This window comes from Amblyomma americanum, unplaced genomic scaffold (genome assembly GCF_052857255.1).
Source record: "Amblyomma americanum isolate KBUSLIRL-KWMA unplaced genomic scaffold, ASM5285725v1 scaffold_19, whole genome shotgun sequence".
Classification (NCBI taxonomy): domain Eukaryota; kingdom Metazoa; phylum Arthropoda; class Arachnida; order Ixodida; family Ixodidae; genus Amblyomma; species Amblyomma americanum.
Genome location: NW_027526491.1, coordinates 1208344 through 1328712, shown reverse-complemented (window position 1 = coordinate 1328712; position 120369 = coordinate 1208344). Strand labels below are relative to the sequence as shown.

General features: G+C 47.9%; 2 protein-coding genes across 4 annotated transcripts; both read left to right on the top strand.

The window, feature by feature from the left end:
- The first annotated feature begins 15193 nt into the window (after positions 1–15193).
- LOC144111959 (uncharacterized) lies at positions 15194–52093 on the top strand. Its single transcript, XM_077645053.1, has 13 exons — positions 15194–15227; positions 18756–18929; positions 19647–19771; positions 24746–24826; positions 25132–25196; positions 37682–37716; positions 39451–39527; positions 45090–45159; positions 46026–46172; positions 47191–48666; positions 49511–49657; positions 51633–51779; positions 52068–52093. Exons 1-13 carry the CDS (start codon positions 15194–15196, stop codon positions 52091–52093), a joined length of 2604 nt encoding a protein of 867 aa, XP_077501179.1.
- A 5299-nt stretch (positions 52094–57392) lies between these two features.
- On the top strand, positions 57393–120106 carry LOC144111944 (uncharacterized). 3 transcript variants are annotated; one of them, XM_077645041.1, is made up of 10 exons: positions 57393–57528; positions 58884–59030; positions 69606–71081; positions 75236–75717; positions 91542–92742; positions 105324–105509; positions 106834–107004; positions 117590–117673; positions 118176–118331; positions 119268–120106. In XM_077645041.1, exons 1-9 carry the CDS (start codon positions 57489–57491, stop codon positions 118286–118288), a joined length of 3900 nt encoding a protein of 1299 aa, XP_077501167.1. In that variant the 5' UTR covers positions 57393–57488; the 3' UTR covers positions 118289–118331; positions 119268–120106. The 3 variants fall into 3 exon arrangements, with proteins under 3 accessions (XP_077501167.1, XP_077501166.1, XP_077501168.1); XM_077645040.1 differs by having other exon boundaries at positions 57394–57528; positions 119298–120104; XM_077645042.1 differs by lacking the exons at positions 57393–57528; positions 58884–59030 and adding an exon at positions 66164–66281 and having other exon boundaries at positions 119298–120104.
- The last annotated feature ends 263 nt before the right edge of the window (positions 120107–120369 follow it).

Sequence of the window (120369 nt, the reverse complement as noted above, 5' to 3'; positions counted from 1 at the left end):
AAACAACGTGTTGTAAAGGGGTTTTGTTTGTGCAGCGCGATGGAGGACGAAGATCCCTTGAACGAGCACTGCGAGTGGAAAGAGGTAAGTGGTACTTTTCTAAAGAACTTGTGCGCTACCGAGCCTCAACGCGCATTAATTTCTTGGGGCACCGGCAACAGGTGTCCGCCAAACTAATCAACTTCAAAAGTAAAGACACTTACTGGTCATATATCGCTTATTCTTGATTAATAAAACCCGTAATTTTATCAACCAGCACGCTTCTATTCCAGAAGCTTGAAATGTGCCGGTATCGCAATGTGCGTTGAACGCGACGCGCGGTCGCGCGTCCATTGCGCTTTTGCAATGAAGTTTGTAATTTTGTAAAATAGAGTGGAAACAAGAAGCCTGATGCGAGGGACTCGTAACGTACCCTTCAATAATTCGATGATGATACCGTAACGTTGCATCTTTTTTTTTCTGCTCGCGTAATTTGTCGTCGATCTGTGGAGCCATCGGCTTGGAGGGTCGACCGTGAACATTTTTTTTGAAACGCAGGACCGAAACACCCGTACATGCGAAATCTTCTGTACAACTAGCGCATGGAGTCGATGCGACGCGCCCCAGACGCTACTTAAGTTCTAGTACACTTTAGTACAGTGCTCGTTGATCCCCTAATGGTCGCAGTTAAAAGGGAGTCTTTCTCTGTTGTCACTTGAGACGGCGTTCGCCCCCCTGCTGCTGCACTTGCATCATCCGCTGCGACTAGGGGACAATAAATTGCAGACGTGTCTGCTCGCGTGTTTCGATGTCGTAGCCATGGACGAAAACATGATAGTTTTCCGGTATCGGCGTTGGATTCCTGGCCCTATCTCAGCGAAGATTTTCTTCGCCGTTAGATCCCGCCCTGCGGCTCAGTGGGTATACTGCGTTCGGCTGTTGTGTCATTGTTGAGCGTTGTTGTGCCATTATTGAGGCAGGGGCATATTAATGGGTTAACCTTCCTTCCTGCCTTTCAGTTCGTCGTCCTCTCTCTATGCATAACTCATGGAATGGGGGAAGCGGTCCCATTCGAACCATGTGTTTCCTCGACTTCTTTCAAAAAATTGTCTGTGGTTTAGCTCTGGTTAATCCAAGTCGAATTGCGAAAGCTTCGTTTCCTCGGCACGTTGTCTACGCAGCGTCTCATTCCGACGCTCTCGAGAATTCAAAGCGGTCTCTTTCGCAGTTGAAGAGGCACTAAGGGAGGTGTCACTTCTAGCCGCATCTGCGTTACGACGCTTCTCCAGTCTTGCGGCGCGTTCTTCTGGCGTCTCTTGAGCGCGTTGTCTCTTGCTCGCTTCGTTCTGTCGTTGTTGCGTCTCTTTCGCGCTCTCCATGACAACTACAATATGCACGCCGTTTAGCTAAACGTTGTTCCCGGTCTTCATGCGTTTCTTCCGCACGCCGCCGCTTCTTAGCTGCAGCACATCGTTGCAGCTTCACCTTATACACATCATCCGGGGTTGCGTGGTGAACGTGCGCGTCACCTGAAGGCAACTTTTTTGAAGCGAAAAGCTTCACTACGCCAGCTTTTCGAGCCGTCAGCGGGGCCGCAAGTTTGACCTTGAATGTAGCTGGAGGTCACGGTGGCCACAAGTTTCAGCTTTAATGTAGATAGAGGTCAAATGGTGGTAGCCAGGTTCGACACATGACGTCAACTACAGCGACTGTTACACCAACTATCTCGACTTTGACCTTTACCTCCGGTCAAGTGTCTGTCGGCATCGCATGCACGGGTCATGAAAGTGGGTTCTGCATTAAACGCCGGTGCATTCTGATGTGAAAATGGCACTAGGTGTGATCGATGCGACGCCTGCCGTGGAGACGACACCCGGACCGCGCCCGTATAAGGGAAGGAAAATGAAATGAAGATTTGTTTTAAGGAAAGCAAGTTACGCCTGTCTCACATATCTTGGTGGACACCCGAAACGCGTCCGTAAGGGAAGGAAAATGAAATAAAGTTGGTTTTAAGGAAACGAAATGACGCCTGTTTCACATACTCGGTGGACACCCCATCTGCGCCGTAAGGGAAGGAAAGTGGATTATGAAAGTTGGTTCTAAGGAAAGGAAATTACGCCTGTCTCACATATCTCAGTATGGTTATACTATGGAAACCGCCAGTCGCTCGACCACAAACGTAGCCAGGGAGATGCAGCTTTTCGCTTTCGGCCAGGGTTAACCAGAGCTAAGCACCAGCAATTTTTTTTTTGGCAATGCGGTATAGAGGCTAGGCAGGAAAGGAGAGAGGGACTTTGTCCCCTTGCCTTGTTGTCCATTGTTCGGCTCCATAGTTTCCCCCCTTTCACCCCTCCACACCCCTAGCCGAACAATGAACAACTCCCCCAGGGCACGGTGTCAAAAGCCTGTCTCCTTCCCTTTCCTCCCTAGCCTCTGCAGCATTGACAAAAAAGTTGTCACCTCTCATGATCCTAGTGGTCGTGGTGGTTGCTATGATGGGGGGTGGGGGGTGGGGGGGGGCGTACTGGTCCCGACGTATGCTGATCTCGCCCCGTGCTTTCTCTCACCCGCGGTGCGAGGAAGAGCGACGCGTGATTGGCGGAGGGGGTTGTCCCATAAACAGCCCTCGCCGCGAACTTGTACTTGTGAAGTAATAATTGGTTATGAGGAAAGGCGCAGTAACTGTCCCACTCTCGGTGGACAGCTCAATCTCGCCGTGAGGGAAGTGATGAAGGAGAGAGGGTGTGAGAAGGGGAAGGGAGAACGAAGGGGCGTAGTGGAGGGCTCCGGATTAATTTCGTCGTCCTGTGGCTCTTAAACATGCGCTGGCGTTGCACAGCACGCGGGCGTCTTTTGCTGCATTTCCCCTCCATTTGATAGGCGGCCGCCGTTGCCGGGATTTGGCTGCGTCCTCGCGTTTATCTCCCGCACGGCGTCTTTTTAATGACGCACTCAGAAATGGGCAGACTGGCGCCAAACACATTATAAAGTTTCCATATAAGTAAATTAAAGCGACGCTGAGGACAGACAGCACGAATTTGACCTTTGTCGACAGGATGCCGCATTCCAACGGCAGAGAAGTTGCTTTCAATGACAACGGAGCTATTATGAGCTAGAAACGGCCAAGAAATAACATGCAGCTAGTATCGTAGTAGTATCGAGTGATCTATGGGCTCCTGCGCTCTAAACTGATCATATGTGACCACTCGGACCAAGCAAAGCGAGTGGGACGCCATCTCCGGACACACAGCATTACCAGCATTACCACAGCATTACCTCTACTCCGTTACCCTCGTCACAGACAGAGTGCTCCCAATTGTCGAGAAGTTTACAACAATAAATGCATTTAACTCGTTTAGTGGCACTGAAAAGATTGGCCGTTCAGTTTACGCAACACAAACGACAATGCGGTCCAGCGAGTGAAGTGCGCTTTCCCGCAGCGCGATGTCGGCGCGCTGGGGCGCTGTAGCAGACGACGTGAAGCCCCGCCTACAGGTACACATGCGTCGTCTGCGCCGCTTCGCTTCGATATGCGGCCGCAACGGATGCACTGGCGCTCCGCAGAGCGCCGCGTCGTCTGCTGAGAGCCGTCTGCACGTGCACAACTTTTTTGCACCTCCTTGGTAAAAAAAGTTGTGCGCACGCAGACTGCTTTCAGCAGACGACGCATGTTAGCTCGTAAATATTGAACGTGAATTGAGAGACGCCTTCTCTGTGGTCGACGGGTTCGGTGTCATTCTGCGAGAAAATGGCGATGAAACCTACGCGACAGCAGGGGCCGTATTCTGTACCGCTCTCTAAATCGCTCTCAATTTTCTGTGTTTTGTGCTGTAGCTGCCATGTTATTTGTGCTGTGCCTTCTGAGCAGGCAGGTACTGCTGATTCGCCGCTGCCATTCTGCTGCGGCGACTGGGACGCCAGGGCTAGCAGCGCGGCCCATCTCGTTCCGAAGGACATTTTTTTTTTCTTTTATCTCTGCTTATGAAGAGCTAAATGAGCAAGGCGGGTTCTCGGGGGTGATTTCCGGGCGCCCTCCGCTAGGCATCGGAAAATATGCAGAGGCCTTGAAGCGCGCTGAAAGTTCTTCGAACGTCTTTCTCAGTGTCTGAAGAGCCTGAATCCGTAATTGAAATAGCTCGCAACAGCGCTTTTATAGCACTTCGGAATTCGACTGCCGGCAGTCGAATCTTAAGTAAGGTGCAGCAAAAGACAGCACGGAGTCGGTTTCCTCGTATTCACTGTGGGAAGCGTAGAACTACTTCATAGCAAGGAACTATGCGATGTCGTCGTCGTCGACCATGGCCGACACGCGAGAGCTTAACCCCTCCACGGTGAGCAGACGACAAAACCTGTTTGCACGCGCTCGATTGAAAATTGTCGCACCTATGAGGTTTGCATGGAGCTTCCTCGACACCACCTGTACCACCATGGGCGCTCTAAGCATCATAGGGCGGAGAGCTACCGACGGCAGAATTACAACTTTTGGCCAAAAAATAATGAAAAAACAAACGTTGTTCGAGATCAAGAATGTCCTATAATTTAATATTCTGTCTATATATAAATCGTAACAAACAAGGAGAAAAGCATGTAAATGCAAAGTTTACTCAAAATAAGCGATGGCTTGATCTCGTATTGGCCAAGCATTGCAGGCCACAAAAGCCGATACTTCGTGCTTAACAGGCGCACTCTTAAAAAGAAAAATGTTTTTGAAAAAAATGTCGCTTCAACATTTTAGAAGATTTTTCCAAGGTATTTCGAAAAACAAAAGCCTTTTATTGGCGTCGTGTGCTGTTGCGTTTTCGCTACTATGGCTTTTGCACACTACTTTTACGCCGAAGTCGTCTGCGCGGAGCGCGCCGTGGATACGGAATGGGACATCTTCGTAACGCCACTCTTGTGTTCCTGAAAAAAACCTACTGTCCCGCACCAAGTAGCTCATCGCCCCATGATGCTTTGCGCGTCCATGGAAGTTCAGGTGCAGCGCCGCCAGCTTTCCTTCTAGTTATCAGTAAGAAACTCTATGCCTAAAGTCCCTCAATGAAGCAAAAGTAACGCAAAGCTTTGAACTTTCCGGCTTCCTTCCTCCCCTAGCGCTCCGCCGGATAATCGAGCCTCCCATTGGCCGAGGTGCCGTGGTCACGTGTTAGCGCGCGCTTTTTTGGCTCCGCAGCAGACGCCGGTGCCATTGTCGGTTGTAGGAATCGCGCTTCGTTTTCTTTCTGTGCAACAGTTTTGGCGGGAAGTGTTTTTCCATCTTTGACGGCGTCTACGCGTTGCGGTGATGCTAAGCTTCTGTTGCGCGTATGGATGCAACAACCGAGGAGGCAGTGGGAAAAGATTTTTTGTAATTCCGTCCGGAAAAAGCAACGCGGCTCGCCGAAAGTTTTGGCTGCACAGGATCAGCCGGGCAAACTTCGATAATGTGCTGGATCCGCAGCTTTGTGAGGTGTGTGGCCGTTCTTCAGTTGTCAGTAGTGTTTTTTTTTTTTTGGGGGGGGGGGGGGTGATTTTGGTGCGAAGCGCGAGCGACTGCAGTCTTCGCAGTAAATCCTGTTTGGCATAGTTGTAGATGGACTGGTTCGCTCGTAGGCTACGAAAGCTGTGCTTTTTGTTGTCTTATGCCCACCGTGCCAGCTCTGCTAGATTCTGCAGGTGCAGCTTTGATCGCATTTCGTGGCGTCCACGTGATTGCAGTCAGACTCGTTCGCAGGCTCGACTCGAAAGTTACACTTCATGTTGTTTAATCCCCCATCTCTATGTTGCTTGCGTTGGAGGTCGAGCTTTCAGCTTGCGCGCTGCTGCAGGAATTTTTTTCGCAGTTGAACTCCTTCGCTTACGAACCCCATACTAAATAGGCAGTTCTCGCTGTTTGATACCCGCTGTACAATATAGGTCTAGCTTTTATATTGCGTGCATTGCTTGTCGTACTTGTGTCATTACAGATGCACTCCTTCACTCACGAATTCGATAGCAAAAGGGCGGTTCTTGCTGTTTGAGCCTCCGCTGATCATACTGCTCGCGGTGCAGGTCTATCTTTCTTGTTGGGCGCATCGCTGGACGTATTTGTTTTGTTGCAGTTGGACTCCATCGCTCACGAACTCGATGCCAAAGGGGTGGTTATCGCTGTTGAAGCCCCCGCTGTTCATGCTGCTCACGATTCAGGTCTAGCTTTCATGTTGTGTGCATTGCTGGACGTATATGTCAGGCAGGGTCCATACCATAATCGGGCGTTACTGTGCTTAGGCACAGTAATGCAGCTATCGCTTGAATACTCGATATCTGCATGGATAATAATTGAGAATGCAAGGTAGGACCTTCTTTAAACATAGTTGTAGACATTTTGGGTTCAAGGCAGTCATCTCTGCCGAGAATCCATGCAAAAATCGCGCTGCGTGGAACTTTGTAACGGGGATAGGTGGTGTCAAATGAATCACCAACGCAGGGGTGTGCGCACTGATACTATTTCCAACGTCCGACTTTGGCAAAGCTCTTATGGCCTTTTGTGGGGTCTGCTGACGTGTTAACACTTGTGCATGTTTTTCAAGTTGTGAAAGCTCACGCTCTCTGTATATTTTTCGTGTTTTGTATTGTTCCTCGTAAGGTTGTGTCTTACAAGATCTTACTTTATTCGTCTTAGGATCACTTCACCGAAGACCAGTTTGAGAGCCATGTCCTTCGGAATTACGGTATAAAGAAAATAAGGCCAGATGCAGTACAAAAGGGAAGGCAATGTTCTCTTACAGGACATTTTTGCATATGCTGACCCAAGAGGATAATCACCTAAACAAGCAGCATTCGAATGACTCATGCGGCACTGTAGTTGCTCACGAAACAGCGTTAGATGCCTTTCTTGGTTGCTGTTAATCAACCCAAACTATTAACCCTACATCAAAATTCTGATCACAACCGTGTTACAGTGTGCAACTATAGGGCATCGTGTTCGCCTATTTACAAACATTATGTGGCTGACGTGAGTCGGATATTTTTAATGGTAGCCTGCGAGGTGTCCGAGGTATATTAACTCCAAAATAATCTCCAAGCTTTCCTGCACTAAAATAATTAAAATTGAGACGAGTAATCGCCTACACACTGAATAGCACAGCCCATTGCACGAGCCAACGCGCCTTTGAGAGAATATATTATAGGAGCGTTAAACCGCCATCCGTTCAGATAAAGTCTAGGCCGCACATCTAGTCGCATGTCGGCCCAGTTCTTCTTTGCAGAGTTGAATGTTTAATAAGAATGGGCAAAAGACGCCGGTTGAAAAACACAACTCCGAGACATTCACTATAGTGCCACGAGCTCGCTTGCTCACTCCACCTCCGCTGTGTGCACCGCGATCAAAGCGATCGCAGTACGAAAAGTTCTGATAAAGCAGTGCGACGTGGGTCGGGGCAGTTATTTGGGCAAGTAATTTTTGTACCTCCCATGCCATGCGGCCGAATCAGAGGCAAAAATGCAACAAAAAATTGATTCGGTCGCGCGTTCCGCTACGCGCCAGAGCGCGAGCGTTGGGAACACAACGCACTGAGTATATTCACTATAGTGCCGCGAACTCGCTCGCGCACGCCACTTCCAACGTATGCTCCGTAGTCAAAGCGATCGCACGGCAAAAAGTTTCGATAAAGCAGCGCTGCGTTGGTTGGGGCAGTTATTTATTTTAGTAACTGATCTTTCGATCTTCCATGTCATCATGTCATTTCGACCGAAGCAAAGGTAAAAAATTGGAGGCTTATCAAGGTTAAGCCCAGTGGATGCGAAGCATACACCCTCGGAGCGTTGTCGTCGAGCCGCATATTGAGCGCGCCGCTTGGCTAGGCGTTCTTCGCGTTCTTCATCGGTTTCCGTAGCACGCTGCAGCCTTCGTTTTGCATTCCTATTATTGTTTGGAGGCATCTTGACCGCATACACGCCCGGCGCAAAGACGCTGGCGCGGTTGCGGGGCACAGAGACTGACGCGACGGCGGGCGCGCGCCGCTTCATCCCTGGCGTGACGTCACATATCACGTGATGCAGCGATGGTGGCGCCGCCGCCGCGTCGCGCGCGACGGCGCGAACCGAAGCGTGGTGGCCACCGCCGGGAGGCGACCGACGGCGCTATATGAGGCCCCATCTGCAGCCGGTGTGACGTCATCACGTGACGTCACATCATGTGATCTCACTTCAGGGTCAATGGTGGCCACCGCCGGGAGGCGACCGATGGCGCGATATAAGGCCCCATCTGCAGCCGGTGTGACGTCATCACGTGACGTCATGTCACGTGACCCCACTTCAGGGTCAATGGTGGCCACCGCCGGGCGTCGCACGAAGGCCCGAAACCTACGTTAATATGCTTCGCATAAAAACGCTACACAAAATTCATTCGGGCGCGCGGTCTCCTGCGCATCAAAAGGCAAGCGTCGGGAGCGTCTGCTAGCATCCCCCGGCCTAGGAGCCACCACCGTCGGCGCACGGGAGGGGCTGAGAGAAGGGGCGCTGGCATAGGAGGAGGGGGAGGAGATGTCGTTACTTTTATTCTATTGAGGGGCTTTAACTGCACCTGCACCGCAGAACTGGTTCTGCACGGCACTGGCACCAGCAGCTTTTTTTCAGGATTGGTGCTGTAAACCAGCACTGAATTGAATGCGTTAGATAATTCAGTGACTCTAAACAGGCTGTTCAATTTAGCTGCACTTGTTGCACCAGTTCAGCCAAGTTCCACGAGTTCAGGCAGTCCAGTGCTGCTTGGCACTGGCTGCTTCTAAAGCAGATATGGTCGAGTGCAGGCCTAGTCGTCTGCTAGCTTTGGCGTCGCCACCAAATTTCAGCTAGTTGTGTGCACCCGCATCAACGTCATCCAAGTTGCGATTACAAACCCCAAAAAATGGTCGTTTTCTAGAAAAAAAAATGCACACATGATGTGCGAATATATGTTGGAATGCTGCCACTGGTTGACTTGGCCTCTGAGGAAAATCCTGAAGCCTCGACCAGCAACGCACCTTCCTTTGAAGAGACAACTGCCGCAATTTCATCATCTTCTGCAACCTACGCATGGGCACCGCCATGTTGCTGCACTACAGCTGCACCTTCCATTGCAAAACGAATATGGAGGTGCAGCGGACGCATGCTGCACTTGCAAAACGAATGCGAAAGGCCTGCACTCTTTGAACTACAGGTCCGTTCGATTCGCCTGCACTCGATGCACCAGTGCTGTAAAGTTCTGAAACGGTGACTCTAGTGTGCAGGGCCAGTTCCACCAATTCAAGTGCAGCTTGGCACTGACTGCTTTCAAAATGAATGGTCGAGTGCAGGTCTGGCTGTCTGCTAGCCTTGGCGTCGCGAGAAAATTGCAGCCAGTGCCCGAACCGTGTGAAAAAAATATGCCGCCTCGTTTAAGTAACGAGCGTTAGGTGTTTGGTGGCGCCATCTATCATCCATGCAATGTATTACCACGTGATTAGGCTACCTTTCCATACTTCACGGCGAGCGGGCGCCTACTGCCTTGAGGTCGGATATTTTTACCACTCTGGGCCGAAAAGCTTTTTCGACTCTTTGGAGGGCCATTTTTTCCTTATCTCAATGCGGTAGGTGCCCGGTCACCATGAGGTACGATATTGTGAGCCGCCGAGTGCTGACGTCACGGCCGCCATGTTAAGCCTGACCATAACTAAATATTAACCTAATTAGGCGATATTGGTGTCTAACATTACCTACTCACGAATATGCCATTAGTTAGATCATGATGCTATCGGTTAATTATAAGCAATTAAATATAAGCCTAACTATAACTAAATATTAACTTCATTAGTTAATTTTGGTGTCTAACGTGTTCTACTCATGTAGAGGATTCCAAATGTTTAATCCATTTATAATGACCTCATTAACTACTGAGTTCTAAGCGAATAAACAGTCACATGATTAGTCAATTATGACGTCACAGAATGATTGACGCTGCCAACAATCACCAATTTGATATACTAATGATGTCGCCAATCAATCACCAATTGGGTTGCTGTAGCTATTATATGGGGGCCACCATCTTGCATTCCCCAGGCTTAGAAAATTTCGCACCGAAGGGAGGTGGTAGCAGACCCCAAGAAGTCGAGAAGCATGACGTATAAGAGCTAAGGCTCTTAAAATTTTCGAACACAACATCGCAGCGAAGTGGCGCCATGAGCCAGCCTCGATCGACGCATGTGCGCCTCGCAGCAGCTCGTGCAAAATGCACGTGTGTTCTTTTACTTAACACAGCAGAGTTGTGTGCGTGCCGAGTAAATAGCGAGTAAACAGTAAATAGCGGCGCGTCCGCTGTGATTGTGACAGAGGGCACTTTTGCACTGTGTTCGCACGCATCTGTCCACGAGTAATGGTTCGCCGCACGCGGGCGCACCAGCACAGAAGTATTGACACACACACACAGCACTCGTGGTTCTCTGCTCACACACTGCACAGAAATCGCCGCAAGTATTTACAGACCTGATCATCAGGCCCCCAGTGACGCACCGCAGGAGTAGGACTCTACTGGGGTACCATTCTCGTCGACGAGCAGATAAACCTTAGTTCCTTCGCCGCATTTATCGCAACGCACAAGCCATCGTCTCGCAAGCTATCGCCTGCTTCCATGGCTGCTGCAGCTGCAAGATTTTGGCACCGACCACTGATGAGGTGCATAGTTTTCCTGAACTTTTCCTGAACTAGACCTGCACAACAATAGGTGCCGGCTGCACACACGCAGTGGCCCCACCTGGCAGCCCCCCTGCCACTGCCCGTGCACATCTGGTAAAGTGCTATATGTCTACGCTAGTAGGCCTCTGCTCTGCTAAAATACTCTAAATATGTCTGAAGGTTGCATGGACTCTAAGCTGGGTGGAAAAACTCTTCGTATCGCGAACAACGAGCGGAGGCCATGAGACAGCCGATAAGACATCGCGGTGAGAGGACATGAAGTGAGGAGATGATGAAGGTTCCAAAGTGCGAGCAACGAAATGACAGCGTGAGATGTCAATGCTGCGCGAAGGGCCAAGCACCTACAAGTGTCGAATACGCCTCGTGCCCGAAACGTCCTTTTCAGAAAACTAAGCGCCAAGTTTCATCGGTTCTGGCAGTATAATATACAGCTTCGGAGGCCCGTGTAGCGCGCATGTGAGTCTGCACCTGTGGCATCGACATAGAGGGATCAAAGGCCGACAGAAAAAGTTTATGAGAAGTGGGTGCGCGAAACAAAAAAAAAATATTGTGGCGCCATTAGGCAGGCCAGTCTCCTGAAATCGCTGCAAGTTGGGGACACAGGCGACTGGGTCACGAGGCAACGTAAAAACAAATTTGATTGTTCCTGAAGCACGCATCCGGTTAATTTTCGTTACCGACCGTAGGTCTCCATCTTCGCTGGCGAACACACACTGGTGAACACAATATATCAATCATAAAATGTTAGCTGGGCTTTCAGTATAATATATTCATTCGCAGGCAGGGCAAGGAATCCTCAAAGAATTATTTTAGCTTACCTCCAACGGTGCAAAATAATGCCCTTGCGGTCGAGTTACACTCTTGTTTCGAGTACTTGGCCCTAATCAGAATCTGAAACTATAGGTTTCCAGGCGTTTTATCATGCGTTTACTGCCAGGTTCGCTAAGCATATACACGGAATGCACTAGTTGCAGTGGCGACAAGGAAAGCACGAAATGCTGTTTTTGCTTTAAGGTTCATCCGCTTTTGGCGTGAGAAGTGAGCGATTTTCCGCTCCAGTCTTTGAGTCTTTCAAGTGTCTCGTTCTGAGTTCTCAGGCCATTCGCGTTAACTGTCAAGTGCAATGTTGAACCTTCTTGCGGGGATGGCGAGGGTTGTTTATCCGCGTGGAGTAGATCAGCATCTTCGGAGAAGGCACATAGAAATAACGGCTTTTAGTCAGATACAGATTTTGGCCGCAGTCGGCATGCGCTCGCACCTCTTGGCGAGCGCGTGCGCATACCGCCCTCGTGAGGTCACGTAGGCACGCGCATGCACAGACTGCCTACGCGAGGGCACGTAGGTGCGCGCATGTGCAGACCACTTCCGCGAGGGTGCGTAGGCGCGCTGCGCGTTCACTGCATGGAGCTGAGGGCATCGCGGCGTCCCCTAATGTGTGAGTCGCGCACTACTGCTCTGTGCTCACGGTATGTACTACGCAACAGGCGGTCGTGTCATTTGTAGTGCCAGGGCAGCACTTGGTACCTACGTGTATGGTCGCGGCTCCGCGTTTGTGTCATCCATACAGCGGCGCGGGAGAGTGTTCAGAGCGCCCAAAATTTTGCACTTTGTACGCAATGCACTTCAGCTGTCAGCTTTACTCTCTTGAAATTGTGGTTTATTTGTTAACTTTTGATTACATGCCTGTACCCCTCCAATGTAATACCCTCGAACTGAGGGCCCCTAGGGGTATTTTGTATAAATAAATAAGTAATTAAAATAAATATCAGCCATAACGGTATCATCGAGATTCACATACCTACGAGACATATCCTAATGTATATGCGCTTTTAATGCTCAGTTTCATTGCCTGTGAAACATCAAGGCATTTATGATGCAGAGGTTGCAGTCTATTGGACGTACAGGCTGTTTCACACTTAGAGGGAAACTGGGAGTGCATGGCAGCCGCGTTATGCGAAGTGCTTGCGCCGATAGAGGAGGAGAAACGGCGACAAAGATGCATGCGCAAAACAAGCACTGCCTGCTGTTATTTCTGCACATGTGCCCTGAGGCGCCAATTCTCGCTGCCTCTCGCCGGCAGCACTACTGGAACCATGGCGGCACGCACTCCCAGTTTCCCTCTAAGTGTGAAATAGCCTGCACATGGTTGATTGAGCGCACGTGTACTGGCATTCAGTTGCGTATGCATATGAAGAGGCGTTATAGCACTACAATGCAGGCAGGCCTGGGCATGCCATCTTGCTTCGTTTTTTAAAATTCTCATCTGTTTATGTTTTCCTTCTGCTGGCATGTTACACTATTGAGGTGAACACTGCATCAAACTTGTTTTGGTGGCAAGGAATTTGCAGTGAGCATTTGGTGCGAGTTCGTTAGATTTAACCATATTGCATCATGTGATTAGCTTAACAGGGTGTTTTACTTCCTGTTAAAACGCATTTTTAAAATCCATTTCTTTTCATGCTAATGTTGGTTAAGACAATTCCAACAATGAACATTTGGTGCCAGTTCATTAGATTTAATGGTATTGCATCATGTGATTGGCTTAACAGGGTATTTTACTTCCTGCTAGGACACATTTTTTTCATGCAAATGTTGGTTAAGGATATTTCAACATTCAAATATATGATTTCGATGATAATATCACAGCTCCTTGAGAAGCTGACTGTTTATGGCGTTATGTGTTTCATGGGGTTTAGCGTCCCAAAGCAGCTTGGGTTATGAGGGACGCCGTTGCGGAGGGCTGCAGGTAATTTTGACCACCTGGGATTCTTTGACGTGCACAGACATCGCTAAGTACACGGGCCTCTAGCATTTCGCCTCCATCGAAATGCGACCGCTACGACCGGGATCGTACCTGTGTCTTTTGGGTCAGCAGCCAAGCACCATAACCACTGAGCCACCGTGGCGTCTTGTGCCAGAGGGGATTATGTTGAGTTGGCAAGAAACGAAAGTAAAATATCACTTTTAAATGGCCATTTATAGCGTACCAGGCCTTCAGCTTTCTATGTTTGTCTATGATATTCTGATTGAGGACATGATAATATCATGTGCGTGACCTCTGTCTTTGGCAGTTTAAGAGGAATGGTGCCACACTAGCCAACATTTGGTTAGCTCTGAAAACTAGATTACTTACATTATAGTGTCTAGAGAAAAATAGTATGTGCACAAGGCTTGCAATGTCAGCTGTTTTTGTCAGACTTGTTTGAGATATCATGTTTGTTGTCAGCATGACATGACATCTTCACATAGCAAGGTCACGTGGCCGTTGCCTTCAGTCAAATGACCGATGGGTCACATGGAGCTTGTGACCCATTAATTAAAGGCTTGCACCAAATTCTAGTTGCACATTCATTTTTTGTAATGATGCACAAGAAGTTAGTAAACTTAAATTGCCTTGTTGAATTCGCTTACACCTGATAAATAACTTGTAATTGAATTTTGTTTCTGTGTCACTTTCAACACAAGTGGTGGTTGTAATGAGGCCACTTGAAGCATGCAGAAACTGCCGTATTATATTTACTTGTTCATCTGTTCTCCTATCAGCTCTTGGCGCTGGCTGGTGCAAGAGCTCTACAGATTTAAGGCAGTCAAGAAACACTTGTGTCACATTTCTTTTTCTCATATGTGTCTTATGTGACAGTCAGGTAGCACTTAAGTCACATTTTTTTTGTCATATGTGTCTCATGTGATTAGAAGTCTAATTACACATCATAGGCAGGTCCAGCATTGTATTGTTGTGAACACCACCTGTCATAGTTGGCAGCTGCTAAAGTGAAGACAGGAAAATCGCCCTCTCCACTTATAGAGGAGGGACCACCTGCCTTGGTTGGCAGGGACTAAAGTGGAGAGGAAAATAATCTCTCTACTTGTAGAGGAGGGACAACCTGCCACATTTGGCAGGTGCTAAAGCAGAGACAAGAAAATCCCCTCCACTTGTAGATGAGGGACCACCTGCCACAGTTGGCAGGGGCTAAAGTGGAAAGGAAAATAATCTCTCTACATGTAGAGGAGGGACAATCTGCCACATTTGGCAGGTGCTAAAGCAGAGACGAAAATCTCCTCTCCACTTGTAGAGGAGGGACCACCTGCCACAAATGACAGGTGCTAAAGTGGAGAGGGAAATAATATCTTCACTTATAGAGAGGAGGGAAAGGCTGGAAGGCGGCTGCCACAAGAAGAACCCAGAGGGCAGCTACCACGGACGAAGAAGGTTCTGATGTGGATGGAGGAATGCGCAACCTGAGGGTGGTTGCCACGGGAACAACCGGTTGGTAGTTACCATGGAAGGCGGTGGGCCAGTCAGCCTATTCCAAACAGCTTTCGCTGATTAATGCACTAAGCCAACAACCTTAGCTCTTCAAGCAAGAAGAATTAATGCTATTATATTATCATCGTATAATGATAATCACACACCCAATAATCTTTTGTTTTTTTTCCTGCTGCAGGAGTATAAGGACTTCAAGAGGAAGGTCATTAAAAGACAGTAAGTCTGCTCATGGCACTTAAAAAGACCTCGGTTCTTAACACTGTACACTTTTCTTGCAGCAATATGACTGAGCAGTTGGAGGCTTCATCGAGGCAAGGTATGTGTCTTTCTTTTTTTTCCTGTTTATCGCAGGACAGTCTACCACATTTGTAACAAATGTACAAAGCGACTATAGTTGCAACAAATGTGTTTTCTCTTGTCCATGTAACTATTGATTGATTGATTTACCAATTGATTAATAGAGTGATTCATTGAGGAACACACAAGCCAGGCCATTTTTGTTATCCCTACAATCTGGGGTTGAAAATACTAATGTGTTCTGATGTCGCTGATAGGAAGATTCTGGCGTTTGTAGGTGTGGGCTGTATTTACCTGGCCCACGAAGCTCTGCCTCAGCGCAGTCTATGCGGCACTGTTCATAGACGAGTACCATTGCTGCTACAGTTGAAGGCAGATTGAAAATTATCCTATTTTTAGCTTGCCTTCCTTTCAAAATCAGCTGGCACTAGTTAGAAAATATGTAGCAGCAGCAGCGGCTTTATGCAGCAGGAGCAGCACCAGCCATCGAAGATGATAAGCGGCTGTTGTCCGGGGTGACACCACTTGCCGCTTCTAGTTGTGTCGTGGGAAGTTTCCCTGGAAGCGACAGGGAGCGGTACACTGACGCGCTGCTGCACCAAAGGTGCGATGATACCAGCACTTACTGGTTTGAAGAGGTGGGGCAGCACTACGTCGGCAAGGTGAGGCCTGGTGGCGGGAAGGCGAAAGAGAGCAGGAGGTCGACAGTGCGGTGATTTGATCGGAGAGACGTGTGATCTGGGCATGGAAGCCGTCATGAAGGCTCTGAAGGTCCACGCGGGAGGGAAGAGATGATGGTGGGGTGGGAGGCTGGGACACTGCGCCGAGAGAAATGTTGGAGTAGGAAACGTCCATGTTGGATGCCGCCAGCTCAGCGTGCTTCTCCAAAGCATACCGATAACGGCAAGCGCTGAAAGAAAAACTCACGCAGGAAGGCTTGGTTGAAGGTGGCAGCCTTGTCGCCCAGGAGCTGCTGGAGTCGCCGCAGCAACTGTGTTGGTTTGCAGTCCCCCAGTTCTTCGGAGGAGATGAGCTGCTGCAGGCGGCGATGTTCCGAGACGGCTGTTCACTTGAGCTCAGCAGCCAGCGTGTCAAATGGGGCTGAGGCGGGCGGAACTATAAGGAGGTCGCAGACTTCAGCGGCAATCTCAGGTGGTAGCGATGCAGCGGCGTGATGAAACTTCTGCGCTTGGGTGGTGATGCGGCCAATAGCAAACTAGCTTTTGACTTGAGTGAGCCAGAGTTGAGGATTGGCCGGCGAGAACTAGGGAAGGCGAAGGGACAGCACAGAGACTGCACCCTTCTTACGCTGCTGCTGCGTAATACCCTTCTCTGCTCCGTCCTTCCAACTTCTTACTGCTCGTCAAACACCAGGTCACGCATCACATTGTGACCACTGGTCCGACCACGCATGCTCGCCTGTCGCCTTGCTCCAGACCGTTAACAGATCACCCGCAACGAGTTTGAACACATGCTTGAGCTCGGCATTATCCGACCTTCATCTAGCCCTTGGGTGTCCTCTCTACACATACACATGGTACCGAACAAATCCCCAGGAGACTGGCGTCCCTGTGGGGATTACGCGCCCTCAACAACACTACCATTCCAGACCGTTATCCCTTACCTCGCATCGCGGATTTTACCACCGCTCTGCATGACGCTACAATTTCTTCTGAAATCGATCTCACCAAGGCCTACCACCAAATCCCTGTAGAACCAACCATCCGATGTACCCAAAACTGCAATCATCGCACCATTCGGCCTCTTCGAATACCTCCGCATGCCATTTGGCCTCTGTAACTCTGGCCAGACATTTAAACGCTTCGTGGACAGAGTTACAAGGTGTCTAGCTTTCTGCATGGCCTACATCGAGGACCTTCTCATATTCAGCACGATACGGAGCAGCACTTGCTACACCTCCAGCAGCTTCTTCTTCAACGTCTCTCTAATTACGGCCTGATCATCAACAGAGCAAAATGTGAATTCGGCAAGTCGGAGCTCGACTTCCTTGGCCACCGTGTCAACAGCTCCGGCATCCGGCCTCTCCCATCAAAAGTCCAGGCCATTCAAGACTTTCCTCAGCCTGCCTCAATCCGCAAGCTCCGTGAATTTCTTGGCCTTATCAATTTTTACCGCCATTTCATCCCTCACTGTGCTGCACTCCTCAAACCACTGATGGACATGCTTCAAGACAAGAAAACAAACTCCACACAGCTGACATGGTCTTCAGCTGCTCTGGATTTTTTCCAGACCGCCAAAGCAAAGAAGCCGCCGGAAGTATTGCTTTTCTCGATGTTCTCGTTCTCCGCACTCCCGATGGGCTCGCCACTACCGTATACCGAAAGCCCACACATACCGGCAAGTACCTCGATTTTATATCTGCCCATCCCATAGGCCACAAATGCTCCGTCATGTCCGCTCTGTTCAAGCGAGCTGGTCGTCTATGTTCTAGTCCTGGCCTTCTCTCTTCCGAGCAGCAGAAAGTTCGCGTCGACCTTAAAATAATGGCTACCCCCGTCAGATGCTAAACAAGAACGCCGCTGTAAGGAACCTGCTCAGCCCCAGTTTGTTGGGCAACAGAAACGCGCGACTGTCCCGTATTCCCGGGGTACAAGTGAGGCTCTGGCGCGAATATTTGCCAAATACGGCGTTCGAATTGCGCACGTACTGTCCAGCAAGCTGAAACAGCAGCTGTGTCACGTGAAGGACCGCCTAGAGCGCACATGTTACCCCGGCGTTGTATACAAGATCCCCTGCAAGGATTGCGATGCATCATACATTAGCGAGTCAGGTGATTTTAAAAGAAGAATAAGGGAACACAAGAATGACGCCAAGAAAGGTTGCACTTCCTCCAACGCACTTGCAGAGCATGCCCAAATGATGCAGCACACCATTGACTGGGAGAACGCCACAATCTTGGACACGAAGAAACCTTTATCTTCACGATTACTTCTCGAATCATTTTACATACAGACGACCAAGAATGCTATCAACAGGACGAGAGGGAATCTCCCCGATATCTACGCCCACTCACTGTGCAGTCAAGTCCGCTTATAAGTAGCGGCCCATTCCGCCCATCCTCATTGTGAACAAGGGACCCGTATGGGTCTCGAAACGTCATGTGTTAAATATTTTTCTTTGGCGAGTGTATGTTTCTTGTGCTTCCAGTATGCTTCCCCCTCGCCAGACAGGATTCTGTCGAACCCTTGATTACGAAACTATCCGATTTCGCTCTCCTTGCTCATCCGCGCCCTGATGCACCCCTACGCCTCCGACTCCGGTGTTGGAGCCGTGCTCCACCAACTCGTGGATGGTTCTTGGAGGCCTCTATCTTTTTTCTCCCGCAAGTTTTCCGCTGCCGAAAGCTGCTACAGTACTTTCCGCCGTGAACTTTTTGCCATGTATATGTCCGTGCGGCATTTCAAGCACTTCCTTGAAGGTCGGCAATTCCACATCACCACCGACCACAAACCACTTATTTTTGCCATCAAATTGGGGAGCGGTAAATTCTCGCCCCGTGAAATTAGTCACCTTTGGTACGTGGCAGAACTCACGACCGACATCAGACATGTGCAAGGTCTTGACAATGCCCCGGCGGATGCTCTGTCACGTGTTACTGCTTCCCTCGCCTCCGCTGCTCCACCACTGAACCTCGACTTTGCCGCCCTTGCAAAAGTGCAGCAACATGACACGGAAGTTATGGACCTTCGCAGGAACCCACGTTCGCCGGTTTTCCGTGAAATTCTCCTCTCTTCGTGCCCTGTTCCCATCATCTGCGACACTTAGGCCAGCACTCTGTGCCCTTTGGTGCCCTCTGCCTTTCGTTGTCTTGTCTTCGACGCCCTCCGTGGCCTGTCCCATCCCAGAATTCGCGCCATGCAGCACCTTCTCACAAAACGTTACGCCTGGCCTGGCATCAACAAGGACGTGCGCACCTGGGCCCGTGCCTGCCTGGCTTGCCAGTAGTCTAAAACTCAGCGACACACAACCGCTCCCTTCGGCTCGTTCCCTGACTGGGAGAAAATTGACTGGGAGAAAATGACTGGGAGAAAATTGCTGCTTAAATGCGAGTATGTCTGAAAAGTAAAAAAAAGTATGGTCTATAAATGTGTGTGTGTGTATATATATATATTATGTATGCATGTCTTTCTCGAATCCTGTTTTCTTTTTGTCTGCCACCATTATTCACCGGCTGAGTTAATTTATTGTACAGGTAACTATAAAACATTCACATTGATCTTAGAAGCACAATTTCAATCTCAAATACCACGGGCATTTTTTGTGGTTCTGCAGCTTCATTTGTGTAAAGCTGCTTGTGGATGTCATGACTGGTAGGAGCACTGGCAGGCAATTGTTGCTTTTGTGCAGCTGGGAAACGGAGTCTTTTCTTTGCACAAATGCACAAGGGATGCGGGTGTACTCTTGTTCGGACTTGCAGAGTGTGCGCCTCTGGAGAAGGAGATCATCAAATATGAAGGCACAGCTAAGCGGCTGCTCATGGATGGGGTCCAGCAAGAGCAGCAGGTGAAAGCTACCTCGGACAAACAGCGGCTCGCTGTACAGGTAGGTAGGTCCGCGTAGGACCGTCGAGGTGTTTGAGTCATTTCAGTATAAAGCCTGCTGCTACCTGTTTTGCCTGGTTGATGGTGCTTGTACATATCTGGTGAGTGATGTATTGCCACACAACACTCTGCTCAAACAAGTGTGTGTTGCACAACATTGCATAATGCTTTTTCACCGACATATTCTGCGTATCAGTTCTCATACTGCACCTGCGTAGCGAGGAACTATGGACATCTTTGGAATAAACACAAGTAATTACCGGGGCACTTAAGTCTGCTTACATGGAAGAATGCGAAAGCATGGAACTTTCTAGAACGTGGGTTTTTTCTGCGACATCAGTACGTGATTTATTTTTATTTATATTATTTTTATTATATTTTCGTTTTAAATTCAATTATGTTTAAAATTTTCTATTCTTTATTATGTTTTTTACTTCATTTATTTTACGGTTCACGTCCAGGTGCTATGTTGACGTCTATGGCTGTTTTGACATCCAGGTGCTATGTCAACGTCCGTTGCTATTGTGTTGTCGAAGTGTAATTACAATTAAGCAATTACAATTCATCAAAAAATAACCAAATGTTTCCCACAGCAAGATCTAATCACGCACTAACACAATCAAACTTTTGCACATTTATCTTCACAGAATGATATAATAATGCAGAGAAAGTTTTGATGACGCAAAACACGGGACATAAACACAGGCTATCGTGATTTAAAAATGTAATTTTTTTTGTTTAAATAATTAAGCAATTACAATTCATCAACCAAATGTTTCCCACAGCAAGATCTCATCACGCACTAACACAATCAAACTTTTGCACATTTATCTTCACAGAACGATGTAATAATGCGGAGAAAGTTTTGCTGACACGAAACACTGGATATAAAAATGGCTATCATGATTTCAAAGTGTAATTTGTGCATTTAATTAATTAACTAATTACAATTCATCAACCAAATTTTTTCCACAGCAAGATCTCATCATGCACTAACGCAACCAAACTTTTGCACATATATCTTTATAGAACGGCACAATCGTGCAGAGAAGCTATGTTGACGTCCGTGGCTGTTGTGACGTCAAAGTGTAATTCTCGCATTTAATTAATTAATTGCACCACATTGACAAAATTTTTCCCACAGCAGGATCTCATCACACACTAACATAACCAAACTTTTGCACATTTATCTTCAGAGAGCGATGTAATCGTGCAGAGAAAATTTTGCTAACAGGAAACTCTGGACATAATGCTTTCACATTACAAAGACGAGCATGAAAGGAAAATGACTGCGCAAGTGCTTGTCTCACAATTAAATTTTTACTGGAAGGCACAAACGTTCATAGCTGGAAAACAAAACAAGGGCTAGCAAAAAAAAACAGTTATAGATGATCAGTGCGATTGATGCAGTGAAGTACATGTTAGCATTAGTGTTCCCTGCCCTGGACGTAGCTGCCGCTGGTGGGTTCATGCTGTGTGAATGGGTGACGTGATTCAGTCCGTCAATCACCATGTGACGTTCCGCACACACACTCCACTGCCCCCAATCCAATCCAACAGTCGCTGTGGGACACACCTCTCTCCCTCACTGTTCCCCATTTTGTCACTCTTCCCTACCTGTCCCTTCTCACCCTGTCTTCCCTCTCCCTCCTCTCCCCAAGAGGGAGATTCCCCCTTTCACTTTGCCACCTGCAACTCTTGCCACCCACCCTCTCTTATAGTCTTCCTTCTCTCACTTTCCCTCTCTTTGAAGTGGAAAGGACTGCCCTCTCTGCTTTTCCACTTGCCAGCCCGGGTTTTGGACAGACTTTTTCAACATGGGTGTTCAAATGCTAACGAAATAAAAAGAAATTGGCAGTTCTTTGCTTCGCTTATGTCTACTGATGCAGAAATTTCTTGTGAAGGTATCTTGCACAATATTGCATGCGAAAAAAAAATAATTGAGCAGGCTTACCTTATGCCGCATTATTTGTGAATCTTGGTGAGAGAAAACGCAAAGGTTATTTTTACTCCATCTTGCTCCTTTAATCTCTTCCCTCAAAGGTGCAGTCCACGAGACCACTCGTTATCAGACATACTGCTATCACATCTTAGCTAGTAACTACTTATAACGGGTACACACACCCGCCGCAGTGGCTCAGTGGTTATGGTGCTCGTCTGCTGACCCGAAAGACATTGGTTTGATCCGGGCTGCGGCAGTCAAATTTCGATGGAGACGAAATTCTAGAGTCCTGTGTACTTGTAATGGCAGTGGTTGACATTTCCAGAGCCCTTCACTATGGTGCCCCCATAGCCTGAGCTGCTTCGGGACGTTAAACCCCCATAAACCATAACGGATGCACAGATGTGCACTGAGCATTTCAAAGGCATTTTGAACCACATTGGTGGCGTCTTATGATCGTGCATCCCCATTCCACACACCGAATACCAAAGCCTGCCACTTTCTGCGAACTCAGAGTATGAGGCAGATGCCTACATCGATTAACTCTTCTAAGAATGAAGGTATTGACTCTTGTTTAAAACATATTGGGCACTTATCATAACATGCAACTCTGTGTGATCAACCAGAGCGGGTGAAAGCTTACGGGTGCAGCAGCTGTGTCATCTCTCGAAGGGACGAAAAAAAGAGTTGAACAAGAAAGAAAGAAGGGGGGGGGGCTATGTTTGAGGGCTTCGGAATGGGGCATGTGGTATTTTGCATTTCGCCTGCATTAGAACGACCACCGAGGTTGGAAAAAGCAAAAGAAATGAAAGTGCATGAGCCTTTAGACAGCAATATATAAGGGCCACTATCACTGCCTCATGTTGATAGCAGGTTGAAAGAATCAGGAGGTGAAAAAAAAAATGATAGAACAGACATCCCACAAAACACAAGGAGGGCTACGCAACATATAACAAACGTCTACAAAGGTATATGGAAATGTTTAGAAGAAATCTATTTTCAGATGGTCTGTAGACAATGAGGAAAAAAGAGGTTTTATATGCCTGCTAGTGCTCCGCTAAAAAAGATCTAGAAAACTTCTTCGCAAGAACTCGTTAAGAACATATTTAGACATTTTTATTTTTTGCAAATGGCTGCTTATATGAAGCCTGTAGACACCAGATCAGTATGCTATATATTTAGAACCCTCTAAAATCAACTAGTGGAATTTCATTAGGTTTAGTACTCATGCTTTATTTAGAGCTGCTGATTTTGTTTGCTCAGATATCTGCAGTATAGCTCGAACTGCAAAGGGTGGGCAGCTGCCCTTTGCAGCATAAATACACATGCGAATGAGGCAAGAAAACCTACTTCATCAGTCTCTGCCATAGTTTCATCAGTTCATTAGTTTCTGCCAGCGGTGTGCGTGGAGCTTGAAACCAGCATAGTCGAGAAATTGTCTCGCGCTCTACTATGTACGGTATGTCCAACGCACATTCTATATTGCTCTTATTACTCTTATTATATACTGACTTCGAAGAAGAATGCTATTTGCAACGTTCGTTGCGTGGACATTCCTGCTGCCTTAACGGCTGTGCGGAATTATCCTATGTTAATTGGCGCTGAGTCATGTACATGACTAGCTCAGTCATCACTAATCACCAAAATAAAAGACGCATAAAAATGCATATGATTGGACTTAGGTTCTGCGTGGTGTTAGTTCACATCTACCGACTGTGTATGCCAAGTACTTGGACATATATGCAAAGATATGTTTGGAACAAATTGCTGTTAAACAACTTCACTAAAACATTCCCGAGTAAACTTCTCGTCACAGAAATTTTTAAAACATTGCATGGAAAACATATATTTAGAGAAGTTTTTAAAAAGTGTGTGAATAAACCTCTTTTGTCAGTATGTTTTTAAAACGTTTGTGGATAAACCTCTAATGCTGAGATGTTTTTTAAACGTTTCAATCACGAGTTAGACGTTGCTAGATGTTTGGAGTTGTTTGAAGACGTTCTATAGAAGTTATGTGTTTCGTGGGATGCACCACACCCACGTGCATTGGAGTGATGACGATAACTGGCTGGAAATTGTAATTTAAAGGCACCAAAACCACACACACACACGAGAGAAGAGAACAGGATAGAGCACCTGTCCCATTCTCTTCTCTCGTGTGTGTGTGTGTGTGTGGTTTTGGTGCCTTTAAATTACAATGGTCAATTGCCAACTAGCCCGACAAAAAGGTCTCTTAAGCTGGTTGGAAAATCAGATATCCCTGTGTGTTTGTCCCCAAGCCATCTCTGCAACCGACTGTGCCCTAACCGCTGAGCCACCATCAGGGGCTCAACTTGGCAGCACCAAAATATCTGTGCGGAAAGCAGCATTTTCGTATCTTTGAAGCATGAAACTGTTTGATACTCTAGCCTGGCATTGTAGCCTTGTTTCAAATCAAAGTACCCTGGCAGGCATGGACAAAAGGGTGAGGTTCATATGAGGCAAGCAGGTTGCCAGCATCCCAGCTCCAGGGATCATATGAGCAACGGCTGATACCATCACAGGAACTGTTGACGGTTTAGGGCAAAAGTAGGTATGAGTGAGTGTTGGAATTCAGAGTGAATGAGCAGAGGCACTCGCACCTGCAGCAAAGCATGGTAAATCATGTTCTCAAAGAACTACCACATGTTACAGTGTTGGCATGTACGGGCTCAGCAGGCACACACTTGGCAGGCAAGCTTTTACAAGCCATCTCCGGCATACCATGCAGCTACACTGTGGGCGCAGCTGTGGCTCATAAAGGGAGATGGCAAAAATGGAGGTAGCGAGCCTGGTGCTAATGGACTGTTGTAGTCTTATTTAGCCATTTTTAGCTAAGTAGCGCGTGATTGGTGGTAGCATGCTTACCACTATGCTTCTGCCAATCATATTTTACTCTCCAAGCTTGCTGCAATCTCTAGGTTGCAGAGCGAAAGTTTTGGTGTACAGTAGAATGTTGTATTTGCTATCTGAAGAGAGCTGATGTGGGTTGTGCTCTTTGCACCTGCTTTGCAGCAATTCACCAAGGTCAAAATGGAGTTGAAGGAAATGAAACAACAGTGGGAGCAAGTCGAGGGTGAAGTGGAGTTCTGCAAGGTGAGCTTTTACTTCTTTTTATGCGGCGAATGCGTGTGAGGCTGCAGAAAGTAGAAGCCATACGTCACAAAGCTTAGAGAGGCGAGCAGCACATATCCGATGGGATAGCGCTGCTTTCCGCTATCGCGTCGCCTCCATGTATATGGTCTATTCATGCACTTTCGCATTGTGTTCGCTGCCAGATCTGTGTGGAAGTGGAAACCAACTACACTGAGGCTAAACATTTTGAAAGAAAAAAAAATAGGAACACTGGGGCATGTTCAGGGATTTTGTACACTTACCCCCCTTTTTTTGTTCCTGTGCAGAATGCTATTCCGAGGTTCATAGCGCTGCTTCGTGAGGAACAAGCGCAAACAGCTACGCTGCACCGGTGAGCTTGTGTCATGTTACAAGAGTTGCACTGGATGAAATATGTCTCTAGAAGCTTGCTAGTTGCTGTCCACTCAAGGCAGAGGGCGTTCTTCTCATGCATTGGATGCAATAACGTGGTAGCGTTAGAGCAAATGTCCAGTGAAGACCTTGGGGCTACAATGAAATTCCTCATTGGTCTACAGGATTGCGACATCATTCCACCACCGTTGCATGTAGCCTGTGAGGGAAGAAAAACAGTTATGCTGAAAAGAAAAATGGCTGAGCTGGTACTCAAAGCGATGCCCCTTTCGTCTTGAGCCGGGCATGCTACCCTGCCATGGAGGAGCTTTGAGTGTGATAAAAGGAGGTCTTGTGTGAGCACCTTGCACTGCAGAGTAGGCTGCACAGCAGGCAAAAACATCCAGTTAATTAAGGTTACCAATTAGCATCGCCAGTTAATGTTGCCAACTAACAAAGCCTTTTTGCGTATGAACAGCCGACAGCCGCTTAATGTATTGTAGTGGCACCGGCATGCGGCGGAGTACTTCGCAGCTCCAAGAGATGGCACTTAAGGAATGCGTTTTGATTATGAAGGGTGTGAAGCAGAAGAAGACTTGGAATGACAGTGCTGAGATGGGGTGAGTGATAAAGCATTGTGTTGGAGAAAGAAAAGAATATGTAGGGCCCATGTTAGCGAACTGGTGTAGAAAGAGGACCTCAGGCCATTGATGGGATCCATTAGCGCTATCGTGTCATGTCCTTAAGGCAGAGCTCAAGGGCCATTTGCAACTAAATTTTACTTTGCCTAGAATGCCTCTCAATATGTTGGGTGCATCATAAAAATAACTGTAAGAATGTTCTACACTTAGAGAATCAGCACTGGTGTTGAAAAAGCTCTATAACAGGCGATGCGTGCACCTGGTAGCGTATGGCTGAATTGGTAGCGCGTCCCCGACTTTCCGAACGGCAACGCTATCGCGTGTTGGTTTGGACAAGAGAACAAAGAAATCAAACGAAACAAAACGAAGCCGTATTTATTCTTTAAAGGAAAAAGGCCAATAATAAATGGAAATGAAAACAAGAAAACACACACTCAACACGCGTACAGCACTACAGAATAAAAGGAAAGAGTTCACCAGGTAGTGAGCGTCCCAGGTGAAGCGGGGATACCTTGCAGACAGGGCGAACGCGGTCAATGTAGTGCGACGCTGCTGGCAATGCGACAAAGGAAGCGGCGGAAGGGGGCCAGGTGGTAGTAGGAGCGGAGAGGAACACAGGGAGACGCCGCTGGTCTCCCGTCAACAGCCCGAAGAACTTGGCAGCTGCAGGAAAAGCATAGCCAGGTCCCGTCGACAGTGTCACAAAATGCCAGAGGCTTAAAGCAGGTTATCCAAGACTGCCTTTTGGCAACACGGACTCTCAGACCATCGGCTGCCACCTCCACACTTGCAAAGAATGCAGGAGGCTTGCGTCTGTGATCCAAGAGAGGTCACCGGCAGCATGGACCCAACGTCCGACGGCTGCCACCTCCACGCTTGAATGATCTGATCTCTACTGCGTTGCCTTCCTTTACACCTTGGCTCTCTGACATGTTAGCTCTCCGCTCCTCGTGCTCGCCGCGCTCTTTGTTGCCGTCGCCTCGTGCACACCCTTTGCATGCGCACATGCGCAACGCTGGGCTGGCACACGCAGCACTCCGCTGTCCGACGGACCACTGTCGACGCACTGCATTCGAAAATCCACGATGATTTGGTGTGCACCTGACATATGCCCACCCTTCGAAAAAGTTTTGTCGCAGAAAAAACTGCCATCGGTGCACACAACACGAATGTTTACGTGGGAAGCAGTTGATGCACGAACAGTAATGTTCACGTGATAAACTGTCAAGTTAGACGCCGCCGTAGTCACCGGACTTTACACAGGACACATGGAGGCACATGGAAACGCGCACAGAGGGAACATGTCAAACCTTATACACAGAGGGTCAAACCTTATGCATGTGACAAAAGGGAAAATAAAAATAGTACAAAATATCAGACACAAACTTTACACATGTGTATACCATAAAGGTGAATATGTACACACTGAGCAACACATAACCGGAGAACGAAAGAAGAAAAACAACCCACAAACACTACCAGGCCACATTTGCACAGGTAACAATTGCAAACACCGGATAGTAATAGTATACATTGGGTATCACTCTCCGGCAATTATAAACCACTCATGCAATCAGCGCCTATGTTTTCTGAGCCTGTCAGCCTCTTCGATTAAACAACGAAAGATGACGCTTGCACGGTCTCTTGGGACGCACGCTCTTCGTACCGCTTAAGCATATTGATGTGGAAGAGCTTCTTAGTGTGGCCCAAGTTGATCCAATTATCCACGTCACTGCCAGAAACCACGAATGGACCTCTTCACTGCATTACCAGTTTATTGTGGCTGCTCGGCAAAAGAATGAGGGCACAATCTCCAACCCTTAAATGCCGCTTCTTGCTGTTCCTATCTTAATATCTTTTCTGAGAATGTTGGGCACTCAACAGATTTTGATGTGCTGCTCTCACAGTTTGCTCGAGACGTTTTCTTAGATCGAGAACGTTTCATAGGTTGCCTTCGTGTCTTCTCCCAGCTCTTCCTTTGTCCAGAGCTCTCTGAGAACTGCGAGCGGTCCTCGAACATGTCCTCCAAATATCAACTTAAGCGGAGAAAGCCCCAGACTCGCCTGTGGTACCTCGCTATATGCGAACATCAGCGGAGCAATATAACGATCCCATGTTTTGGGCTGCTCTAGACTTAGCTTCCGCAGCATCTGCTTGAGTGTGCCGTTAAATTTCTCCACCATCCCATTGCACATCGGATGGTAAGGTGTCGTGCTGAGATGTTTCACCGCCAAGAGATCATTGAGCTCTCTCATCATTTCGGAAGTGAAATAGGAGCCCTAGTCACAAAGGATCTCTCTCGGAAAACCTATACGTTAGAACATCCTCACCAAACCTTCAGCCACGATTGCTAAAATCTATTTTTGGCAGAGCCACGGCCTCGGGATACCGCATGGCAAAATCGATGAGTGAGAATATATCTGTTCCATTTCACTGATGTGGGCGACAGTGGACCAGCAATATTGTTACGTGGCGACCCGCTGAAGAGTGAGGCGAGATGTATGATAGCAGTGAGATGGTGTTTAATGGCGGCTGCCCTAGCGCGAGTGCTCCGTCCCGCACCACTGCCAGCGTCATTGTCTTCGTGACACTACCCGAGGCTGCCGAGCGATCGTCCCGATCGTGAATCGAAGAAGATATCGACGAAGAGTTGCGCTCGATGGTGATAGGTTCACAGGACGCTACAATAGAAATGGCATGGTGGTGAAGTGCTGGCCGCCACGATGAAAGAGATTTGCGAATGAATCCTGGTCCATGAAGCTTACGGGCCGCAGGTCGCCAGGAGCCGACGGCCGAAGCCCTAAGACGCACCGAAAGGCAGGGGCAGGGGGGCTGTGTGTTCATGTGTGGACAGCGTCTCGGGCCGGTCGGGTCATGGGGTCGGGTCGCAGCGGCGGCGTCATGTCGTCGTATCTTGTGATCAAGGCAGGGGACGGGGCTTGGGTGAGCGGCGATGTCAGTTCGGGCTTGGCAGGCTGGAGCACGGCCGGCCGACGCGGATCAGGAATTCATGGCCGACGACCACGGTCGACACAGGACACTGAAGCTCCGAAACCAGGATAGGGGATGATACCCCGCACCTCACACCAAATGTTACGTGGCGACCGGCCGAAGATTGAGGCGAGATGTATGATGGCAGTGAGATGATGTTTAATGGCGGCTTCCCTAGCGCGAGCACTCCGTCCCGCGCCACTGCCAGCGTCATCGTCTTCGTGACAATATCGGCAGCGGCCCGATCAAATGGAGTGTCAATAAGAGGCATGAGTCCCAATAGAGCTTTCCCTACTTTGCCTTTCGGGCTCGTCCTTTGGCAGGAGTCGCACGAGCTGACATACCTCTTAATCTCCTCCTGCACTCCCAGCCAGTAGAATTGTTCCAGAACTCGATCTGTAGTCTTCTTAATGCCCTGGTGCCCTGCCAACGGGCTATCGTGGGCAAGCCTCAACACTTGTGATCGGCAAGACTTGGGAGAAGCACTACCTGTCGAACCTCTCTGCCAGAGGCGGTACAGCAAACCTTTTCAACAGCACATGAGTGCGAAGTGCCGTGCTTGCCATGGAACAAGTTCCCTACTTTCAACGAACACGCCTTCAATGACTCATCGTCTCTTTGCTATGCTTCTAACATTTCCTTGGTGAACCTCCTAGGACCAACGCTTAAAGCAGTATTTTCTCTCCTTCGTCCAGAAACTTCCTTTCCAGCCAACACCACTTTTCGGCCCTCGCCCTCACCATTTTTACTGGCGTCCCCGTCATTGACTATTTCAGGACATAATTTAGCAACACACCCCAATTTCTTCCAATTAATACCTGGATTTGGCGGCTCATGGGCCTGTGGTATATTTCCAATTATAACATCGTATAATGGTGTCTCCATGCACTTTACCACGGCCGTGCCAGTGAAATAAGGGAAAGCGATATAGACTTCTGCCTCGGGAACTTCCAGACTACTGCCATCAACAAGGAATACCGTAGATGTCGAGCCAGTGAGAGCTGAGTCAGAAACTAGGGCTCTCCGCACCACTACTGTATTGCTCCCCGTGTCCCGTAAAACATGTACGGGTAGGCCTCGGAGCTCACCCTCTAGTACAGGCATGTGTTTGGCGTCTGCAGGCTTTTTCCGGACAAGTCCGACCACCACCTTATCCTCAGCTTGTTCAAGCCTATCTGCAGCTGTGGACACCGTTTCGGATGCAACACACTCTGACTGAACACAACAGGACGATTTCTTCTGGTTTTTATGCTTTTTTTGAGCAGGAATTACATCATGCCCTGTTTTTCGGCAATAAACTCAATAAAGCTGCCTTGGCTTAGACAGACAGTCGGCAGCCTTGTGTCCCTGTCGGTTACAAATGAGGCACCTCCCTGACTGTCTCTTTGATGGAACATCCTTTTCCCTCGGGACGCCCACCTTGAACAATTCATTGAACGAAGACAAATTTCTTTGCCGCTCGCCCTCTGGAAAGTTGTCTGCTGCCTCAGCCATTTTGTCCAGTGTCTTGCACTCTCTTTCTCGAAAGAAAACTGACAGACGACTATGACAGTTCCTCATGAACTGTTCGGCCACCATCAAGTCACGTAAATCATCGTACGTTATGGCCGTTCCCGACATCTCGACCCATCGATCGAAAAGACTGAGCAAACGTGCTGCGTATTGCTTGCCTGTTTCTTTATCAAGCGGCTTACTTTCAAGAAACCTTTTGCGATAACCTTCTGCTGTAAACTGAAAATGTTGGAGCAAGGCTAGTTTTGGCTTATCATAATTCATTGAATCTGCTGGGGACAGTCGACCGAGCACACGGAGAGCTTCCCCAGTCAAAGACATACTGAGTGCTGTAGCCCATTTTTCCTTGGGCCAGCTGTGCCCTTCTGCGATTCGCTCAAAACGTTAGAGGTATGCATCCAAATCATCCCTGCGATCGTCGAAAGGCGGGATCAATGTGTGTGGACTAACCGCTGCTGAGGGCCCCTGTGCGGATTCTTGATTACCCCCTCCTGCTTCTGTGAGCCTTAATTGGAGCTGCAATCTACGCTCTTCAGCTTCTGCTAGCAACTCTGCATTCTCACGTTCGGCTTGTGCTTTGCGCTCCTCAGCCTCTGCTTGCACCTTGGCATGCTCGCCTTCGGCTGCTCGTGTGGCGTGTTCCTTTTCCTGCTCAGCGGCAACCCACGAGCACAGCTCGGCGTCTTTCAACCCCAACTCTTTGCCTAATTCAATTAATTCCTTTAGCGTGCTCATCGTTTCCTTATTAAAAAAAATTCATCAATATAAGTTAAACGGCTTCGTCCTGTCGCAGACGCCAATTGTCGAGAATTGGTAGCGCGTCCCCGACTTTCCGAAGGGGAGCTCTATCACATGCAAGTTCGAACAAGAGAACAAAGAGATCAAACAAAACAAAAACGAAGCCGAAGGAAAAGAGCCAATAAGAAACGGAAACGAAAACAAGAAAACGAACACTCAACATGCGTACAACACTACAGAATAAAAGGAAAGAGTTCATCAGGTACTGAGCGTCCCAGGTGAAGCGGGGATGCCTTGCCGACAGGGCGAACACTGGTCGATGTAGTGCGACGCGTCACTGGCGATGCCTCAAAGGAAGCGGCAGAAGGGAGCCAAGGGGTAGTAGGAGCGGAGAGGAACACAGGGAGATGCCGCTGGTCTCCCGTCAACAGCCCAAAAAGCTTGGCAGCCGCAGGAAAAACGTAGCCAGGTCCTATCGACAGTGTCACGAAATGCCAGAGGCTTAAAGCAGGCTATCCAAGTGTGCCTTTCGGCAACACGGACCCTCAGTCCATCGGCTGCCACCTCCGCACTTGCAAAGAACGCAGGAGGCTTGTGTCGCTGATCCAAGGGAGGTCACCGGCAGCACGGACCCAACGTCTGACAGCCGCCACTTCCACACTTGAATGACCCGATCTCCACTGCGCTGCCTTCCTTTACAGTAAACCTCAGTTCTCTGACACGTCAGCTCTCCACTCCTCATGCTCGCCACGCTCTTTGTCGCCTCGCGCACACCCTTCGCACACGCACACGCGCAACGCTGGGCTGGCATGCGCAACGCTCCGCTGTCCGACGCACTACTGTCAACACACCGGATTTGAAAATCCACGATGATTTGGTGTGCACCTCACAATGGCACAGTCAGGGACATGATGAAGGTATTGACCACTGAGAACCTTCCTCAAGCCGTGCCCAATCATATGAATATATTACGGACGGCATGAAAGGCTTGTGGCTGGAAATAAGGCTTGAGCCTCATTGGCAGCCCTGCTGTGGTACTGTACAAGAGTGTTTCAAAATTTTAGGAGCAGTTACATTGCTAAAACACTGGTAGACATCGAGGCACGAACACGCCTGCTGCCTTCCAATGCTCATGCTGCATGCATTTCCAAAGTATCGAAAACAGCTAACGTTGTCCGGCATACGGCGGTCCCCTTTATTTCACAAAGCGTTCTGGTGAGTTTCTTGCCTGGATGGGTCAAAATGAATATAAAACCCACATCACCTATTGCATTTTCAGCCAAAAAAGACAGTTTTTGCAAAGGCTCTGCTAGCAGAGCAGACATCTGAAACAAAAGGCGGTCTCTGCTTGCGTGTGTCCGTACGCAGTGCTGGAAATTCTTGCGATCAGCATTTGCATCGCTAATTGTACATTCTTGGAATGCATGTCCCCTCCCTGCGCTTTGTATGGGAAGCAGTTAGCTTCCGAAATGCCCCCGAACTGCTGGCCCTAGCAGCCCCTCTTTAGACCGAGTGGTACGTTTTTATGTTATTTTCAGCACTTGATAATGGTGGCCTTTTCTGTTCTCAAATTTTGGTTTGAAAAATGATTATTTTTGCGAAATATTTCTAATGTATTTGCCAAAAGTAACCGGGCAACGACGGTTTGTTTCTTAGCTGCATAGTGAAGCACTCATGGCAGCCCTCAAGCTCTGAATGTGTGTAATGTAAAATGAATGCTTGTACTCACTTTGTGACACTTTTTAGTTTTTAAGGCTGCTGTAAAGGCTCCCTTATACAGTTTAGAAGCAAAAACCTGTTACAATTGTTTTCATTTACGAAGACTCCATAAAGTATGTCACAATTTCCATGCACGTGGGATTATTGAAGTACACACGTCTTCCTTTCGGTGTGTCATCGGCACCAGCGTTGTTCCAAAGGGAGATGGAGAACCTTTTCCGGGGGCTGCCACATGTTGTAGTATATTTCGATGACATCCATTTCACTGGCTCGAATGATGTAGAGCACCTTCGCAACCTCAGGGATGTCCTTTCTCAACTCCGTGGTGTTGGCCTTAAGTTGAAGCTCGACAAGTGCCATTTTTTCGTCGAACAAGTTGAATACCTTGGGCACATCATAAGCAAACAAGGGCTGTCTCCAAGTTTGAGCAAAAGTATCTGCCATCCTTCTTGCACCTGCACCCTGTGACGTCAAGGAACTCCAAAGTTTTTAGGACTTGTGAACTTCTACAGTCGTTTTCTACCAAACCTTTCCGGACGCCTCCATCCTCTGCATTTGCTTTTCATGAACGAGAAGAAATGGGTGTGGGAAAAGGAGCAAGAAAACACATTCAGTGGAGTGAAGCAGTTAAAAGCATCAGCTCCAGTCCTAGTGCATTTTGACCCAAAAAAACCATTGTGTCTCAGTTCTGATGCCTCTACGTATGGGAATGGCGCAGTTTTGGCACACCGAGAATCTGATGGTCGAGAACTGCTCATTGCTTTTGCTTCCAGATGTTTGTCTCGTGAAGAGCTGTGCAGCCTGCCAATCTTACCTGCGTACACCGCAACGCATTCAGCATACACCATGGCCATTTCCTCAGAGAACCTGGTCAAGGCTTCACATAGACTTTGGGGGCCCATTCATTGGTCATACTTTCCTGGTCATTGTTGACGCCTACTCAGAATGGGTTGAAGTTTTCCCAGTGAGTTCAATGTCAGCGGATGTTGTTATCAACTCATTCTGAACAGCATTTGCACAGCATGGACTGCCGGACCTCATCGTGTCCGATAATGGACCTGCCTTTGCAAGTGAGCAATATTTGGAATTCTTGACACGTAATAGAATACGTCTTGCATGCTTGTACCTCCCTACCATTCAGCTTCGAATGGCATGGCAGAGCATGTCGTACAGACTGTCAAGAACAAGATCAAGAAGAGTGGATCACTTCAAACCCATATTTCACGGTTCTTATTACAGAACCATACCACATGAAATCACAGGCAGTGCACCGTGTTAAATGCTCATGGGAAGGATGTTCAAGACACCTTTAGATGTTCTTCGCCCAAGTCTGCATAATTGAGTGCTGCTGAGACAGCTTAGACAGAAGCTGCAGGCCGATAAAGGATGCCATTCTTCTCCATTGCCAAATGTGGGTGACCACGTATTCACATAGAATTTTCAGCAGGGGCCACCGTGGATAGCTGCACGTGGTACAAGCACCACAGGCCAGTCAGCAGCTGCAGCCTCTCTCAGTGACGGTACTGTCTAACACAAGCTCGGTGACCACCTTCACCCTCAATCCCAAGAAGCCTCCCAGCCAACCGCTGGGCTCCTGTGACACAAGACGCTTTGCAGGCATCCAGAAACTGTGTGTGACACCAACCTTGCTTGAGCCAGCCTTGAGTGACACTAATGGCACAGAAGAGACGGCTATATACTTTCCTAAATCAGTGTGCAGCACGCGCATGCCCCGGTTGCGAAGAAGCTCTAGGAGCCGCAAGCTAGTGCAGCGCTACTCACCATAATGCTCTCCTTGAACAATCTAATGGGGGAGGACTGTTACAATGTTGTTCTCATTTCTAGTTTCGTTTTCATTCAGTCGTTCACGTGGCGCCACCAAGAGGCAGCGCCACGATCATGTGAGAATAAAAAGGGCACGGCACGGGCAGTGCATGTGTGTGGTTTGCACAGTGGAACACAGTGTGTATTCAGAGTGTAGCCATTGATGGCGACCGCCGAGCTTGTACGCCTCTCGGCAAGGGCCATCATGCTCGTAACAAAGCCTGTTGCTCAGTTACTTTTTGGAAACGGGGTATTGACTTCTATTACGGATGTCAACTCTCATTTTCACTGCTCTCTGTTGGCGTACTACTAGAAAAACGCCTTTTTACGGAGTGAAAATTTTTATTGTAGTTGGCCTTTAAGTGTCACCCGAATCTTTTTGGCTCATCCTCTTTAATTCAGAATTATCAACAGCTGACAATATTTTTGTTTCTGCAGAATCCAGTGGCATATGGTCATATAACAGTTTCTGTATGGGCGTGGGTTGGCATGCTGTGGCTGGGTTACTCTTGCTTTGCCCACTCGCTTCTCTGGTTGGTGGACAGCGCCTGTAGTCGTGGCCACACATCATATCTATGAAATGGAACGTGGCATGTCTGTTGTGGCACTGAGCCCAGCTATGACCACAGCAAAGCAAGCATTAAAAGCAGCCCAACACCGCATTGAAGCTTTGTGCTAAAGTTTGCGTTGAAAGTGCCTCAAACTTCATAGCGAGGTTAGCTGTGGGCTACATACATGAAGCTTCCTCAAAACCTGGGCCCGTTTGTGCTCGGTTGCTGACCCAAAAGACGTGGGTTCAATCCCGGCCACGGCTGTTGCATTTCTATGGAGGAGAGGTTTTAGAGACCCGTGTACTGTGCAATGTTAATGCACATTACAGAACCTCAAGTGATCGAAGTTTCTGGAGCTCTTCACTACGGTGTCCCCCCTCATAGCATGAGTCGCCTTGGGATGTTAAACCCCAATAAACCAATCCTAAACCATCTTCCGTTCAGTTCTTCTGTATAAAGATAGGTTGAGGTTATCTGTGCAGCTTCTTTTTACTTTTGAGCAATTAAGGCACCAATGGTAACCGTGCCAATGGCTTGGAGCAGGTGGCCAAGATTTCCTCAGCCAATTTTCACAAATTTACAAAGCACATGCCATATGACATATAACACATCAGCTCTCTCCTATCTAGAAGCACCTGAAAGCCAAAGATTGTATTGGCTAATAACATTGGCAGTGAAAGCTATGCAATGCACAGGTTCATGTGCAGTGGGCAGACTTAAAGCAGCACTGGCATTTGTGGCTGTTGCTTTGATTTTGTCAAAATCTGCTGTTGACCTCTGCATCGCTGCAGAGGAGGATGATACCACATTTCGGCACTAATTTTCACATGCCATAATGAAACATAACAGCAGTGGTGGTTTTTCTTTTCTGAAAGACATTAGAACCAACTGCGCTTAACAGTCAGTGCGTAATGTGTAAAAATGTATCGGAAAGTTTTTGGTGGAAATTAATGTGCCTTTGATTTGCAAAGTGCCACCCTGATCAACGCGAAGAACGCATACAGAGACAACTTGCGCTGTGCTCGAGAGAAAAGCTCCAAGAGGAAATTTTTTTTTCTTGCTACAAGCAGAATGAGACAAATATATGTGTGTGAGCTGGGAATGGATATGTCCCTCTTTAAAAGGAATTTACACTGTTTTGAAGATGCATTAAATAACACAAGCACACAGTGGCCATGTAAGTAAATATTCCCAAACTTGCATTGAAGGACGTTCTTTATTTCTTTTTTTTATTTATCTTTCAAACTGAATACAAAAAGCAATCACAAAAATTTGTTGAGCTAATAGCCGAAGCTAGTAGAGGCCGTTTACACTGTTATTTAAGCAACAGGATGCACGCAAAGAAGAGAGAGTTCCGAGCCATTTTAATTTCTAGTGGCACGGTATTCCATACTTTAGCCCCATTATACTCGATTAGGTGCTGTCAGTGGGTGTTTCAGGTTATAGGGTAGTTAAAATTTATATTGCTTGCATGCCTGGTATTCCTGTTAGGCAGCACAGAAATGTTTGAAGGAAGGCAATTGTTTCGTATAATAATATTTACAACCATCGCGGTTTTCATTTCATACAGCAAAGGAAACTGCAAAATCTGCAACCTATTGAACTAGGAAGTACTGGACTGATACCTGTTGGAGTATGTTATTATACACAGTGCTCTTTTCTGCAAAGAGAAAATTTGATCAATATAGGACCTGTATCTGGTAGCCCTCGATTCGCAGCAGTATATGTTAAATGGCAAGTTAGAGAAATTGTTTACTTAGAGAAAATTATATAATTTTTAGCACAGTTATGTCCAGAAACCCCCATGTGTTAAGTAGAATGTAACAAGCTGAAGCAAGCTTACAGCACAAAGTATCAGTGTGTTTCCACACAGCATGTCTAAAGAAATGCTGTGGGGAAATCCTTTTTACTGTGCATAATTGCGCAGGTGCTGTTTGCTCTTTTGAACATTTTTTTTTCACCCAGTCTAGTTCAGTGCTGTGAAGTGTCACTGTGTGGCACTTAGGCGTTGTCATGTTTGTTTTTTGTTGTGTATAAGATGCTGTATGTAAAGTTCATATTTTTTTTGTCCAACTTATGCCGTTTGCAGCTTGTGCTACTGGAAGTAAAGTGTCCTAGAAACTTTTTATGTTATTTCTTTGTGTTTTGCATATAGTATATGGAAACCATTTCATAGGCACATTTTTGTTTTGCATATACTCTGTGAAAAATTATACTCCATGTCGTTTTTTGTTTGTGTATCGCTATGTGAAAACTATGCAACTGTAGTAGGTGTAGACATTCTTTCCTGTATTTCCTGGTGGCAGAAAGAATAGGGCAATTCTGCGGCACCCTTCTTTTGATATCCTTAAGTGTGCAAACATTGATTTACTGCCCTAACGAGCAAGTAAAATAAAATGATCAGTACAGTGGGAGATTCAGTGGTTGCTGCGGCAAAATGGCTGTCATTACTGTAACACCGTGAAGGAAGCGTGTTCTGTTTGTTTGCCAATCCTCTCTTCATTGTGCAGGTCTTACGAGGAGGAGCAGCAGCTGCCCGACGATGGTGGGTGGACACCTTGTGGGGGGTTGCTGACTGGCAGCAACTTTCTCTCTCTTTTCTCTGTACTTGTGATAGGATATTGAGCAGAAAAAAAAAAAAGTGGCACTTGTCGTGCATGGGTGGTTGTATGCAAAGCATGTATACTTGTGGGATGCTACCAGGGATAACTGTAGCCTCAGCTTTTGTTGAGTCGTAGCCTGTTCAGTCAATGTTTTACTGAGCACCTGTGAGACAGCGCAAGGGATGCTGATGCCAGTGGCTGCACCCTCATCTTAAAGCATGTGGCACAAGAGTAGTGTAGCTTGCGCTTCATGAAAGTCTGTGTTGAGCATCATTTTGTTTATTTGTTTATTTGATTCCTCAAGGGTCCCATGTCAAGATAATTGCACGAGGGAGTGGGCGTATTGCAAGGCAAAAAAAAATGGCTGTGGTTTAGCTCTGGTTAAACCTGGAGTGACGAGATAGCTACATCTGGCCGAGTGGAACTCGCTCAGTCGAATTGCAAAGTCAGCCTTTCGCCGCTCCGTTTCGCTGGGCGTTCCTTCTTCATCTTCGTCCCTGGACGTGATTCACTCTTTCCCCCCTCTCCACTCCCCCTCCACTCAGTTTCGCCAGAGCGCCGCGCCACCGGCAGCTGCTCCGCACCACGTGACTAACAACGTGGCGGCACCGCCACACTGAAGGCTCGAAATGCTAGCGTAATGTAGCTATTGCTACAAAGAAATTCAATGAAAATCACGATGAATTGTTATCGATGAGCTGCTTGAATGTTACTGGGTCGACGATGGTGGCAACTTCAGTGGCCATTCCATTCCAGTCTTATGCTGTGCGCAGGAAGAATGACTGCTGAAAAGTTGTAGTATATAGGCTTGCACAGCTCATTTCTAGTAACACATTGCATTCATCATGGCTGTGTGAAACAGCATGTTCAATTTAATTTCTGCTTTTGTTCGTTACGTCTGGACGGTACACAGCACAGCATGGCTCAGAGAGTGATGACTAACTCCAGTAATAAGGTGGTTGAAATGGCCTAATATAAGCTTTGAAATTTTTGTTCAGCGAGCAGGAAGCAGGTTGTAGGTAATGTTTGCGACATCACAGATGCACTTTTAAGTATAAGAATTGCCTAAACTGGAATGATAAAAATGGTAAACTTTAAAATTGAATAGTGCCAAGCTTGTCCAAAATGATCTAGGGCAGAGAGAAAAATCTACATGAAAGTTTAATTCTAATAAGTGATCATTGAAATGAGCTTGAAGAACACACCATGAGCTAGTTGGTTGTTCATCACTACGAAAACAGCACAAACTTCACGAAGGACTCAGAAAGGGAAGACGAGACAGACATTGAACTAACAACTTCGAGGTGTCAGAGTAATAAGCCTTCAGTTGTTAGTTCAGCGTCTGCATTCCGTCTTCCCTTTCTGCGTCCTTCATGAAGTTTGTGCTGTTTTCACTCTGATAATTGAAAAATCACTAGAGTTGCCCTTCTAATGTGCCTGCCTAAAGCATCCCTGCCTCACCGTTTTCTCTCTTAGTTTTGTCATTGAGTATAAATTCGGTGATCGGAAACATAATTGGCTTCTTCTATCGAAATGCTGTTGTCTGTGCAGGTATATAATCGTAATAAGGGCGAGCAGACGGTGCTGGTTTGGCCACGGCTGCCGAAATACTGATGTGCCACTTTTACTTGTCAGGGGTTGAGGCAATGGAACCAAACAGTGCATTGTTTGTGCAGTGTTGGAGGTGGAGCGAAAGGCACAGGCATCGTATAACAGCCGGAAGCGGTTTTGGCTCAAACAAGACAAAGCAGAGGTACGTTGTCAATGCTTTATTGATTGCATTATTTTTTTTTTGCGTCAGTTGTTAGGGAATTAAAGAAAATTTTAGTTTTATATTGGTGGTAGCATTGCTTTGTTTGTTGTCTTTGAGGAGGTGCCATTTTATCGAGCTTTTTATTTAAATGTTTATTGACTTGACTTACTCTCTCACTCACTCACTGTCTCATTAATTTATTTATTAGTTATACCTACAACACTATACTGTAGTAAGGCATTATTGTAGTGGGGAGGGGCTTAGTTGTAAGAAATTGTACAAAGGGAGACCTTTCATTAACAAACTGTGACACTGTAAAAAACTGGCGTCCCACCGTGCAGCACAGCAGCTGAGATCCTTCTGACCCTGTTTTTGGTGCATGGTAGCCCGCAGCTGTTTTATGTGCCATAAAACCCAACACACCAACCACTAAGCATTACTCTAGGTGTTCCAGGGAAGGCAGTCACTAATCTTGAAGTATAGGTTTTTTTTTTAAGTAAAGAGAATTAGGCTTTTTGCAACATGGTAATACCAGTGTTGGCAGACGTCAAAAAACGGGAATCATGTTAATTAGTAAAGGGATATTTAGCCAAATTCTAAAACAGTAGAACCCCACTATAGTGAACCCGGATATAGTAAAGTGAAACTGCGGTCCCATTTCGCCTCCCATAGACAAACTGTACATTTTTTTTTTCGGTTATAGTAAGGATTTTTTTTTTCAAATAAAACGGCTATAGAAAAGAGAGCCTGGCCTTGGCGACGTACCTCCCGCGGAATGATGACAACGTGGTACGCGCGAGGCCGATATTCGGAGGTAAATGCATACCAAAGACAATAAAACGGCGCTCTTTGAGATAGCTTCACCACCAAAATCGACAGCTGTGAGGAGAAGCCAACTTAATCTTGGGGCCGTGAGGCGAAGCGTGCGGCGCGCACGAAAAAAAAAAAAAGTAAGGCGGGCTATGAACGCAGAAAGAAGGAGGCGCGGGTCGCTCAAGACAAACTTCCTCAGAACATAAACAAAATCGAAAACGTGATAACATGAAATGAGATAACTGAAGATAAGTAATTAACACATAAAAAGACAGTAAGAGTAGTATATGGAACGTATTTGTGAGTTCCTTTCATAAACTAACACTGTGTTTAGTAAGTAGCCAGTGAATTTCCAGAGAGCATCCTCAGAGCCATACCATCACCAACAACTGATATAGTAAAGACCCTGATATAGTAAAGATTTTTTCTGGTCTGAGTCACTTTACTATAGAGGGGTTCTACTGTAGTTAACTTTTGAACTACTATAGTGATAGGCACCAGATTGCAATTAGAGATTTGCAGCCAGCCATTAGTAATAGCCATGTGAATTTTTAGAATTTCAAAAGCCTGATAACTCTCGCTGCTCCAGCACAACTAATATTGGCTACATCGTACCCAAATATGCGCGCTTTTGAAAAGCATGCAGGCAAAGCAACCCCTCCAGTGCTCGTAACTAGTCGAAATAGCCAAATCTTGTCGAGCCACAGCGCTGAGGGTAACCGCGTTCTCTAAATCATACTGATATGGCCGTTACTAATGGCCAGCTACAAATCTCTGATTGCAACCAGATGCCTGTCAGTAATATTTACAGTTAACTATTAGAATTTAGTTAATCACTTTACTAGTTCACGTGATTTACTTGTTTTTTGACGTTCACCAACACTGGTATTACCATGCTGCAAAAAGCTTCTCTTTACCTCAAACACCCTATTTTTAAAAAATTGCAATCGGCTTCCCAGGGACGCCTCATATATCAACAAATAATCGGGGAACATCGACAGCGGAGAGTAAGGGAAGAAATTAAAGGTATTGTTGCATGCCTCAATGAGCAGCAGAACACATCAGCGAATCTGATCATCACTAAGGAGCATCTGTGAACAATGCTCTCAGTTGTGCTTTTGATTTGAAGTGCAGCCATCACTTTGTTAGGGAGCTACTCCCAGTTGCTAACTGTGTTAGGAAAAAGAATTATTTAAAGCTATTATTATATGTGGTACTGGTACGGTCTAATTTTCTTGGTATGTATTGTCTCTCCTAGACGAAATTTGTTGCTGCTTCTTAACGAACAGTGTTCTACCTGTGCCAGTTTTATTTGTGTGTACCCTAAACAGAACCCACGTACATATGATGCGCATTTGTTTTAAACGGAATTCTTGAAAAAATGCACCGCCTCCGCACCCCAAGTACCACTGTGCTCGCACATAGTGGGTGTTTTAAGAAGTGCGAAACAATGGGGGTGCTCTGAGCAGGCTTCCAAGTTGGTTGATTTGTCTAAACCAGATTTCAGCTTCCTGCGGCCAAACAGCTCCCAAGTGTCTCGTGCTTTTCCATGAGATTATTTGTAATTTTGATTTAAAGGTGCATTCTGTCATGCAAGTATTTAACTAAATATGATCTATAAAACACTGTCGCATGTTTATGTATGCCTGGAGGCCCATAGCAGAAAGCGTGGAGAACTCGTTAGGGAAGAACTGTCTGCCAGATTTTGTGTGTACATTCAAGGCACCGCCAAGGCTTGAGATATGCATGTGGATTAACCCTGCCAGGCTGAACTTTTGCTCGAGTATGATGAGAACGTACGTGTTGTGAAATTTTGATCAGGTTTTTTTTCTGTGCATAGCGAACATTTTCTAACCTAGACCTCCTTATATTCAGGGCCCTTCGTTTTGGGTTCTTTTTCTTTTCGATGTGGGGGGTGTAGAAAACCGACCATATTTTTCTAGCTCAAATTTGGGTGAAAATTGGGTTACTCAGAAAAAAAATTTTACGTAGTTTGGGCTTTTGTGGTACACAAGACAGTATAATGGCAATGATTTGTTTTTCTGCTAGACACGAAATTTTCTTGTTTTGCTCAATATTTCATAAACAAAATGGAAATTGCAGATTCCAGTAAAAAGTTATTTACTAGTTAAGATTTTTTTATACCCTGTTACAAATATTCCATCGCATACTCTATCAGTCTCCCATGAGAGACTCCCGCGTCTGAGCAATACCACATCCTGCCATTATTTGTATTATGTGAAAACATTAAACATCATAGCGACGATTTTAAATGCGGAAGGTGTTGGGTCAGGGTGTTGTCAGCGTGGATGGTGCTTCCTAAGCGAAATTGATATACAACGTCTTGTCGGCACCCATGTTCTGGCCTCTCGTTTCTACATCGTCCTTTTCGAACTTGTCCTCAGATTCGTCCACCTCATAAGAACAAGAATTAAAAGAGGTTCAGGGTCCTTGATTGACCAAAGACACCCCTCTGCAATAAGCTTTAGATATCCACAAATTTTCTTGTGGTGTCTTGAGCTTTGTGAGCTGAAGACCAATATGGTCTAGAAGGCCGGCCCACTTTCAGGGAAAAATCGGGTTTGACCTGATTCTTAAGAAAGAAGTTCGGTGTGCAAAAACCAGGTAAAAGTGTGTTTTACATGAAAAACGAAGGGCTTTACTTACATTGCATAGCCTCTGCCAGCAAAATTATAATTTCCTGTGACAAAGCGTACTGCTTCCTTTTTTGCGCTTGTTCCATTTTATCTGTGAGGTTTCTTTTGTGTTGATCCCAAGTTATACATTCATATTCTAAGGCAGACATAATGTTAGTCAGGTATGTTTACTTTCAAGGATGACTGAGTGTGCTTAAAAATCACTTTGGTAAAAACAATAAGCTTTTTGCTGTAATTTAGTATGATTAGGCCAGTGAAGCACTTCAGTAAATGTAACTTCAATATATTTAACAGTTTCTGTAGTTCAAACCACATTATTTGTTTTACACGAGCTAAGGGAGGGCTTTTTTCATCCTTTCTTTTTGTAAACTGCACATAACATTTTTCAGTACTGAAAGTCATCTGCCATAGATTGCACCAGAGAGAGACTTTTTTGACTTTAGACTGCAAAATAGACACATCGTCAAGGAATTTGATTGGACAGTATACAGCACAGTCATTAGCGTATGGCCTGATGATGGTGGATGGAAGGTCTGCTGCTCAGTCATTTATTGACACTATTAGGCCTCAAAGTTTATTTACTAGACCAAGGTCATATACCGTCGCGCACTCCCCCATGCCGGTGTCCTTCGCATGCCGCAGTTCACGCACGTGTATGTCTCCACCGCGGCAGTCCTCCCCGCTCATACCAAGCACCACGCATGTCCAGTTCCTGCGCCCTTCCCCCAGGCCACCGCGTTGCCGTCCCCATCAGCTTGTTCCACAGTGCTCCACTTTGACACCTGCTCGCGGCACTGACACTGGCCCTCACAACACAAGGAATAAAAGTGCACTTTATAGATCTGATGTTACACTGTTCAGAACAATGTACTGTTTATGCAAGGGTAAACAATTGCTTATCCTCTCGAGATTATTATGAAAATGAAAGCTAACTAGGTGTGGCAATTTTTTTGCAAAAGAAGATTGTGCATATACTTGTTGATCAGTTTTTAAACTGGTTGCAAATATGTCTGGTGCAAATTAGTTTGCTATCTTGGGAGGTATGCTTCTAATAAAACATATCTAGGCACTATATGCTACGTATTGCTCAACCGAAGCAACGAGTCCGAGTTATCACAGCATTTGTTCTCTGAGCTCCTGAAATCTTTGTGCAGAAAACCGCACCGGGGTGATGACTAATACACAAGGGTGCACAAATGTGGCTTCTCATTTTAGTGATCAGTCTGGTGTGATTTTGTGTACGATGAACTACCAACTAGTCCCTGTTATTGCTCACCTGATCTTGATGCATCTATGCCCAGGGCTATAGCTTTTAGCGTAGTGCGGGTTCCCATCTGAGTTCATTTAGTTGTGTTGTGCATGATAAACCGGAGGGAAAACCATGCTGACCAGGAGAAAAATGATATTTTCCTAGAAGTGCTTTACCTAGGTTAGAGTACAGGAAGTGTTCGAGCATATCTTATAGCAAGTGAAGGTTAAAAATACTGTACAATCACTTTCTTTAAATACTTGCATCACTTTGGATGCCAGTGATGGATGCCCAGGCGAAGACAAGACCTCTTGTCGAAACATTGGCAAGCAATCTGAGACTTTCCTTTCCCTTGTTCACTTTGTGATTATTCCAGTCTTAGGGCAGTTTTTGCATTTTGTTGTGTATTAGATAACTAAAAGAGGAGCAGCCTGTCTTGAACAATGCCTCGAAATGTAATCAGAAATTTTTTTCAGCTCCATGACCGAATGAGGATTAGCGCAGCTAGCTGACTGCAGCCATGAGTAAAGCATTTTGTATAATTTTCTTGGAAGCAATATGAGGCAGTCTGTAACTGTTGGCAGACGATGTGCTTAGGAGGTGACACCAGGGCCCTCTTGTGTGTGTTCGTCGCCGTCTTGCATGAAGGAGGCCAGTTCAACAATTTGAAGAGCTTTGGTTATGGTCGGGGAGAACCTGGCACAGAGTGTTCTTGGCCTTCTTTCTGCCTCTGCGGAGGAATCCGAAAGCTTGCAGCAGATTTGCTTGCATGCATTGGTTCTAAAAGAGGTGTATTGAATGTGTTCTTCATGTGTTCATCGTGTGGTTTCTGCATGTGTGCAGAACTGCTCCAGAGCGTTGATATATGTGCGGACATGGAACCAGGCAGCCTCGGAGGCTCCAAGAGACCAAGGTGCGTTCGCATTTGTACGTCAACACCATAGCAAGCAAGAACGAGGCAGCTGTATTTCAGGGGTGGGGGACAAAACAGGAAGTTATCAGCTTAAGCTCCTTTATTGTGTACATGTATAGCTGAGAATAGGTAAGATTAAGGTTGTATTAGAACGCATACAAAAAACTAAAGATCCTAACAGTCTTTGAAACCAAGGAAAGCATAGGGAAACATTACTGTTGTGATTTATTCTTTATTGTCGCTGGAACAGTGGAAAAGTAATTGGGTGATCATTTCAGACAGAAGAAGATGTAACGAAGTATAAGAAAAGAGCTGAACCTGCTAATGAAGTTGTAGGGTCGCACAAACAACATATAGGTCGTTGGTTTGGCTCTCACTGGTGGCATGTCTTCTAGATTGGTAAATTATCTCTTGTCTCAAATGAATGCTTAGTAACTACTCTACTTGACAAGAGACAATAAAAGATAAATAATAGTAAGGTATTTTTCTGCTTTCGTTTGTTCTGGAGGCTGTGCCTTCCAGTAAATGAAGTTAGTTAGCTGTTGTCTCGCAGCCATCAATGCACCATATGTAACGGTTAAAACCCTTGTGTATCATGGGTAAACAAAAACACTGAAAGGTGCTACAGAACTGATGTGGCAAGTAACCTAGAGCATGACACTTAGCTCCTACTAGACCAGTGTCATGCTAATGATAGCGATTTTCTTATATGCAGCTCAACACTATAGTGCAGGGATAATTGCAGCAGTTGTGGCAAAACATCGTTACACCAAGCTTAGCTCAGCATATTGCAATGACTGGATGGTGGGCAATGCAGCTGCCCATACTGGGTACTGCTTCAGATGTCGTGTCAATGCCTTATACAGGTGGACAAAGGCTGAAGAGACGGTGTGCACGTCTCCCCTCCAAGCACAGTCCAGCAAAGATTTTGCGGCTGGATCAGGCTACTGGAACTGAGACGTCAGAAGGCAGTATGACTGCACCACAAGGGCACAAGCACCCAACAGCCCATGGTGAGATGCTTGCTTGGCCTGTTATATTGTCTCACCACTGAAATCATGTTCTTCCTCATGCTGCTACCAAAAATGTGCTGCTCATGCGTGCTGCTAACCCTGAGTGCACTTATATTCACGCCAAAATGGGGGCAAAGCTGCGTATGCATACCATATGCTCCTCTTTGCATGGGTCGCAATGTGGTTTGATGTTGTTTATAGGTTCTACATACCTGGCGCCTCCAACTTTGCTCAGACTGTGGGACATAGGTAACAGACGTGTTGTCACTCAGTATGGGTTTTCCTGTTTGTTCCGCAAGCACGCTGCAGGAGAGAGGACGTGCAGATTGTACGCTGGATTCGTGTGAATGCTCGACGTCCAGACCGACTGACAGATGCTTGGTCACGTGTCGCAATAACCGCGCTGACGCGCGCGGGCCATACGCGATTCAGTCCGCTTGTCTGAACCCACCTTAAGGGCCATCGGGGTATCTTGTCTTCACATTACATGCCTTGCCCAAGCCCATTTCTTCCTCTTGATTTTGACTAGGATGTCATTAACCTGCGTTTGTTCCCTCACCCAATCTGCCCACTTCCAGCTTAACGTTACACCTATCGTTCTTCTTCAGTTTGGTGTGCTGTCCTCAACTTAAACTAAACCGTTCTCGCTAGCCTCCACGCTTCTCCCCATAGGTTTTTGCCTCGATTTTCACGAGAACCAAAAAAGGGAAAAAATTCCAGCAAAATCCAACCACACTATTCAAGCCAAGAAAGGCTGTACCATGGGAAATTTATTTTGATATCATCGAACAAGAACAAAGCTTCTTCCCAGGCCAAGTAGTATGAGAGGATTTTTTTTATTTTTTGTTCTACGATTATCTGTGTCTGAAATGAACGAGGTAGAATGGTGAATTTTTTTCATACATATGTTGGTTGGTCACTAATTTTCGTCTGTGTTCACTTTCACTCACGTTTTCCCCCTACATTTCGTTGTGTTTAGTATGGGAGAATGCACTTTGCTTTGTTAATTTACTTGCAGGTGACGGTGCCTCTGATGAGAGAAGCATGCTGATCAACATGAGAGCAGAAATGGGGGATCGCCGGTCGCTCACTCCCTTGCCTCCATCTCCTCCACATGGTGGGGAGGAAAGCAAAGTTGACCAATTTGAGGTCACCTTACCAGACCTGCCCTCCATATCCCTATGGCTGCCCTGGTCACTGCAGTCAGTGGCCTCTCCACCAGAGCCAGAGACCTCTTCACCAGAGCCAGTGCCGGAGTCTACTCCTCCTCCAGGACCATCCCAACCCACACGTCTGTTGGAGGCTTGTGTGCAGGTATCTCGGGAGGAGCAGCTGGAGCCTGCTACTCTGGAGGAACCTGTGGTGCCTTTGGCTTCCTTCGAACTGCCACAGGATGCGGCTGAGGGGCAGGAGCATGGCAAAGAGCAAATGGCATTTGCATCCATCTCTGTACCAGAGCCAGGGCTAGTGCTGGAAGTAACTTCAGAACCACCCCAACCCAAAAGACTGTCAGAGGCTCACATGCAGGAATCTCTGGATGAGCAGCAGGATCTTGCAATGAGAGATGTTAAGGAACTTGTGGCACTTTCAGTTTCTTCCAAACTGCCACACGAGACTGCAGGGATGCTGGAGCACGTCAACGACACAATGGCGCTTGCATCTGTCTCTGCACCAGACCTAAGGCCTGTGCCAGAGCTGACTCCTACTTCAGAACCACCCCAACCCACACAGCCGTCGGGGGCTAGTGTGCAGGAATATCTGGAGGAGCAGCTGGAGCCTTTTACTTCCTCCAAACTGGAGCAGCAGAATCTTGCAATGGAAGCTGCGAGAGAACTAATGGTGACTTCAGGATCCTTTGAGCTGCCCCAGGAAACAGCAATGCAGCTGGAGCATGCTGAAGAGGCAATGGCGCCTGTAGCTATATCTGCACTGAACCCAGGCCTTTTGCCGGAGGTGTCACCTCTTTCAGAAGCATCTGAATCCAGACATGTATTGGTAGCTAGCACGCAGGCATCTCTGTCAGAAGAGCTGAAGTCTGCTGCTGTCTCCAAGATGGAGTTGCAGGCCCCTGTAATGGAAGCTGTGGAGGAACTTACGATGACTTCAGCTTCCTCCAAACTACCACAGGATATTGCAGGGATGTTGGAGCACGTTGCAGGACCGATGGCGCTTGGGGCTATCTCTGTGCAGGAGACAGGACTGGACGTGCCTGCTCGGTCAGAACCACCACAGACAGCTTGGCCACCAGACCTTTTTATGCTAAGTCAGGTGGCAGAATCTGCCGCTCGCTGTGAACTGAAGCAGCAAAATCTTGGTCAGGAGGGGCCAGTGGCGGCTCTGCCGGCTTCCCCCGAGCTTGCTCCGGCCTCTGTCCTCGAGTCCGTGGCACTTGCAGCTTCATCTGAGCCAGTGCAGCCAACCACAACGGCGCTGCTGCCTCAACTGGCCGAGTCTGGCCTGTCACCGCATCCAGAGGCTGTATTTGAATCAGAGCGTAAGTATTTCTGATTTCTTGTGCAGGTTGCAGAACCATGCGTACATTGTGAATGACCTGATGCATGGCTTCACTTTGCAGCTCGTACTGTAAAATTTGGGTGAGAACACTGGATGGCAGGGACACAGTGCAGGCTTTCAATGTGTGTTGGAACAATATGGCTGCATTATATCAAGCTGTCAAAGGACTGTTATCATGCCATCACAAGTAACTAGGTGACAGCATGAACTTTTATTCATGGGCAGTAACTGCGAAGCATCGCAATCTGATGCTTGTTGCTTGGATGAAGGTGACATGTTTCGTAATTGGGCTAAACGGCAGTCACAGCCTGCTACCATCATGATTAAAAATAATTTGATTTGGTCTCTTTAATTTTTAAGTGTGTGTGCGCGCGTGTGTGCGAGAGAAAGAGAGAGCATGACACTTAGCTCCTACTAGACCAATGTCATGCTAATCATAGCAATATGCAGCTCAACACCATAGTGCAGGGATAATTGCAGCAGTTGTGGAAAAACATCGTTACGCCGACCTTAGCTCAGCATATTGCAATGACTAGATGGTGGACAGCTACCCATACTGGGTTAAAACAGATCCTTGGGCGAGTTGGTAACTCATTATAACCAGAACAGCGCTCACTAAGACACGGACACGAAGGGAGACACGACACACACGAGCGCTGACTTTCAACTGGTGTTTATTGTTTGGAACGAGGCATGTATACAGTTCCAACAACACAAGGAAACCAAACCATCCATTCATAGATTCATAGTTAATTCATGCTGCTGCTTCAGATGGTACTGCTTCAGAGGTACTGCTTCAGATGTCGTGTCAATGCCTTATACAGGCAGACCATGGGTGAAGAGACGGATTAGACGTCCCCTCTCCGAGCACAGTCCAGCAACGATTTCGTGGCCGGATCAGACTACTGGAACTGAGACGCCAGAAGGCAGCATGACTGCAACACAAGGGCACAAGCACCCAACAGCCCATGGTGAGTTGCTTGCTTGACCTGTTATATTGTCTCACCACTGAAATCACGTTCTTCCTCGTGCTACTACCAACAATGTGCTGCTCATGCTTGCTGCTAACCCTGAGTGCACTTATATTCACGCCAAAATTGGGGCAAAGCTGCGTATGCCTATCATATGCTGCTCCTGTTTGCGTAGGTCGCAATATGGTTTGATGTTGTTTATAGGTTCTACATACCTGGCGCCTCCAACTTTGCCCAGACTTTAGGACATAGGTGACAGACGTTTTGTCACACAGTATGGGTTTTCCTGTTTGTTCTGCTAGGATGCTGAAAAGCCTCTCGAAGTGTTGCCGAGGTGGCCGTTTCATCATAAAACCTTTTTAACAATGGCAAATCCGAGGGAGCACCTTTTTTTTTGTCGTACTACAAGTGGTGACTGCAGTCAGCAATTATTACCAGTCCGAACTGAAGGGGATCAGTGCCGCCAGATTCTGCAGTAACTAAGAGCAGCTGGTGAAGGCGAGACACCAGTGGCGGTAAATAACCACAGCTGCTAAATGCAGAGCGGGAATGGTCTACTCTTGCAATACGTTCTTGCAGTTGACCGCAGACAGGGGCAGTCCTTCCTTGCATACATTTACGACACGTGTCATGACACAATGTATATGAGAAGCTTAGACATGTATCTATGTGGCTGCTGGTTGGAATGCTTTTGCCATAGCGTATATCCCATAACGGGTCTGGAGTGCCATACAGTTAGGGCCTTGGTATTGAGGTGGTCACTTGAAGCAAGGCATCTTGCAGCTTGTTTCAAAGACTTGCATTCTTTCATATGTGTGTATATGTAGCACAGCCCATTGGCAACTACAAGAGGTCTAAGGAAATGGAAGATGGAAGTTTAGAGCTGTCCGAAAAAACGTAAATCACAGTCACAGCATATGCCTTCAGGCAGCACTTTTTTCTGTCCTTTTTTTTTCCAGGCAAAACTAGCCAGTACCTCACTTGAACATTACATGTTTATGATAAAGCAAGTCATTTTGCTTAATCCTAACAAAGTCACGTCCCTTTGTCATTTACGTAGGTGGCCCCAGTCTCCGTGTCTGTATGTTTCCATTTATAGCCCTGTTGATATAAGCATTTTTTTTCACAAAGTTCGAAGAATAACTCATATGCGAGGGAGAAACATAGTAGCTGATCGACATTGGAACATAGTGCTAAAATTTAAGATAATCAAAAACAGCCTACATAAGCATTAAACTGAATTCTGTAGAGCCTTGATCCCTTGACTGTCACGACAGCTAGATGGCATACGGTGACCAGGGACCATACTCTGTAACAATCCACTTCTCAACTTTATTATTTTTTTCATATACAGTTAGTATACCGCTGCAACTTAATTGTGACAGCATCATTGACAGGTTAACAAACCATGTGATTCACGGGCTCCAGTATGGATGGCAGGGCTGGCCAATCCATGGAGACAAAGGAATGAATAGAGAAAAGAGTTCTTGCAAAACGCGAGAAACATGGATTAAGGTGATATGTTTCGTAATTGGGCTAAACGGCAGTAAGTCTGCTGCCATCATGATTAAGAAATAATTTGATTTGGCCTCTTTTTAATGTGTGTGTGCATGTGTGTGCATGCGTGAGAGAGGGAGAGCATGACACTTAGCTCTTACTAGACCAATGTCATGCTAATGATAGCGATTTTTTGATATGCAGCTCAATACCATAGTGCAGGGATAATTGCGTGTGTTTGTGCATGCGTGTGTGTGTGGAAGAGCATGACACTTAGCTCCTACTATTCAAATGTCATGCGAATGATAGCGATTTTCTTATATGCAGCGCAACACCATAGTGCAGGGATAATTACGGCAGTTGTGGCAAAACATCGTTACACCGAGCTTAGCTGAGCAAATTGCAATGACTTGATGGTGAGCAATGCAGCTGTCCATACTGGGCACTGCTTCAAATGTCGTGTCAATGCCTTATACAGGGAGACCATGGCTGAAGAGACGGATTAGACATCTCCCCTCCGAGCACAGTCCGGCAACGATTTCGCGGCTGGACCAGGCTACTGGAACTGAGACGCCAGAAGGCAGCATGACTGTAACACAAGGGCACAAGCACCCAACAGCCCATGGTGAGATGCTTGCTTGGCCTCTTATGTTTTCTCACCACTGGAATCACGTTCTTCCTCGTGCTACTACCAAAAATGTGCTGCTCATGAGTGCTGCTAACCCTGAGTGCACTTATATTCACGCCAAAATTGGGGCAGAGCTGCTTATGCCTACTGTATGCTCCTGTTTGCGTAGGTCGCAATATGGTTTCATGCGAATGGAGGGAAGTTTAGAGCTGTCCGAAAAAGCGTAAATCACAGTCACGGCATATGCCTTCAGGCAGAACTTTTTTCTGTCCTTTTTTTTTCCAGGCAAAACTACCCAGTGCCTCACTTGAACATTACATGTTTATGATAAAGCAAGTCATTTTACTTAATCCTAATAAAGTCACGTCCCTTTGTCATTTGCGTAGATGGCCCCAGTCTCCGTGTCTGTATGTTTCCACTTATAGCCCTGTTGATAAGCAGGCCGAGTTTGGCCTGTCACCGCATCCAGAGGCTGTATTTGAATCAGAGCGTAACTATTTTTGATTTCTTGTGCAGGTTGCAGAACCATGCGTACATTGTGAATGACCTGATGCATGGCTTCACTTTGCAGCTCGTACTGTAAAATTTGGGTGAGAACACTGGATGGCAAGGACACAGTGCAGGCTTTCAATGTGTGTTGGAACAATATGGCTGCATTATATCAAGCTGTCAACGGATTGTTATGATGCCATTGTTGTGTGCCAAAAGCAGCGGCGTACCGTGCGTGTGTTGGCAACTGTGGACACAAGCTGCATGCGCGCGTATTGACGCTGTGTGTGTGTGTGTGGTGCCGGCGGCATGGATTCAATGTTGTGTGTCAGTATTGTACCATGTTCTTAGTTGTGCAATAAATGAAGTGCAGACACAACAAATGGCGACGAGGACCGGATCAAGAACGCTCCAAGAACGGCCTGAAGATCACCACATCAAGCGACAGTAACTGGCAGCCGCAAGAAGAGCATTGACAAACACGAAGTGTCAGGCCTAACTCTGCGAGCCCTACGCTGGGCGGGAGAACAATGGCAGCTCAAGCAGCGCTAATCGGTAAGCTCGACAGTTTCGATGACACTGTTGAAGACTGGTCGTCGTATATAGAAAGGGCGGACGAATACTTCGCGCTCAACAGCTTACCGGAAGAGAAGAAGGTAGCGGCTATAATTACAAGCATGGGAGCAAAAACTTACGCAATCCTTCGCAAGCTGACCACGCCGAACAAACCCTCAGAGAAAACGTACGCAGACATTAAAAAGTACCTGGGAGACTACTTTTCACCTGTGCCCCTTGAAATGTCTGAGCGACATCGGTTCTACAAGAGACTTCAGAGAGAAGGCGAGTCTGCTAACGAATATATGGCAGAACTGCGGCGGCTTTCACAGAACTGCAACTTTGGGTCATTTTTGAACCAGGCACTGCGGGATAAATTTGTGTGCGGTCTTCGCTACGTGCAAGTCCAGCAGAGATTGCTAACCGCAAAAAAGGTTACGCTAGAGCACGCCCTTGACGAAGCAGTAGCACATGAACTTGCCGTGAAGGACATCGCCGAATTCAAAAGCAGGGAAGAAGTGCCGGCTTCCGTGGCTCATGTCGAGAAGGAAGCACGACGATGTTACAGGTGTGACCGCAAGGGGCATCCACCGTCGAAATGCAAGTTTCTCACAAGTGTTTGCCACAAGTGCAATAAAGTTGGCCACATTAGTACCGCGTGTAAAAGCAAGTCAAGCGACGCCAATAGAGCACCACGCCGGTCAAGCCTTACTTACAAGAATAGGCAGGCTTCAAAAAGTCAAGTGCATGCCATTGAACAAGACAGTGATGCATTTGAACTTCTGGCACATGTCGACGATGGGAACAAAAGCAGTCCGATCTGGCTGAAGCCACAGATCGAAGGGCACACATTGGAAATGGAGATGGACACTGGATCCAAGTATTCTCTTGTGCCAAGAACCACGTACGAAGCGCATCTCTCTCATCTGCCTCTGGAGGGAACTTCAGTACGGTTCAAAACGCTGACTGGTCAAACCTTTAGACCTAACGGTGTGGCAACAGCCAATGTCACGTTTGGGAAGTCAACGCAACGCGTGCAGTTCTTTTTAGTCGACACTCCAGGACCTCCGCTCTTCGGAAGAGACTGGATTAATCGTTTCAACCTTCTTGAGCTGAGCAGCGTATTGAGGATCGACAACCAACTGGGGCCACGTGCAGATCAACTGAACAAGATCCTCGCAGAACACAGGGACGTCTTCGATGATAGCATTGGAAAACTCAAGCACATCAAACTGAAACTGCGTCTTCAAAGTGGTGTGCAACCGAAGTTCTGCAGGCCACGACAGGTGCCCTATGCCTTGAAGGAGAAAGTGAACACTGAGCTTGAACGGTTGGAAGCAGTCGGCATCTTGACAAAAGTGAATCACAGTGATTGGGCCACGCCCATAGTGCCTGTAGTGAAAGCAAATGGAACTGTCCGCATATGTGGAGACTTCAAAGCCACAATCAACCCTCACTTGGTGGTGGACCAGTATCCCTTACCCCGCATTGAGGACATCTTTGCAAAGTTAGCAGGAGGACAGAAGTTTTCAAAGATAGATCTGAGACAAGCCTACCTACAAATGGAAGTAGACGATGAGTCCAAGCCGCTCTTGACCATTAACACAGAAAAAGGGCTGTATCAGTACAACAGAATGATTTTTGGCATCTCTTCTGCACCAGCTGTGTGGCAGAGAACAATAGATCAAATCCTGCAGGGAATCCCAATGTGCCATGCTACTCAAGATGACATTCTTGTCACTGGTGAGTCAGAAGATTCTCATCTCAAGAACCTAGAGCTAGTGCTCAGAAGACTGCAAGAGTATGGGCTCAGAGCTAACCTCCAGAAATGTTCGTTCTTTGAAGACTCCGTAACATACTGTGGTTACAAGCTTGATGGAACCGGGTTACACAAGACAGAGGACAAGATCAAGGCAGTGATACGTGCTCCTACACCCAAGTCCACGTCTGAGTTGAGGTCATTCCTTGGCCTTGTGAACTATTACGGGAAGTTTATTCCAGACAGTGCTAATCTTCTCAGACCACTGCATGCACTTCTGGAGAAATCATCACCATGGAAGTGGACAAAAGAATGTGAGGTGGCATTTCAGCAAGCAAAGAAGATTATAGCCTCAGAAACTGTCCTTGTGTACTACAACCCGAACCTGGAAGTACGTCTAGCATGTGATGCTGGCCCCCACGGACTCGGAGCAGTCCTTTCACACAAAATGCCTAATGGGAGTGAAAGACCCATCGCATTTGCATCTCGAACCTTGAAGGCTTCGGAAAAGCAGTACTCTCAGATAGATAAAGAAGCACTAGCCATTGTCTGGGGTATACAAAAGTTCTATGCATACCTGTATGGAAGACACTTCAAGCTGATCACAGATCATCAGCCTCTGACACATATCTTTGGCCCAACCAGCAGTGTTCCTGCGATGCAAGCTGCACGCATTCAACGTTATACCTTGTTTCTAGCTGGGCTCGACTACGAGATTCAGTACCGCAAATCATCGGATAATGCCAATGCAGATACATTGTCACGCCTTCCTCTTCCAGACAGTCCTGAAGGTAAACCAGATGAAGCTGAACTTTTCTACCTGAACCAAATGGAGCAACTACCTGTAACAGCTCATCAAGTCAGACAAGCCACAGAGCGTGACCATCTGCTATCGAGAGTCCGCTACCATGTTTTGAACGGGTGGGACTCGTGCAAACAAGACAACGAAATCCTTCCATTCTACAGGCGTAGAGATGAACTCTCTTTACACCACGGCATCATTGTTTGGGGCATAAGAACAGTCATTCCAGCTGTATTGCGAGAAACAGTCCTCAACGACCTGCACTCTGGACATCAAGGCACTGTGAAAATGAAAGCGCTTGCACGTTCGTTTGTGTGGTGGCCATCTGTTGACACCGATATCGAAGCCATCACTAAGAAATGTGCAGGGTGCTCCAGCGAGAGCAACATGCCACCAAAGGTCTCTCTGCACCCATGGGAAGTGCCGAGTGGACCATGGCGCCGAGTTCATTTAGACTTTGCAGGGCCATTCCTGGGCAAAATGTTTCTTATCGCTGTTGACTCATTCTCAAAATGGCCTGAAATACATGTGATGAGTTCAACTACGGCAGAGTGCACCGTGGATGCACTGCGCGTTATGTTTGCATCTCACGGCATTCCAGAACGCATTGTCACGGACAATGGTCCTCAATTCACATCGGAAGAGCTTCGGACCTTTCTCATGCAGAATGGTGTGCGACACACATTTAGCGCGCCATATCACCCGGCGACGAACGGTCTCGCTGAAAGGTTCGTGCAGTCCTTCAAGCACAGTATGAAGGCCATGAAAGGAGAGGGATCCATCATCAAGAAGTTGACAAACTTCCTTTTGGCATACCGTACGACACCCCACTGTGCTACTGGTGAGACACCAGCAAACCTTTATCTCGGGCGCGAGCTACGCACTCGACTGGCACTATTACGCCCACAACCCGGTGGACGTACGTATGAGAAACAAGGGTCATCTCAACCAAGTAAGCCTCAGCGCTCCTTTTCTGAGGGGGAAGAAGTTTCTGTGCGCTCCTATAGGGGTACAAGTAAATGGGTGCCCGGAACAATCGCAACCAGAACAGGGCCTCTATCATATGAAGTGGAAGTTGGAGGAACAACCTGGAAACGTCACACTGATCAACTGCGCAAAGGTTACACCGACGACAAACGCCATCTGGATTCGGAACCTGAATTCCTACCCAGTATGAAAACCTCCCCGGACAAGGAGACATCACCTGCTTGTGTTCCAGATGAAAACAAATCTGCATCACCTCGACGTGATCCATGTGTGAGTGCACCAGAAGACAAACTTAATACTCCTCGGGTAGCAGTTCCCGTGAGCCTCCCTGATCCTATCACAGGTCGCCCAGTGAGAGTACGTCGACCACCATCGAAACTGGACTTGTAAAAAAATTACAAGGGAGGAAGTGTTGTGTGCCAAAAGCAGCGGCGTACCGTGCGTGTGTTGGCAACTGTGGACACAAGCTGCATGCGCGCGTATTGACGCTGTGTGTGTGTGTGTGGTGCCGGCAGCATGGCTTCAATGTTGTGTGTCAGTATTGTACCATGTTCTTAGTTGTGCAATAAATGAAGTGCAGACACAACAGCCATCACAAGTAACTAGGTGACAGCATGAACTTTTATTCATGGGCAGTAACTGCGAAGCATCGCAATCTGATGCTTGTTGCTTGGATGAAGGTGACATGTTTCGTAATTGGGCTAAACGGCAGTAACAGCCTGCTACCATCATGATTAAAAATAATTTGATTTGGTCTCTTTAATTTTTAAGTGTGTGTGCGCGCGTGCGTGCATGAGAGAGAGTGAGCATGACACTTAGCTCCTACTAGACCAATGTCATGCTAATGATAGCAATATGCAGCTCAACACCATAGTGCAGGGATAATTGCGGCAGTTGTGGAAAAACATCGTTACGTCGAGCTTAGCTCAGCATATTGCAATGACTAGATGGTGGGCAGCTACCCATACTGGGTACTGCTTCAGATGTCGTGTCAATGCCTTATACAGGGAGACCCTGGCTGAAGAGACGGATTAGATGTCCCCTCTCCGAGCACAGTCCAGCAACGATTTCGCGGCTGGATCAGGCTACTGGAACTGAGAAGCCAGAAGGCAGCATGACTGCAACACAAGGGCACAAGCACCCAACAGCCCATGGTGAGATGCTTGCTTGACCTGTTATATTGTCTCACCACTGAAATCATGTTCTTCCTCGTGCTACTACCAACAATGTGCTGCTCATGCGTGCTGCTAACCCTGAGTGCACTTATATTCACGCCAAAATTGGGGCAAAGCTGCGTATGCCTATCATATGCTCCTGTTTGCGTAGGTCGCAATATGGTTTGATGTTTATAGGTTCTACATACCTGGCGCCTCCAACTTTGCCCAGACTTTAGGACATAGGTGAAAGACGTTTTGTCACCCAGTATGGGTTTTCCTGTTTGTTCCGCAAGGATGTTGAAAAGCCTCCGGAAGTATTGCCGAGGTGCCCGTTTCATCATAAAACCTTTTTAACAATGGCAAATCCGAGGGAGCACCTTTTTTTTTGTCGTACTACCAGTGGTGACTGCAGTCAGCAATGATTACCAGTCCGAACTGAAGGGGATCAGTGCCGCCAGATTCTGCAGTAACTAAGAGCAGCTGTTAAGGCGAGACATCAGTGGCGGCAAATAACCACAGCGGCTACCTGCAGAGCGGGAATGGTCTACTCTTGCAATACGTTCTTGCAGTTGACCGCAGACAGGGGCAGTCCTTCCTTGCATACTCATAAGCATTAAACTGAATTCCGTAGAGCCTTGATTCCTTGACTGTCACGAGAGCTAGATGGCATACAGTGACCAGGGACCACACTCTGTAACAATCGACTTCTCAACTTCATTATTTTTTTTTTCTACAGTTGGTATACAGCTGCAACTTAATTGTGACAGCATCATTGACAGGTTAACAAACCATGCGATTCACGGGCTCCAGTATGGATGGCAGAGCTGGCCAATCCATGGAGACAAAGGAATGAATAGGGAAAAGAGTTCTTGCAAAACGCGAGAAACATGGATTAAGGTGATAATTGGGCTAAACGGCAGTAACAGTCTGCTGCCATCATGATTAAGAAATAATTTGATTTGGCCTCTCTTTAATGTGTGTGTGCATGTGCGTGCGTGAGAGAGAGAGAGAGAGAGCATGACACTTAGCTCTTACTAGACCAGTGTCATGCTAATGGTAGCGATTTTTTGATATTGAGCTCAACACCGTAGTGCAGGGATAATTGCGTGCGTTTGTGCATGCGTGTGTGTGTGTAAGAGCATGACACTTAGCTCCTACTATTCCAATGTCATGCTAATGATAGCGATTTTCTTATATGCAGTTCAACACCTTAGTGCAGGGATAATTACGGCAGTTGTGGCAAAACATCGTTACACCAAGCTTAGCTGAGCATATTGCAATGACTGGATGGTGGGCAATGCAGCTGTCCATACTGGGTACTGCTTCAAATGTCGTGTCAATGCCTTATACAGGGAGACCATGGCTGAAGAGACGGATTAGACATCTCCCCTCCGAGCACAGTCCGGCAACGATTTCGCGGCTGGACCAGGCTACTGGAACTGAGACGCCAGAAGGCAGCATGACTGTAACACAAGGGCACAAGCACCCAACAGCCCATGGTGAGATGCTTGCTTGGCCTCTTATGTTTTTTCACCACTGGAATCACGTTCTTCCTCGTGCTACTACCAAAAATGTGCTGCTCATGAGTGCTGCTAACCCTGAGTGCACTTATATTCACGCCAAAATTGGGGCAGAGCTGCTTATGCCTACTGTATGCTCCTGTTTGCGTAGGTCGCAATATGGTTTCATGCGAATGGAGGGAAGTTTAGAGCTGTCCGAAAAAGCGTAAATCACAGTCACGGCATATGCCTTCAGGCAGAACTTTTTTCTGTCCTTTTTTTTTCCAGGCAAAACTACCCAGTGCCTCACTTGAACATTACATGTTTATGATAAAGCAAGTCATTTTACTTAATCCTAATAAAGTCACGTCCCTTTGTCATTTGCGTAGATGGCCCCAGTCTCCGTGTCTGTATGTTTCCACTTATAGCCCTGTTGATAAGCAGGCCGAGTTTGGCCTGTCACCGCATCCAGAGGCTGTATTTGAATCAGAGCGTAACTATTTTTGATTTCTTGTGCAGGTTGCAGAACCATGCGTACATTGTGAATGACCTGATGCATGGCTTCACTTTGCAGCTCGTACTGTAAAATTTGGGTGAGAACACTGGATGGCAAGGACACAGTGCAGGCTTTCAATGTGTGTTGGAACAATATGGCTGCATTATATCAAGCTGTCAACGGATTGTTATGATGCCATTGTTGTGTGCCAAAAGCAGCGGCGTACCGTGCGTGTGTTGGCAACTGTGGACACAAGCTGCATGCGCGCGTATTGACGCTGTGTGTGTGTGTGTGGTGCCGGCGGCATGGCTTCAATGTTGTGTGTCAGTATTGTACCATGTTCTTAGTTGTGCAATAAATGAAGTGCAGACACAACAAATGGCGACGAGGACCGGATCAAGAACGCTCCAAGAACGGCCTGAAGATCACCACATCAAGCGACAGTAACTGGCAGCCGCAAGAAGAGCATTGACAAACACGAAGTGTCAGGCCTAACTCTGCGAGCCCTACGCTGGGCGGGAGAACAATGGCAGCTCAAGCAGCGCTAATCGGTAAGCTCGACAGTTTCGATGACACTGTTGAAGACTGGTCGTCGTATATAGAAAGGGCGGACGAATACTTCGCGCTCAACAGCTTACCGGAAGAGAAGAAGGTAGCGGCTATAATTACAAGCATGGGAGCAAAAACTTACGCAATCCTTCGCAAGCTGACCACGCCGAACAAACCCTCAGAGAAAACGTACGCAGACATTAAAAAGTACCTGGGAGACTACTTTTCACCTGTGCCTCTTGAAATGTCTGAGCGACATCGGTTCTACAAGAGACTTCAGAGAGAAGGCGAGTCTGCTAACGAATATATGGCAGAACTGCGGCGGCTTTCACAGAACTGCAACTTTGGGTCATTTTTGAACCAGGCACTGCGGGATAAATTTGTGTGCGGTCTTCGCTACGTGCAAGTCCAGCAGAGATTGCTAACCGCAAAAAAGGTTACGCTAGAGCACGCCCTTGACGAAGCAGTAGCACATGAACTTGCCGTGAAGGACATCGCCGAATTCAAAAGCAGGGAAGAAGTGCCGGCTTCCGTGGCTCATGTCGAGAAGGAAGCACGACGATGTTACAGGTGTGACCGCAAGGGGCATCCACCGTCGAAATGCAAGTTTCTCACAAGTGTTTGCCACAAGTGCAATAAAGTTGGCCACATTAGTACCGCGTGTAAAAGCAAGTCAAGCGACGCCAATAGAGCACCACGCCGGTCAAGCCTTACTTACAAGAATAGGCAGGCTTCAAAAAGTCAAGTGCATGCCATTGAACAAGACAGTGATGCATTTGAACTTCTGGCACATGTCGACGATGGGAACAAAAGCAGTCCGATCTGGCTGAAGCCACAGATCGAAGGGCACACATTGGAAATGGAGATGGACACTGGATCCAAGTATTCTCTTGTGCCAAGAACCACGTACGAAGCGCATCTCTCTCATCTGCCTCTGGAGGGAACTTCAGTACGGTTCAAAACGCTGACTGGTCAAACCTTTAGACCTAACGGTGTGGCAACAGCCAATGTCACGTTTGGGAAGTCAACGCAACGCGTGCAGTTCTTTTTAGTCGACACTCCAGGACCTCCGCTCTTCGGAAGAGACTGGATTAATCGTTTCAACCTTCTTGAGCTGAGCAGCGTATTGAGGATCGACAACCAACTGGGGCCACGTGCAGATCAACTGAACAAGATCCTCGCAGAACACAGGGACGTCTTCGATGATAGCATTGGAAAACTCAAGCACATCAAACTGAAACTGCGTCTTCAAAGTGGTGTGCAACCGAAGTTCTGCAGGCCACGACAGGTGCCCTATGCCTTGAAGGAGAAAGTGAACACTGAGCTTGAACGGTTGGAAGCAGTCGGCATCTTGACAAAAGTGAATCACAGTGATTGGGCCACGCCCATAGTGCCTGTAGTGAAAGCAAATGGAACTGTCCGCATATGTGGAGACTTCAAAGCCACAATCAACCCTCACTTGGTGGTGGACCAGTATCCCTTACCCCGCATTGAGGACATCTTTGCAAAGTTAGCAGGAGGACAGAAGTTTTCAAAGATAGATCTGAGACAAGCCTACCTACAAATGGAAGTAGACGATGAGTCCAAGCCGCTCTTGACCATTAACACAGAAAAAGGGCTGTATCAGTACAACAGAATGATTTTTGGCATCTCTTCTGCACCAGCTGTGTGGCAGAGAACAATAGATCAAATCCTGCAGGGAATCCCAATGTGCCATGCTACTCAAGATGACATTCTTGTCACTGGTGAGTCAGAAGATTCTCATCTCAAGAACCTAGAGCTAGTGCTCAGAAGACTGCAAGAGTATGGGCTCAGAGCTAACCTCCAGAAATGTTCGTTCTTTGAAGACTCCGTAACATACTGTGGTTACAAGCTTGATGGAACCGGGTTACACAAGACAGAGGACAAGATCAAGGCAGTGATACGTGCTCCTACACCCAAGTCCACGTCTGAGTTGAGGTCATTCCTTGGCCTTGTGAACTATTACGGGAAGTTTATTCCAGACAGTGCTAATCTTCTCAGACCACTGCATGCACTTCTGGAGAAATCATCACCATGGAAGTGGATAAAAGAATGTGAGGTGGCATTTCAGCAAGCAAAGAAGATTATAGCCTCAGAAACTGTCCTTGTGTACTACAACCCGAACCTGGAAGTACGTCTAGCATGTGATGCTGGCCCCCACGGACTCGGAGCAGTCCTTTCACACAAAATGCCTAATGGGAGTGAAAGACCCATCGCATTTGCATCTCGAACCTTGAAGGCTTCGGAAAAGCAGTACTCTCAGATAGATAAAGAAGCACTAGCCATTGTCTGGGGTATACAAAAGTTCTATGCATACCTGTATGGAAGACACTTCAAGCTGATCACAGATCATCAGCCTCTGACACATATCTTTGGCCCAACCAGCAGTGTTCCTGCGATGCAAGCTGCACGCATTCAACGTTATACCTTGTTTCTAGCTGGGCTCGACTACGAGATTCAGTACCGCAAATCATCGGATAATGCCAATGCAGATACATTGTCACGCCTTCCTCTTCCAGACAGTCCTGAAGGTAAACCAGATGAAGCTGAACTTTTCTACCTGAACCAAATGGAGCAACTACCTGTAACAGCTCATCAAGTCAGACAAGCCACAGAGCGTGACCATCTGCTATCGAGAGTCCGCTACCATGTTTTGAACGGGTGGGACTCGTGCAAACAAGACAACGAAATCCTTCCATTCTACAGGCGTAGAGATGAACTCTCTTTACACCACGGCATCATTGTTTGGGGCATAAGAACAGTCATTCCAGCTGTATTGCGAGAAACAGTCCTCAACGACCTGCACTCTGGACATCAAGGCACTGTGAAAATGAAAGCGCTTGCACGTTCGTTTGTGTGGTGGCCATCTGTTGACACCGATATCGAAGCCATCACTAAGAAATGTGCAGGGTGCTCCAGCGAGAGCAACATGCCACCAAAGGTCTCTCTGCACCCATGGGAAGTGCCGAGTGGACCATGGCGCCGAGTTCATTTAGACTTTGCAGGGCCATTCCTGGGCAAAATGTTTCTTATCGCTGTTGACTCATTCTCAAAATGGCCTGAAATACATGTGATGAGTTCAACTACGGCAGAGTGCACCGTGGATGCACTGCGCGTTATGTTTGCATCTCACGGCATTCCAGAACGCATTGTCACGGACAATGGTCCTCAATTCACATCGGAAGAGCTTCGGACCTTTCTCATGCAGAATGGTGTGCGACACACATTTAGCGCGCCATATCACCCGGCGACGAACGGTCTCGCTGAAAGGTTCGTGCAGTCCTTCAAGCACAGTATGAAGGCCATGAAAGGAGAGGGATCCATCATCAAGAAGTTGACAAACTTCCTTTTGGCATACCGTACGACACCCCACTGTGCTACTGGTGAGACACCAGCAAACCTTTATCTCGGGCGCGAGCTACGCACTCGACTGGCACTATTACGCCCACAACCCGGTGGACGTACGTATGAGAAACAAGGGTCATCTCAACCAAGTAAGCCTCAGCGCTCCTTTTCTGAGGGGGAAGAAGTTTCTGTGCGCTCCTATAGGGGTACAAGTAAATGGGTGCCCGGAACAATCGCAACCAGAACAGGGCCTCTATCATATGAAGTGGAAGTTGGAGGAACAACCTGGAAACGTCACACTGATCAACTGCGCAAAGGTTACACCGACGACAAACGCCATCTGGATTCGGAACCTGAATTCCTACCCAGTATGAAAACCTCCCCGGACAAGGAGACATCACCTGCTTGTGTTCCAGATGAAAACAAATCTGCATCACCTCGACGTGATCCATGTGTGAGTGCACCAGAAGACAAACTTAATACTCCTCGGGTAGCAGTTCCCGTGAGCCTCCCTGATCCTATCACAGGTCGCCCAGTGAGAGTACGTCGACCACCATCGAAACTGGACTTGTAAAAAAATTACAAGGGAGGAAGTGTTGTGTGCCAAAAGCAGCGGCGTACCGTGCGTGTGTTGGCAACTGTGGACACAAGCTGCATGCGCGCGTATTGACGCTGTGTGTGTGTGTGTGGTGCCGGCAGCATGGCTTCAATGTTGTGTGTCAGTATTGTACCATGTTCTTAGTTGTGCAATAAATGAAGTGCAGACACAACAGCCATCACAAGTAACTAGGTGACAGCATGAACTTTTATTCATGGGCAGTAACTGCGAAGCATCGCAATCTGATGCTTGTTGCTTGGATGAAGGTGACATGTTTCGTAATTGGGCTAAACGGCAGTAACAGCCTGCTACCATCATGATTAAAAATAATTTGATTTGGTCTCTTTAATTTTTAAGTGTGTGTGCGCGCGTGCGTGCATGAGAGAGAGTGAGCATGACACTTAGCTCCTACTAGACCAATGTCATGCTAATGATAGCAATATGCAGCTCAACACCATAGTGCAGGGATAATTGCGGCAGTTGTGGAAAAACATCGTTACGTCGAGCTTAGCTCAGCATATTGCAATGACTAGATGGTGGGCAGCTACCCATACTGGGTACTGCTTCAGATGTCGTGTCAATGCCTTATACAGGGAGACCCTGGCTGAAGAGACGGATTAGATGTCCCCTCTCCGAGCACAGTCCAGCAACGATTTCGCGGCTGGATCAGGCTACTGGAACTGAGAAGCCAGAAGGCAGCATGACTGCAACACAAGGGCACAAGCACCCAACAGCCCATGGTGAGATGCTTGCTTGACCTGTTATATTGTCTCACCACTGAAATCATGTTCTTCCTCGTGCTACTACCAACAATGTGCTGCTCATGCGTGCTGCTAACCCTGAGTGCACTTATATTCACGCCAAAATTGGGGCAAAGCTGCGTATGCCTATCATATGCTCCTGTTTGCGTAGGTCGCAATATGGTTTGATGTTTATAGGTTCTACATACCTGGCGCCTCCAACTTTGCCCAGACTTTAGGACATAGGTGAAAGACGTTTTGTCACCCAGTATGGGTTTTCCTGTTTGTTCCGCAAGGATGTTGAAAAGCCTCCGGAAGTATTGCCGAGGTGCCCGTTTCATCATAAAACCTTTTTAACAATGGCAAATCCGAGGGAGCACCTTTTTTTTTGTCGTACTACCAGTGGTGACTGCAGTCAGCAATGATTACCAGTCCGAACTGAAGGGGATCAGTGCCGCCAGATTCTGCAGTAACTAAGAGCAGCTGTTAAGGCGAGACATCAGTGGCGGCAAATAACCACAGCGGCTACCTGCAGAGCGGGAATGGTCTACTCTTGCAATACGTTCTTGCAGTTGACCGCAGACAGGGGCAGTCCTTCCTTGCATACTCATAAGCATTAAACTGAATTCCGTAGAGCCTTGATTCCTTGACTGTCACGAGAGCTAGATGGCATACAGTGACCAGGGACCACACTCTGTAACAATCGACTTCTCAACTTCATTATTTTTTTTTTCTACAGTTGGTATACAGCTGCAACTTAATTGTGACAGCATCATTGACAGGTTAACAAACCATGCGATTCACGGGCTCCAGTATGGATGGCAGAGCTGGCCAATCCATGGAGACAAAGGAATGAATAGGGAAAAGAGTTCTTGCAAAACGCGAGAAACATGGATTAAGGTGATAATTGGGCTAAACGGCAGTAACAGTCTGCTGCCATCATGATTAAGAAATAATTTGATTTGGCCTCTCTTTAATGTGTGTGTGCATGTGCGTGCGTGAGAGAGAGAGAGAGAGAGCATGACACTTAGCTCTTACTAGACCAGTGTCATGCTAATGGTAGCGATTTTTTGATATTGAGCTCAACACCGTAGTGCAGGGATAATTGCGTGCGTTTGTGCATGCGTGTGTGTGTGTAAGAGCATGACACTTAGCTCCTACTATTCCAATGTCATGCTAATGATAGCGATTTTCTTATATGCAGTTCAACACCTTAGTGCAGGGATAATTACGGCAGTTGTGGCAAAACATCGTTACACCAAGCTTAGCTGAGCATATTGCAATGACTGGATGGTGGGCAATGCAGCTGCCCATATTGGGTACTGCTTCAGATGTCGTGTCAATGCCTTATACAGGCAGACCATGGATGAAGAGACGGATTAGACATCCCCCCTCCGAGCACAGTCCGGCAACGATTTCGCGGCTGGATCAGGCTACTGGAACTGAGACGCCAGAAGGCAGCATGACTGCAACACAAGGGCACAAGCACCCAACAGCCCATGGTGAGATGCTTGCTTGGCCTGTTATATTTTCTCACCACTGGAATCACGTTCTCCCTCGTGCTACTGCCAATAATGTGCTGCTCATGAGTGCTGCTAACCCTGAGTGCACTTATATTCACTCCAAAATTGGGGCAGAGCTGCTTATGCCTACTGTATGCTCCTGTTTGCGTAGGTCGCAATATGGTTTCATGCGAATGGAGGGAAGTTTAGAGCTGTCCGAAAAAGCGTAAATCACAGTCACGGCATATGCCTTCAGGCAGCACTTTTTTCTGTCCTTTTTTTTTTCCAGGCAAAACTAGCCAGTGCCTCACTTGAATGTTACATGTTTATGATAAAGCAAGTCATTTTACTTAATCCTAATAAAGTCACGTCCCTTTGTCATTTGCGTAGATGGCCCCAGTCTCCGTGTCTGTATGTTTCCACTTATAGCCCTGTTGATATAAGCATTTTTTTTCACAAAATTCGAAGAATAACTCATATGTCAGGGAGAAACATAGCAGCTTATTGACATTGGAACATAGTGATAAAATTTAAGATAATTGAAAACAGCCTACATAAGCATTAAACTGAATTCTGTAGAGCCTTGATCCCTTGACTGTCACGACAGCTAGATGGCATACGGTGACCAGGGACCATACTCTGTAACAATCCACTTCTCAACTTTATTATTTTTTTCTTCTACAGTTGGTATACCGCTGCAACTTAATTGTGACAGCATCATTGACAGGTTAACAAACCATGTGATTCACGGGCTCCAGTATGGATGGCAGGGCTGGCCAATCCATGGAGACAAAGGAATGAATAGGGAAAAAAGTTGTTGCAAAACATGCGAAACATCTAGGTTAGTCTTAGCGTACAAGATGTAGCCATAGTGCTTCCTCTGCAGCCTGCTGTCTGGGGGTTCTGGTGACATCCACCCATGAGAATTCCTTAGACAAAGCACCATGATTCCTTGTCTTCTTGTCTTTTGCTTATGAGTAGCTGCTTGCCTAGGCAGTGGGCAACTGCATGTTAGATCGAGATAAACAGCATTTAGGTACTTCAAATGGGTTAATTAGCTACTAGTCCTTGACTGTCTGCAGTTTTGTGAGTTAGTGCTAAGTCTTTTGGTGCTTTACATTAATGGTCTCCATACTTAAAAAGAAACGCCGAGTCGAAGCATTATCTCAACCTATAGTGTTATTCTAGGTGTCGATAGGATTTGATCAAAGAATACCCCTGTCTAGTGTTGTTCTTTGTTTAGCTCAATGGTCGCTGAACACACTGTTGTAAAGCAGCCTTGCTTGCTTTTTTTTTCTCTTTGAAGGAAAGGTCTCTCTTTCTGCTTGAAGCAAGGTGCAAAAAACGAGAAAGGAAAGACCTGAGGTGTTTAGTGAATGATGCCCAGTAGAAAAGAAAACAGTTGGAACCAATTGCATTATCAGCTGGTTCCAATTGGACCAATTGAGTTTACAGATGGTTCCAATTTGAATGGTGTGCCAAGTGGATAGTCCAAATGGAGTATCCGATTATACCAATTGAGTTTCCAATTGGTTAGATTTGGATCAATTGAGTTTCCAACTGGTGAACCCAATTGGTCTATACAACTGCACCCAATGTATCCATGTGAACATTTGCATATTTGCAAACAAGGCAGAACTAACATGGCTTTTATATTAAGAGCTATCAACAGCTTATCCTGCTAAATTGTATTCATTATCTGCACTACCACTGCCTAAGTTGTATCCACCACTTGCACCACCACTGTGGTCGAAATTAAATAACCGTGCTCAGTGGGCAAGCATCACTGGCCCCAGCATGAGAGCCTCATTAATGGGGTATATAAGTTGGAACGCAAGTGTGTTCTTTGCATGTACATATCGAGCTAATTTATATGCTATTAGTGTCTGAATGTGTAGTGTTTCTTGTGTGTGATTTACGCTTGTCTTTTGGCCTTGATATCCATAAATTCTTATGGTTTTTAATTCCGTGGTAAAAATTTGTTGATTGGCACCAGTCCAAGCAACTCAGTTTTCCTTTTGGACATTAATATGTTGACTTGTAGAAATATTTCTCACATCGTATATTTTTCACAACTTAATTGTGATGTATATGTTATGAATATTTTCTGGATGCAAAAGCTGCCCAAGGCCTAATGGGTCCAATTCATTGGTCCAGTTGATCCAGTGGAGTCCAATTGGCCAAGTGGCTAAAAACACAACTGAAACCAATTGGTTACAATCGTAAAATCCACTTGGAACCAATTGGAAAGTCGAATTGGTTCCATTTGAAATTTCCAATGATTTTTTTTTTTACTTGGCCATCAAGCAAGAATGTAAGTTGGTCGTATTGGTGATGCATGGTGCCTTGTTTCTGCAAAGGCACTGATGTTTTGTGGAGTTTGACTTCACAAAGCATGGCCGTCTATACGGTCTTGCTAGTGTTAGGCACAGCATTCCTCACAGTAATCATTTTTTTGACAAATTAAGAGACTATTGCAGGCTTTATAGCCCTGGTGCCGTTTTTTAATTCCCTTCCGCAATAGACATAAGGTTTCATTCTATATTCTTGTGTTGGTATTTTATTTCCATCATCGTCATCACCTCGACTACGCCCACTCCAGGACGAAGGCCTCCCTCATATCTCTCCAATTAAATCTGTCCTGTGCCAGATGCCACCACCCTATCCCCGCAAACTTCTTAATCACATCCGCCCACCTAACTTTCTGCCGCCTTCTGCTACACTTCCCTTCCCGTGGAATCCATTCTGTTACCCTTAAGGGCTATCGATTGTCTTGTCTTCACATTACATGCCCTGTCCAAGCCCATTTCTTCCTCTTGATTTTGACTAGGATGTCATTAACCTGCGTTTGTTCCCTCACCCACTCTGCCCACTTCCAGCTTAACGTTACACCTATTGTTCTTCTTTAGTTTGGTGTGCTGTCCTCAACTTAAGCTAAACCCTTTTCACTAGCCTCCATGCTTCTGCCCCATAGGTTTTTGCCTCGATTTTCACAAGAACCAAAAAAGGGAAAAAATTCCAGCAAATTCCCACCACACTATTGAGCCAAGAAAGGCTGTATCACTGGAAATTGATTTTGATGTCGTCGAACAAGAACAAAGCTTCTTCCCAGGCCAAGTAGTATGATAGGATTTTTGTTTTTATTTTGTTTTGTTCTACGATTATCTGCGTCTGAAATGAACGAGGTAGAATGGTGAATGTTTTTCATACATATGTTGGTTGGTCACTAATTTACGTCTGTGTTCATTTTCACTCACGTTTTCTCCCTACATTTGGTTGTGTTTAGTATGGGAGAACGCACTTTGCTTTGTTATTTACTTGCAGGTGATGGTGCCTCTGATGAGAGAAGCATGCTGCTCAACATGATAGCAGAAATGGGGGATCCCCGGTCGCTCACTCCCTTGCCTCCATCGCCTCCACATGGTGGAGAGGAAAGCAAGGTTGACCAATTTGAGGTCACCTTGCCAGAGCTGCCCTCCAAATCCCCATGGCTGGCCTGGTCACCGCTGTCAGTGGCCTCTCCATCAGAGCCAGAGACCTCTCCACCAGAGCCAGTGCCGGAGTCTACTCCTCCTCCAGAATCATCCCAACCCACACGACTGTTGGAGGCTTGTGTGCAGGTATCTCGGGAGGAGCAGCTGGAGCCTGCTACTCTGGAGGAACCTGTGGTGCCTTTGGCTTCCTTCGAACTGCCACAGGATGCAGCTGAGGGGCAGGAGCATGGCAAAGAGCAAACGGCATTTGCACCCATCTCTATACCAGAGCCAGGGCTAGTGCTGGAAGTGACTTCAGAACCACCCCAACCCATGCGACTGTCAGAGGCTCACATGCAGGAATCTCTGGATGAGCAGCAGGATTTTGAAATGAGAGATGTTAAAGAACTTGTGGCACTTTCAGTTTCTTCCAAACTGCCACACGAAACTGCAGGGATGCTGGAGCCCGTCAACGACACAATGGCGCTTGCATCTGTCTCTGCACCAGACCTAAGGCCTGTGCCAGAGCTGACTCCTACTTCAGAACCACCCCAACCCACACAGCCGTCGTGGGATAGTGTGCAGGAATATCTGGAGGAGCAGCTGGAGCCTTTTACTTCCTCCAAACGGGAGCAGCAGAATCTTGCAATGGAAGCTGCGAGAGAACTGATGGTGACTTCAGGATCCTTTGAGCTGCCCCAGGAAACAGCAATGCAGCTGGAGCATGCTGAAGAGGCAATGGCGCCTGTATCTATATCTGCACTGAAGCCAGGCCTATTGCCGGAGGTGTCACCTCTTTCAGAAGCATCTGAACCCAGACATGTATTGGTAGCAAGCACGCAGGCATCTCTGTCAGAAGAGCTGAAGTCTGCTGCTGTCTCCAAGATGGAGTTGCAGGCCCCTGTAATGGAAGCTGTGGAGGAACTTACGATGACTTCAGCTTCCTCCAAACTACCACAGGATATTGCAGGGATGTTGGAGCACGTTGCAGAACCGAGGGCGCTTGGGGCTATCTCTGTGCAGGAGACAGGACTGGACGTGCTTGTTCGGTCAGAACCACCACAGACAGCTTGGCCACCAGACCTTTTTATGCTAAGTCAGGTGGCAGAATCTGCCGCTCGCTGTGAACTGAAGCAGGAAAATCTTGGTCAGGAGGCGCCAGTGACGGCTCTGCCGGCTTCCCCCGAGCTTGCTCCGGCCCCTGTGCTTGAGTCCGTGGCACTTGCAGCTTCATCTGAGCCAGTGCAGCCAACCACAACGGCGCTGCTGCCTCAACTGGCCGAGTCTGGCCTGTCACCCCATCCAGAGGCTGCATTTGAATCAGAGCGTAAGTATTTCTGATTTCTTGTGCAGGTTGCAGAACCATGCGTACGTTGTGAATGACCTGATGCATGGCTTCACTTTGCAGCTTGTACTCTAAAATTTGGGTGAGAACACTGGATGGCAGGGACACAGTGCAGGCTTTCAATGTGTGTTGGAACAATATGGCTGCATTATATCAAGCTGTCAAAGGATTGTTATGATGCCATCACAAGTAACTAGGTGACAGCATGGACTTTTATTCATGGGCAGTAACTGCGAAGCATCGCAATCTGAGGCTTGTTGCTTGGATGAAGGTGATATGTTTCGTAATTGGGCTAAACGGCAGTAACAGCCTGCTGCCATCATGATTAAGAAATAATTTGATTTGGTCTCTTTTTAATTTGTGTGTGTGCGTGTGCATGCGTGTGTGTGTGTGTGTGTGAGAGAGAGGATGAATTTGAGAATGCATCCGAGTGCAGCATAATGTAATCTTAAAAAGTTCAGAGCATAATTAATGCCCCATTTTCAGTGTCTAGTGCAGTCCACCAGTGTCACACCACTAATGTTCATATCACTGCAGTACTACGTAAAGAAGCCACTGCTTTGCTTGAGGTTGGACGTGATTTACAAAAAATTGCAAATTGGAAGGTTTTACTTCCTGAAGCCCATGATGTGCATCGTAGCGGAAGGCTCCAAAGTAACTGAAACCACTATCGCACAGCACATGGGCGCCTTTTGTGTTTTGCCTCCATCGAAACGCGGCCGCCGTTCCTGATACTAAGCCCAGATCCTTCAGCTCAGTATCCAAGTGCCCTAACCACTGAGCCACCACGGCAGATGGACGCTTTGTAGTCACTTCGAAAGACTGTATTTGCAGATAACCTCCATGTTGACTTCCAGCTTGGTCAGTTCCACCATGGTCCCCACTTTGTTGCAGTCACTGGCTTATGCTTAAGGATTCTCTTGCAGTTATTTTCTTTTGCAGCAATATCTGTGTTTGGGAGGTTAAGTGGCTTTTAGACGCAACAATGTTAGTGCTTCAGAATGGCTATCTTCATACTGATCTGTGAGAATACAGCTAAGTTGGCTAAGGAACATGTACTTTCTGCAGTCATATGATCCATGCCTGTGTGCCTAGGATTTGTCGCTACATTCTTGCTGGAAAAAAGTCACTGGTGTGCCTGAGGTCTATACTATTTGCTAGCCCAGACTCGGTGGTCTCCTCAGGAGACAATATTGTTTGCGGGCGACCTCCACATTGACCTTCGCCTTTGCCGTTTCCACCATGATCCCCACTCTGTTGATTGTCATCACCAGCTTAGCTTAGGGGCTTTTTTGATGCTGACAGAGAAAGTTGCCTGGCAAAAGAATCCAGGTATTGTCTGCTGCTTCATGTTTTCTTTGCAAAACAGTTTACTAACAGTTATGCCCACATCTAGCTGAATCATAAAATATAAGCATCTGTGGACTGTGCATAAGCCTGGAAAGGTGCAGTGGCAGCTGTAGGGTCTAGAGCATGGGCATAATTCTCCAGTTCTTTGACACTGCCCATATTGTGGATTCGTATTGTCTCTACTTGAATTGCAACAACTGCCTGCTGCAAAAGTTGGCTGCGCCTGTCAGTGTCTGTTTGAACTGTGGTCTTGCTGCTGTGGTCTGCTTCTGTGTTAGAACCTCAGCCATTCACACACTGCTGGCGCAAGAGCAACTTCAAAGTATCCAGGCTTTTTGATCTCCAGAGTGAAATCGGGGTGTAATGGTCATTTCCCTTTTAACTCTAGTTATTTTTCTCTTTAAGAAAAGGTGGCTATGGAAAAGCCTACCCATGGAGGGCCAGACTCCTCGAAGCAGGCATTAAAAATCAGCTGGAAAGTACCCTTCATGAAGAGGAAGGATTCGTGATAAAAATTCAGATTTCATGCTCGTACTGTTCCACTCAATTGAACGCCACGTAGTAGTAGTGCACAGGTCTGCAAGTAGTTTTATGTTGTGTCGCAATATACATTGTTTTCTGTCCTGAGCATATGCAGTTATTACGTGCAAATTTTCAACCATGTTCAAACCTTTATTCTTTGTGGACTCATGCTTACTCAACCACTGCCACTCAAGAATTATTCTGTTTGACGTAAGTGGCAGTGCAGATGAGAAGGGAAAATTGGAGGGGAAACTTAAGCTCCACCTGAAGAGTTTGACGTGATAGCATTAATGGTTTAGTGCCACCATATATGTGGAATTGATCATTGTCGACCATAAGGGCTCCTCCTACCGCTCCTTGCCCTGCAATGGCAGGTGCTGCCAGCAGTGGGGCGTGTGAGACCCAGGTTGATCTTCTGGCCGTGGCAGTCACATTTCAGTGAAGATGAAATGCTGGAGGCCCCGTGTGCTGTGCGATGTCAATGCACGTGAAAGGACCCCATGTGGTGTAAATTACCAGAGTCATCCACTGCGGCATCACTCATAGCCTGAGTCGCTTTGGGATGTTAAACCCCATCAAACGAAATCAAATTTAAATTCCACCTGTCATGGTGGGCAGTTTGCTCACAATCCGGCAGACAGGTTTTGATGACATCACAAAAGCCATGTGACCGAGGTGCCCCACCTGCCTCCTAGGTTGCTTCTCTGGGGATTTTTCGTGTATTTTTCGCTCACGGATAATGACGCCAATGCCGATGACGATGCCAGCTTTTCTGCATGTGTGTCCTGTGCCTCACCACGACCAGGCTTTTGCATTTTCAGATCAGAGGTAGGATGTCACAGAGCATGAGGTGCGCATGAGGCGAGAATTGTTCAGTAAGAAGTCTCCTTTTAGGACCAGCAGAGTGTCAATTTTTTCCGCAGTTATTTATTGCCTTTAAACAGTATAACGTTACGCTAAGCACAGACAATTTTTTTTTATCCTGCTTGTCAAGAGGTTTTTCTCTTTTGCCGGGGTAGGACAGGAACATACTTCAGCTAAGAGTAGTGTTCTTGGAAAGTGTGAGCCATTAGCACAGACAGTGTAAACAAAACTGGAGGTGAATGCAGGGTGTCTCTCTTTTTTTTTGGATATAGCGAATAGGCGAAGCAAAGTCAGTGTTAATTATGAAAATGCCTCATTTCTTGGCCACTTCTATCTCTCAATGGTGAAATCTTTTACAGGATAGGTTTGCAAGTAGTATTGATTTGTTAATTGTCCTTCTAGCTTCTCTATGGTTTTTTGTGTACTTGCACCACTGACTGATTTGTTCCTCTGTGTGTGCATGTGCATTTGGAAATCGGTAGGGAGATATTTCTGCCGACAGTGCTGCTGGCGGCATTCAAGGTGTGGGTGGGTAGCTTCACCTTGCATCACTGAGGAACGTATGAGGCAAGGTGTCTGCAGGCTGCTTCTGTAGCTTATACCTAACCTCTTACCTAAGAGTGGAGAGGCCATTTGATTGAGTGCGTTTTTAGAAAAGAAATTGCTGTCGATCTGCTCCTGCTGGGTCCGTCTGCGGCGAAATGCATTTAAAGTCTGCCAACCAACGTGACACTCATCGATGCACTTGATACTTTGGTTGGTTTCAGTGTCAGAATCGTCGCCATTGCACTTATGCATTGTCCAGGTGAAACAGTTAACAAGCTCACAAGTAAAGCGTGGTGCTAAAGCCTGCAAATGAAGGGGAAATGTTGAAGAATGCTATGCCTTTGCCAAATTTGTTTTTACCTCCTTTTCTTGAGCTAACCCTTACCTAGTTTTCTCCGCCACCGCTACCTTTTGCCATTGGAGGAAATGAAATAGGATAGCTGCACCTCAATGGGGGCGTGAAATTGCAAGAAAAAAAGGAAGTCTCTGCTCAATACATGGAGCCTGATATGGAGTTGGATCCTCTTTGTCTCGTGCTCATGTTTACCAGCATGTATAATTAGCCCATCAATGTCATCCAAATATCCGTAGTAGTTTGCAAATTGCGTTATTAGTTAGTGATTGATTAAATTTAACTTTGCAGAGATATCAGTTGTGTCTTCCTAGGTGTATGCTTTCCATTCTTTATGAGGGCGCGTTTGAAGTGGGGCACTCTTTGAATACTTTTTGTTTGAAACCTTGGGGAGGAGCTATTGAATGCCTATTTGCAAAAAAAAAGTCAATTTAAGGTTTTCTGCTCTCGGTGGGGATTTTGGAAATAACCCAGGTGACACATTTCCTGTTCCTGATTGCAGCGCACCCAGCAGCAGCTGCGTCACCAGCCGAGCAGCGCGACCTTGGAGCCGAGCTCCCTGTGGTTTGCCCCATGACAGTGCGGACTTCCGCGGCTGCAACGTTGACGGCCTCCGGCACAGGGCAGCTGCGAGAGGGGACACAGCCAGCTGAGGCAGCGCACTTACCTAGCAGGGCAAGGCCATCAAGGGAGGAGAGTTCGTCGGAGGAGGCGGAGCAAAGTGCCACAACTGGACAAGAGTGCCCACTGCAGCCACAGCAAATGGGGTCGGTGCTGGCGGCACTGATGGCAATAGTAGAAAAATTGGGGCAGATTTCGGACAACATGCAGCTGTTTAGAAATGAGCTCGGGCTGTGGTTTAGGCCAGACTTGCATCACCCTACGGAGCTGAGGGACAGGAGATGTGCCTCATGTGGCCAGGAGCAGTCATCAGGAGTGGCACCACTTCTGGTCAGGGGGCAGGAAGTACCGGGCCAGGAACAGGTGGGTGAAGTCAGAAACACACCTTCGTCATTTGCGTTTTGACAGTTCATATTGAATCAAGTCAGGTTGCGATGAAGCTGGCCATTAGGCTCCCATTGGCATGTACTTGCTGACTGTTGGCTGTCCATATTTGCTGCTGTATACTTGTTCTGCACTGTCGGTTTTTATTTTCTTTGGCTACAATTGATGTGTGTGGGCGGTTCACGGGAAGTTGCTGTTAGAAAAAAAATTAGTGAATTCACAATTCTGAAATCTTCAGGGAAAGTGTTTTTTTTTTCGTGCTGATTTCTGTGATGTCTTTTCATTTTGTGCAAAACAGGCACTTGAGCACTTACGTAATATTTTATGTAAGCTTTTCGCCGAGAGTTTTTAGGAATTTTTCAGCACAGAACTTGCTAAAAGACATGTCATTGGTTTACCGGAATAAAATAAGGGTAAAATTACTTGCCGCCTATCATAGAAGTTGAGTTATATTGTTCTGAAGTTGCCACTTCATGGCTGGAAGAAAAATTTTTATTTGTTTTTGCAGTGGCGACTTCAAAATCGTGTAACCAGTTCTATGATAGATAGGACGATAATTTTACTTTTATTGCATTCTTCAATGTCAAGAGAAACCAATGGGATGCATTTTGGTAAGTTCCCTGCAGCAGAATTCCTTCAAAGCTCTCGGCAAAAAACTTACATAACGTATTACATAAGTGCACAACTACTTGCTCTACACAAAATTAAATGACATATATTTGGAATAGGGAGGCTAAACCACATGTTCCCTGAAAGTTTCATAGTTGTGACTGAGGTATTAAAATTTTTTTTATGACCAGCTTCACCCCTTAAGGTGAGACGCGGGTCTTGAAATGATCAAAAAGTGCAAAAATTTCGATTTTGCAAAAATGGCATATTTGGGATCAATACACACTAAAGTTCCTGTCTAAAAAGCTTGAAGGTCTAAGTTCAAGATCCAACTACTAAGATATTGCTACGCTACTAACTACTCTAGTGGTGCCATACAGCGGCTAAACTGCATTTCCTGGCAGTTGGCAAGCCTTGAGCCATCTCGGGGCTAGATGCTTCGTCTTCTTCATCTCTCATGCTGCCTGCTGCCTTGCGCGTTCCAACGTCTTGCGCGTCTAATTAAAGCAAGTAAACCAGCCCTGCTTACGCCAACCGTTTCTCAGTGACATATTTGGTGGAGGTGCTGGGTGATGGCCCATGTACGCTGACCTCGAGGACACCTTTGACGTCAGCTCTCAACGCGTGGCTACAACACCAGTCCACAAGGCGAGCCGCAGCCTGCGAGGCCTACAACCCGAGTTCGGCCAACTGAAAGCGCCGGTAAGGGCCATGACATCCACCGTGGCTAGCCAGACAAGTCAGCACTCCGGGAGTGCCCCGCCATTTGTCCTTCATGCACCTCGATCGCCGCCACCGTTCCACGAGGACAGGTTCGAGGACGTCGAAGACTGGTTGGCCAGCTTTGACCGAGTGGCGGGTTTCAATGAGTGGGACGGCGAGCGCAAGCTGCGCAACGTCTACTTTGCGCTGCAGGACTCGGCCAAAACCTGGTTTGAGAACCACAAAGCTTCCTTTACCACCTGGGAGGCTTTTCGTTGAGAGCTGCTAGCGACATTTACCAGCAGCGAAAGAAAAGAGAAAGCTAAAATCGCCCGGCGCTCGAGATCACAGCAGCCGAATGAGGGCGTCGCGATGTTCATCGAGGACATGACCCGGCTGTTCAATCGGGCCGACCCTGCTATGCCCGAAGCCCAGAAGGTACGCCACTTAATGCGTGGCGTAAAAGAGCAGCTGTTTGCCGGACTGGTCCGTGACCCGCCACGAACAGTGTCCGACTTCACCAAGGAGGCAATGAGTATCGAACGCTCTTTACAGGAACGGGGCGCCCACTACGGACGACAGGCTACTGTAGCAGCCGCTTCTCAGTCCCAGTACACGCCTACGTCGCTGCCCGCCGAGGACCTTTGGGAGCTTGTAAGAAGCCTGGTGCATGAGGAACTGGCGAAACTTCGCTTTGAAGCTCCACAGGTCAGCGTCGCTGCCGTTACGGATGTGGTCCGCGAAGAAATCCAACGAGTTGTGCAGCCACCCCCCGCTCCACACCCGGTGCTCTCCGTTATGACGTACAGCGAGGCGCTACGAAGTCCTGGGCCAGCAATGCGAGCCTTTTCCCCCATCGCTCCTGTGGAATACCTGCAGGAGCCAATCGCAACAGCACCCTCCGTGCCGCAGGAGTTTAGGCCCCCCATGAACAAAGCGCACGTTTGGCGTACGCCAAACAATCGGCCACTCTGTTACCACTGCGGAGAGCCTGGCCACATCCTCCGCCACTGCCCCTACCACAGGATGGGTTTAAGGGGGTTTCCACCTGACGCACCTCGACCACGCTACGGTGAAAGACCACGGGATATCGAACAGTACCTGGATGAAAACATGCAATCTTCGACCTCGCAGCGACGCCAGTCCCGATCGCCATCCCCAAGACGGTTCTCTTCGCCCGGCCGCCCGTCATCCTCTGGCCAGTTCAGAGGTACGTCCCCACGTCGGGAAAACTGAAGACGGCGTCCTCCGGGGGTAGGGCTGCCTCTACTGGACCAAGTCAAGAGCCTCCACTCGATGATTCGCCGCGACGCTCCGACCGACGACGACCTGAGCCGACGACCTCGACGACGTGCTGCGACCGACTGGCCTCCCCCGAAATTCCGGTATCCGCCGACAACCATGACGTTACCACACTCGTGGATACCGGCGCCGATTTTTCGGTAATGAGCAGACGGTTAGCCACGGTCTTGAGGTAAGTTCTGACCCCTTGGTCTGGGCCGCAGATCCGGACAGCTGGTGGCCACATGGTAACTCCGATCGGTGTCTGCACTTGCGAATCCAGATCCGCGGTGTTACTTTCCCTGGCTGCTTTGCTGTGTTACCCGAGTGCTCCAAAGACCTCATACTCGGTTTGGATTTCCTTCAAGAGTACGGTGCCGTTATCAACCTCCTGGAGCTAATCGTGTCGTTTTCCACCCAAGGTCCTGTCGACGACGATACCGAGCCACGCAGGGCTAAGTTATGCGTCTGTGACGACCACGTTTTGATCCCATCAAGATCCAGCATGTTTGTTACTGTAGAGTGCGATAACAGCACCAAAATTCGTGGCATTGCTGAAACCAACATGTCGCTGCTCCTTGGTCGGCAAGTCTGTGTTGCTCGAGGAATTGTTGAACTGGACAAGGGCCGAACCGAACTCTTGGTGACCAATTTTGGTTGTGAACCTCAGTGTTTGCCTGGCAGAACAGCTATTGCGTATTTCGAGGAACTCAGCGAATTCGTGGGACAGCACGCTTTGTCCGGAGCCCCGGCATCAGTGGAGGAACCGACCACTCCCATAAACACTGATGTGAACCCAAACCTCCCAACTAACCAGAAACGCTGCTTGGAAAGCGTTATCCAGTCTTTCTGCGACTGCTTTGCCTCGACATTCAAGGTTAGGCAGACACCGCTCACAAAGCACCGAATTATAGTTGACGCCAACCAACGGCCGTTATGTCAGCTGCCCTACCGCATCTCTTCGAAGGAGCGCGATGTCATTCGCCGCCAAGTTCAAGAAATGCTCAAGGACAACGTGATACAGCCGTCGACGAGCCCGTGGGCATCGCCTGTTGTTGTAGTGGCAAAGAAAGATGGAACCCTACGGTTCTGCGTTGATTACAGACGTTTAAACAAAGTCACTAAAAAGGATGTTTATCCTCTCCCACGTATTGATGACTCCCTGGACCGGCTGCGCCACGCCAAGTACTTCTCATCACTAGATTTACAAAGCGGCTATTGGCAAATCGAGGTGGACGAACGCGACCGGGAAAAGACCGCCTTTATTACACCGGACGGTCTGAACGAATTCCGGGTGCTCCCTTTCGGCCTGTGCTCGGCTCCTGCAACCTTCCAGAGGATGATGGACACCGTTCTTGCTGATCTCAAATGGCAGTCCTGTCTCGTGTACTTGGATGACGTTGTCATCTTTTCTGACACATTCGAAGAGCACCTGAGACGCCTGCGCGCTGTGTTCGAAGCAATTCGGTCGGCCGGTCTTTCCCTGAAGCCCGAAAAGTGTCACTTCGCTTTCGAAGAGTTGAAGTTTCTGGGCCACATCGTGAGCGCTAAAGGGGTTAGCCCAGACCCCAATAAGACTGCTGCCGAGGCTGCTTTTCCTGTGCCCACCGATAAGCGCAGTGTGCGCCGCTTTCTGGGTCTCTGCGCCTATTATCGACGTTTTGTGCAGAACTTCTCTCAGATCGCTGAGCCCCTCACGCGACTCACGAAAGATTCCGAACCATTCTTCTGGGACCTGGAGCAACAGCAAGCTTTTGAAGACCTCCGCACTCGTCTCCAAAGTACGCCCACCCTTGGACACTTCGACAAGTCAGCCGACACTGAACTACACACAGACGCCAGCAACATCGGCCTCGGTGCGGTCCTTGTGCAGAGGCAGGATGGTCTCGAACGCGTAATCGCATACGCGAGCCGCACATTGTCACGATCTGAGGCAAACTATTCCACCACCGAAAAAGAATGCCTGGCCATTGTGTGGGCAGTAACAAAATTTCGCCCGTACCTATACGGCCGCCCTGTCAGGATCGTCAGCGACCACCACTCGCTGTGTTGGCTGGCGAACCTCAAAGATTCCTCGGGACGGCTTGCACGCTGGAGCCTTCGACTTCAGAAATTCGATGTCACCATCGTCTATAAGTTTGGTAGGAAGCACAGTGATGCCGACTGTTTGTCTCGTGCTCCTATCGAGAACAACCGAGCTGACCCCGACGACGATTCTGTTTTTCTTGGTGCTATCTCCACGTCCATCCTCATTCAACGCCAAAGAGACGACAGCAAACTACGGCCCCTCATTGAGTATCTAGAAGGAAGCGCTCAGTCTCCCCCGCGAATCTTTTCGCGCGGGCTGTTGCCGTTCTGTTTATGTGACGGCGTCCTGTATAAGAAAAACTACAGTCCAACAGAAGCTGTCTATCTATTCGTTGTGCCTACGGCCCTTCGCGACGAAGTCCTGCAGGCGAGCCATGATGACCCATCTTCTGGTCACCTGGGTTTTTGTCGAACTTTGGCACAAATACGGCAAAAATACTACTGGCCAAGGGTTGCTGCAGTTGTGAAACGTTACGTAAGAACTTGCCGCGAGTGCCAGCGTCGCAAGACGCCGCCGACTAAGCCAGCCGGCCTACTCCAGCATTTTGATCCGCCTCAGGTTCCCTTCCACCAAGTTGGCATGGACATACTCGGCCCATTTCCGGAGTCCTCACTGGGCAACCGCTACATTGTGGTTGCCACCGACTACCTCAGCCGATACTGTGAGGCTAAAGCTCTTCCCCGTGGTACTGCTGACGAAATTGCGAACTTTTTCATTCAAAACATTGTGCTTCGTCATGGTGCACCCACCATTGTTTTAACTGACAGGGGAACAGCGTTCACCTCGGCCCTTACGCAGGAGGTTATGCGCCTAAGCGGCACCAGTCACCGCAAAACAACCGCTTACCACCCCCAAACGAACGGCCTCACCGAACGGCTCAACAAGACGACCGCCGACATCTTCAGCTTGTGCCTGCTGTTATAACGGGACACTGAGTATAATGCCGTTAAAAGTTTGTTTATGGAAAATATTGACTTAATGGTTCCTCTTTTTGGCTTTGTTCTCTTTTGTTTGTCAGCCAAAAACGCAGTTATTGGTGAGCAGATTGGGTTTGAAAATGGAATTCCTTTTTTTACCATTTTATTTGGACTTGCGCCGTCAAGAGTAAAACACAAGAAGGGCTACGTAACGTGTAACAAACATCTGCAAAAGTATACGGTAATGTCTAGAAGAAATCTATTTTAAGATGTCCTCTGCACAATGAGGCAAAAAGAGGTGTTATATGCCTGCTAAAACTCCGCCAACAAAGATCTAGAAAACTTCTTCGTAAGAACTCTCTAAGAACATATTTAGATATTTTTATTTTTTGGAAATGGCTGCTTATATGAAGCCTGTAGACACCAGATCAGAATGCTATATATTTAGAACCCTCTAAAATCAACCAGTGGGATTTCATCAGGCTTAGTGCTCATGCTTTTTTTAGAGCTGCAGATTTTATTTGCTCACATATGTGCAGTATTGCTCGAACCGCAAAGGTCAGGTAGCTGCCCTTTGCAGCATAGATACACATGCAAATGAGGCAAGAAAACCCGCTTCATCAGTCTCTGCCATAGGTTATTATATAAGTGTCCAATCAAAAAAAAACTAAATTGCGTGGCATTAAAATTGGAAGTAGCAGGATGCTTGCTTTGCAGAGGCCGCCTTACAAATTTCTCTTACACTGAGAAGTTTCGTACCTGCAGTTTCATACCTGCATACGTTCCGGAGTAATCTTCTCATCAGAGAAATTTTTAAAACATTTGGTGGAAAACGTATATTTAGAAAAGTTTATAAAACATTTGTGAATAAACCTCTTTTGTCAGTATGTTTTTAAAACATTTTTGGACAAGCCTCCATTATTTGATGAGGTGTTTTTTAAATGTTTCAATCTAGAGTTGCACGCTGTTAACGTTTGGAGTTGTTTGAAGAGGTTTTATAGAAGTTATGTGTTTCATGGGAAGATACTCCAAGATTTATATTTCTGAGGTGTACGGTGGTGGTGTAACTCAACCCTCAGGGATCTGTGCATAAGAAAAGTATATCTTGACACCATGCCGCATTTTGCTTGCGAAAACGGCCTGTGGTGGCGATGCCTGTAAATCATTTCTGGATGGTTTCTGTAGCTTATAAGGGTGCCGTTTTCAGTTAAAAGTAGCCTCCCTGTTGTTTGGTGCTCCAGTTGCGCCATTTGCGCTTTATACATTTACATTTTGCTGCGCAATTCTGCTCCAAAAGCGGAAAATTGATCAATATTGCTCCTTAGCTGCGCTAAAAAGAAGTCGCTGTCACAAATATTCTTGGAACCATACTGGCTTTCAGTTGGCAACCTACTAAAATGTCTCTGCAGTTGGCAACCCAGAGCACTTGTGGGCTGGCTCGTGGTTATAGTGTACTAGAATACTCTCTAGTGGCGCGAGTGGCGAGGCGCAGGCGAGCCGTTTTCTAACAGACGCCATGAGATGGCGCCACCGCAACTTTTCATAGGCACAGGAATTCGCGTAGTTTTGAAAAGGTCGTCTGTCATCTTGCGTTTTTCATCTCATTTACTAATAAGAATCGCTCATTTATTACTTCTTGCTGTTCTCCGCCTGTCAGTTACAGTGACTAGGCTTGTTAATTATTGAAACGCGTCTGAAAACCACGTACCTAAGCAAGGATACAACATTCCTACTGTCGCGTCGTCTGCTAAACTCCGACTTGCAGAGTGATTTTTTGGCGCAAAACACCATCGCAGAATGACAAGCGGTCAGCATGACATACAGAGCAAATTATTTGCGCGACCATTGCTGTGGTTTGAAGATCAAGACCCGAAAGCAATGCCATTTAGTGTGTGTACTCACAGCCATTTATTGTCCACACACTTTCAGAAGTAAACCGTTTAAGCTAAATTTTATGCGGCATTTTGAGCTCATATATGGCTCAGAGAAGTCAATGGTCTTGTAAATATGATTGATTTACTGCTATGATGTGAGTTTTGGTGTTGTTTTTGATGTAGTAATAATTATAAAATTGATGTCACAGCTATGTACACATGAACACCATATGAAGCTTTTATTTACAACTGACTTCAGTGCAGAAATGATCAGAAAAAAATCTTGTTTGCAAAAATCCACAACTTCCCTGCCATTGCCTTGTTCAGCACCTACTCAATTTAAGGTGCTTTGACGCCTGCCGCTTGCTGTCGCTGGCTCGATTAATGCTCTTGGTGAAAAAATGCAGACGAGTAGTTAGGTAAAATGCAGTTATTTCTGCAGCTATGGTATGAGCGTGCTCAGGGCATCCAAGCTCAGTTTGCTGCTTTTGCTTAGCAAGGTCCAAAACATCAAGCACACTTTCAGAGTGCAGCTCTGAAAGGCTAAAGCAGGTTGTGAATGACTCTTCGAGGTCAGCCACAAATTTAAACAACTTGCTTGAAGGGTAAAGTAACCCACCATTGTCCTTTAAACGGACAAGCTCGGCCATGTTTAAATTGTCCGCTGCCTCCTTGGTGAGCAAAAGAAGGTTAAGACACCTTTCACAACCCGTTTTTAGAACGCATTTTCGCGCGACGTAACCAGCAATGTAAAAGGTTAGCCTGCAGTCGCTTGATGCCACAACAATGGAAGAATGGTCAGGCACAGCTTTTGTGAGCAGGGCGTCGGCTGCATCCAAGTTTCCGGCATCGAGAAATCTGTCAATGAGTTTCTCCCTCCCAGTGCAAGTGTCCTGCTCACCAGCATCTGCATTCAAGAGTGAACTTAAAACAGCAGGCTCGCAGTTTCCTCTTGACACAGAGTGTGCAAGATTGCTGAAGCTGAGACAGTTCACTGTAGCAATGAACTGCTGAGGTGTAGGATGAGTATTGCATCCCGATGACTGTCTGACGATGCCAAAAAGATGTTCCACGGGGTCTTGGCTCACCCTGCTTGTCATTACATACTTGAAACCAATGTGTTGCGTCAAATACTTCAACAGCGACAAGGTACTGCATAGAGTTACACGCAGTCCAGTTACTGTGGACTGGCTTAGAAAGCCCCGCTGCCCATTTGTGTGGCGTTCCCACTCTGACAGAAACGACAGAAAAGAATTCAACTTGTCGGCCGATGCAGAGTTCGGACGCAGTGCTTCAGCTGGAAAGCGTGACGTCATGACTTGTATAACACCATGAATGATCCTGCAAGAGCAATGTTAATGTTCAATTTCAATCACACTTAGGTATTTAACTTATTTACGACACATAAATAATAAAGCGTTCAGTTAGTCATGTGGTCGTGCACCAGTTCACTATAGCACACTGTATTAAGTGAGACTTGTTGTCAGGCAGGCTAGTCCCAGTTTGATCTAGGCTGTGGTTGAAGGTTAGGTTGACAAAATAAGGCATTTTCTTTGTACCTGGAGTAGTGGAGTTATCATTCTATGATATGCAATACTTACTCAAAAAAGTGAACTGTCGCTGTTATGCTGCCGCACAGAGGCTCTAACATGGCTTTTTGCAGCTGAAGCCCATGAATTACTTTTTCACTGAAGAGCTGGAACGCAAAGGAGACTCTCATTTTCTCGAAATTGTTAGGGTTCGTATGGCTGGATGTGATGCATGCATAGCCTGCAGGGTAACATTGCTTCCGTCCAGCTCCACAGCTTTTCGAATAGTTCGCATTGTCACCTGCAGGTAAGGCAAATCAGTAATTATTTACTGCCAGTTAGAATGACTGGAACAAAAATTACAGAAAACAGTTAAGCATGCCGCTTTGGCAAATACTTACTTGGCCCTTTGGTGTTTGGAAATCCAAGCTCAACAGCCGGTTTCGAAGGCACTTTATGAGGTGAGGGAAGTCTGACATGAAGAAAAGTTGACGGTGCTCGTCTACAGGATGTGGTGCACTGCATTTAATGTGGTCCAAAGATGCCTTGATGCCCATTAATGTCCACATCCGTCAGTTCCAACTTGCTCCGTTTGATGTTACGAACTCAACCTTCAGCCCTGCTTTTTCTGCCAAAATTATGGCTTCAATCATGATCTTCGTTAAGGTACTGCCGCAAATGTTCCCTCTTGTTGCAAATGCTGCAAGAATTTGGGTCCATTTTCCAACAAACGGTACGAAAACCAGAACCATTCCGTGATCGCATGGTGTGTGTTTGTCCTCAGTCGATGTAAACTTGCCGAGATCCACGAAACCATCTATGTGGCCAGCCGTTGTCACAGAAAGATGCTGAGAGAGCTTCATCTCATCGACAATAATTCCACCGTGGCGTGCATATTCATCCATTGTGGCCGTCTTTTCACTGATGACTTTGAAGATCTTTGGGCAGAAACCAAACCCTGTTCTGTAGGATTTCAAATATTTGCGTAGAGTTGTTTTACTCGGGAGTGACAGTATCTTTTCCTTCCTCAGGTGCTCATAAAGCCTGGCACTCTTCATTTTCATTATGAGGCACTCCAGGACCCATTCGTTAGAATACTGCATGCCTTTTGTGCTTTTTCTTGAAGCAGATTTAAACATGTGAAGTGTTGCTTCACGCTGTTTTGGAGGGAGACTTTCTATTCTAGAGGCAAATTCTTTCTCATTGATGTCTTTGTTTTTAGCTGCCATTGCTTTCAGTTGGCCCTTTAATGCAGTGGCACTGGTCTTCAAACGTTTTGTCTTCTGCCTTTGAAGTTTTAGACGCTGAGCAAGAGCTCCTTTCTTGGACACACGGGCTTTTAAGCTCGACTTTCGGGTCAGCAATAACTTTCGATGCGACTTGCACTCTGGGCAGATAAGTCCTGTCGATGAAAAAAAAAACGCAACTGTTTAAATGCTGGAATAAAGAATACATACATACGAGACTAGTACATGAAAGTCTCTTAAAATTACTTACCAACGGACGGGAGCACTTTATGCTGAAGACGCAGAGTCCGTTGCTGCATGTTGCTGCCTGAAGTTTCACCGTCAAGTTCGGTAACACCTGCCTATATTCATCATCCGTCATTGCTCCCTTGCAAACACAAGTTGCTTCGGCATCCTGCAGTACAGCTGCAGCGTCGCCAACAGAGGCAACTGTTTTTTCTGTGCACATCACTCCTTGGTAATAAATGTCAGCACAAACTTTGCCTCCGACAGGCTTGAAAACCACAGCTCGCTCATGCGTAATCACAAGCCTTGCTTGCATTTTCAAAGAAGACGTCGCAAAAATTAACCCGAAACGTTCGTCCTCGAAGCGGCACCAGCTCGTCGAAGGAGCGAGTCCACGGAGCGACTGAAACGAGAAAGGCGAGGATTCTGTAGCAGCCAGCTCTCCCGGCTCTTGATGTTCGTTGTCAGCGCTGTTCACGTCCTGACACGGCTTCTTGCTTCGTGGTGGAATTGTTTGACAAGCAGATCTTTTCCTTTCAGTCCTCTGTTTAGGGGTTTTAACAGAGAGGTAGGCTGGACACCCAGGCAGCAGCGTCGGAATGGCACCGGGAGCTAACGACGGCTTGCCTCTGGGTATATGCACTTCAACGCCGTCGATTACGTGAACGTAGTCGCGCAATATGAGGTGGGCTTCAAAATGGTGCTCACACACTGCTGATAGTTCCCTGAGGCTCTTGTCGTCCCTTCGCATGTTCCGCTCCCACTTCCCTCGCAACTCGTCGTCTCTTGGTGCGGCAAACAACGATGCTTTAGGCGCGCCCGGGTAGCCGGTGCGGCAGCCTGGCGCAAAACAGTGAGAATCAGTTCTTCTTGTTGCCATAACTTCGTTAAATTCCCTGACACTGATGCTACATAGTTCCTGCTCACTGCTATCCCTACTTAACAGCAAGATACGAACGCTAAAGTAAAATTAACTGCGTGACAGCGCGCGCGCGAAGCGAGCTAAATCACACACCGCATTGCCATGTGCTGCCAACGTGCGCGCCGGAGGCTAGGAAAAGGCGCAGCAGCGCCCCTGGCGGCCGTCAGTGTCAACTCGCTTCAGCCGATCTGGCCCCAGCAGCCACCGGTCGTGCCACTAGAAAGTATTCTAGTTCACTATACTCGTGGTATAATTTAGCAGCCAGTTTATTCGCGCACATAGAGGAAGGAAAGAACTCTGGAGAGGCAGTTACATCATTTGTGTAGCTGGCTCCTCCTGCTCCCTTCTTGGCCGCTGTATCAGCATGCTTGCGCATGCGCAGCAGGCATTGCAGCAGACAACAACGCTACGCCTAGCATTACTATTGGCTACGCCGTCGGGCAGACTCCCAGTAGTCCTTGCAAAAGCCCGTGATTTCTAGCGCACTTTGGCGTGCAGCTCGGATAACGAGGGCCTCTCCCAAGTTTTCCTTCTTCCATGTTTGCGCATCATGTCGGTTACATCAAAAAATTGCATCATGTCAGTCAGCCCTGAAGAGGGCTGAACAAGTATCTTCTGGGTTGAGAAACAAAAGCTTGAAGCAGGCCCAACAAGGTCAAGCTTTGTTGAAACAAGGAATTTCAGCCTTGCTGATGCACTTCGCGAGCTTGATGAATTAGTAAAAAAATTCCAAGAAGCATTGAGATACAGTTAAACCTAAACGTAATGAACCTCAATATAGTGAATTTCTCGATACTATGAAGTTTCTGAATTCCCCAGCACCTGCATTGAAGCGCATGTATTTCAGACCTCCATGTAACGAAGGTATTGCGGTGGTTGACCTTGGTGCAACGAACTGGCTACGCCATCTCTCTGTTAGCTAGTGCTGCTGAGCCACTCGAAATTTGGCAGAACCACGCAGAAGTTTCATGACGATAAAGCACCGACATAAGACGAACGCCAATTGCAGCCAGCGGCTGCAGTTGACACAACGTGCCATGCTCCAGCGCCATCGGTGCATCTCTGGCACTTTCTCTTTTGGAACGTCATGCTACGTGGCATTACAACAGTTCGTGCTCAAAAGCACCGAAAAAATAATAGGTCATAGCAAAAAAAGGAAAAGACACAAGCAGTGCACGACCATCGCTGCCGCGTGGCTGCTCGTGTGATTCCGATGCCGATAGCTCTCAAGCATTGGGAGCGGGGACGGTGGAGAGCACAGGCAACGCAAGGTGAGGAGTTCGTTTCCAGGGGCAACAGCAAGGGGATAACCGAGAGGATAACCGAGAGAGGGAACATGCAGGAAGAAGCATGTGCCTCTGCGGCGAGGCCGCGGTGCCCCTACCCGCCCTCCCCACCCCACGCGGAGCAGCATTGCGTGAGCCGCGGCGGGGGTGCCGGCTGCTGCCGCAGTTAGCGCGATCGCGAAACGTTTCTCCGTGTTTCTTACTTCGAGTAACGCTGTTTTTGTAAACATTTTCAATATGATTTCACCTACATTTATTTCTTATTTTAGTTTCAGTTATGCAGTGTGCTTTCGACTGTTCTCGCAGAAACTGCAAGTAACGAAAAATCCCACTTTTTTTAATTTCTTTATAACCAGGTTTAAATTGAGCCAATGAAAAAAAAGAATGTTTCTAGTGAGCGTGTTCTTCAGACATTTAGTCAAGCATGCTTGGCTGAACTCGCGTGCAAGACAGTGTCAGGATTAATAAAATTTTTTGTCACTTTTTTCAACAGCTGTTTTTTCTTTCTAGCTACACATGGCTGAACTTTATCTCATTAGGAACAAAATCTTTTGGGTGACTCCTTTTATTCCATTTGTGCTGCTCCCGGGTTGCTCCAGGATTACCGTTCTGATACAAAGGTTCTCCAAAATGAATATTTTTCTGCTCCAAAAATTGCTCCAGAACTTGAAATGCAGTTTGCCTTTGATGTCCCTTTAAGCTTGTTTAAGATGTCTGCCGCCCTCCCATACTTGGAGGATTGTGAATGTTGCAGCCTTTATTGGTCTTCTGGTCAAGAACCCAACACCTTTTTCTTTCCTGCACAGAGCGTGGACGTTTGATGGATCTCCAACCTAGTCACTGTTTAATGGCTTTCGTGCATGATGTAATTTGGCACCGTTGCATGCGATTCTGCTTGCAGACCGCAACGGTGACCTAGTGGTCTGAGCATCTGCCTCGCATGCGGGAGGTGTGGGGTTCGATCCCCAGTGCCGCCGGGTAGCCACCGGTGATGCAGTGGGTTCAAGCTTTCCCCTGCCTGGTGCTCGGCTTCTTTAGGGTGCAGTGCTTGGGAAATGGGTGTCTGACCCTACCTTGAGTCGAAGAAAAGTACCCTGTGCCATGGCGCTCTTTGGTCACAGCCGATGAAACACATAACTTCTATAAAACGTCTTCAAACAACTCCAAACATTAGCCGCGTCCAACTCTAGATTGATATGTTTAAAAAACATCTCATAAAATAATGGAGGCTTATCCACAAACGTTTTAAAAACACACTGACAAAAGAGGTTTATTCACAGACATTTTAAAAACATACTGATAATAGAGGTTTATTCACCAATGTTTTGAAAACTTTTCTAAATATACACTTTCCACTCAATGTTTTAAAAATTTCTCTGACGAGAAGTCTACTCGAGAACGTATGCAGGTATGAAACTTCTCAGTGTAAGAGAAATTTGGAAGGTGGCCCCTGCAAAGCAAGCATCCTGCTACTTCCAGTTTTAATGCCAAGCAATTCAGCTTTCTTTATTGGACACTTATATAATAAACTATGGCAGAGACTGACGAAGCGGGTTTTCTTGCCTCATTTGCATGTGTATTTATGCTGCAAAGGGCAGCTGCCTGCCCTTTACAGTTCAAGCTATACTGCAAATATCTGAGTAAACAAAATCTGCAGCTCTAAAAAAAGCATGAGCACTAAACCTAATGAAATAGCCCCGTAAAAGAAAGAAACAATGGGTCCAGTTGGGCATACCATTTGGTTCCAATTGGAACCATTTGGATCCAATTGGTCAGCCAGTTGGACTCATGAATCCAACTGGGTAGTCCATTTGGTTTCCCGAGTTCCAGCTGGGCATTCCAATTGGTTCTGCTTTCCAACTGGATTACCCAACTGGTTTTTGAGTTTCCAATTGATTTTGGCACTTCCAGTTGGGTTGCCCAACTGTAACCATTTTAAATCAATTGGGGCTTCCAGTTGGAACCAAGAAAACCAATTGGAAGTTGATGTCCCAACTGGAAGCTCCAGTTGGTTCCAACTGGACAATCCAATTGGAAAGTCTGTGCGTAAGTGACTGATGTTCTTCATTCTGTGTATATGTTTAGCTGGCTATAAAACAGAATGCTAGGCTAATTGTGTTCTTGTAAAAGAACACTTCCACCATCACTGTGGGCATTCTTAAATTAGATAACTTCGCTTAATGTTCACTCGCCACTGGCTCCAGCTAGACGGTCTCATCGGTGGTGTATATTAGTGACTGAAAAAGTGTGCTCTGTGGATATACGTCAAGAACTTGTGTTGGTACACAGCGTTTGACTCTCTGTGTGTAATGCATACTTGCTAGTCTCTCTTGGTTTTCCTAACGGCATGTATTTATAATTTCAGGTCCCTTGTAGAAATGTTGGCAGCAGTCTCACAGAAGTCATAGAATAAAGGCCAATTGGTTCCAATATAATTCTGTATTTTTTTTTTTTTGCTGACCAGTTCAAACCATTTGAGTCAAATAGGTATGGCAATTGCGTTCAATTGGTGGTCCATTTGGCCTGGTTGGGTGAACCAATTATTTCTAACTGGAAGCACCATTTGGACTCAATTGGTGGAGCCCAATGGGTGGCGAAAACACAATTGGTTTTCGATCCATTGGTTTCAACTGGACCCCCCCCCCCCCCTTTTTTTTTACTGGGATCCCACTGGTTGATTCTAGAGGGCTCTAAATATGTAGCATACTGATATTGAGTCTACAGGCTTCATGAAAGCAGCCATTTTCAAAAAATAAAAATGCCTAAATATGTTAAATTCTGAGCGAGTTCTTACGAAGAAGTTTTCTAGATCTTTTCTGGCGGAGCATCAGCAGGTATATAGCACCCCTTTTTGCCTCATTGTCTAGAGAACATCTGAAAATAAATTTGTACTAGACATTACCGTATACTTTAGTAGACATTTGTTACATGTTGCGTAGCACTTCTTGTGTTTCGTGGGAGATGCCCTTGTGCCAGAAAAATCTATCATCATCATCATCATAATAATTCTGCTTGCATCAACAGCAAAATTTTATTTGCCGCTAGTTTATAACATTTTTACTTTATTCATTTACTTCAGCATTTGGTGGTGTCGAAACTAACTTGACCTCTGTTTTCTCCAGCATTCACATGACGAAATGCACAATGGACGGACATTGGAGGTGGCGCCGCCGACAAAGAGACGGCACTCGGTTCACCAAATGAGTGAGGGTGGCCCCTTTAATGGATTGGAAGAAGAGGAAGAAGTTTGCAGAAAACGCAGCAGGCCAGAAATAGTCTCTCTAACGTCCCCACTCACTCCTCCACACAGCGTGCCAGAGAGGCTTAGCAGGGAAGCATCGCCCATCCCGGCCCCACGGCTGAGCAAGCACAGCCGCTTGCCTAGACCGGTAGAGGTTCAGGAAACATCGCCCATCCCGGCCCCACGGCTTAGCAAGGACAGCCGCTTGCCTAGACCGGTGGAGGTACAGGAAGCATCGCCCACCCCGGCCTCACAGCTGACCGACAACAGCTGCTTGCCTAGACCGGTAGAGGTACAGGAAGCATCGCCCACCCTGGCCTCACAGCTGAATGACAACAGCTGCTTGCCTAGACCGGTAGAGGTACAGGAAGCATCGCCCACCCCGGCCTCACAGCTGAATGACAACAGCTGCTTGCCTAGACCGGTAGAGGTACAGGAAGCATCGCCCACCCTGGTCCCACGGCTCATTGAGAAGAGCTGCTTGCCTAGACCGGTAGAGGTACAGGAAGGGAAGCGTGAAGAAGCATTTGCATACATGCAATTCCTGCAAAGTCCTGCACATGCTCAGCTGGGGGAGTTGGCGTTGTCCGAAATCTCTCTTTCCAAGGAAGTGAGGGCTTTTCTGGACCAGCTCAGGACGTTGGCCTCACTCTCCGAGCAGTCCGACTCTGTGGCGGTGCTCGTGTCGAATACTGAGCACAACACGTTCTTGTGCGCCGTCCTCACCCTGCTGAGCAGGTGCAAGACAAACCTCATCGTGAAGTTCTGCCAGGGGAAGTGCAAGGCCCCCTTGTTCACCAAGATGGAAAATCTGCTGCTCATCGCTATGGCGCATGCCGCACCGGATCGGCAGGCGGCACTCCTGTTCGTGCTGATAGCCCGCTTTTGTAGCATCTGGCAGCCAAAAAGTCTGCTGCCACAGGCCGCATACGTGCGGTTCATGTTTGCGCTGTGCCGCAGCCTTGGTGAGCGTGCAGTGGCCCGTGACATGATCTGGGAGCTCATGCGCTCTGACCGGGCTTCGTTCCTGGTGGCCTCAGCAGTGGGTGCCTGGCCTGGTCTGTTTGATGCCCTGTCACCAGGTAAGGAACTGGATTCGTCATCTGCAGTAGTAAGCTGAACTGGCACTGCTCGAAGCACTATTTCCACTTATGCCTTGAAACTCGGCAGTGGTAGTTGCCTGAAATGGATGGAACTATAGGCAGGCACATTGTGTTTTACTGGAAGAGTGTGCATACTCACAGTTAGGACGCACTTGCAGAAAAATTGTTTTGGCTGCCAAGCCTTTTAGAGTGAGCCAATTGGGAGGAGTCAGGCCCTGAGTGCATGTCCACATATCTTAAATGTTTTGTGGTGTTCTTCCGTGCAGGTAGGAACCAAGGCAGTGGCAGTGAAACACGCTGAAGGAATATTTTTATTCCATTAACAAAGTACAAATGAGTGTCAGCACAGCTTGGCTGCTGTCAGCGATAAGCTAGCATGAACTGAAACAATTGCACTCGGCGCTGCGGTATATAAACTGTTATCATGGAGGCGTGTCAAAGTAGTGCACATGTCAATATTAGTCGGCACACAACCACTACTACAGTTTTCTTTTACAGTGAATATTTTTATTACTGTAAACAGTACACTGCAGTATAGGTATAAAAATATGTTTGCTGTAATTATGTTCATAAACTCCTAAAAACTTGTATGTTGCTAGAAGTGCTGGCGCAGTGTTACCGTATTTACACGATTGTATTTACACGATTGTATTTACACGATTGTGAGTCGACCCTTTTTTTGAAATTTAAAATTCTGAAGTGGGGGCGTCGACTTACAATCGAAACGAAACCTTGCACTGCCAATAAAAAGAAAAACAATCTATCAGGGACGCTACTGCGATGTTAGAAGTTTTTGTTTGCTCTATGGCTCCAAGCGTAGCATTCAGGTATTCCGCGTGCTTTTTGGCCAGGATTTTTTATTTTTTATTTTTACTGCGCACTGCACCGTTACCCACCGCGATGGTTCAGTGCTACTGAACAGGATACCCGGGTTAGAACCTGACCGCGGCGGCAGCGTTTTGATGGAAGCGAAACGCAAAGGCGCCTGTGTGCTGTGCGATGTCAGTACAGCAGGTTAAAGATCCCCAGGTGGTCGAAATTAGCGGCGCTTCTGGGGAATGCCGATGTGTGCTGGAAGAGCCGATGCTTTTGACTCGACTGCAGGCAGCTTGCTTTGCCATGAGCTCTCCAGGTTCGAAAAGCATTCGGCGCTCATTTACTGCAGCGTTCAAGAGGGAGGCCATCATTTACGCCGAAGAAACCAACAACTGTGCGGCGGGCCGCAAGTTCGACGTTTCTGAACGGTTGGTGCGGGAGTGGCGGAAGCAGCGAGACAAAATTTTCTATTGCGACTCCAAGCGAAGAGGTTTCCGTGGGCCGAAGTCGGGACGCTTTCTGGAGCTGGAGGTCAAGCTTGCAGCGTATGTCACCGAAATACGTGATCGGTTCCTTCCAGTGACATGCGAAATGTTCACGCAACAAGGCCGGGTCTTTGCTGCGGAAGCTGGAATACTCCGAACAGACTTCAAACCCAGCAGGGCTTGGGCTTCGAAATTTATGAAGAGGGCTGGCTTCTCTCTTCGTCGGCGTACTAGTGTATGCCAGAAGCTGCCTGCTGCTTGCAAGGAGAAAGTTCTCGCCTTCCATAGGCACTACCTCAAGCTCCGCGACTCGCGGCAATACCTGCTCGGCCAAATCGGCAATGCGGACCAAACTCCCGTCTACTTCGACATGACGAGCAACACAACAGTGAGCGTGAGGGGAGCTCGCGAGGTTAAGCTTCTCATGACAGGAAACGAGAAACTTCGGTTCACTGTTATGCTATCATGCTTGGCAGATGGCACAAAGCTCCGACCGTACATCCTCTTCAGAAGAAAAACTATGCCAAAGGAAATGTTCCCGAATGGTGTGATTGTGCGAGTGAACGAAAAAGGCTTTATGACGGACGACTTAGTTATTGATTGGTACCGTCGGGTGTGGCTTTTGAGGCCAGGGGCATCCCTCAAAAATCGCAATCCGAACCTCCTCGTGCTGGACTCATTTCGCGACCACCTTACCGTGAAAGTGAAGGCAGAGCTCCGAAAAGAAGATACAGATATGCTGGTGATTCCTGGCGGTCTGACGGGGCAGCTGCAGCCGCTAGACGTTGGCATTAACAAGCCATTCAAGGACTTGCTCCGGCGTGAGTACGAGTGGCTGGCGGCAGAAGGGCGGGAACATACGCCAACGGGGAGCGTGAAGAGAGCCTCCCTGGCGGCTGTGTGCGGGTGGGTGATTTCCGCTTGGGCGGCCATTCCACGCAATGTCGCGGTGCGGTCGTGGTCTGGATATATCGCCAGAATTTCGCTGGGCCATCTCTGCCAGCTGATTTTATTTCATGGAGGAGCTTTCTGTTAACTGCCAGCATCTTCTGTTGTACCAAAGCGACCATATGCTTTTTCGCTTCAATGTATGCCTCCCACAGCCTATTTATTATTTCAGGTGTGCCCCACAGTGTGGCATGTCGAAGCTCTCTACAAGTGACTTTACGTTGCTTTAGGGCATTGGACACCTCTTTGTCCCACCATGCTTTAGGTCTATGTCTTCTGGATTGGCCGGCTAGCTTTTACTGCAGTTATTGCCTTTTTTACCCAGAGAGACACTTCAGCCAGTGGCTAAAGCTGACACGGTGACCCTGCGAGAACCAACCACAGGGGAGGAGTACGTGGAAGCAGCCTTCCTGGGCTGCATTGAAACACATATGGCCCACCAGTTCCAATCCCTGATAGGCCAGGATAGTGCAGCACTACCACCCGCAAGCCCACCTGTCAAATCGGGATGTGACACAGTCACAGAGGGGGAGCTGAAGCGAGCACTGCGACACGTGGCGCGAAGCTCGGCAGTAGGGCTGGATGGCATACCACCATTACTAATAAAAAAGATGGAGAAAAGAACACGGGAACAGCTCAGGGAAGCCTTGAACTATGTAATGACCACAGACACTGCTCGGTGCTCAAGGATACAGCTGGTACTAAAGAGAGGAGGAGACAAGGCCCTCTTGAAAAGCTATAGACCCATTGCAATAACATCTGCATTGTATCGCTTGTTTTGCCACATTCTGCGAGCTCGCATACAGAGATGAGCGGAAAATGCTCAAATTCTGGGCGAACTGCAAAATGGCTAACGACCCAATCGCCGACTGGAAGACAACCTTTTCGTTGTGACATCTTCAATTGAGATCGCCGCCAAAGAGAAGTGAGAGCTGGTACTGGGCTTTCTGGATATAGCCCAGGCATACGACTCAGTGAAGCACGATCGACTGTGGGAGGTCCTGGAGGCACAGGCTATCCCAGAACCGCTACTACACTTGGTGAAGGCTTTATACACTGAAACCCAGGCTGTGATCCACTGGGGGGCCTCAACCACCAGGCCAATCAGCGTGTCTAGGGGATTGCGTCAGGGCTGCCCTATGTCGCCAATCCTGTTCATGTTGTTTATCTCGGGGATGGAGCAGCGCCTTGTGGAGAGCGGAGTTGGGTTCAGCCTCACCTACATGAGGGATGGCGCCACTCGTACTCGCAGGCTACCAGCCCTCCTGTATGCAGACGATATTGTCACGGTGTTGGTGACAAGAGGGAACCTGTTAGAAGGCAGGGCTCGGCAGCACGTCCTTCAGTTGGCGAGACGGCGAACTTCAACGTCTTTCAAAACGAGAGCACCACGAGCGTCGTCTTCTTTCCGAGCGCCACGAACGCCACCTGGCATTCCTCCCCTCTTAAAAAAAAAAACACGCGCAGAAGAGCGCGCGAACACAAGCACACACACAAGCACACACAAGCACAATTAATCACACAAGAGAGGCACGAAGATTCTGGGTGGGTCCCCGTGCCAAATACGGCTTCAGGCGCAAAACATGGACGATCTCTGGACGGGGCTTTCGACGGGTTCTCTGCTGGGAAAGTTCAGCGTCCGGTTCTACCTCGTAATTAACGTCGCTGACGCGCCGCAAGACTTTGTAGGGACCGAAATAGCGGCAAATGAGTTTTTCGGACAAGCCGCGTCGTCGAACAGGTATCCATACCCAAACCTGGTCGCCGGGATGGTAGGAGACTTGTCTGTGCCGGAGGTTGTATCGCCGCGAGTCTTTGTCTTGTTGCTGGGTGATGTGAATACGGGCTAGCTGACGAGCCTGCTCGGCTTCGTGGGTAAACTCCTCAGCGTCAGCAGAAAGATGGTCATCGGTTGCGCAAGGGAGCATTGCGTCGAGCATCGTCTGAACCTCCCTGCCGTAGAGGAGGCGGAACGGTGTGAAACGGGTCGTCTCTTGAACTGCTGTGTTGTAGGCGAATGTCACGTACGGTATGATCGTATCCCAATTCCTGTGTTGTACATCGACGTACATCGCCAGCATGTCCGCCATAGTCTTATTAAGCCGCTCTGTCAGCCCATTTGCCTGCGGGTGGTAAGCAGTAGTTTTCCGGTGGGTCGTCCCGCTTAGCTGAAAAATTTCGGCCATCATCTGGGAAGTAAATGAGGTTCCTCGGTCGGTAATGACGTAGGTCGGGGCGCCGTGCCGAAGTACGATCTGATGCACGAAGAAATCCGCAACCTCGGACGCTGTGCCACGGGGTAAGGCTTTGGCCTCGGCGTATCGAGTGAGGTAGTCTATGGCAATGATGATGTACCGGTTGCCACCCGAGGACAAAGGGAACGGACCGAGAAGGTCAATGCCGACCTGATCGAATGGGGCGCGTGGTGGTGCAATAGGTTGGAGGAGTCCCGGAGGCTTGGCGGTCGGGGCCTTACGGCGCTGACATTGCCGACAGCTCTGCACATAGCGTTTGACAACAGTGGCGAGTTTGGGCCAGTAGAACAGCTGGCGGATTCTGGAAAGCGTGCGAGAGTATCCTAAATGGCCAGAGGTTGGTTCGTCATGGCACGCAGAAAGTATTTCCTCCTGAAGTGTTGTCGGCACGACGAGGAGATACGCGCGCGAACTGGAACCAGGGTTCTTCTTATAGAGCACGCCTCGTTGCAGGGAAAACGACGACAGGTGTCGAGAAAAACATTTAGGAACGGTGGCTGGCTGGCCTTCCAAATAATCGATGAGGGGTCGTAGCACTGGATCGGCGCGTTGTTGGGTTGAGAAATCAGAAGAATTGATAGCCCCAAGGAAACTGATGTCGTCGTCCGTGTCGGGGGTTGCGAGTTCGACAGGCGCACGAGAGAGGGTGTCGGCGTCTTCATGCTTATGTCCGGACTTATAAACAATGGTGAGGTCAAACTCCTGCAGGCGAAGGCTCCATCGCGCCAGGCGTCCAGACGGGTCACGCAGGTTGGTCAACCAACACAAGGAGTGGTGGTCAGTGACCACTTTGAAAGGGCGTCCATAAAGATAGGGGCGAAATTTCGCAGCAGCCCAAATAATGGCGAGGCATTCTTTTTCTGTCGTCGAATAGTTCATCTCTGCGCGTGACAGAGCGCGGCTTGCATAAGCGATGACTCGTTCAACGCCATCCTGGCGTTGCACGAGAACCGCGCCGAGGCCGATGTTGCTGGCGTCGGTGTGTATCTCAGTGTCACCTCGCTCATCAAAATGGGCAAGAACGGGCGGCGTTTGAAGTCGCAGGCGGAGCTCGGCGAAAGCCATTTCTTGCTCGTGGGACCAAACAAAAGGTGTGGTGTCACGGGTGAGCCGAGTCAGCGGTTCTGCGAGGTCAGCGAAATTTTCGATAAAACGCCGATAGTAACTGCAGAGCCCTAGGAAGCGCCGAACAGCTTTCTTGTCACGTGGCAGTGGAAATTCCGCAACCGCGGCCAGCTTGTCGGGGTCGGGCTTCACGCCGGCGGCGCTGACGACATGGCCGAGAAATTTCAGCTCCTGGTAACCGAAGTGGCATTTTTGGGGCTTCAATGTCAGGTTAGCTGAACGAAGGGCTTCGAGGACCGTCCGCAGGCGATCAAGGTGTTGACTAAATGAGTCGGCGAAAACCACCACGTCGTCGAGATAGACTAGGCAACACTGCCATTTAAGACCAGAAAGGACAGTGTCCATCATCCGCTGAAATGTGGCAGGCGCAGAACAAAGACCGAAAGGTAGAACTTTAAATTCATAAAGGCCGTCGGGAGTGACAAAGGCCGTCTTCTCACGATCCCGCTCATCGACCTCAATTTGCCAGTAGCCACTTTTTAGGTCGATGGACGAAAAATAACGAGCGCGCCGAAGGCGGTCGAGAGAGTCGTCAATACGTGGCAATGGGTAAACGTCCTTCTTCGTGACTGCATTCAGCTTCCGGTAATCGACGCAGAAACGGAGGGTGCCGTCTTTCTTTTTAACGAGGACGACCGGCGAGGACCATGGGCTGTTGGAAGGCTGAATAACGTCATCTTCGAGCATCTCCTTAACTTGGGACTTAATGACTTCGCGCTCTGTAGACGATACCCGATAGGGGTGTTGACGGATCGGGTGTACGTCATCGTACGTCACGATGTGGTGCTTGGCTATGGTAGTTTGACGCACTTTCGACGAGGAGGCGAAACACTGTCTGAATTCGAGCAATAGTGCACACAGCTGCTCCCGTTGGCTGGTTGACAGCGCGGAGTTGACATCGAGGCTCTCGAGGGGAAAAGGAGGCTGCACTGGTTCTGAGGAGAAGCACTCGGAAACATCGGAGATGCGTTCGATAAAGGCTACGGAAGTGCCGCGAAAAAGATGCCGATGCTCGTGCGAAAAATTGGTAGCAAGTACCTGTGACTGGCCACTGTGAAGATGGATCAGACTGCGGGCCACGCACACGCCTTGCGTCAACAGTAATGACAGGTTGGTTTCGGCGATGGCGTCACCGTCTTGAAATGATTCGCACTCAACCGTAATGAAGGCGCTGGTTCGAGGCGGCAGGGTGACTGTGTCCGTAGAAACTCGAAGTGTCTGGCTTGGTCGCGGCGCGTTGGGGAGGGCGACAGCACTCTCAGTTGAAAACGTGACCTTGTTATCGCGTAGGTCAATAATCGCCCCATATTCACGCAGAAAGTCGACACCTAAGATGAGGTCGCGCGAACAGTTATTCAGAACAAGACAGCAGACGACAAATGTGGACTCCCGGATTTGAACTCGGGCGGTGCACATGCCGAGAGGTGCAATCAAATGACCGCCCGCAGTGCGAACGTGTGTGCCAGCCCATGGCGTGAGAACCTTTTTGAGGACGGCGGCGAGCTGGCTGCTTAAAATCGAATAATCAGCACCAGTATCTAATAACGCTCGAACGTGGTGACCATCCAGCATCACAGGTATGTCTAAGGAAAGCCGCTCACGAGATGCAGGCTCCGGAGAGGATGATCGGGCACAGGCGTCGTTGTCTGTAGGCTGTGCCACCGGTAGTTCGTCGGCGTGGCGTGTGCTTTCTAATGGGGTCAGTGCGTCGGAAGTATCGGAGAATGCGGGCGTCTGAATCGGTGAGGCGCCGTCATGTGTCAGTGTCGATGTGTCGAAGCGAACGGGTACTGCGGACCTCGGAACCGTCGAAGCGTCGTTATGTCGAGGGAGTGTCGCTGTGTCGGAGTGAATGGTGACCGCGGACTTCGGAACCCGCGAGGCGTCGGCATGTCGTGCCCGCGGCGATGGGGGGTCCCCCTCAGAACGACGTCCAGCGAGCCCACCCCCTAAGGTCGCTGGTTGCAGTTTTCCCGCCGTGGGCTGGGCGACCGGCCTTGCGCCGCCCGGGAAAAACTCGCGGTAGAAGGTGAAGGACGACTCCCGGGCGATGGGGATCGAGCCCGCTGGCGACGAGACTGTTGCCAACGTTGGTGTTCAAGAAAATCCGCGACGGCCCTGGGTCGTTCGCCATAGCGGGGTCGAGGAGAATCGGGGGGAAACCCTTCGAGGCCCAGACGGCGGTAGGGGCAGTGCCGATACAGGTGACCTGGTTCCCCGCAGTGAAAGCATAGGGGGCGTCTGTCGGATGTGCGCCACACGTCGGCTTTGCGCGCGGACGGTCGGGGAGCTTCCACGTACTGCAGCACGGGTGCAGGCGGCCCCGGCACTTCAGCAGGAGCCGGAACGAAGGACGCCGGTGCTGGAGCAGGGGCCTGCAGGGCTTCGGCGTAGGTGAGACGACGGTCAGGCGCGAAAGGAGGAGGGGATGGACGAGCCTCACCGGCAGGTAAGGACGGCCGGAGCACTTGCTGCACCTCCTCACGGACAAAGGTCGCCATGGAGCTTTGAGCTGTGGTAGGGGCCCCGTACAGCTGCCGGATTTCTTCGTGCACAATCGACCGTATGAGATCGCGTATCCGGGAGGCATCGGTGCCGTGGAACGGTAACTCGCTGGAAACGGAGGCGGCGGATACGGGTCGATCGTACGCGGATGCTCTTTGCTGAAGAACCCTCTCGATCGTGGAAGACTCAGTGAGGAACTCGGCGACAGTCTTCGGAGGGCTGCGGACAAGGCCGGCAAAAAGTTGCTCCTTGACGCCACGCATGAGATGGCGCAGTTTTTTGTCCTCGGGCATTGCAGGGTCCGCGCGTCTGAAAAGGCGCGTCATGTCCTCGACATACGCTGCAACATTTTCATTGGGCAGCTGAACGCGAGATTGCAGAGCGCGTTCTGCCCGTTCGCGACGATCCGAGCTGCCGTATGTGTCTAGGAGCCGACGCCGGAACTCACTCCAAGAGACCAGCTGATCTTCGCGGTTCTCGAACCAAATCCGAGCGCCGTCCTCCAGGCTAAAGTAGACGTTCCGGAGCTGGGCGGCGTCATCCCACTGGTTGAATGCGGCAACGCGCTCGTAGTGCTGCAACCAGTCTTCCACGTCTTCAAAGATGTCGCCGTGGAAGGACTTCGGGATGCGGGGGTTCTGGAGCGTGAAGTAGGGTGTCGACGCCCCAGGCATTGGGATGCTCAAGGCAGGTTGCTCCGTGGACATACCGGATGGAACAGGCTCGGGGGGTAAGCCTCGAATCCGGCGGCGAGTACGGTGAACAGGCGTCGTGACGGGAATTGGACTGGAGCTCCGACTAACGGTTGGGGTACGGGACATGAGATCGATCCGACCTCCACCAGATTTGTCACGGTGTTGGTGACAAGAGGGAACCTGTTAGAAGGCAGGGCTCGGCAGCACGTCCTTCAGTTGGCGAGACGGCGAACTTCAACGTCTTTCAAAACGAGAGCACCACGAGCGTCGTCTTCTTTCCGAGCGCCACGAACGCCACCTGGCAATATAGTACTGCTTGCGGACAACACGGGAGATCTCCAGAGCCTCCTAGACATATGCTCATCTGAGGGCGATGGCCTCGGGCTCCGTTTCAACGCCACGAAGTCTGCAGCAGTCAGATTCCTGCCAGAGGCGTCCGAGGACAGTGGACAAGAGACCCCACCTCTGCATCTTCAGAACGTACTGCTTGCGGACAACACGGGAGATCTCCAGAGCCTCCTAGACATATGCTCATCTGAGGGCGATGGCCTCGGGCTCCGTTTCAACGCCATGAAGTCTGCAGCAGTCAGATTCCTGCCAGAGTCGTCCGAGGACAGTGGACAAGAGACCCCACATCTTCAGAACAACAGTGTCCTTTGGTTGCCGTCTTACAGATACCTGGGAATAGAAATCTCGGCGGGCTGCAACTATGTAGAGGATTTCGAGAAGCAACTCCAGACGAAGGCCATCAGACGACGGGCTTTCCTGAGCTCACGTGCCTTATGGGCTTTCGACCGTTTTGAAGTCACCTGATCGCTATGGAAGGCAGTGGCGGTGCCAGGCCTTACCTTCAGCAACGCAGTCATCTGTTTATCCTCCGTGACTCGCCAAGGTTTGGAGATGCGGCAGAGAGAGGTGGGACGAATGGCCATGGGAGCTCACGGCAGTGGGCCGAACGAGGCGGGTCAGGGTGATCTGGGGTGGTCCTCTTTTGAGGCACGGGAAGCCGTAGCCAAACTGAGCTATGAGCGTCGTCTTAGCAAAATGCAGGATGGCTGCTGGGCGCAGGAAGTGTTCAAGTATGTCCACCTGAGGTGTGTCAACACCAAGTGGGCCCGTTGTACGACCAGGAGTCTGGCGGATAAATACGGAGTGGTACCCCCCCCACTTCAAGTTTCCAACCCAACGGACGGCAAAAGATTCGAGAACAAGTGCGATGCGAGGAGCAGCGTCGTTGGCAGCAGACGGCCCGCGAGAAGCCAGCCCTGGCTGTTTACCAACAAGGGAAATCGAAGGTCAAAAAAGAGCCCCTGTATGACAACACTAGGGGCAGTGGACTGTTGTGCGAAGCTAGGAGCGGTGTGCGTCGCACCCGATGTCTTCGAGCAAAGTACACGGAGGGTATGAGCACGATGTGTGAACCTTGCGGAGGCGCTGATAAAACCGTCGAGCACATCGTGTTGGAATGTGCAGGCCTACACCCGTCGGTTTCGAATGCACAGGACAATTCCTCAGTAGGCCCCATGCCGCTTGACGCGATCAGCGGATCCAAGAGCCTCGGGGCACTAGCAATAGCACTCGATTTTCACCGACCCGACGAGCCACCGCAATGGAAGCTGGTTGAGCGAACCAAGCGATGTTTGGAACATTGGTGGCGCACACGACACGGTCACGCTCCTTGAAGGCTCAGGGGACCAAAACGTGCCATGAGCGTATGTTAGGTGTTTTTATTCTTTAATTTTTATTTTTAATTACCTTCTTGGCTTGATCCGGTTTTTAGTACCGTTGATCTCCCGATACAAAGGGATAGCCAGCATCATCATCATCATCATTTAGGAAGTGCGGGCTTTCCATGGAGGACGATGTGCTGTGGGATCGCAGCGGCGACGACGACGACAGCAGTACCACTGAAGATGACTCAAGTGAGGATGAATAGCCCGTCTATGCAATAAATTTTCGTTTTTGAAGCGCTCCACCGGTGTTATTTTTTTTGGACATGCGATTGGGGGGGTCGACTTACATTCGCGTCAACTTTTGTTTTTCGGACATGTGATTTGGGGGGGTCGACTTACATTCGAGTCGACTTACATTCGTGTAAATACGGTACTCTTGTGTTGAAAGGGAGCGGGAGTGATCAGTTCTCTTAGGATAACTGTCACCCTGTGGCAGTGATGTCAGCAACGTATGATCATAGCAGCGCGCTGTTCAATTCCTTGAGGCGAACAGGTAATCTTCGCGTGTGAGCATGGTTCACTAAGCGGATTTTCACAGTAATGTGATTTGTGGAAAATATGCATGGCCATTCAGGGGTATCACATAACTGGCTGCAGGCAAGCATTGTTTGCTTGTTTTGCTAATTAAAGGAACTGAACAAATAAAACTTGTCCTATATATCAGCAGGGTGCCATGTTCTAATCACAAAGAGACCACTGTCACTGTAAAGGAAGCTTATATATGCTGTAGAAAAGTCCAAAGAAACATAATACCAGTGTCACCACCACCAGCTGATTTCACAAGTAAAATGCTTGCACGTTAGCACTGATTTTTGGGTGCGGATACCAGAGGCAACACTACTCCGCCATGCGCTTCAAAACAGGCAACCCGACCTTTTTTGGCAAGGACATCACGAATTTGAATCAACTGGCAGAGAAATTTTTCAAATTCAATTTTTTTGGCGATAAACGTCTTTTGGTGCCATATCAACATCAGGGTAGCTGGAAAGAGTCAAAGAGAATCAGTTTTTATTGAGAGCTATAACTGAAACAAGTTGTCCTCAACCTTAATGTGTAGTGGTCTGGGCGTCCGCTTCAGCTCCGGGAGGTACGTGGTTGGTTCGAAACCCACTGCCGAACACCCACCGGTAAAAATGGGTACAAGCCAACCATGGCCCGGCGCCCGGCTTCTGGGGTGTGTGCTTGGAGGAGGCTCCGCAAACCTCGCTGCGCACTTTCGAGGGCAAACCCAGTTTTGAACACTTAGTCTGCAGTGGTGGTTCATGTTTCACTCCCAAGTGAAGAGGTCGACTCAAAGCTCGTACGCTCTAACCAGCGTCTCAAATTCAACACTAAGTGATCCTTCGTCAGAAGAGATTCAGAGTATCACTGCAGTCCTGGGCAAATCCGGTTTTTCTGTCTGTCCAACTTTAGTGTAGGGCTTAAAGGTCTACACTAAAGTCCCTTGTAGCATTGCTTTTTTTTTTCACACTTTCTCAAACAGGAATAGGCGATTTGTTATGGGTGACCAGAAACAGGTTGTGTGCAGTGATAGTTTTATGTTTGGTTCTTGAGATGTTTGTTCTGGTGTATGCAATGGTCTTTGTTGGGCGCACTGCATGCAGTGTATCCTATGATGTTAACGGTCTTTTGTTTTTTTGTTTCATGTTTTCGTGCATCGCAGCTTTTTGCAGATTGTAGAAAAAAAGAAAACTATTTTCGACACACGGAATACTTGAGGAAGCTGCTTCCCTTCAGTTTGCCATGTTAACCCTTTTATAACTTCTGTTGTCATATTTGAGGCTGATTATTGGTCATGAACTGCATGCTTTTCCAAATTTATCCTTATTAATATTTGAAAGGCTGTGTTGATGCAACTTCTTGGCATAAGTCCTGCAACATGCCCTTTCACTGTTCTCTGCTTAGAGTGGGGGACATAGGAAGGGGACCTTGCCCGCAGAGGCTTTGCTTGGTCCTTCAGCCAACAACCGCCCCACTGTCTGTACATGTCGAATGCAGGCCCAGTGAGGAATGTCATCAGCTACGTGCTGCACCGGTGCCCATCCAATGAGCTCAGCGACACACTCCTGTCATATTGCAAAACGGTGCTGGATAAGCTCGGACCTCTGCCCTGCTTCGACGGAAACTTGTATCCACTGGTGGATGATCTCCTGCATCCCCTGCTGACTACCCACGAGTGCATGGGTGAGGGAGTTGGCTCTTGGAGCACTTCGTGCCGAGGCCTCGACGAAAGGGCGTGGGTTGTGGAATAGATGGTATCCTGGCTGCTGAAATCAAGAAAAGGAAATGGATATGGGCAGGGCATGTGTGAATGCAGGGGACGAGTAACCAATGGTTCCTTAAGGGTAACAGAGTGGATTCCAAAAGACAGTAAGTGTAACCTAGGAGCTACCCTCGTTACGCTTCTTGGAATCCACTCTGTTACGTTTAAGGGACCGTCGGTTAGTTGTCCTCTGCATTCACAGGCCCAGCCCATATCCATTTCCTTTCCTTTATTTCGGCCAGGCTCTTTCGTTGCACTTTCAGTAGCCGGGTGGCCAGGTGAGATCAGGATGGCTGCGGCTTGCACTGGACAGAGCTGATTGGAGGCATCCGGTGGAGGCCGTTGACGTGCAGTGGGCGTAAAACGAGGATGATGATGGCGGTGTGATCATGATCTGGGGCAGTGTACCAACTTTGAATCTGCTCAGGGGCACATTCTGGCTGTGAACTCCTCAAGGAATTGTTCCGGGAAGGCATGCGTTTACTGATGCAGTGAAAGTGTGCAGTTCTTGGTTATAGCTCTCATTCAGCAAGAGCCCTGCTTTCTGTGTGTCCAATGCCTCCGCCCTGGAACCCGTGAAATCAAATTCAAAGGCACACTGCAGAGGGGATGATTGTAAAAGCGAAATTGTTACAGCACAATGTGAAGCCAATACTACTAATGCAGATTTGTCACATCACATCGTATAATTAGCTCCCATATTTTTTGACCCTGTGATGGTTACAAAGAAACTGAGTTTAGAGGTGTTTTTTACGCTAGTATCATCTTGATTAAGGCAAAATTTATTAATACAAGACTGCCTGGTGAGATTGATGAACCAGCGTTCTCTGCGGTAATGTTCTTGACCTTTGGGAGCTGCATGTGCGTGTCAAGATACACTGTAGTGGAGGGCTCTGCATTAATTTAAGCCATTGGGGCTCTTAAGGTGTGCTGCCATCGCACAATACACGAGCAGTTTCCTTTTCCTTTCCACTGAAATGCATATGCCGCAGCTGGGGTTTGATCCTGCAACCAGTGCTTTCTTTGGGTGATCTGAAGGAGTCTGCATCTTACCCAGCACCCATTATGGGGTTAAGAGACTGTGTAAGACCCAAGCATCTTCAGCTCTCGCATCATTGGAAATGGTGAACGTGCCGTTTTCGATCTGTGGGGGAGTACATACACACGCAACAGTACTTGCATGGCCGTGATTGTTAGTCATGGAATTGTGGTTCCAAGCATGTGACCGTTGTTTTTTGGGGCCAGACACCTGCCTGGAGCTTCGCAAGGCCTTGGAAGAGATCTGCCGGCGGTCGCCCAATTCTATTCTGCCGTGGGTGCTGAGAAAACAGCTTCTTCCACTGCTCCAGTCGCTGCTGTCCAAGCTGCAGCTGCCACTTGCTCAGCAGCATGCTACTTGCCTTATCAGATTGCTGGGTGAGTTTATCTCTTCTAACTCAGAGTACGCTAGCAAATATTTTATTGCTTATACAGCTTACTCGGTGAAAACTTGAGGGGACATTTGAGCTCCGGCTCAAGGTATGATGAAATAGTGTTAATGGGTCCCTTCAGCAGCCTGAGGTCTTCTTTGCTTATAATTTGCTGACATGGACACTGTTCTTTCTTGCACCATCACATAACACTTGAGTACACTACGATAGCATCAGAGATCTCTCCCGCTCAAGTACTCCTTTTCTGTCACCGAGGTTTTGTCTACATGCCTGTTGGTTTATGGGGGCTTAACGTCCCAAAGCGACTCAGTCTATGAGGGATGCGATGCCATAGTGAAGGGCTCTGGAAATTTCGACCACCTCGGGTTCTTTGACATGCACTGACATCGCACAGTACACACGCCTCTAAAATTTCGCCTCCATCGAAATTCGACCGCCGCGGCCGGGATCGAACCCGCGTCTTTCGGGTCAGCAGCCAAGCATCATAATCACTGAGCCGCCGCGCCGGACGCCTGCATGCCTGTATATGCAGAATTAGTCATTCATTCTCTGCTTTACATTCATAGATTGCGGGGAGTTCTCATACCACTCCTGGCACTGTGGTGCAGCAGTTCAAGCGATGCCCCATTGCCTAGCAGGTGGCTGTACCGGTGGTGTGCTTGCGAGACCGACGCTGCTCTTCCTGAGCAACTTCTCGCAACCAGTAATCTGTCGCCTACCACAGTGGACAGGTTGTGGTGACATCGCAAGGTCACGTGACTCTGGGGTCGCTGCTGAACAGGACCATTAACAAGATTGCTTTAAAAGAGGCACAAAAACAGACTGCAAACATGACGGGGGCTCAAGGGTTGAGAATGTGTTCTTTGTTCACTTGGCATCTTGAGTTCAGATAGGAGAATTTTTTCTTGGTCAGAGCAATAGACAGGGCTCTGCTGTTGTATTCCGCCTCTTTCCTTGTCAGCATGATGAAGGCTTCCATTATGTCTCCGGGTTCCCCATTTTTCAATGTTGCAAACGTGCTTTGCATGAGATTGCTCTTAAGAGTTAGTGCAATACCCAACAGATTATGAAGTACCAAATAAAGTGGGATATACAGCTTATAATAAATGGGAGTTCGTAACAGTGGACCATGGTCTGCGGCAGTCCATCCGTATTACTCTGCTGACCAGTCACAATACCAGACGAAATCAGCTTTTTAATGTTTGACTACATATACCAAACAAGCTAGAGTCGTCAAAATTCTTGAGCTTATATTTCGTCTTGTGGCTAGCTTTTTGTTTTGGTTAACAAGAAAGAGCTTTTATGACAAACTATTTTACTTTCTTGTCATGGAATAACAGTGTTTGGCAATCATCGGACCGAGCTTCACTACAGATTTAAGTTGTATCGGACTTTAATAAGCCAAACAGTATTGGGGCCCTAAAATTGCCGCATTTTTTTTCTTCTACTTAAAAGTTTCAGTTTGGTTATATTGTCACAATATATTGAAGACCATGTGATGTCAGAGGCCAGTAGTGTGTCTAATGTTGATTGCGAGGTCAAATTAAACTGAATAAAATCAATTTTATCCTATATTCTAGCACCAAAAATAATACAGAGGGCACTTAATATTGCTTACATGCTGTGAAAGCAAAAGCATGAATGTCTCATTCAAAGCTTATATGTTATTGGTTAGAACCCCTGTCACCAGCTTGCCTCCAACTTGACTAGCAGCTGTATGCTATGTGCAACGAAAAATTGTGTGACACCAGCCGGAATACTGTACGGCAAACAGTTGCATCACAATTGTGAAACGAAAGTCGTTAACCACCACACCATTAAAGTACTTATGTAGTCAGTTAGAATTCGTCTCGCGACCTAGCCTGCAGCTTGACTAAGAGATGTATGCTATATGCAATGAGAAATCATATGACACCACCGGCAGCTCAATGATGAACTGCTGAATCGCAACTTTGATAAAAATGTCGAGGAAGGCACACAATTGGAGGTGCATCATGAGATCTTAAGTAGTATTTATTTATTTATTTATTACAACAGCCTCAGGGCCGCAGGGCGTTATAGAGGGGTTGGTGAAAAAAGAAAAAATACATAAAAAAGTACAGGCAAAAGAAAAGCAAAAATCATTATGCCGATGCTTGTTCGATGACACACTTGGTGATAAGTGGCTTGAAGGATGACGCGTCTTCAATGCATGCGATATGGGGTGGAAGGTGATTCCACTCAGTGCTAGTCTTCGGTAAGAAAGAATTAAAAAGCACATTCGTTTTACAGGTTGGGATGGCAACTTTATTTATATGGATGATCAACACGTGATGATACGTTGATGGTATAGAAGAAAAGAATTCCTGTTTTAGTGTCTCATTATGAAAGAAAATACTGTGGAAAAAACTGAGGCGTGAAATATTTCTACGAACTGCGAGATTAGTCAGACCAAGTTTAGATTTCATTAAAGAAACACTAGCCGTGTGAGAATAATTGGAAAAGATGAAGCGAGCTGACCGATTCTGAACAGATTCTATAGCATCGATTAAGGTGAGTTATGCAGGGTCCCATATCGATGATGCGTATTCTAGCTTTGGCCGTATTAGTGTTTGATATAAAAGTAACTTCAAATGGGATGGAGCCTGAGAGAAGTTTCTACGTATGTAACCAAGGGCACGGTTTGCATGTTTGATGTGCATGCGCCAGGATAAGTTGTTAGTGATGTGAACACTGAGTTAATTATAAGATGAAATGTTCTCTAATGAAACTCCACTAATCTTGTAATCGAACGTTTTAGAAGGGTTAGATTGGCGGCAGATGGACATAATTTTGCGCTTTGATGGATTGAGAACCATAGACCATCTCTGACACCAAGCTAAGTATGTTGGAATACCTCTCGCAAGCTAGCCTCAAACTTGACTAGCATATGTGTGCCATGTGCAACGGGAAATCGTATGACATCGCCCAGAGTGCTTAAAAACAAACAGTTGCATTACAATTTCTATATGCAAGCCGGGAAACTGGCACCACAAGGAGGTCCGCCAGTTATGCCATACGAGCAGGTGGTGCTTAGGAAGCGATGAGGAGTCGGGGGGGGTGGCTGCTCCTGGTATCTGTTGTGCATGCTGTTGTCACATTCGCCGCTTTGGTGGCTAGACGATAGCTGTTGCGACACCATCATTCTGGGACCGTCTCTTGGCCTCAACAACGACAGTCACTGTTGGAATTTTGTCTAATGGTGCTAGTAAGGCTCTTGCATTAAAATAAATTGAAAAACTGTAATTATTTTTACCCTTAGCCTTCTCAGCTAGGCTTGGGCCCATGCTGTACAATAGAAAAGCAGTGAGTCTGCTCAGAATTACAGAATATGTTCACTTGTGTGAGAAATTATGCAGTAGCTATTTAAACTCATACAAATATGGTCAGAAAACAGAATACATGAAAAAAAAAGCATAGGTTCATAACATGAAAGGGACCCGTTTTTAACTTTAAAGATAGTGCATCACAAATTATGGCAACAGGTCTTGAAGAGCAAGAGCCAAAATTAACAAGTTGACTAGTGCAGGATATGTCACCTATATGTTGGCTCTCTCACTATACATTTCTGCTCCCTCTTCTTGAATGTGTGCTGCTGTTGACTACGCCAAGTTTGCCAGTTTTTGGGTCTGAAACAAGGCATGCTTAAATTATACTGCACCTTAGCGGATTCTCCGCTGTGCTGCTTTGTAATGTTCGATTGCAACATTATGTATATCAATCTATTCTTTTCATGTCCCGACCTTATTTCTCGTACTGAACTTGGGCGCTGAATGACCTGTCACAATTTGTTCCACGAGCAGTGAACTTGCATTGAGATTGCTTGCTCTACCATGGTAACTTACCCTCTTTTCGAAAGCGCCTTAAGTCGGTGCTGATACTATTGCATGTGATGCAACAGCATGATTGTGCGTGCGGCACTGCTGAGATAGGTATAATTTTGAGTGGACATTGCTGTAAGTTTGTTGTGAAAATAGGTGCATGATGAGATGTTTTGCAATGATATACAGTTTTGTGCATTTTTATCGTGAATACTTTCGGAAATTTTCTCACCTCAACCACTAGCTCGTTTGCGGTGAAACTGCACACAGAGCTTGCGCTTTATGGTAACATTTGTATCGTAGTTTCACAATGGTACTTACTTAGTTGAGCCATGCATGATGCGAAAACTTAATCATCTGCGTTGAGATCGGTGAACCTTAACCCGGAAGCGCCGTTCTTCACTGAGGGGCGGCAGTGGCATCGTCTGTTTTCTGTAGTGGAAAGCGTCACGACAAGCCGCCGAGGCGAGCGTTGCAAGAAGCGCGGGTCTTTTGAATATGCCATTCCGGCCATTTCGTCTGCTTCAACTGAAGCGCTTCAAGATTTTCGGCTAACTGAGCGGAAAAAATATCAGAACAACTGATTTAACGAGGCTTTACCTTTCAAAAAATATTGTTAATAATAATAATTGGTTTTTTTTGGGGAAAGGAAATGGCGCAGTATCTGTCTCATATATCGTTGGACACCTGAACCGCGCCGTAAGGGAAGGGATGAAGGAGGGAGTGAAAGAAGAGAAATAGGTGCCGTAGTGGAGGGCTCCGGCATAATTTCGACCACCTGGGGATCTTTAACCTGCACTGACATCGCACAGCACACGGGCGCCTTAGCGTTTTTCCTCCATAAAAACGCAGCCGCTGCGGTCGGGTTCGAACCCGGGAACTCCGGATCAGTAGTCGAGCGCCCTAACCACTGAGCCACCGCGGCGGGGCCAAAAAATATTGTTTGATCTCCTTTTCTGCCGAGTGACTTTATCCATTTCAGCTCATATCATTTGCTTTCGTGACACTCCAAAAGAATCAAAGGGTGACAGCAGAAACCAGATGGCACCACTGCCGCCCCAGCGAAAAAACACCGTTTGCAGGTTTCGGTTCGCCGATCTCGACGCAAACGATTACGTTTTCACATCATGCACAGCTCAGCTAAGTAAGTACCGTTGTAAAACTTGCTACGATACAAAAGTTACCATAATACGCAAGCTCTATGTGCAGTTTCACCGCAAACGAGCTAGCGGTTGAGGTGAGAAAGGTTTTTAAAATATTCACAATAAAAATGCACAATACTGTATAACAGTCCATGAAGGATTTTTAATATCAAACATGTCCCCATCACATTAGCAAACATGTTGCGGCCTGCTTGACTTGTTCGACGGACCTCCCTGCAGTGGCTTCGGCAGATAGTCATGCTGCCGGTTAAGCCTCCTGCAAGTGCACTTTGATTACAGGTTCATTTAGCACGTGCTTGTGCATGTGATGTTAATATTGCAACGGATAGAAGAAGAGATGAATGAAGTCTCTCGGAGGCGCGCGTACTCTGGGATTCTGTGCTCTGTGCCTGGTGCTCTGTGCGGGCCGCCCTGTGCTCTTGACTTGTGTGCTGTGCCCGGGCGTTCTTGCGTCGTTCCCGCCTGGACCACGTAATATCTTTGGTGGAGGTGCGGATTTTACGCTGCGCCCACCACGCAGCTTCGTAGTACTCGTCAGGCCTGGACTACCACCATGGCTCAACCCGGCCGGTCAAGGAGCCCCACTACCCCCATTACCACTCCTTTCGTCATCATGGCTCCTCCTCGCGACCCCGGCACGTTTTCCGGCACAGATGGCTCGGACGTCGAAGACTGGATTAACATCTACGAGCGTGTCAGCAACTACAACAGGTGGGACCCTACGCTAATGCTCGCGAACGTCATCTTTTACCTCAATGGCACGGCGCGCGTATGGTATGAGACCCACGAGGAAGAGCTAACAAGTTGGGACACCTTTAAGGAAAAGTTGAAGACGCTATTCGGTAGACCTGATGACCGCCAGCTCGCCGCCAAGAAACAGCTGGCTACTCGAGCACAATCTTCTGCCGAGAGCTACGTGGCCTACATTCAGGACATCTTGGCGCTTTGTCACAAGGTCGACGCCGCAATGAGTGAGACCGATAAAGTGGGCCACGTGCTCAAAGGCATTGCCGACAATGCGTTCCACTTGCTTGTTAGCAAAGACTGTACCTCAATTGACTCCATCATAAACGAGTGCCGTCGATTTGAGCAAGTCAAAGGCCGCCGCATTTCGCCGTCGTTTTCTCGCCTTCCCAACACGGCCGCGACATCTTCCTGTGAGGACCACCGATCACCATCCCGCACGCCCTCGGACGCCCCTGCCGTCACCGATTCAGTCACCCGGATCTTCCGACGTGAACTGGAGGCCCTCGCACCTGTGATTTCCCCGCCCTCCGTCCCTGATACAACCCTGCCTGCTGTGTCGCTGATTCAGGCCGTCGTACGGCAGGAACTCGCTCATCTGAACCTCGCTCCGGCAGTGTGCGCCATCAGAAGCCCGGACACCCCCCAGCCCCCTCCCTGTGCTTTTCGTCGCACCTATTATTCTCTGCCCCGTTCCCGCAATCCCAATGACTGGCGCACGGCGGACGACCGTCCCATTTGCTTCCGGTGCTCTCGCATTGGCCACATCGCCCGTCATTGCCGCAGTCCATGGTCTTCAACGCCCCGCAACGTCTTCCCCTCCTTCTACAGTCCCGCCTCATCCCACAACTTCTCGACCCGCGCCCCGTCTGAACCGTCTGCACCAGCCGTACCCCCTCCACGCTGATTCTCCCGTTCTCCGTCCCCGCAGGGCCGCCGCTCTCGTTCCCCCCTGTCGCCTTCTCGCAGCCGCTCCCAATTGGAAAACTAAGTGATGCAGCTCCCGGAGGTGACGCTGCATCAACGACCCGGACTACAAATCCTCTCTCGACCACTCGACCTAATCTTCTGAACGTCACTATCGACCGTGTTCCTGTGCGCGCCCTGATTGACACCGGTGCTCATGTATCAGTGATGAGTGCTGCCCTCCGCCGTCGCCTCCGCAAAGTCCTCACGCCTGCAACGTCCCGTGTGTGTGTCGCGGATGGTGGCACGCCTGCTGTGGACGGTATGTGTACCGCGCGCGTTACTATTGCCGGCCAGAGTATACCAGTTCAGTTCACCGTGCTGACCACCTGTGTTCATGACCTTATCCCCGGCTTAGATTTTTTGACTGACCATTCCGCCCTCATTGACTGCTCGGAGGGTGTTCTACACCTCGCCCTTCCAGCGCTGGATTCAGACCCACTTGATGTATCACTGCGACTGTTCAGTACCGCATATGCTCACCTGTCATCCCGAACCGCCTCTTTTGTTCCATTGACCCCATCTCGCCCAGTTCCCGATGGCGACTATCTCGTTACTCCCAATCTTGACCTCCTCCTGACCCGTAACGTTGCCCTACCTCATACCATTGCCACCATCCAAGCCAACGCCCTCTTTCTGCCTTTCCTCAACTTCGGCCTCACTTCTCAAGTGCTACCGTCCGGCATCTGCGTCGCTACGCTATCCCCTCTCGCTCCTTGCCACGTGGCTACGTTGCCCGCTACCCCAGTTCCAGAAACCGCCGCACCGCGCCGGCAGTCTCTTCTGTCGACCGACACCTTCACAACCATGATGGCTACCGACCTCCATCCCGATCAAACTGCCAAGCTTCGTGCCCTTCTTGAATCTTTTTCGGATATTTTTGACGTGAACAACACCACGCTGGGTCAAACTCTCGCCGTCAGGCACCGCATTGAAACAGGCGATGCCCCTCCCATTCGCCGCCGCCCTTACTGGGTCTCTCACGCCGAGCGTCAAGTAATCAATGCGGAAGTTACTAAAATGCTAGAAAAAAACATTATCGAACCCTCACACAGTCCCTGGGCCTCACCCGTCGTCCTTGTCAGGAAAAAGGATGACTCATGGCGTTTTTGCATTGATAATCGCCACCTGAATAAGATCACTAAAAAGGACGTGTACCCCCTGCCGCGTATCGATGACGCGCTTGACTGCCTCCATGGTGCCAAATTTTTCTCGTCCATAGATCTTCGCTCCGGCTACTGGCAAATTGCTGTAGATGAACAGGACCATGAGAAAACCGCTTTTGTGACTCCTGATGGCCTTTATCAATTTAAAGTTATGCCTTTCGGATTATGCAACGCACCAGCCACATTTGAACGCATGATGGATGCTCTTTTGCAAGGCTTTAAGTGGTCCACCTGCCTGTGCTATCTCGATGACGTCATTGTCTTTTCGCCCTCGTTTTCCTTTCTCAGATTCTTTCCCTCTTTTGTCATGCTGGCCTGCAGCTCAACTCGTCTAAGTGCCGTTTCGCGTGCCGTCAACTCGCCATCTTGGGTCATGTCGTCGACGACACGGGGGTGCTGGACATCTGCTGGACATCTGGGTGTCTCGCCTGCGTCGTCGCTTCTTTTGGCCCCGTCTCTACCAGTCCGTCCGCCGCTATGTTCGTGCCTGCGACCAGTGCCAACACCGGAAACGTCCCGCCATGCTCTCCGCAGGTTTGCTCCAGCCTGTTGATGTGCCCCCTGAGCCATTCTATCGTGTTGGCTTGGATCTTTTGGGCCCGTTTCCAAAGTCCACCTCCGGAAACAAATGGATTGCCGTTGCGACAGATTATGCTACTCGCTATGCCATCACGCGGGCCCTCCCCACCAGTACTGCTACCGACGTGGCCGATTTTCTCCTCTACGACCTTATCCTCCGTCATGGTGCACCCCGCCAACTTCTCACCGACCGCGGCCGTTGCTTTCTCACTAAAGTTGTCGACGACATTCTCCGTTCCTGCTCAACAAAACATAAGCTGACCACCGCCTATCATCCCCAAACCAACGGTCTTACAGAGCGCCTCAACCGAGCTCTCACGGATATGCTCGCAATGTACGTTTCCCCGGACCATCGGGACTGGGACATTGCCCTTCCATACATGACCTTCGCCTACAATTCTTCTCGTCATGACACTGCCGGTTACTCCCCATTCTATCTGTTGTACGGTCGTGAACCCCAATTACCTTTGGACACGCTGCTTCCGACATTTCCTTCCCCGCCATCTGAATATGCCCACGACGCTATTGCCCGCGCCGACCACGCCCGCCAGCTGGCTCGCTCCCGCCTACAAGCCTCGCAGGCCCCACAGCAGGACTACTACGACCGCCGCCACCGCATGGTAACTTTTTCCCCTGGAGCCCTCGTCTTGCTTTGGTCGCCCACACGCCGTGTCGGGCTTTGCGAAAAACTAATGTCCCGCTATGTTGGCCCATACCGTGTGCTCCGCCAGGTCACCGCCGTCACCTACGAGATTACCCCGGCCTTTCCGGAGACCACCTCCGGTGCATCTCAGAGTGACGTTGTCCACGTCTCTCGCCTCAAGCCCTATGTGTCGCAATCCCTTGCTCCGCCCTAATTTCCGCCGAGACGGTGTTTTTTGCTACCGGGGGCCATGCAACGGATAGAAGAAGAGATGAATGAAGTCTCTCGGAGGCGCGCGTGCTCTGGGATTCTGTGCTCTGTGCCTGGTGCTCTGTGTGGGCCGCCCTGTGCTCTTGACCTGTGTGCTGTGCCCGGGCGTTCTCGCGTCGTTCCCTCCTGGACCACGTAACAATATAAACTTTGTAACTCATACCCAGTGCTGTTGGTTTTTGATGTAGCTGAGGAGCAATATTGGGAGTTGACTCGTTGCTCTTTCTTACTTGCCCTATCTCCTGCTCATCAGCACAGTGAATTGTGAAGCTTTTCATTCTGCCAGAGTTCTGGTGCTACAAACAGTGCACTGTGCACAGCGCAGGCGTGGAATTTGGTGCTGGTACTACTGCCAGGTGTGCTGTCAGTTTTAACACCGTTAAGGGCCCCGTGTCGCAGAAAAGCCGGTGTCGTCGCTGTCGGAGGCGTTGGCTGTGAGCAAAAATTTCCTCCTCTCTCTCCTCCTCCTCCTCACCATGTAGGCCACTGCCCCAACAGTTAGCTCGCGACGGCAGCCCCTCCCAATCGTTTCGTTCAGGCGCAGTGGGGCGGCACGCAGGAATCATGCGGTGAGCGGCGAACAACACAGCGCACATCCAAAGCGTGTTCATCACGAAGCTTGTGGCTTGCTGGCCGTTCATTCGGCGCAGAAGCTATGCTGGCACTTGTGGCATCAGGTTTGTCGAGAACTGTGTGCCGACCAACTACGACTGCAACTTGAGTCCCGTACGTTTTGGCAAGGCACCTGGCAGCGCTTCTATGTGGTTTGCCGCTCCGCGCGTCCATTTCACTGTACGTAGCAGAGTAACCTAACTGGCAAGGCTTCGCGCCGAACGGGCAATGGTGTTCCATGGACTCCCTGGCAGTGCTGCAACATGCTGTCGCATTCCACTCTGAAAGGTGAAGCTTAAGCGTCCTCCAATTTTTTTTCGCTTGTATGGTGGTTTTACCACTCGCCGTAGCTATGCCTGCTAGAAGGTGAGAGTGGGTGGATGTTTTTTTTTTTTTTCTGCCAGCGCTTGTGATGCCTTCTATTCATTACATTTGACATTGCATGTTGAATCCATCTGCCACTCACACACAGGTTCATGCACTGTTATTCGGAGGCCTGTTGTGTGCAGCATCCTAGAAGGGAGCATGGCATTTGGCAAGGGCCAAATGACACTGTATGCACCATAATTTGCTGTTTCATATGTTGCAGGACCCCTTTGGGAAGAGTCTAAGAAGTTTCCGAAGAGGTTAGATCCCCTGCTGGAGCAAATGGCCGACTGCCTGGCTCATTGTGGTGAGTTTGGCACATGCTTTTGTTAGAGGTCGGTCAGTGGCAATCCGCAAAGTTAGGGTGGACTTCGATCGTTGAGCACCACTTACATTTGGTGGCAGGGCTCACTTGTTTCAGTGCAATGACAGCAGCAGGAGGCAGCACTCTTGTTCCCTTGCCTTGCTAGTCTCAAGAAAGTTTTTTTGCTGTTAATATCTTTTCAGGTGAATATCCTAACTGGTCCCATCTGGTTCATGGAACAATTCCCATTTGGGACGATATGGAACCAATTGGTTCCCACTGATCCCAGCTGGGAATTTTCTATAAACAAGTTGATATCAGTTAGGATCCTCACAAGTGGGTTGTCTCGCACCAGATTTGCTTTCGCAAGAGATGTACCTACAACTGACTGGCTGGAACTCCAGCTGCGACATTAATTTTCATGCCAGGCCAGATTTCACTTAGATTGCCCTACATTGACGTGCCCTTCGCTGCAGCATGTATTGACCCACTGTCACTCATGCAGGTTCACCGCTTCGTGGTGCAATCATCGAGGCATTCAAAAGGCTTCCCGGATTCCAAAAGAGCCGCTGGCCAGCTGAACTTTCCTACTGGTTTTTGCATTGGAACAGGTCATGACGTGCTGCCATCATCTCTACAGGGGACAGGCTTCCTAGTGAAGGTGAACACTGACTCCACCTTTTGCACTGCTGTTTTGATGGTGCTTGCTGGGTTTGAACTGACCATGATTGATCGCCTTAGCTTGAGATGATACAGATGGCCTGGCATATTCCCTGGTCATGGTCCATGTAACGTGTTAAATGGTTGCACGTTTAATGTTAACGGTCATTGCAGAAATGGACCTGGGTGGGACGCGTATAATGTGGCAAACAGGTAACAATGCTATTTTGCAGTAACAAGGAAAGTAAGGCCAGACCAGATGGTGACACCTTGGTGTGTTAAACTTTGCAGTCTGCTGGCTGCTGGGCTGCTTCGCCTAGAGCGGGTATACAGTTTATGATAAGGCTAAGTGGAACACAGCGGACTATTTTTGTTAGAAGAAAGTTGAGGTGCCTTAATATTTTTTTTCTTGCATCTCCTTTGTGTGGTTTAGTACTGTTTTTTCATTCTCTTTTAAAGTGTGCTGAAAAAACAGGCTGCCTCCATTCTTATTCATACTGACAGCGGCACCTTCATCAGCAATGTGGTGGCTGGCATGATATGGTTGATATATGATATGGTATCAGCACTATAGATATCACCAGTTGCATTTTATTGATAGTTTTAATTTTAAGAGGACTTTAGCGCTTTAAAATATACAGTTTTAAGAAAACCTGTTCCCCTCAGTTAATGTCGTAATGCCCTCGGCAGTGGGCAGTCATCGTCGTGTCTCTAATGCCAAGTTTTGCAGACATACCTACTACTTGCAAAGGGAAAGCAAAGTTCTTTGTAAAAAAATTTCGTTTTAAATTGTTTTATCTTACAGGCGGGTGTGTGTTTATCTCGGTAGCTACCAAAAGAAAATATGGAAATATGGAAAATATAGCGATCAGCTAATGACTTCGCTGAAAGTGCTGTCTTGCTGTTGCTGCTGCTGAGGATCTGTCCTCTGCTGTAGTTGAAGTGCCTGCCTCGGCTCCTCCTGCAGGGGTGCCTGCTGTCTTTCGGCAACAGTCTATTGGCAGCAGTCTCCACAACCCACACATACTGGGTCCACTGGTACCGGGCCACATGAGGCTCCAGTCTCGGCCCCATGCTGTCCAGGCAGGAAGAGCCCGGGCTCGTATGATTCAGCCATGTTTAAGCTGTCCTCAGTTCTGTGACAGCTGATTGTGCTGTGCGTTTTTGTTTATTTTTATGCATAAAGCTTTGCTATTTTTGTTTGTTCTGTTGTACACTAAGATTTGTACATGTATTTTGAACTGCACTCACAGCTAAGTGGGCAGCATATGAGCTAGTCATTTACATTGTTCTTTGTTGTGCATTTTTGTGTGTTTTTGTTTCTTGCATTGTACACTTTTGTTTCTTGCATTGTATATTAAAGTTTGTGTCCACATCTTAACAAATTTTAACTACATTAAAGGTCACAATGTGCTCAGCACTGATCGTTCTTATAATTTGTATCACAATGTGCTGAGCACTGAGATTGTTCCTATTATCATACACATTCGTTCATTTATATTTATCGCATTGTACACTAAAGTTTGTGGGCACTTTTTAAACTGCATTGAAAATCACGCAATAAATTTTGCTCAGCATATAAGCTAGTCACTGAAAATCGTTCCTGATTAGTTCCTTGTTGCGCATTTTTGTTCATTTATAGTTGTACATGTTTATTTATTTCACTGTACACTAAAGTTTGTATACACATATTAAAGTTCATGTATTGATAACAGAGGTTCTTAGCACTTGAGAGAGTCAAATTCTTCTTAATTTGTTTCTTGTTGTCTGTTTTTGTTTATTTGTTGTACACATTTTCATGTTTCTTTGTGTACACATTTTAAACAGCAATAAAGATCTCTGAAGTGCTCAACATTTAATGCAGTCACTAAAGTTGTTCTTAATTTGTTCCTTATTCGCAAAATGTGATCAACCCTTTTCTCTGCATTACCCTAGCAAACTAATCAAGTTTTTAAGTATCAATGCGATAGAGACTGTCACAATTCAAAACTTAGACTAGCGGATGCCTTCGGTAGCTGAGGCTGAGCAAAGAATTAATG

Coding starts and splice junctions, on each gene's coding strand:
- LOC144111959 (XM_077645053.1), top strand. CDS start 15,194: ATGACTGAGCAGTTGGAGGCTTCATCGAGGCAAG. Junction 39,528..45,089: donor TCAAACAAGACAAAGCAGAG/GTACGTTGTCAA, acceptor GCATGTGTGCAG/AACTGCTCCAGAGCGTTGAT. Junction 49,658..51,632: donor CAAGCACCCAACAGCCCATG/GTGAGTTGCTTG, acceptor TGCCTTATACAG/GGAGACCATGGCTGAAGAGA.
- LOC144111944 (XM_077645041.1), top strand. CDS start 57,489: ATGACTGCAACACAAGGGCACAAGCACCCAACAGCCCATG. Junction 59,031..69,605: donor CAAGCACCCAACAGCCCATG/GTGAGATGCTTG, acceptor ATTTACTTGCAG/GTGATGGTGCCTCTGATGAG. Junction 117,674..118,175: donor CGACTGCCTGGCTCATTGTG/GTGAGTTTGGCA, acceptor TCACTCATGCAG/GTTCACCGCTTCGTGGTGCA.